General features: G+C 49.4%; 5 protein-coding genes, 2 long non-coding RNA genes and 5 other non-coding genes across 20 annotated transcripts in view; 2 read left to right on the top strand and 10 right to left on the bottom strand.

Annotated features, from left to right (window-relative positions):
- Positions 1-8449: 8449 nt before the first annotated feature.
- On the top strand, positions 8450-71544 carry LOC102937515 (discoidin, CUB and LCCL domain-containing protein 1). 3 transcript variants are annotated; one of them, XM_037881559.2, is made up of 15 exons: positions 8450-8632; positions 24263-24484; positions 45101-45232; positions 50472-50523; positions 51553-51625; positions 52243-52376; positions 54083-54120; positions 54927-55121; positions 57964-58085; positions 60272-60440; positions 61274-61366; positions 63099-63189; positions 64748-64785; positions 66892-67014; positions 70695-71544. In XM_037881559.2, exons 1-15 carry the CDS (start codon positions 8545-8547, stop codon positions 71216-71218), a joined length of 2094 nt encoding a protein of 697 aa, XP_037737487.1. In that variant the 5' UTR covers positions 8450-8544; the 3' UTR covers positions 71219-71544. The 3 variants fall into 3 exon arrangements, with proteins under 3 accessions (XP_037737487.1, XP_043388110.1, XP_037737488.1); XM_037881560.2 differs by lacking the exon at positions 8450-8632 and adding an exon at positions 10588-10687; XM_043532175.1 differs by lacking the exon at positions 66892-67014 and having other exon boundaries at positions 8468-8632.
- On the bottom strand, positions 54962-77687 carry LOC114020611. 4 transcript variants are annotated; one of them, XR_006286551.1, is made up of 5 exons: positions 77320-77648; positions 76952-77036; positions 76685-76780; positions 75761-75811; positions 54962-55096 (listed from the first exon to the last, which is right to left on the bottom strand). It is a non-coding gene; the product is annotated as an uncharacterized LOC114020611 (long non-coding RNA). The 4 variants fall into 4 exon arrangements; XR_005222779.2 differs by lacking the exon at positions 54962-55096 and adding an exon at positions 72764-74815 and having other exon boundaries at positions 77320-77687; XR_006286550.1 differs by lacking the exon at positions 54962-55096 and adding an exon at positions 72764-74815 and having other exon boundaries at positions 75767-75811; positions 77320-77666.
- Positions 76032-76173, bottom strand: LOC114020626. Its single transcript, XR_003565429.2, has one exon. It is a non-coding gene; the product is annotated as a U11 spliceosomal RNA (small nuclear RNA).
- Positions 77688-77801: 114 nt separating the features above from the next.
- TAF12 (TATA-box binding protein associated factor 12) lies at positions 77802-92342 on the top strand. Of its 3 annotated transcripts, XM_037881561.2 has the most exons (7): positions 77802-77947; positions 84132-84214; positions 86814-87065; positions 88750-88827; positions 89224-89338; positions 89987-90075; positions 91866-92342. In XM_037881561.2, the coding sequence occupies exons 2-7, from the start codon at positions 84146-84148 to the stop codon at positions 91899-91901; spliced, it is 639 nt and encodes a 212-aa protein (XP_037737489.1). In that variant the 5' UTR covers positions 77802-77947; positions 84132-84145; the 3' UTR covers positions 91902-92342. The 3 variants fall into 3 exon arrangements, with proteins under 3 accessions (XP_037737489.1, XP_037737490.1, XP_043388111.1); XM_037881562.2 differs by lacking the exon at positions 84132-84214 and having other exon boundaries at positions 77809-77947; XM_043532176.1 differs by lacking the exons at positions 77802-77947; positions 84132-84214 and adding an exon at positions 85521-85587.
- On the bottom strand, positions 92140-98044 carry LOC102948372 (ras-related protein Rab-39B). The gene is made up of 2 exons (XM_007064839.4): positions 97660-98044; positions 92140-95990 (listed from the first exon to the last, which is right to left on the bottom strand). The coding sequence occupies exons 1-2, from the start codon at positions 97872-97874 to the stop codon at positions 95558-95560; spliced, it is 648 nt and encodes a 215-aa protein (XP_007064901.1). The 5' UTR covers positions 97875-98044; the 3' UTR covers positions 92140-95557.
- Positions 98045-102775: 4731 nt separating this feature from the next.
- RAB42 (RAB42, member RAS oncogene family) lies at positions 102776-106471 on the bottom strand. Its single transcript, XM_007064840.4, has 2 exons — positions 106040-106471; positions 102776-103534 (listed from the first exon to the last, which is right to left on the bottom strand). Exons 1-2 carry the CDS (start codon positions 106285-106287, stop codon positions 103111-103113), a joined length of 672 nt encoding a protein of 223 aa, XP_007064902.1. The 5' UTR covers positions 106288-106471; the 3' UTR covers positions 102776-103110.
- An 8609-nt stretch (positions 106472-115080) lies between these two features.
- Positions 115081-120066, bottom strand: LOC114020621. The gene is made up of 6 exons (XR_003565424.2): positions 119944-120066; positions 118437-118514; positions 117798-117858; positions 116875-116969; positions 116283-116418; positions 115081-115426 (listed from the first exon to the last, which is right to left on the bottom strand). It is a non-coding gene; the product is annotated as an uncharacterized LOC114020621 (long non-coding RNA).
- On the bottom strand, positions 115541-115612 carry LOC114020627. Its single transcript, XR_003565430.1, has one exon. It is a non-coding gene; the product is annotated as a small nucleolar RNA SNORD99 (small nucleolar RNA).
- Positions 117109-117241, bottom strand: LOC114020631. Its single transcript, XR_003565434.1, has one exon. It is a non-coding gene; the product is annotated as a small nucleolar RNA SNORA44 (small nucleolar RNA).
- Positions 118083-118226, bottom strand: LOC114020629. Its single transcript, XR_003565432.1, has one exon. It is a non-coding gene; the product is annotated as a small nucleolar RNA SNORA16B/SNORA16A family (small nucleolar RNA).
- A 4907-nt stretch (positions 120067-124973) lies between the features above and the next one.
- On the bottom strand, positions 124974-125108 carry LOC114020630. The gene has a single exon (XR_003565433.1). It is a non-coding gene; the product is annotated as a small nucleolar RNA SNORA16B/SNORA16A family (small nucleolar RNA).
- A 1997-nt stretch (positions 125109-127105) lies between these two features.
- The window catches only part of LOC102929712 (tRNA selenocysteine 1 associated protein 1), a 19461-nt gene continuing 6589 nt past the window's right edge, over positions 127106-139977 (bottom strand). For both annotated transcript variants that reach the window (XM_037881905.2, XM_043532295.1), the window contains exons 4-9: positions 139578-139630; positions 136609-136740; positions 134420-134539; positions 132777-132939; positions 132173-132206; positions 127106-127610 (exon numbers count right to left, since the gene is read on the bottom strand). In XM_037881905.2, the coding sequence (XP_037737833.1) occupies positions 127474-127610; positions 132173-132206; positions 132777-132939; positions 134420-134539; positions 136609-136740; positions 139578-139630 (639 nt within the window). In that variant the 3' untranslated portion in view covers positions 127106-127473. The remainder of the gene's footprint in view (positions 127611-132172; positions 132207-132776; positions 132940-134419; positions 134540-136608; positions 136741-139577; positions 139631-139977) is intronic.

A 139977-nucleotide genomic window follows, 5' to 3' on the forward strand; every position in this document is an offset into this window, starting at 1 on the left:
GACTATAAGAAGGGATCCTGGCTATTCTGCCTAAAAACAGGGGCTTTAGATGAGGACAAGAGGCTCAGATGAATGTGGAGGAAGATGGGAAGGGGTCATGACCCCTGACAGGGCCCGTGCAGAAGTGCAGGGCTGGCACCCTTAAGAGCCCTCTTCTGGGAGGCCACACGGACTGCAGTTTCATGCAGTCCAGGCATACTTCCTTTCAGCCTTTATATAGTTGCGGTCAGGGCCACCCCTACATGGTTTGCTGCCTTGAGCAGCTGAGCAAAAAAAAAAAAATTGCCAGAGTGACGGATCAAATAAACCAACCGGCTGGTCAGCTGCACCATGTGCCCCCCTCCCTAGTTGTTGATTTGGTATCCTAACCCTGCCATGAAGGCCAGCCCTGGGTGCAGCCCATGAATGTTAAAGGCGCCAGCATGCAATGCTCCATCTAGATAGCCTTGGGTTGGCTCCATGTTCCAGCCCCAAATACTTCATCTTGATCCAGGTGCCATCCACACAGATCAAGATAAACCTGAAGTCCCTGTGAGCCTCACCCGTGCTCCTTGGATCAAGGAGGAGAATTGCACACTAGGACTTTGGGATTTGTGGCCTGGGCCTCGGCCACGGAAGTCATGTCTACACTAGGAAATTGCCCCTTTGCTGTTGAGTCTCAATCATACGTTCAGTAACAGTGCTGAAAATGGTTCTGCCCAGTCAATATTAGCAGTTCACTGGTTTCTGTTTAAGGAGACCCACTGCTGAGCACAGTTTCCAGCCCTGGCTCGAGTTCCTAACATATACAGGACTTCTGCATGAGCTGGAGGGTTGCATGCTAGGACCCGTAGCCTTTGTGGGGTGTACTTAAGCCTCTCAAATCAAGATGGGGAACATTGCATGCTGGGCCCCGCAGGCTCTTCGGGCTGCTCTATTTGATGCAAACGGGTCATAGATATTGGCCTAATGGCTGGTTGCCACTGCAGACTTCCAGTTAGGTAACGTTTGGGCCAGATACCATCTCCTTATATGTTAAGGCATTAATGACCCCTCCCAGAAGAATATGCCTGTTTCATGTTTGGCAGACAGCTGAGCACAGGCTTGACTAGAAACAGGAGTCTAATAACACTTCACATTTCTATGATACCTTTTCTCCCAAAGCGCCTCATAAGCCATGTACAGCACAACTGAAATGCAGCTACCTTTGGGGTGGAGAGCAGTAGCCACCTGCCCCACAGCACCTTGCATGACAGTGAGAGAGCCTCTTGCTCTTCTGAGGAGCGCCATCATCAATTCTTTATTGCCTGCACAGAGAGCAGGAAAGACCTTGGGTTGGGAGGTCTCATCTGAAAGAGCCACCTGCAGCAAATGGCACAGAGCCTGATGTGGGCAAGGATAAAGGGCTGAGTCAACCTGCCCAGCGTTGCCCAGGAGTGTGAGGGTTTCAAAACAGGAGTCTTCCAATTCCAGAGGGAGAGATGTAGATCAGGGGCCTGCACACCCCCTCCTACCAAATATTCTGATATTTTGGGCAAGACTGGGTTCAGTAAGGAATGACAAGGAAACGTGAGGTTGGAGGGGCTGTTTTTAAAAATGTCCAATGTATGGAAAAGAGGCTCAGAAGTATGCAAGGCCTGACGTGGATTTCATAGCACACAGCGGACCTGGTTCTCCTTTCAGGCCAGTGTAAATCAGGAGTGTTTTAGAGCCAGGTTTTCAAAACAGCTCCTTTAGGCACCAAAATAAGTGGCCATGTTTCCAAAGGAGCACTCTGCAGGTGGGTGGTTGAGCACTTTTGAAAATCCGGCCCAGAACTGAAGACAATAGCTGTGCTAGCTTCCGCTCATTGCACCAATATCCTTCAGTCCTGCCCTGAGGAGACTGGGTTTCCCAGCCAGCATAAAGTGGACCAAATGGCTCTGTGCTGGCCCTCTTGCAGCCCCTAGTGTGGGTGTTGGCGTGTCAGGGGAGGAGGGGTGACTGGAGTGCCTTGGGCTCTAACTAGTCTCAGCTGACTGTGGCATAGAGCAGTGGTTCTCAAAGCCAGTCCGCCCTTGTTCAGGAAAAGCCCCTGGCAGGCCAGACCGGTTTGTTTTCCTGCTGCGTCCACAGGTTCGGCTGATCGCGGCTCCCACTGGCTGCGATTCGCCGCTCCAGGACAATGGGGGCTGTGGGAAGGGCGGCCAGTACGTCCCTTGGCCTGCGCCGCTTCCTGCAGCCCCCATTGGCCTGGACCGGCAAACCGCAGCCAGTGGGAGCCGCGATCGGCCGAACCTGCGGACGCGGCAGGTAAACAAACCGGTCTGGCCCACCACGGGCTTTCCCTGAACAAGCGGCGGACCGGCTTTGAGAACCACTGGCATAGAGGACTCTGGGTTCCTGAGACTGCTCTAATTTACCCCTTGAAACAGGCAGGGTCTGGCCTGGCCCAGAACACTAGCAGGTGCAAAGTTAATTTAAAGAGGATCTAGTCAGCCAGAATGAGAATCAAGCCCTCTTGTCTTTTAATCCCCCCACAGCCCCTCTCACTCAGCAGAGAAGAGAAAACACAATAATACCAACATCCTCCACACTTTCAGCATTTATACACCTGGCATTCCTTCCCCCCCCAGGCTTGGTCAAAGAAAACCCATGAACTTAGTTTCACTTTGCTCACATTTGTTTTCAAGTTCAGGCAGTGGGTCCGTGCTGCCACCTCTGGGTTGCAAACACTGCAGGGGAAGGTTTATTTGTTTTAAACCCGTTGTTTCAACTGGATCGTACATGCATTTACAAATATCAAGGGAAACCTTTGCTAAGTGGGTTTATGGTTTGACAAACTCTAAGACTTGAGTGCAACATTCTCTTTGATTTTGCGTTGTGTCGCCTCCTTTCGGTGTAGGCATCACACATGGTAAAGGCCAGTGCCACACTCTTGGGCCAAGACAGGCTCTGGAAGCCAGTAAATTTGTACCAACTTACCTGTGTCAGTGTATAACTTATCATGACCACACGATGGCGCCAAGGGGCATCCGTGCCAATGCATGTCATGCTGATGCCAAGCATCTGCGGAAAGACAGAAAGAAGCCTCAGCGAATAGCTAATTAACAAGAGCTGCTGTTTCAGTAGGCATCAGGCACTAGACGTTAAATCAGAAAGAGTTTCCCTGGAACCTGACTACCCCACTCCTGATTATTATTATTATTTTAAAGTGCTGGATATATAGCAGAGGTGGAAAAACTACGGCCCCTGGGCCACATCCAGCTCGCGGGACTGTCATGCCCGGCTCCTGGCCTGGGAGGCTAGTCCCCGGCCCCTCCCCTGCTGTTCCCCCTCCCCTGCAGCCTCAGCTCGCCACGCCACCAGCGCTTTGGGCGGTGGGGCTGCGAGCTCCTGCCGGGCAGCGTGGCAACGTGGCTGGCTCCGGCTGGGTGGCGCAGCTGCCAGTCCTGCTGCTCTGAGCGGCATGGTAAGGGGGCGGGGAGCGGGGGGGTTGGATAAGGGGCAGGGGGTCCCGGGAGCAGTCAGGAGACAGGGAGCAGGGGGCGGTTGGATGGGGCTGAAGTTGCGGGGGGCAGTCAGGGGATGGGGAACAGGGGGGGTTGGATAGGTGTGGGAGTCCTGGGGGGGGGGCAGGGGTGTGGATAGGGGTTGGGGCAGTCAGGGGACGGGGGCTAGGAGGGGGGTGGGTCCCGGGGGGGTGGTTAGGGGCGGGGGGTCCCGGGAGGGGGCTGTTAGGGGACAAGGAGCAGGGAGGGGTTGGATGGGTCGGGGGTTCTGAGGGGGGAAGTCCGGGGGAGGGATTTGGGAAGGTGCGGATAGGGGGCGGGGCCAGGCTGTTTGGGGAGGTACAGCCTTCCCTACTCGGCCCTCTATACAATTTCAGAACCCTGATGTGGCCCTCAGGCCAAAAAGTTTGCCCACCCCGATATATAGGCATTTATTCTAATTTATATTTTACTGTCTGCTCCTTTGTGCTATCATGGCCGCATGGGTGGATCAGCAAACTGAGGCAGAGGCAGGTTAAAATGAGACACAGAAGAAGAAATTCACCCCAGTACAGAGGACTGGTGCCTCACTTTGCCCTACACTGGGGCTGTACTAGGGAAGGGCTGTAGGTAGATCAGTTGTGCAGGGACAGAGACAAAGGAGATGGCTGGTCAAGGGAGGGGCCACCCAATCCATGTTTACATAGATTGAGAGACACCCCCCTGGCTTCTGGCACAGAAGTGGAGCCGCGGGACGGGGACAGAGCTGTGTTGCGGGTGATGAGTTTCAGTTTATTGTTACAGTACACACACACTCTTCAGCTGCAGAAATGACTTGGGTTTATGAGGGTGATGTGCATTTTACCCATAATGCATCAGGGCAAATCTAGAAACAGAACGCAAGAGTCCCTGAAGCAGCAAATAACTGGAATCTGCTGGTTGGTTACTGGGATAAGCACTGACTGAAGGGGACGCAAGTCAGTAGTGAACTCATTCGTTTGTCCAAGTAATCTGCAAGAAATAATCACGGCTGTAGGACTGACCTAGGGCCATATTATACCACTGACCCCTCCAGGTGGAGTTCCCACTGACACAAAGCTGGGTTCTATTACCCTAGCTGTGCCACAGACTCAGGCAAGTCACTTGGCCATTGATTTTGGGTGCCCAATCTGAGACTCTTTAGGCCTGGTTTTCATAGACGTTGAGCACCCACTGTTCCTAGTTACCTTAAAATAAGTGTGGGGGCTCAGCACCTCTGAAAACCAGGTTCAAGGGGTCTCAAACTCAGCTCCCAAAACCAGAACTATCCAGACTTACTGGAAACTTTTTCCCATAGTGCCTTGTTCAAGGCCACGTAGCAAATGGTAGAGCCAGGATCCAAATTCAGAGCTGCCTGACTCCCAGTCCTGACATAGTCTCATCAGTATGCATCCGATGAAGTGAGCTGTAGCTCACGAAAGCTTATGCTCAAATAAATTGGTTAGTCTCTAAGGTGCCACAAGTCCTCCTTTTCTTTTTGCGAATACAGACTAACACGGCTGTTACTCTGAAATCTCTCATCTGATGGTGGTGAGAACCCTCTTTCCATTCCACCAATATCCACTAGGAGGATGTTAAACAGAAATGACTACAATTAGACATTTTAAAATCAGCAGGTAAATGGTAATTGTAACCAGGAAATCATCTGCGAGCGGGTGCATTTCTAGTGGTGGCCCACAAGGATCGGTTCTTGGCCCCTATCCGATGTAACATTTTTATCAATGACCTGGAAGAAAACAACCATCACTGATAAAGTTTGCAGATGACACGCAAACTGGAGGAGTGGTAAATAATGAAGAGGACAGGCCACTGATTCAGGGTGATCTGGATCCTTTGGTGAACTTGTCTCAGGCAAACAACATGTGCTTTAATATGGCTAAATGTAAATGTATAGGTCTAGGAACAAAGAATGCAGGTCATACGAACAGGGTGAGGAATTCTCTCCTGGGAGCAGTGACTCTGAAAAAGATTTGGGGGTCATGCTGGATAATAAGCTGAACAAGAGCTCATAGAGCGACACTGTGGCCAAAACAGGGGTCCATAAACAGGGGAATCTCAAGTAGGAGTAGAGAGGTTATTTTACCTCCATATTTGGCACTGGTGTGACTGTAGCAAGAATAGTGTCCAGTTCTGATGCCCACAATTCAAGAAGGACATTGATAAATTGGAGAGGGTTCAGAGAAGTAGAGCCCTGCAAATCCACAGGTATCCACTTTATATCAGTGGACCATTTCTGCGGATAGCAGTGCAGATGAGGATACAAATTTTGTATCCGCGCAGGGCTCTGATGGTAAGAGCCGGGCAGGCAGCTGTGAGGAACCGTGGCGCAGACCCTCCACCTGCCCTGGGCGGGGGACCTGGGGGGCAGGGACACGGGCCAGGGGCTGCTTGGGCCCCTTGCCCAGGGCAGGTGGAGGGTCCACCGCAGCTCCCCACAGCTGCCCACCTGGCTCTCACCATGGCCGGGATGCAGTTCCAAGCTGCCCCTCCCAGGCTGGAGCCAGGTTGGGAGAGCCGTGCTGTGGGGAGCCTGTATCCCTCCACCCGCCCTGGCTGGGGGGGACTGGGGGGCAGGGACACTGGTTGGGGAGTCTGGGGGTTAGAAACACAGGCCAGGGGCTGCTCAGGCCCCCTGCCCAGGGCAGGTGAAGGGTCTGCCACGGCTCCCCACCTGGCTCTTACCGTGGCCGGGCTGTGGCTCCGAGCCGCCCCCCGCCCGCCAGACAGAGCCGGGTTGGGGAATGCCATGCTGGCAGCTGTGGGGAGTCTGGGTCCCTCTTCCTGCCCTGGGTGAGGGGCCCGAGCAGTCCCTGAGCAGCTCCACACGTCAACCCCTCTCCATCCCCAGCCAGGCTACCATGGAGCCCAGCCGGGGAGCCATGGGGAGCCGCGGCGGACCCTCCACCTGCCTGCGGTGCAGGGGTGGGGACGCTGAGAGCTGCCCCCAGCTGTGTCCCTGCCCCCCAGGCTCCCCGCTCGGCCGAGGGCAGTTGGAGGGTCTGTGAATCTGCACAGGCTTTCCAAAGCTGCCCACGCACTCTCCCTGACCAGGCTCCGACAGGCTCAGCCCGGCCACAGTAAGTAAAGCCCTGCAAATCCGCAGCTATCTGCAGATATCCAGATCCACAGATATCCACAGACAATTTTTGCAGATCGTTAAGCCTGATACCCATTTTTGTATCTGCGCAGGGCTCGACAGAGAAGAGCCACAAGAATGATTAGAGAATGGGAAAACCTGCCTTCTAGCGATAGACTCAAAGAACTCAGTCTATTTAACTTAACAAAGAGACGGTTAAGGGATGGCTTGATCACAGTCTATAAGCATCTACATAGGGAACAAATATTTTATAATGAGGTCTTCAGTCTAGCAGACAAAGGTATAACACATCCAATGGCTGAAAGTTGAAGTTAGGCAAATTCAGACTGGATGAAACTCATCCATTTCTAACAGTGAGAGTACTAATAATTAGAACAATTTTCCAAGGGTCGAGGTGGGTTCTCCATTGCTGACCATTTTAAAATCAAGATGGGATATTTTTCTAAAAGATCTGCTAGAGGAATTACTTTGGGGAGGTTCCCTAGCCTGCGTTATACAGGAGGTCAGACTAGAGGATCACACTGGTCCCTTCTGGGCTTGGAATCTGCTCCTTCCTCCAGGCCATGGTGACTCTAGGGGTTCTCAGGGCAAAATTTTTGGCGGTGTCAGAGTGCGGCCACCAACAATTGCTGGTGACTGCTCTCACATGTTCCCCTAAAATACTTACTTACCTTTCGGAAAAACAAATAAATAGGCAGATAGACATGTTCAAATCATTGTAATTTATTTATTGCTAGCTAGTAAGTAAGTCTGTGTGAAAAGTGATATTAACAAACATACAAGTATCACTTTTCACTGCAGATTTACTCAGCCCTGGCAAGCCTGGGAGCAAATTAAACCCTGGATAGGGGGCCAGGGGAGGCCAGGGGTGGTCAGAGCCCAAAGCCCCGCACCCCACCCCACCCCAGGGCTGAAGCCCAAAGCCTGAGCCCCACCACCCCTGGGAAGGTGGGGAACTTACCAGCTGCCTACTCCTTCAGCATTGTGCCCCAGGTGTCTCCAGAGGGGAATAGGGCCCAACCCCTGCTGGGGGTTGCATCCAGGAGCAACAGGAAGGGAGAGAGGCTGGGGCCTTTACTTTGCCCCTGACCCCAATCACTGTCCAGGCAGCTGTAGCCAAGAAAAGCCCTTGATGGCTGAATGAGGCCACAGTGGCCGCATTTGAGAACACATAATGCCCACGTGTAAATATTGTAATAGAAGCGCCCCCGTCCCACCCTGGATTTCTGTTCCCTTCATGTTTGGGGACTTCTAGATGGAAGGGGGTGTCCCACTCTTACAGAGATGGTGGTTTCAGTTGTGAAGTTTGGGTCCGGATCCTGCTCTGGATTCTGATCCTCTCCCAAAGCTGGGGGGAGAGATCGGCTTGGGGAAGGGGCTCCTGTCATTTCAAACGCCGGCCCTGCTGGGCTGCTCTGGTGCGGGGGTTCTCAGCCTTTCCCGGCTACCATCCCCCTTTCCGGACTCGGAAGCCTGAGTCCACCCCTAAACCTGTCCTGCAGCCCCCGGGGTGAGAAGCACCGACCTCGGAGACAAGAGACATCTGGGAGTCCCTGGCTGAGACCCACCGCTATAGGGTGCGGGTGGCTGAGGGTTCTGCTTCGCATTATAACTCAGCCTTACAGATCCCTCGCCCACCGCTCCGGATTCGCTCCCACCTCCCATCCCCCGCGTCCCGCCGCGGGCAGAGCCGAGCTCCCGCACCTGCCCCTGCCCCTGCCCGCGCCTTCGCCCCGCTTCCATAATAGGGCAGCCGGCCGGGCCCAGCTTTGGGACCCGCTCTCTGCCCGCCCGCTGAGTGGCAGCTGGGAGAGGCCAGTGGCCCGGGCCGGGCCGGCGTCTGCAGCCAATAGCCGGGGAGGGGCGGGGAGACTCCCGCGCCGGGATGCAGCGGCCGGGGGGCTGCCGCGCTGCGGGGCCGGAGTCGCTGCGGGCCGGGCTGCTGCGGCTGCCGCTGCGATGCGCTCCCGGCTGCGGGCGCCTCTGCTGCTCCAGCTGTTCCAGCTGCTGCGGCCGCTGCACGTCTCGCCGGCCAGCGCCCAGAGCGGTAAGGCCCCGCCACGCGCGGGGGGAACTTCCCGGCTGCCGAGGGAAAGTTTGCGGGGTGGGGCGAGGGGCCGGAGGAAGCGACCCCAGCCCGGGGCAGCTGGGTCCGGGCTCTGCACAGCCAGGTCGGTGGGGAGGGGCGCGGATCGTAGGGGGAGAGCCCAGCTCCCCGGATCGGACCCATCGCTGCGGGAAATGCACTGGGGCTGCTGCACTGAATATCCCTCCAGCTGCTTCCACCGAGCTGTCTCTGCACACCGGGCTCCGGGTGGCATAACGGAAGGATAATGTGCATGCTATTGCCTCTTTTAAAGCGCCTGTAGGAATCCAGTGTGTGGCCAGTCTACACCGGTCCACACTGTACTGTCCAAGGCAGGTAGGCTGACTGGCGGCTGCCGACAGCTGATCGTCCCCGTGGGTGCTGAGCACCCCCTGTTTCCCCCCGTTTCCTGTTTTCTCGGAGCACCCACGGTGTTGGCATCTCGGACACAGGGTGTGCTTTTTTCAGGAGAATCGCCACAGTCTTTGGCGTGGCAGGTCTCCTTGTAACTGCACTGTTTGGAAATGGAATGGCTAACAACAACTGGAAGCCTGTGAAATTCAGTGGATCGTAATTGGGGTATATGCAGTAGGAGATCAGAATACCCATCCCTGGCTTTTGCATGATTGTTCCTCCAAAACTCTCCCGTTGGCTTCAACGCAGGGTGACCAGACAGCAAATGTGAAAAATCGGGTCAAGGGGTGGGGGGTAATAGGAGCCTATATAAGAAAAAGACCCAAAAATCGGGACTGTCCCTATAAAATCGGGACATCTGGTCACCCTACTTCAACGGGAGTTTTGGCAGCTCAGGCTGAAGTCTATAGTGTGTGTCTTGCTGCCCATTTTCATGCACATGTAGGACTTGACTGACTGGGTGCATATTAATGCTTCTTCCTCAGTCTCCATTGATTGGTTTTTAAGATGTGGATATCTCCAGAGGTTCCTCAGTATGTTGTCTGAATGAAAAGCTATAGACGGGCACATAAGAATGAAACATGACCAATATGTATAGCCCATAGTGATTGAATTGTACAGCAGAAGCTGGCCAGATTCAGGCTTGGTCCACACTTGAAACATACCAGCCTAGCTCTATCAGTCAGGGGTGTGAAAAAACTACCCCCCCAGCCACCATAGCTATGCTGACAAAGTGCCCAGTGCAGACACAGGTATGCCGATTTGGCATAGCGATTGTTGTTCAGGGTGGCAGTGTTCCTATATCAAAAGAAAAATTCCTTCTGTCAGTGCATGCTTTTGTCTACACTGGGGCGTATCCCGGCACAGCTCTGCAGTGTAGACATAGCTTAAGTGTCGTACCGCCCCTTCGGGTGGGATCAACCTTCAAAGCCCAGGTACCAGGCATCACCCTCTTCTCATTCAGCCACCTCCTAAAACCTCACTTCTTCTGAGACTGCCCAAAAGACATCAGCACACACAAGGGGAGAAAACCTCAAAGTGAATACCCTCCCTGGATCTCCCAGCATGTCCTGTCTCCTCGGGGGTTGTCTCTTGGATAGCACATTCCTTGGGGCAGGGACCATCTCCGCTTTGTGCCTTGTACGGCCGGAGCACATTGTCAAAGCTTCATTCAACACAAGAAGTGCCTGTAAAGTGTTTTGAGAGCTGCAAGTAGGAGGACTAGAGCGTAAATGCCATCTGTAAGTCCGCCAGGTGACCCTTCCCTGAAAGGTGAACAAGTGTAACCCACTGGTGAGTGGATTGTAGAGCCCCTCTGTGCCGACCCACTGAGGAGACGAGTCTGTTACGGCCTCTTTAGCTCAGTGTGTGTGTTCACTGCTCTCCGGTTCAATCCCCAGTGTGTTGGCCAACGTGGCGGCTGTTGCATAAGCCCCTTTCTGTTTCCCTTAGCACCCACGGACTGATCTTGTGAGCAGCTGTTCCTTGCTTGTGGGCCTGATCCTGTGATGTGTGAGTGCTTCCCAACTCACACTAAGTCTTTGGGGAGTGCTGAGCATCTTTCAGGATCGATCCTCATGTGAATAAGGACCACTGTCGTGGGTAAGGGTTTTCAGGATCTGGCCTGGCACTGATAGGCATGGGTACTCATCTGCTCCAGTCAGTGGCTAAGAGCCTGATCCAAAGCTCATAGAAGTAAGTGGGAGGCTTTCCATTGGCATGGATCAGGCCCTACATTCCCTTTGACTTCAATGGAAACAGGAAGGGGTCCCATGGTTACATAGAAAGGAGCTGCATAAAAGCTATGTGGCTTCTTTTTTTCTGCGGGAAGGGAACTGATTTAGCTTAGCTGAATAATAAGAAAATTCATGAGACTTAGCATTTATATACTCAGATAATTGAACCACAACAACTGTAAATTATACCTGTCCAAATCTAAAGTCAGGAGCTGTCATGATGTTACTATAAGAAGCCAGTGGGGAAACTGGGAAACAAGCTGGATGGAATGGTGGGAAAACACAAGTGTGAAGGAAATGTGTAAGGGAGAAATGAATGAATTAGCTAGAAATGTGTTTTTTCTGCCCCCTCCAACTGACAGATGCAATGACCTCTTTCCCCCACCCCAATCTCTTACCCTTCCAAGTCCCTACCGTGAAACCTCGTCAATAACAAGCAGTGACATCCCCTCCCCACATATCCTACACGCACTGTGGCTGCTCAGTGATGTTATCTGCTCTTTTAGACTGGGCATCCCACGTTACAGTGATCATGTTGCACATTAATACCTTGTAGTAAAATGGTATCAGCTCTGACCCCAGGGCCTCGGGGAAGCAAGATGTGGATCTTGCAGACTTTGCTATGGAGCCATGACTGTGGATCGGTAGTCTCATGAGGCCCGATTCTGAATTCAGCGCTAAGAGGATATATACAGCTTATGGTTAACAGCTGGACAAATCTTAGAGGTTTCTGTTCGCGGCGATTCGTACAAATCCTTTTCCTCCTGTTTGCATCAGTTCACATAGGCTTTACTAACCGCGATTCATGTTGAGTTTGGGAGTTGAATGAGCCCAAAAATACTTACAGTGAAATTCATATGGTAACTGTGTGAAGCGAGTGAATTTTACAACCATACTGATAACGCTTTACACTTTATAGTATTTCTCATTCATAGATATTAAAGCCCTTCACATAAATGGATATCATCATCTCATTTTGCAGAGGGGGGAAGTTAGAGAAGGATGGTGACTTACCCAAGGTTGCACAGAGAATCAGTGGCAGAGCTGGGACTAGAACCCAGGTCTCCTCACTCTTTGTGCTGTGATCAGTTCACAAGACCACAGCTTGGTCTCCCATGATCATAAAAATGTTTGCAAATTTCATTTAGCCTGGTTGAAATTTTATATGAAACACATGAGCCAAGCAGGAGATTCCGGTTGCCCGTGGTAGCTTTGTGCATGGATTAAGGGTAGAGATGGGCGAATAATAGATTTTTCGGTTCACCATCAATTCAGAAAAATTGAGGGGGGGCAGGAAATTAGTTTTGAGTCAAACCAAAATTTTTCAAAACTTCTGTTCAACTGAAAAGTCAAAAACAAAAACTCATTTGGGGTCAAATGACACATTTGATTTAGATGCGGAGCATTTTAAAACAGTTTTGAGGGTTTTAAAAATAAAATTAAAGGACATTTTTAAACAAAAACTCATTTCAAAACAAAAAATGGAAAAGTTTAGAAAATGTTAAAATGAAATTTCAATTCTGGGGGTATTCCCCCCCGTCCCCCCAAAAGAACAATTTGGTGAATTTGACATAAAGTTGCAAAATTGTTCAGGGTCTCCAAATCTGCTTTTTTTGTTGTTGTTTCTGGCCAAAAACAGTTTGCCCAGCTCTAGTTAAGAGTACTCCTATAGTCCTCTGAATAGGATCAGATTAAGGGAATGGGCATTTTCTCTTGTAGATTTCCATGTAAATTGCATTTGGTTTTCTTTTTTAAAGCTGTAAGCTGATTTCAGGGTTAAATATTTGTGGCACTAAGTGGTTCCTAGAAAGGAAACCTTTGGAAGTAAATAAATTAGACACTAACCCCTGTTGTACACGTACACACACACACAGAGGCAATAGACATCTAGCATTGGCCTCACAGAATGCAAGTGCTGCCTGGGTTTAATGCTGTAGCTTGGAACCAAGGGGAAGGGAGATGCAGTGCTGTGTTTTGTCTTTCCTGCATCCTGTAGCAAATATCCTGGCAGGAATCTGCTGAACACGATGAAAGTGGTTTCCTGCTGAATGTGCCCAGGAAGATGCAAGTGTGCCGGGAAAGCAAAAAGTTCAGTTAGAGTTTTTTACAGATCAGGAAAAAATAACCCCCAAACCGTGGGAATCGGGATTCTGCAGAAACTGGCAAAAAGAAAAGGAGGACTTGTGGCACCTTAGAGGCTAATTAGTCTCTAAGGTGCCACAGGTGCGCCTTTTCTTTTTGCCGATACAGACTAACACGGCTGCTACTCTGAAACCTGCAGAAACAGGGAATTCCGCCGGCTTCCTCCATAGCTCCACAGCGTTTGCAATTTGGGAAGGTGGGAGACGGGATCATCACGGGTGTTGCAGGTGGGTCCAGCAGGTGGGAAGTCGGGGGTGCACGTGTTCCTTATGAAAAGGCGGGCTTGCAGGAAGGTTTGAGAGGAGCTTGGAAGGTTGGATCCCTTGTCTGAATCCTTGGGTGGAAGCCCCTATGGAAGGGGGAAAGGATGAAGGTGACGGGATGCTTTGAAAGACAATTGCTCCTTTCATTTGTTGGATAACAGCCAATGGACTCTTTCCACTGGCCTGCTCCCTTGCAAACCCCACCAAGCTGATCAAGGACATTTGCATTCCAGAGGCAGCAGGTAAATGGGTGACTAGGGCAGGTGAGAGAAGCAGGAAATGATTAAGCTCTGGTCACCAGCAATACAAAGAACCTTTCCCGCAAATCCCCTCTTTGTGGGGAGAAGAATGTTTGTGTGTCATTTCTAGTGGGCCAGTTACAGCAGGAAACAAGGAGCCGAGGTACCTGCACAATAAAGCACTGAGATATACTCCCCCGCCGAGGCTGAACCTACCCCGCCAATATCCATTTATCCCTAACTTGTAGACATAAGAGGAGAGTTCAGTCTCCAGGGCCCATTTGGACTCTGATCTCTCTGCTCCACAACGTGGTCGAGTCAGTGGCCGTGAGTTTGTGTGATGCGGACACTCACTCTCTGAGAATTGGGTTGAGACCCACCAAACTCGTGTCAGAGATGAGCTCTTGTGAAAGCTTTCACTCCTGGCTAACAGTGGCTGCATCTGAACTGGTGTCTTCTAGGGGAACAGTAACGGCTTATGAGCCTGTCTCCTGGGCCATCTAGTCCCCGGGAATTCAGATACCACGGAGCCTGGGCCATGGCGGGGATGCTGGCGCTGCTCAAGGGGCCCGAGCCCCTGGACAGGAAGCAGCACGGCGAACGGGTGCTGAACAGCCTTAACTCTGACCTGCTGCCAGCCCCAGCCACTGGCCCTGAGTGCGCTGTGCCCCCCGGGCTGCCCAATCTGGACACCACAGGCCAGGCGCCACTGGTGAGTATAGCCCTTCACGGTTGTATCTGGATCTGACCCACTATCCGCAAAAATGGTCCGCGGATATGCAGGGCTCTACCCGTTGTGCTAGGAGCTGTACATACACATGGAGAGACGCAGCCCCTGTGTCAGAGAGCTCACGGTCTAAACAGACAAGAGAGACAAAGAGCGTGACAAGAAACAGAGGGATAGGAAGATGAAGGGACTTGCCCAAGGTCACTGAGCAGGTCGGCAGTAGAACCAGGAACAGAAAGCTGGTCTCCCACCTCCCACTTTAGGGTTCTACTCACTAGACTGCACTATTGAAAGGGAAGGGGCAGGAACGCAGTGGAACTAACCAGCTGTTCAGAAGGGGAAGGACTATTCACGATCGCTGTTCAGCAGCAGTCTCCCTGCTCCAGTTACAACAGGCCCGGAGCCTCCAGGAGAGTGAAGTGTAATTAATCAGCAGGGTTCCCCAGGCACCAAGTGTTAAATGCCTTATTAGTTTTCACTTTTCAATTATCAGACACCCGATAGCATCTTCATAAGCAGCAGAGTCCTGAAATTAAATCCCTGGCCGCAAGTGTGGTGCTCGGCTTATCTCTGGCATGTGTGCTTGGCATGTGCGTTAGAGAGGGTTTGGATGTTTTTACAGAGGGCTTCATTTCCCAGGCCAATCTCCTCTTGGCTCTCTCTCCCCATCTTCCTCTGAGCTGCAGCAGTAGGATCTTCGGGGGCGTGGGGAGGGAGGGGTGATGCCAGCTCTTCTAACCATTACCTCTATCTCCCGTCCCACCACTGCTCTTCCAAAAGCAACCCCACGCCTCTGCAGCCAAGGGAGAAACTCCCCCCGGACTAGGAGCTGCCTACTCTGCTGCCTGAACACGGGCAGCAAAGGGGAAGCTGGATCCCTTGCTTCAGGCCGGGTGCAGGAGCTAGGACGCCGGGGTTCTATTTCTAACTCCACCACTGACTTGCTCTAGGACACGGAGCTGCAGGCCTCAGAGCTGCAGTACGTAGGGTGTCCCTGGTATCTGCGGAGGGCCTGGTTTTAAAGGGATGAAAAAGGAAGTGTGAAGTTGCTTCCCCTTGGCCTGTCTCTGGTCTTCTGCTGAAGTTCAGCCCCTGACAGCCAGGTCCTCTCCAACACCGGTGAATCCCCATTAGCCTGTTCTGACTTCTCAAAGCCAGTGGCTGGGCAGCCACCGCAAACTGGACATCTCTTGCCACCATTCCTTTGCTGTCCCTCCCCCCACTCCATTCTCTTTATTGGATTATAAATACCTTCCAGGCATTTTGCTCTGGAACAAAAATGCTTCCTGCCGTGGGAGTTGGAAGGCAGCAGATAACACAGTCACAGCGGCGCATGGCCAGAATCTACAGCGCGCTTTGGATGTACTTTGGCATCACGCTGGCCAAGCAGATTATCCTCTCCCGCTCCCTGAGTCTTGATTAAACTCTAACCCTATGACATTAATCCCATTCATCTGCATCTTCAATCTGTGCAGCAGGTCAGCAATTCCTGTAAGTACCATTCTCCCCGTCAGGAGAAAATTACATTGGATTTTTTTTCTAGTTAACTCAAAAAGAAATTGATGGGGTGACCTGACAGCTGAGGTTGGGAACGGACCAGGGAAACTTTCCCCTCTAGGGCACTGGGTCTGATTCAGCTTAGTTACAGTTATAACTAAACTTATAAACTTATAACTGTAACTCCCTGGTAACATCTCCACCCCCTAAATGAAGGGATGATGCAGGTCACCGCCCTTGCTCTGGTGGAATTGTTAACCCCATTCCCTCCCCAAATCTCTGGCTTCTGTTAAGCCCTCCTTGCTAGAGAGGACTTTCCCATACAAATACCAGGTGGATGGTGGGAATGTTCCCGCACCTCCTGCTTTTTCCCCTTATCCAGAAATCTATCTTTGAGCACCACAAATTCGCCTACTGCTGAAGAGCAAATTCTGTGCCACCAAATTGGCCAAGAGTGTACAAATGGCAGACAAGAAGAGCCTGGCTGGCCGCCACCTTGGATCATGTGCTAATCATTGATGTTTGATCAGCATGGGTGTAGAACGCTGCTCAATCAGAATGCAATCATCACTTACCCCCTCTCAGGACAGCAGTCGCTGGTAACGCGGTATGCAATGCAGAGGGGAATCAGGCCCAGTGATTGAGATTTGCAAAGCCCGTGAGGGGATTCAGCGATTGCACTTGCTGGCAAATGGGGGTCATGTGGGGACATCCCACCATCGGCTTTGAAAAGCTCAACCAATGTTTCTCCTGGGGAAGCGTCAAAGTTCAGGGCCACTGCACCTATATTCCCCCTCTGTGGTCCAACAAAGACACCCACTCTAGGCTTCTGGCACCACAGCTTTCACCCCTTTTGGGCGGAGACCCACATCTCTCCCTCCGGACTGGGATTTTTCCTGGCTGCACAGCTCTCTGCCTGCACTGTGATATCCCCAGCAAGCCAGACTGCCTAAAAGGCCTGCATCTGCATTCTGCTTTCTCTCCAAAAGCAATGACCAGGTAATTTCCCACAGCTCTAAGTTACCCCACAGCTCTTTCTAAGCAAGCACATTTATTCTTAAGGTAAAAGCATGACACAGAAAACATATAAAAACAATCAAAGAAACTACACGCATGCTAATAAGCTTACCAGAGATCACCCTCAACTCCAGCCTCAAGCTCTGGCAGGTGTCAGTCCTTCCAATCCTTCCCTAAGGATGGGGGCCCCTCTTGGACAGAAGGATCTGTCCCTTTGTTGCATCAGAAAGAAGGCCTGGCATCAGTTTAAACTTAGGCTGTTCATCCAAAAGTCCTTTCTTTGTCCGTTGGTCTCTGGAGAATTCAGTCTGAACCAATATATGCAGGTCTCTCCAGGTGAGGGTGCCTCCCTAGCGGTGTTAGAACCTGAGTGAAATTATCTAAATTACCCACACGGTACTTCCTCCCCCATGGAATTACAGATAATCCCTAGCCCAATGATACATCATCTTAATACAGTGAGATCTCCCAAAGATAGTGCAGGAAATTGCCAGATCTGTCTCAGTAGGATTCCCCCATAGTGCCCCTTCACTGCAAAACAGGCAAGCTGACATGATCAGCAATGTCGTTTGAGCCAGATCCTCGGGCAGGGTAAATCAGGGCAGCCCTGCAGAAGTCAGTGGAGTTGTGCTGGCTAACACCTGTCAAGGATCTGGCCCAGAATTTTAGAGACACTATATAAATATGGCCGGCAAAGCGCAAGCTCCTGGAGGAGTCTGCCTGGGGATGCTGCCTTCACCCGTGGGTGGGGAGAGAGCATTTTTAACTGGATTCCCCAGTTCCTCACCCCCCTTTCTCTGCATTACGCAACCCCCTGGCATCCATCCGGGGCATTTCACAGGCTAAGGGGGGAGATGGGCATTTTGTGGGAGCCCCTTGTTAAACTGCTGGCAGTGCCTTGCGGGATTGGACGTGGCCAGCAGTGGTTCCCATCTGGCAGCCGCTCGTTTCAGGCTTCTGTGAAAGGAGATGGTGGTTTGAGCTCAGCGCCTCGTGGGCAGGAGTCCATCTCACACAAACCAGTGTCACTGGCCGCTCTCTCACAGAGAGGGACACAATGAATCATGGAGGAGGCTGAACATTGCCTAGCAGTTGCCAGGCCTAGTGACCAGGGGAGGCAGGGGCCTCATCAGCAAGGCAGGGGGAGAGCTTGGCCTCTTGTAACAATCCAGACTTTCCCTCTTCTGGGGGGAAATCAGGGACTTCGCTCGGGCCCTTTGCACCAGCTCCAAATTCACTGTAAACCTCTGCACGCTATTTCCCCTAAGGGAAAACACACCCCTCTACTCCTCTCTCCCTGGGACGGGCAGGTGCAGCCTGCTTCCGGCAGCTGTGGGAATCCACCCCAGGCATCTGAGCTTGGAGCTCCGTCCTTGACTCCCCGAGAACTGATGCTAGCCTCCTGGCCTACTATACCAGGGAAGTGCCGCACTGATGGGGTTTGGAGAGATCGGGTAGCATCTCAGAGCTCATGTCCAGGTTGAGGCTACACAGGTGGCACCTGGGCTTTCATTAAGTGGAGGTTGCAGGGAGGGGATTTGACACATGGGGAAATTAAATGTGTCTCTCCAGCTCACCCCGCCACAGATCCTGTCTCTTGCCTTGCGCGTCATCCCAGCCTACGCCGTGCTGGTGACTCTGCACCCACTCCAGATCCCCACTGGGGCCTGCCCACAGGAATCAGGCTCGTCTGTGGTTTTCAAAAAGAGAGACACGCCTGACCCCATGGGCAGCCTCCAGGCTCCAGAGGGGGTCGGTGGTGGGTGTGATGTCACTGGCAGAGTGCATGGGAGCAGTGGTTCATGGCTGTGCCTAAATTCGGGCTTGATCCTGCTGTGATTGAACTTGATGGCAAAAGGTCGCTGGGTTTCAATGGAAGCAGGACAGGGCCCATTGCTGGGGCCTGAATGGAGGGAAACTAGATTAGAACTGGCAGTGAGACTCCAGAGTTGGCCTGCTAGGTGTGCGCTGAGACCTGGGGAGGGTGTGGGGTGATGCGTGTGGGAACGACCACTGCCCTTCCCTAGTAATTAGCAGTTCGGGAGCCTTTCTGAGCTGGCTCATGCTGGGTTTACACCAGGGTAACTCCACTGACTTCAGCAGCGTGACTCCTGATTTATGCCACGTAGGGTGACCACCTGTGTTGGATGGAAATAAGGGAAAACCACATGAAAAATAAGGGACAACACTCGATTTTAAGGGACATTTTAGGAAAACGCCATTTCCTTTAGCATAGCACAGATTTTCCTCTCATTTCTGTACGTTTCCACTGTCCTCTAGTATACAATGCAATTATCATAAGCTCCAGCTTAGTGTTTAAAATGGTCAGGGGACACCATTTAAAATAAGGGACAGGTGGTCACCCTCAGATGGATCAATGAAATGAGGGACAGGTGTGTCACCCTATCTCCATGACACTAGAATCAAGCCCTACATCTGCTTGTGAATGCAGCGCGGGCCATGGCCCTGTCCAAAACACAGCTGTCCGCTCCTCTTCCTCTGGCCAGCCTCCTTCGCAGCAGGATGGTGTGGCGAGGGCTGCCGGAGGTCACTCCAGACCACGGGAGCTTCCTGCTTTGGCATTCAAGAGCCAAGTGCGTGCTGATGTGTGAAGAATAATAGTTTAGCCTCCCACAAGCGGCTCTTGCGGGAAGGTTTTTCTCAAGCTGTGTGCGCTGCGATCTCATCTCCCTGCGAGAGGCCGAGAAAAGCAAAGCAAGCAAGCAAAGAGACGCCTTCACCGTCTCCGTTTTGTCCTGCTGCCAATAGATGGGGAGGGCTGGTTTTGGACACAGCCGCTTTCATTTGAAATGCAGGCTGCACAATAGCTGACAAGCAAGAGAAGGGACCTAATTGATATTTGGCCACACAGTGGCTCCTCTGTTAAAGGCTTTCCCCCAGCCAGCATGTGCTATAGCAACTCCGGACCATGGGCTGCCGAGGGGGTGGCTGGCAAAAATGGGGGCTTTATGGGGCTGAAAAGCAGGTGTGCTGGCGGGGACAGAAGCCTGGCTCATGAGTTCCCAGCAGCCTCAGAGTTATTGGACATAAACAACGAACCCGTTTGCACTAGGATAACGGAGTCTTTTCTCCTCCTGATCAGAGGCACTTGATTTGTACCCACCCGAGGAATGGGCTCCATAGACCACACTCAGCCTCCATTGGCCAGGACCAGTCTGTGGCTGAAGAAAAGACCCCCCTCCCCGCCCCCCGATAGAACATCTTGGCAGAACCCTGGTCACCTCCCTCCTTCTTCTTTAAGTTTCGCTTTTAAGGGGCACCGTCAATTTAGTGTAAGCCCAAAATTGTTTATTTAATTGGTTATTTCCTCTTTTTAAAGAGCCAAGGGCCTGAGCCAAAGCCCCCTGAAATCAATGGAAAAACTTCCAGTGACTTTGGATCAGGCTGTGAAAGCGAATCTGAAGAGTGTTTTTTCCTGCTGTGGGCTTTTCGACATTGTTTTTATTTAAACCAAATCAGGTTTTTTCACCCTACCTGGATGGGAAACCAGGCCAGCACAAAAGCTTGCTAGCCCAGGAGAACTGGAAAGTGAAACTGACCAGGAATGGGAAGTGAAAGTGACCAATCTTTCACTGGGCTGACCTCAATTTGCAAAGATCAAGAGGGAGCCAACTAGCTTTCTCTGATAGTGTTGTTAATGTTCTCCTGTGCCCATCGGATCTCCACCTACCCTGAGCACAGAAAAGCTCTTCTGTGATCAGCGGCTGGTGGCAGAGCTGTAATGTATGAAGGGATAGAATTCCTGATTTTGGTTAACCACATGTCAGTGCTGCCAGAGAGAAAACTGGAAGGAGGAAGGGCAGTGTGGTTTTACTTTTTCACGCTGTGGCAAAACAAACAGCTGCCAGGTCACCGTTTCCAGAGCTCTTCAAATCAGCTTTATCATTGTATCACAGTAGCAGCGACAGGCGCCAATCAAAATCAGAGCCCCACTGTGCTTGGTGATGTATGTACCCAGAGCGAGAGCCAGGCCCTGCCCTGGAGAATTTACAGACAAAGGGTGGAAGGAGAAACGGAGGCACAGAGCAGTGAAGTGGCTGGCCAGCCATAGGCGCCAACTTCCCCACTTTCCCGTGGGTGCTCAACCCCCTGCCCCCGCCCCCATTCCAACCCCTTCCCCAAGTCCTCACCCCAACTCCACCCCCTCCCTGCCAATATTCCAACTTCTTCCCCAAATCCCCACCCCGGCCCTACCTCCTCCCCTGAGCACGCCGCGTTCCTGCTCCTTCCCCTCCCTCCCAGAACGTGCGAACGCTGCCAAACAGCTGTTTGGCGGCGGCCAGGCAGGAAGCGCTGGGAGGTAGGCAGAGGAGCGGGGATGTGGCGCGCTCAGGATGGGAGGAGGAGGAGGTGAGGTGGGGCGGGGGTGAGGGGAGCTTGGCTGCCGGTGGGTGCAGAGCACCCATTAATTTTTCCCTGTGGGTGCTCCAGCCCCGGAGCACCCACGGAGTCGGCGCCTATGTGGCCAGCAGCTCAGTGACACAACCAGGAACTGACCCCAGTGTCCTGAGTCCCAGTGTGTGCCCTACCCTCTAGCTCACATGCCAAGCCTAAGTGACTTCTTTTCACTATGTATTATTTGCATTCCAATAGGACCTAGAGGCCCCAACCAATACTGGGACCCCATTGTGCTGGATACTGTACAAAGAGTGAGGGGCAGTCCCTGCCCCTAAGAGTTCACACTCTCAACAGACAAGGCAGACAAAGGGTGGGTGGGGAAACAGGCAGAGAGAGGTGAATAGCTCTAAAAATCTGGCCTTAAGTGACTTACCCAAAGTCGCACAGGGACTCTGGGATGGAGTTTGCGGCCCTCGAGTCCCATCCCAGCCCCAGTCCCTTAGCCATAAAATCATCCAACCTCTTATCTCATCCATGGCTGGCCACAGTGGGGAATTGAAAAAGCTGGGATTTTCAGCCTGGCTGCTCCCCACACTCCAGTTCCCAAGATTTTTCTTGGCCCTATGGCCCGAAATATTACCCAGAAAAAGATGTTTAATGAAGAAAATATTTTAAGTGACTCCAGAGAATGGTGGGAGTTGGGAGTTCAATGTGCGTTCGCTTTCCAGCTGGTCTAACCCAGACCCCTCTCTCTAGTCCTTCTCTGTTTTACGCAGTGAGACTGATTCTTCACTCTGTTACTCGTCTTTTGTGCCCGTGTAACTCCATTAAATTCAATGGCCGAGACAGACAAAGGGAGGGGATGTCCATTGGTGTCAGGGCAGTTAGGCTGGTGTGTAATACTGGAGTAATGTGGCGGTGAATCAGTCCAAATGACACCCGTGCAGCTGCAGAGCTGAAAGTGCTGAGATCTTGGGGGCTCACCTGCAAAGGCCCAAGGGTCTCATTCTCCTTTCACCGGTGGAAATCAGGAATAGCTCTGCTGAAGTCAGTTGAGTGTAAATTTACATTTACACTGAGAGAGGGGAATCAGAGGCTGAGTCTCAGGCCAAGTGCTTGAGGTTAGGCAAGTATGGTCCCACCCCAAAGAAGGCTGCATTTCCATAGCACCTGAAGCTTGTAGCATACTTTGGGGTGAACGGTATGGGAGAAGGAGCAGTGCAGTTTAGTGGCCTGGGAGTCAGGATATTCTGGTTCTATTCCTGCCTCTGTCAGGCAAATTACGTTGCTTCTCTGTGCCTCAGTTTCCCCTCCTATCCTTTGTCTAGCATGTAAACGCTTTGGGGCAGAGACTGAGGGGAGACATGATAACAGTTTTCAAGTACATAATAGGTTGTTACAAAGAGAAGGGAGAAAAATTGTTCTTCTTAACCTCTGAGATAGGACAAGAAGCAATGGGCTTAAATTGCAGCAAGGGAGGTTTAGGTTGGACATTAGGAAAAACTTCCTAACTGTCAGGGTGGTTAAGCACTGGAATAAATTGCCTCGGGAGGTTGTGGAATCTCCATCACTGGGGATTTTTAAGAGGAGGTTAGACAAACACCTGTCAGGGATGGTCTCGATAATACGTAGTCCTGCCACGAGTGCGGGGGACTGGACTAGAGGACTTCTCGAGGTCCCTTCCAGTTCTACGATTCTATGATTCTACATTAAAACCTATTAGGAAAACAGCAGATGAAATGGTCTCACACGTATGGTGAGAAATGAAGCAATACACATACTGCGGATTAGAGACACGCATCCAAATAGATATGGCAGGAGTGAGGTTACTGGATTGTTTTCTCATCCACATGCATTCATTCCCAATGACTTTTTTTATAAAGCTGATTTTAAAAGCCCTGAAATCATTAGCTGAATGCATTTGAAGACGAGAAAGGTAGATGACACTTTTGCTTGTATTCCTTAGAGCCCCTGTAGGCCATGTCTACACTGCCACTTATGCCAGCAAAACTTATGTCGCTCAGGAGTGTGAAAAAAACACCCCCTGGAGCGACATAAGTTTCACTGGCATAAGTGGTACGTGCCCAACGCTGGGTCACTGGGGAGCTCTCGCCCGTCAGCACAGAGCAGCTTCGTGAGTGATCTTCCAGCGATGCGCTTGCATTGGTACAGCTGTGCCGGGTAAGCTCGCCAGTGTAGATGTTGCCTAAGGACCTTTCCCAGGCCTGAAGAAGATCTGTGTGTAGCTTGGAAACTGGTCTCCCTCACCAACGGAAGTTGGTCCATTAAAAGATATTTCCTCCCCTACCTTGTGTCTCTAATATCCTGGGACCAACACAGCTGCAACAACTCTGCATATTTCAGAGCAGCAGCCGTGTTAGTCTGTATCCGCAAAAAGAAAAGGCGGACTTGTGGCACCTTAGAGACTAACAAATTTATTTGAGCATAAGCTTTCGGATGCATCCAGTGAAGTGAGCTGTAGCTCACGAAAGCTTATGCTCAAATAAATTTGTTAGTCTCTAAGGTGCCACAAGTCCTCCTTTTCTTTTAACTCTGCATATGAGTACTCTGGGCTATTTCCCCATGTAGAGAAGTCCTTAGAGGTTAGTGGTTATTAATAAGTCTAATAAATCATACAGATTTTGATCTTCTATAGCACCTTCCACCAAGGCTACCAGAGCACATTACAGACACAGCTGAATTGATGCTGCCAACAGTCCTGCAAGGTTGGGGGATGTTACTATCCCCATTTTACAGGTTGGGAAACTGAGACATGGAGAAATTAAGATCAGCACTTCCCCCTACTTTTGGGGGCCTATCTTGAGACACCTGGGACCTGAATTTCCCAGGTGCTGAGATGCACAGCTCGTGCTGATTTCAGCCGGTGTGGCTGCATGGCAGATATTCAGCTTCTCTGGAAGTCAGAGGACACCCGCAGCTGGAGGCGGCGGGATCAGAGACTTGCCCAGCATTGCTCAGTGAGTCAGCAACAGAGTCAGGGCTGCAGCCTAAGAATCAGCTCCCAGAGCCCCACTCTGGGTGCTCCTTGATTCTGAGGGGTCAGTTAGTGCCTGGACTACAGGGGCCATTTCTGGTTGAGCTGCATCACGGCCGATGTATCAGCTGAGAGAGGCATGTGCGTCGCCAGTGTCTGAAATGCGTCCGGCCGTCTCTCACCCTGCCTCCTTGTGTTCCAGGGGACGGATGTGGCCACACCGTGCTGACACCTCACAGTGGGACGCTGACCTCCAAGAACTACCCTGGCACGTATCCCAATCACACAGCCTGCGAGTGGAGGATCCAGGCAGCCGAAGGGAGCTCTCTTCTCCTGGCCTTCGGGGACATGGACATCGAATCCTCCCAACACTGCGCTTCTAGCTTCTTGCTGCTCTCATCCCCTTCTGATGGCACCAGCCTTGGTAAGGACTTCCCTGGCACAGCCTTTGTCACACGGGCAGAGGCAGCCACCAATGCACGACGTTGCAGGGCATGCAGGGGCGATTTTTCCTTGCCTCCTTCAGTGAGCGTAGAGCTCTGCAGGCGAAGTGGAACCAGGGAGGGTGCGGCATGGGTAGGCCATGCATCCCCTTGCATGCCCAGAGCACAGCATCAGCAGGGATCCGTGCAGGGAGCGTTTGGGCACGGAGCAAGGCTGGCCTGGGACAGGAGTGTGGGGGTGAGCCGGGGATCTTGTGCTGTGCAGACCCCTTGGCTGCATGCAGCACGGCGGCAGGAGTACTGGAAGTGCTTAAGGGTGAGCTAACCCCCACGGGGGAGAATCACAGTGCTACGCTGGGCTGCTTGGTCTGCAGCCTGCTCTCCAGGCTCTTGATCCATTATTATAATGTACTGAGAGCCATCAGGGTGCTCAGTGCTGGGCAAACAGGGAGGGAGACCCAGTCCCTGCCCCACCCGCTCCCAATGCCACCTGTCCATTTCAAGGTGGTTCTGCCTGAGCAGACATCAAACTCCAGAGGTCTCAGCGCATGATGCTCCGATAGGGCACGGCAAGTCCTGCTCTCAACGGCCCAGCCCAGAGAATCCCCCCACTGACCCACCAGCTTCGTCCAGAGGAATCACCCAGGATCGGGGTGGCGCCCATGGAGTGAAATAGTGTCACCCTCTGGTGCCCCTTCTCCCTTGACAGAGCTGCCTAGTCACCCACTGACCCTGCCCAGAACTCCCAACGGGTGCTGGCCTGGGACAGGCACCCATGGAGCAGCGCTCAGTGACACAGGGAGTGTGGACCCACTGGCTGGGGCTTGACCCTCTGAGCTCCACCGGCCAGGGCCGTTCTGCCAGTTCTGCTGCCTCTGGGATCCAGGTGCCCCCAGTGGGACTGAGGCATCTCCAGCTTCCAAGCTAAAGCGCACGGCCCTGCAGCCTCCGGCCACGATCCAGTAATCGAGAGGCCTGAGCTACCAGGTCTCAAGCCTGCAATTGGGAACAGATCCCTCCCCAGCCCAGTGGGGCTCAGATCCGATTGAAGGATTGTGACCAGGGTTACACAAAATCCTAGATAAGGAGAAGATCAAGAAAATCTGGCTTTTTAATTTTTTTTACAGAGGAGACATATGGGACTGGGGGGTCATGACAGAGGGGAAAGGGTGCAGGAACGGGAACAGATGTGTCCACAAATTAATTAACTTTGTCTGCTGAGAAATTGCCCAAATATTTCCAGGATTTTCGGGGGGAGATTTAATGGACGTAAGAGGGATTTGACAGGCCAGGCAGAGCAGTGGCTCCTGCCTGCAGAGAAATCTTTGTTTCCCCCTCCCCGCACAACCTTTGGAAATCTCTGCCAGGGGGATGTCTGATATCTGATCACTCACGCAACAAGCTGCCTGGGCAATAGGAGGGGGAGCCGACCAGCCCTGAGCCAAGAGGAAAGAGGGCTAACCGCAGAGTGGCACAGCCTGAAGCCGGAAGGCAATTGCCCGACAGAGAGGCGCTGAGTGACAAGCAGCCAGGAAGCTCAGTGCACAGCGAAGAGAGGGCCCCATTGTGCTCCGTCAAAGGGACACAGGAGAGGGTCGCTGCAGGGAAATCAAATGTGTCTCTGAATAACCATAGAAATCAGAGACGGAAAATGCCTTTTAAATCCTTGAGTCCATCCCCAGGGCCGGGACTGTTCCTACAGTCTATTCTCCAGGGCTTTCTTCTCCGCACCCACCCCCACCGTGTATTTAGCCCTGTCGGGGAGAGTTCAGAGGAAGGACAAATCCCCGGGATGGTATTTTATTCAATATTTGGTAGCAAGTAGTTCAGGCTCCTGTGTTAGGGGTTGGGGCCCAGTCCTCCACTGGGGTAAATCAGGGCAGCTTCATCGGCCTCCATGGAACTGCTCCAGTTTACCCCAGGAGAGACTGCGACCCATTGGATTTGCTGCCCCAGGTCACACCACCCTTCGTGCAAGCTCCCAGCAACCTCGATGGCAGCTCTGAAGTTGGAGGTGGGGGATCCGGCCCCGAGTTTAGCAGCCCAGCGTTGGAGCCACACTGCACAGGCTGCTGCAGCTCAATTGTTGGGTAAACTCCAGGGGTCTTCCATCGCCTCTGTCACCGTGCCGGGGGGTTGGATAGGAGGAGCCCTGCAGCAGTAGATATTTGGGCCTTGCCCCGTCTCTCCCCTGGCCCATGCAACACCACAGGGGATGCACCCCACGTCCATTGTCCTCACCTCACACACCCATCTCCTCCACCGCCTTGTGCGGGGGACACATACTGCTCCTCTGCCTGGAGAGAGAGTGTAGCTGCCTGTTTGTACTGGCAGCTACCCAATTTTGCAGGGGTCATTAATGTTGAGCTGCATTTTGTGCGACTCAGACGCTCGCTGGGCTGGAGCTCCTAGCTGGGAAGTGCCATTAATATAGCAGCTCCTGCCATGGGATGAAGCTAGCCAGGCAGGGACAGGTTATTCCCAGGGCCTGCACATGAAATCCCTCAAAGCCATTAGTATTTCCAAGGTAAAGAACAAGCAGGGGCCGGGGGGGTGACCCCCTTTCAGCCCTTTCTCCAGCCCAGAGGAGCAAAGCAGGGCACAAACTCAACTTCTCTCCCTTTGCAGGTCACCTCTGTGGCTCCGTTTATCTTGGCATCATGCACTTCACTCCATGTGAACTGCCGAGTAAATGTTTAGGAGCTAGAACCATATGTGGTTGCCAAGGGCCCTGTTGCTGCCAAAAAAGTTCATCCCGCCTGGGTTCTTTCCTACTCTGAAATACCACGGACTGTGCTTAAAGCCGCTCCTGGGTGTCCCGGGGTGCTGCAGAGCTCCCAGCGTTAATGGGCACAACCCACATGGGAGTTAAAGCTTTACATCTCCTGGCTCTGGCTCTTTTAAAAATCCCTTGTGTTCTGTCTCCTCCCCCAGCACAAGTTCTCCCCCCCCCCCCGGGTACTTCTGTGAACTCCCATACCTAGTATCTGAACACCTTCCAGTCCTGAATGGACTTCTCCTCACCGCTGCGCCTAGGGCAATGCTATCATCCCCATTGCACAGATGGGGCACAGAGAGGCTAAGTAACTAACCCAAGGTCACACGGAATCTGTAGCAGAGTGGGGACTGAACCCAGGTCTCCCAAGTCCCAGATTCATGACCCGACCGTCAGGGGCAGCCTGCTCTCCTAGTTGAAAGGGCAACAGTAACAGGGTGTGAGGATAGGAAGGATGGTTCAGTGGTTAGGGGACTAGACTATGACTTGGAGACCTGGGTTCAACTCTTTCCTCTTCCATGGGCTTCTTGTGAGACCTGGGGCAAGTGTCTCTGGGCCTAGGTTTGCCATCTGTGCAGTGGGGCAAGTAATACTGTCCTGCCTACTAGGGGTGGTAGGAGGGTAAATACATTGAAGATTGTGAGGTGCACAGCTACAGTGGTGACGGAATCACGTAAGTACCATAGACAGACTTAGAGCTTAGTGTCCCATTAGGCACCAAAATAAGGGCCAGATTTTCAAGTGCTCAGCTCCCACTGTGCCACTTAAAGCCAGAGTTTAAGTGGAGCTCAGGACCCGACATGCTGTAAATATGGCCCGAGATGTATCTGGGGAGGTGGGGGTCATCACTTTCCCAGCCCCACATTTTTATAGAGGACATGGTGATAATGAAAATACCAAACACATTTCATACAAATACATTTTTCATGCTACGTATGATTGGCCAGTGGAACTCCCTGCCACAAGATCTCACTGCGGCCAAGAATGGTGAGCAGAATTGTGAAATCCACAGCTGCATTGGAAAGAAAAACAGTGTGTACCGGGTATAAACCCTGCTGCTTCAGGGCAAAGCCAGTCATTAGTGGCCAGAGGTTGGGCAGTGTTTTCTGCTTTGGGTAGGTTATTTCTTAACTGTCCATTATGGGTTTTTTCCACCTATCCTAAGTGAGTATAAATCTGACCGGTGCAGGTGTAAATGACCTCAGATTGCCCAGGTGTAAATGACCACATATGGTGCAATGCAAGGGGATAGTCAGCCCAACAGGGGCCTGGTCTCCCTTTCTAGAGCACCAAATTCCCGCATGGGAGGGAGGCATAAGCTTCTCTTTAAAGTCAGTGGGCTAGATTCTTGGCCCTGGGCCAGGCTGCTTTGAGCCCCAGCAGTGGGCATTCCTCTGATGAAGGGGGGATCTCCCTGGTGGCACGGAGCCAGGAAAACCAGCTGTAAGCCACATACCCCACTGCCACCAGCACAGGGACATGCCAGGAGGAGAGCAGGGTGCTCCAGCAATCCCCAGCCTTTGCAATGGGCCTTGGGGGCCACTGCAGGCGGCCACGAGTTAAAGCAGCTGGGGGCCCCCCACTGATTGGGAGAGCAAAGAGGTGGCAGAAAGTCGCACGTGCTGTCCCCCCGCTACAAGGGCAGCAGACTGCATGTAGCCGAGGGTGGCTCTGGCTGTGGATTCACACACTCGCAGCAGGAGGAAGACAGAGATTTAGTTTTTTTAAACCATTGGAATGAGCTTGCCATTTTCCTGACATTTCGCAGGCTGTATGCGGCACCCCTGGGACGGAGCCTCCCTGGCCTCCGGTGTCATCACCCACTCCCCGCTGCCTATATATGGTAACAAATCAGGGAGCCATTTGCTGCATGTGGGTTGTGGGCAGTATATTTTTAATGTGTCTTGCAAGACCTGACCTAGCTACCCAACAAAAGGGATTGGGCCAAAGGGCAGCGATTGCTCCCCAAGGGCCTCTCTCTGGAGTGGGGGGTGCCCGATTTCACATGGGTTGTTTCCATCTGTTGGTAATATCTTGAAATAGAATTTGGTTTCCTTTCTGATAGTTTTAAAAATTCCCTTTCTTTCATGCACGTGCACACTGGTTTGTTATAGTAGGGTTGCTCATGAAGGCAGAGGCTGCACCACGCTGCGGTTTGTTATTGTAGGGTTGCTCATGAAGGCTGAGGCTGCACCACACTGCGGTTTGTTATTGTAGGGTTGCTCATGAAGGCTGAGGCTGCACCACGCTGCGGTTTGTTATTGTAGGGTTGCTCGTGAAGGCCGAGGCTGCACCACACTGCCGTTTGTTATTGTAGGATTGCTCAGGAACGCTGGGCTACAATCACTGGTTTCCTCTTAATAGAGCTGGAGAGGCACTAATTTACACCAAGAAAAAATTTGGCCCAGTAGGTCAGCTTGTGTCCAGTGTAGCCTTTGCACTGAAGCCATTTTTTGGTTACAAAAGCGTAAGTTTTGCTTGGATTTTTTTGCCCACATAGCTCACCCCACTGGCTCTTGTTCCCGACTGGCACAAACACTATGAACAGAGCCTTGCTCCCAGGCTGGGACTTTTGTACCAAGTTTTAGCCTGGAGCAAAGCTTTCCTGGCTGCGTGTCGTCTTCAGCGGGTTGCCGAGGTTTCCAATTGTGGAAGCTCTGCTGGAGCTGGGCCTCGGAGCGGCAGGATGCCTGCTGCTGGGACAGGAGAGCAGCTTCTCGCTCCAGTCTCCTCAGCATTGTTTGGTTTTGTTTGCTGTGGGAAATTACACAGCTGGCAAACTCCACACAGCTGAGGCAAGCAGTGTGGAATGAGAGATTTCACGCCACCGTGCTCCGGCCTTGGGGAGCAGCCTATCTTTGCAAGAGCTGTGATGCCAACAGCAGGGCAAGCTAGGATCCAACCTGGGTCGTCCCACGGGCAGGAGAAGATCTAGCTGAGTCAGCCTTCCCCACCGCCAGTGCTGAACTGTCCCTCCATCATGGCAAATCGCAAAGGGAGGTAGCCTCTTTTGCAGATGGAGAGTAACCCGAATCCATCTCTGGCTAGGTCCTTAAGATGGTCTGGTTGGATATTCAGTTTATGTCCGTCATTGGCCATATTATCCCACCAACAAAGCTCTTGGCGACCACGTGATCGCTGGCCACAGAGGAACATTCCTTGGTGAACTCGCTTTGAAATTCATTGGGCTCCCACCTTAATAATCCCAACTCTCCTCCACGCCGAGCTCCTAAACCAGATGATCTCCATGGAGCATCAGCATGTCACCTTTCTGGTAGAGCGTCAAGCTGGAGAGAGAATGCCACAGTTCGCTGTGGGGGGCAGGTTTGAGAGAATGGGAGGGAGTGGTCCATCAGTAGATCTTACCCACCAGCCGCAGATAACCACTGCCATGAGGGCCAGGGTTTTCGGTAGAGCTCAGCATCCGGCAGCCCCCATTGGGAACCATCTAGCCGATCTGAAGAGTGTAATCACTCCTGGGAGAGATGGGAGCTCTCGTGTCCTGGGTTCCTTTGGACATCTGGCCCCACACGATGAAGAACAGACCAGAGAGCCCCTCCAATGATCCTGCCTCCGGCTGACCAGCCTGCCAGCCAGAGCACTCCAGCCCTTAGAGCTGTGTAACACCGACAGACCCCAGTCATCGGTGGGCGGGATCGAACCTGGGTCCTCTGGAGCGAAATGCATGAGCCTCTACTGCATGAGCTAAAAGCCACGTGGCCCCAGCTAAGGCTGTAGAGCAGACTCATTCATCTCTACGTGGTCTTGGTGCCACTAGAGGGGACAGAGCACCACACCCAGGAGGTGTGCGGGTTACAGCTCTAGTAGCCACAGCCACAATTGCTGCCATTCCTAAAACCCCACGCAGACTCCTTTTCTGTTCTCAGCCCAGCCGTCACTCTGGTGCTACCACACAAGGTGATCCAAGGGGCTCCCCATAGGAGGCAGCTAACGCTACATCTCAGGCGGGTTCCCAGACACTGTGTGTGTGGCTGTAGATTCCAGTAAGAGGGCTGCCACGTGACTGTCTCTTCATAAGAATAACAGCCAACCCCATTCGCCTTGGCTAGAGGAAGGGATGGGGGTGAGGAAGCCGGGGGGGTTGACAACCCTTGCTTGACTCCTAAGCGAAGTTTCTGTGCGGAGGGAGGATTAGCAGTTTGTCTGCCAGGCGACTAAGCACTGGAAACAGTTTATTTAGAATTGGTCCACTCTTGCTGCACCAGCCTTCATCCTGCAGTGTGCGAGAGACGTGCATCTCCCCACCTGCCTCCCGTACATATACGCACACTCAGACAAATACCCCCCACTCGCTCACACACACACACTCTCACTCATGTGCATGCTCCCCCAGAAGGCTCAGAGTTAGGTACAATTAATACAAACGCATGGTGCGGATAGAGACATACAGAGCAAGGGCCAAAGTCTGCCGTTATGCCACTGCAGCCCCAGGGAAGGGAACGGCGTCACTGAGACCGGAATAATTTGGTCCCAAGAGTTGGCGCTTACATTGCAAGGCGATAGGCACTTTTGACAAACCAGATAAAGACGGGCAGGGCTCGGAAGGACCCGAGAGTGGCATCTAAAGCTTTAGATCTAGCACCTGGCCATGCTGCATGAAAGGAAGTTGGACAACTGACAAGCGCAGGGCCTGATTTTCAAAGTGGCTGAGCAGCCAAAACTCTTACAAAAGTCAGCGACAGGGATAGACCCTGGAACTCCTCACCCAAAGCCTGAGCTGCTACCATTTGAACTGAGGGATTAGCTTCTGCCTAATTACTAGCAGTAGTAGACTCTTCTCCTACATGTATACCAGCCACTAGAGGGGGACACAACACACGGAGCCAGGATGCCACATTAATACCAATGAACTCCCATTGACTTGTGCAGGAGCTGGGGGTGCTCAGCACCTGGCAGGATTTGGGCCCTGATTCATGCATTTTGATCCCACCATTCATCCCAACATGCTGGAGCAGGCCCAGGCATCCCTGTTATTATCGCTCACTGTGAACTGTAGAGGGTTAAACTCAACGGTCTGCTCCCTTCCTCTGCCGGTCTGCTCCCTTCCTCTGCCGGCACAGCTGGGAAGGCCCCTTGGGGCTCAGCAGGGTGGGAAGTCCTGTGGAAAAGTTGGTTTAAAGTGGGAGAGGGGCCGAGGACAGGACGAGCTCAGTGTTGTGGTTGAAAGAGGGGCTTCCAGTCCCTCCCGCTGCTCTCCTCACTGGCACTGTCCTTGGGAAAACAGAGGCCTCTCGGAAGTGCTGTTTGAGCAGGATGAGGATGTGGGATTCACTCACTCTGACTCAGATGTCGTTTCTGGCTAGTGATCGGCCCCACTTCAGATGAATCACAGCAATACATACATAGCGAGCCAGCCCTGCAGCCCAACTCCAACTGCTGCACCGTAGCAGTGCAGGCAACATATCCAGGAGAAGTGGGCAAGGCTAGAGGATCCCTGTAGCTGGCAATCCCCTGCTGCTGGGAGAGACCCAGGGGCCATGAGCACCCTGACTAAATTAGAGCAGCCTTAAGGCTGCTCTGATTTACACTCGTGGTCTGAGTCCTCATAGTTTGGCTCCCGGATCTGGGGGCTGCAAAGATGACTGAAAGCCCCTCTGTCCCCCATCCCATCTCTGGTCTTGTGCTCAGTGCAGCTTGGCTAGACTGGATATTGCAGCCTCTTGTTGCCTTGTGAGTGGAGTCTGAGCCACAAAGTTTGGACCCAGATCGAAACTCCCCCAAAGCTTGAAGGAAGGGCATTTGGAGCTGGGGGTGGTTGGTCAAAAGTGGACGTATGTAGCGTACAACCGAAGCTGGTTGGAGGATTGGGGCCTCTGATGTTTAGTGATTATAGCAGTTGTTCCTGGGGTCTATTCCCAGCTCTTCCACTGACTCATTTAGGGCAAGTCACTGCTCCGCTCTGTGCCTCAGTTTCTCCAGCTGCATAACTGGGAAGATAATATTCACCTGAGTCCCAGGAGGGTTGTGGAAAGTCACTAGTTACTACAGCGACCGGCTGATAGAGAGAGAAAACCATAAGATAGACAGGTCACTGATAGAAGAATAGTAACAGAGCTGTGTCACAAACCCTGATCTAGCTACTGGTGCCCTCCTTGCCCCAGCTCAACACACAAAGTGCTGGGTGCTAGCTTTGTGCAGGGTTAAACTTCCTGGGTCTGATTTACTGACCCCGTGGTCATGACCTTGCTGGTTGCTTGTCGCAGCAGAACGGATGTAACGCAGGAGAGAGCGGGGTGTTTAGCTGACTCGGCTGCATTGACAGCCTGGAGGAAGCAGCCCTGTGTATTGGGGCAGCTCGGATTTTCTAGCCTGAATCGGCACATGCCAAACACGTCAGTAACGCCGGAACATCTGGTACAGCATGTGTCATATGCCGCCATCTGGCTGTAATACAGGGCTGGCCGAATGGTGGAGGGGAGGGGAATCTTCCCCAGACAGGACCCCCCCCCCACCCTTCCATCCCTAGAGAGCCAGAGCCAGGGTTTTCAAAACACAGCTGGAGGCTCTTCTCTCGCCTAGGGACACAAGGTCTTAATGATGCACAGTCTAAATTTGGGGTGACTCATCTGTAGCGTGGGAGGGCTTGGGGGGAGGGGAAGGTTACACGGTTCGTTTCTATCCCACCCACGGGCTTTTAATCAGAATTCCTCATGTGTCCCTGGGGGTGCTGAGCATTGATCTCTTCCCCCAGTAAACTTAGCCACTGCTGGGGTTCATGCAGCCCAAAACAGGAGGGGCCAAATCCATCCCAGGTGCAGATCCATTGAGTCAGATTGACTTGTCTCAGGGGTCTCCCGAATATGATTATTTTGTCCTCTTCCTCAGTACAGGCCTGATTTTCAGAGGTGCTGAGCACCTGCAGCTCCCATTGATTTCAGGTGTGGTTCTCGGTGCTCAGTACTTCTGCCGATCGGGCTTCTGCCCTGGCACCATCCACCGCTAACACAGGGCAAGAGCCAGCCTGCGAAGCGCTGAGCTCCGCTGACATCAGTGGGGAGGGGCCTCGAAAAGGCCAGAGACTCTGATCGCACTTACACTGGCTCATTAGGTCTCCATGTCAGGCATCCCTCATGTTCGCCTCCCACCCCCAGGCCAGCATCACGTCATGTCCGTCCGCCTAGACCAGGCAGGGTTGTTCCCCGCAGTGCATTGGCCAATGCGTCGCCCTGAGGTTTAAGTGACTCAAGCAATGGCGCTTGCACCTGCTACCCAATGACAGGCTGTCCCACAATCTAGCCACTCGCACCCGTAGGACACTTTGCTTGATAGACAGCCTGGGTTTTCCTTCTTGTCGGGTCCTTTTCCCAGCCTCACCCCTGTAGTATCTGAGCATCTTCCAGTCCTGCATTAAGTGACAGGACTAACATCTATTGTGTGTGTGGTTCGTTCTCTCACTGGGCCAACAGAGCCCATCCCCAGGGGCCCCGGCCAATTGGGGCCCCCCTGTGCCCAACCCTGCTCCCCGGCAGGAGTGCTGGGGGGACGGGGGGAACCACAGGTGGAAGGGGTGGGGAGGGGCCCCCCACTTGCCCTGGCCTAGGGCCCCACAAAACCATAATCCGCCTCTGGTCCCCAGGGGAGGAATCGTGTCTGCAGTGGAGCCTTTTGTTCAGGTAGGGATTTGGAGGGACATTTATATCTACATGCTGCTGTGTGTGTTAGCAAAGGCAGGCTGCAGAAGTGCACCTGGAGCGGGAGGTTTGTGATGGCCCTTTGTCCCGCTGAGTGTTCATTCCACAGCCTCAGACGGCTGCCGCAGAGGGCTTTGTCTTCTGCCCGGATGAGCTTTCTGGTAGGAAGTCCCATTGTTCCTGAGAAGCAGAGCTGTCAGACCACAATGCCCATCCTGGAGCTTCAGCCTCTTCTAGACGTGCTGGGCCCAGGCACCATGAAGACAAGGACTGAGACCTTCAGCTTTGGTATTGGACGGGGAACCAGTGCAGAGAGCAGAGGCCGGGTCTGATGTGCATGCAGGAGCCAGTGTTGCCGAGGAGACAGGCTGCAGCGTTCGGTACTATCTGGAGTTTCTCCAGGGGCTGATGGCTACAAGCCCAACTAATTGCATTGCTGTAGTCTACCCGGGGGTGACGAAGGCCTGTATAATTGAAACCAGGTCATCATCCAGCAAGATGGGACGGAGTCTGCTAGCCAACCAGAGATGCTGGAAAGCATTGCTCAGGGATACTGCGAGGCGAGAACTTAGCATTGGCGAGGAATCCAGCAGCACTTCTGAATTACAGCTTGAACAGACCAACGGTGGGTGTGTCCCTTGCTCACTGAAGTCCCTTTGGCCTGCCCTAAATTCTTATAAACAGCTACCATAGGTCCTGTGTAGACTACTGGAATTGTGCTGACACAGTGACTCCCCACACACACTCTACAGGGCAGCAACTGGGACTGAACCTGGAACAGGCGACTCTCACTTGAGCTAAAGTAGTAACTATTAGCTGGTAGCAGTAGTAGGGTCTTATCTTCCTGTGTGGACACCAGCCACTAGCAGAGCAAGACGTAACACAATGAACCAATGGGTTACAACCAGTGGTGAGCGGGAGCCAGTTCGCACCGGTTCGCTAGAACCGATTGTTAAATTTAGAAGCCCTGTTAGAACCAGTTGTTCCGCGAGGGACAACCGCGAGGGACAACCGGTTCTAAAAGGGCTTCTAAATTTAATCAGCCCAAAGTGGCACCTTAGGTGCCGACTCCATGGGTGCTCCAGCCCTGGAGCACCCAAGGGGAAAATTTGGTGGGTGCTGAGCACCCACCGGCAGCTGCCCGCCCCGCTCCCGGCCCCAGCTCACCTCCGCTCCGCCTCCTCCCCTGAACGCGCTGCCCCACTCTGCTTCTCTGCTCCCCCCCCCAGCTTCCCGCGAATCAGCTGTTCGCGCGGGAAGCCGGGGCGGGCTGAGAAGCAGGCAGCAGCTTCACACTCAGGCCCAGGGAGGCGGAGGGGAGCTGTGGCCGGGGGGGGGGTGGGGGGGGGGGCGCGAGGAGGGAACCGCAACCTCCCTGGGCCAGAGCGCGAAGCCGCCGTCTGCTTCTCAGCCCTCCCAGGCTTCCTGCCGAACAGCTGATTCGCGGGAAGCCGGGGGGGGGGGGGGGCGCAGAGAAGCAGAGCGGGGCGGCGCATTCAGGGGAGGAGGCGGAGCGAAGGTGAGGCGAGCTGGGGCTGGGTGTGTGGTGGGGAGCTGCCGGTGGGTGCTCTGCACCCACCAAATTTTCCCCGTGGGTGCTTCAGCACCACTTTTGATGTCATCAGTGGGGGGAGCGGCCGCTCCCTTTGCTCCCCCCCAGCTACGTTCCCCCACCCCTAGGAGCCAGAGGGACCTGCCAGATGCTTCCTGGGAGCTGCCCCAGGTAAGCACTGCTGGGTCTCCCCACCTCGCCCCTGGCAGGTGCCTCTGACTCTTGGGGGGGCTGGGCACCCACTACGGTGGCCCATGAGACCCTCCTGCCCGGTTCTGGGGGCAGTCAGGGGACAGGGGAGAGGGGTGGATGGGACAGGAGTCCGGGGGGGGGGAGGGGCGTCAAGGACCGCGAGGGATTGGATGGGGCAGGAGTCCCGGGGGGCGGGGGTGGGCAACGACCCCCTCATGGGGTGAGGAGGGAACCAGTTGTTAAGATTTTGGCAGCTCATCACTGGTTACAATACATGGTTCTCTCTGCTAGTGTGGGTAACCAAGGTGCAGACACAGATTATTTGCAGCGTGGCTGGTTTTGCTAACAGCGCTGGGGAGCTGTGCTTTAGCCTCTTGCATCCCTGACCACTGTGGCTGGGGAGACGGAAGCAATAACAGGGCTTTTTTTCTTCCCCCCACCCAGCGGTGGTTTCAAAATCCAAGCACTGTTGCCATTGAGACATGTGACACTTGGCAGCTTTCAGCAGGAAAGCGGAGCCTGTGGGAAGAGAGTCAGGCGGGCAGAGGGGGTGTTGAAATCTATTTGGAAGGGATGGCTGTTGGGCAAGAGAGTAAGTGGGAGGCTTGTGCTCTGGAATTGGAGCATTGGAGGCTGCTGGAGTAGAAGAGACGTTATGAGAAGCTGTTGGTGATCTTGGTACTCAGAGCATCTGTCTCCTTTGAGAAGAAATCAGCATTGGAGTTGGGTTCTCTTTTTTTTTTGCTTCTCTACGATGCATAAAGCAGGTCTGGAAGATTTTCAGGGTTTGATTTCCTCCCCCCCCCCGGGGCCACAGGCCCCCAGGTGGTTCACTACATTGTGTCACGAACGCTTATCAGGCCGGACACAATACTATTGTTATGCCTTCTCCTTGGCATCGTTACCTGGCTTTTGTTTAATGAACTTGTTTTACTTTGAATAGCAACCAACCCAGTGCTGTAATTGAAAGAAGAGTGTTTGCCAAACCCTCCATTTTATTAGCAAGTTGCAGTGCGTTGTCTCTTGAAAGGAGCAATAAATTTAATAACTTACGGGCGTGTTGCAGGAGATGGCTGCAGAGAGATGTCTCTGGGGAACTTGAGCGCCCCTGCAAGGCAAGGTGAAGACTGGTAGAGTCTCGAGGAGTTTGCCGATGAGGAAGACAGGCTGGCATGGCAGGGAGCTGACACAGTCAAATCTCCAGCAAAGCTCTCTCTTGCTGAGGCAGAGACAGAACACAGTGGCTCAAAGTTCTGGGTGTCCTGAACAGCATGTTACCCCCGCCCCGCCACCATTCCCTTTGCTTGTTAAAATTGGAATTTAATATATCTGCCCTTTGAGACTCTGTGGTGGCCGCAGAACTCATAAAATGACAACATCACAAGAGCCAGGATAGAGGAAGCTGAGCAATTTGGAGGGGAAGGGATTTTTAGCCAGATGGCTTAAAACTTAGGGCCAGATCCTCACCTGATGTAAATTTAATAGAACTCTGACTTCAGTGGTGCCACCCACATTCTCATTCTCTCAGGACAGGTCCCATGGTTTGTTTTGGTTCTTACTTATTTAACTCAAATGCCTAATGAACTCTATGGAGTAAGGAATCCTTTGTTAAAGACTGACACCATTTCATTTAAGATGCACATTCTCACTGTAAACATCCTTGAGACATCCAGCACAACCAGACTTGACACAAGCCCATTTAAAAAAAATCCCTCTCAGGTTGCCTTTAAATGAGCAATTATGAATAGCTTCTTTGAGGTAAGGATGAAGGCTTGTAGACCTTGTGGAGAAAAGTGTCAATCTTGGAAGGGGTGGGAAAATAAATTCTGTCCTCATTGTACAGACAGGGAAACTGAGGCACAGAAAGGGGATGTGACTTGCCCAAGCTTCCACAGTGAATCAGTATCAGAGCCTGGAATAGAACCCGGGAGTCCTGACTGAATCCCTTGCACTGTCCATGAGTCCTCTTTTGTCCTTCCTGTTGTCCTCAGTGCTACAAGGGCCAACGCCTGGAATGAGCACCATGGTATTTGAGAGGTGTGACGTTCCTTGCTGAAGGACCCTCTGTCCATGTGAGCACTGCCAGGGTTTGTTCCAGTGCCAGGGCCACATGTTGCAGAGAATTCCTCCAGCAGTTCACAAGTGTCTCTTGAGTAGCATACACCGTGTTGTTGTAGCTGTTTTGGTCCCAGGATATTGGAGAGACAAGGTGGGTGAGGGAATATCTTTTATTGGACCAATCTCTGTTGGTGAGAGAGACGAGCTTCTGCCCTTACACAGAGCTCTTTTTAAACACAGCAAGAAAGGGAGAGGGGGAAGATACAGCAGGAAGTGACCAATCAAGCTACAGAGAATGGGTCAGGTGCTTAGGTCTAAACTTGTCATGCTTCCCCTGGGCTTCAGCCTCTCATCAGCCCAGGAGATCTGTGAATGTAGTTAAAAATTATCTAGCCACAGTTACACAGGCTGTGAAGAGAACCACCCTTGGCATTCCACTAGGATCTCCAACCACTTTCTAAACGTGAACTAAGCCGTGTCCACCACTGATCAATATTAATCTCCCTCTTTTATAGATGGGGAAACCGAGGCACAGAGCAGTAAAGTGACTTACACAAGGTCACTGTCCACTGTAATGGGTTTGAACCAGAACAGACCCTGATCTGAGCAGCTTGGACTCACCTCTACCTTTAAGCCTAGATCACCTTTCCTGGCTCTTTATTTACCATCAAGTCCGAGTCCCACTAACCTCCTTTTTAGAGCATGACGTCTCATTTTTGGACCCCTCCCCCGCGTGGGAAGGGTCTGCCAGCTCTGTGGTTCCCTTTCATCATCTGCAAACTCTCTCAGATTGCCTCACAGTCGCCGCATTCTCCACCCACCTGCCAGGCCTTTCCTCCAGACTTAGGCCCAGATCCTCAGCTAGTGTAAGTGAAGTTAGTGGAGCTGGGCCAACTTACACCCACTGTGGCTCTGACCCTCACTATTTAAACTGGCTCTATGATCAGCAATAGAGGAGAGGCCAGGGATTTAAAATGCTAGGGACGGATCTTTGACCCTCTTTTGCACCAGACCAGCAGCACAAAGGAGATTTAAAGCAACCCCTGATCGGTGTAGGAATCTGCAGCTGGTGCAGAGATTGCTTTGGTTTCCTGGTGTTGGAGGTGTTACTGGTTGGGCTGGGGTCAGGGAGGGGATATGCTAGGGGTGGGGCCAGAGTATGATGTTCTCCATGAATCCTGGCCACCAAAACACTTACCCACCAGTGAGAGTTAGAGCAGCCATGAGGCTGCTCCAACTTGCACTGAGTGAGGTTTGGCCCCCAGCAGCCACAAGGATCAGGAGAGAGGTGGGAAAGTGGCAGAAAGCCCACCTGTGCTTTTACCCCTCACTCACAGCAATGAGCCAGGGTGCTCGGGCCAGTCTCGAGATCTGGCCCTAAGATTTTTATCGGGGCACTGTCACTTTAAAAGGTTTTGTGCGTTGTCAGCACATTGGAGGCTCTTGCGGGAAGCAAGCCCAGAAGGCAGAACGGGAGGGCAGCACAAAATCTGGCAAGAGAGTCCTGCGTGGGCTGGACCTTGGCGGAAAGGCAATATTTGAACAAACTGTCCTATAATGGGCCCAATTCTGCTCTGCTCTTGCAATGCAGCAAATCAGGAGCCATTCACCGAAATAAACAGAGTTACTCTGGTGTAAAGGCTGCGTGAGGTCAGAGTCAGGCCCAGGGATTTCCGCAGAGCTACTCCTGGTTCATGCTCCCGCCTGGCGTCCGGGAGAGGAGAACTGGGCCCTGTGGTGTACTCTTCACTGAACACAGGGCTGGGGCAAGTTGGGGGAGTGACGTCCTCCACCCGCAGACCAGGGGCAGGACAGACACCCTGCCACGGGGCCTCCTCCACCCTGCCCTTGGGAGACCACCCCAGAGGGTGGAGGGAGTTCATGGACCATGGCACGCTGCTAGTCCTGAGGCTCCAGGCATTTCTGGACAGTGCCCAGATACCACGGTGACGGGTGGTACAATAGACAGAGTAGAGCAGAATGGCCCATCCAGCCCCTGGCCTCTCTACCGAGACTGTTTGCAAAAGCGGTCAAGGGAAGAACAGTGACGGTGGTTTGAGGATGTGGGAACGTGCCCCACTAGGAACCAGAGGGACAGGACAGGTTCTTCCCATAGGCCAGGGGTGGCCAACCTGTGGCTCCGGAGCCCCATGCGGCTCTTCTGAAGTTAATATGCAGCTCCTTGTGTAGGCACCGACTCCGGGGCTGGAGCTACAGGCACCAACTTTCCAGTGTGCCGGGGGGTGCTCACTGCTCCACCCCTGGCTCTGCCACAGGCCTTGCCCCCACTCCACCCTTTCCCGCCCCCTCCCCTGAGCCTGCCATGCCCTCGCTCCTCCCCCTTTCCCCCAGATCCTCCTGCACACCACAGAACAGCTGATCGGGAGGTGCGGGGAGGGAGGGGGAGGCGCTGATTGGCGGGGCTGCCAGTGGGCGGGAGGTGCTGGGAGTGGGGTGGGGGAGCTGATGTGGGGCTCTTGACAATTACTGTGGCTCTTTGGCAATGTACAGTGGTAAATTCTGGCTCCTTCTCAGGCTCAGGTTGGCCACCCCTGCCATAGGACATCTGACCGGCACCATCAGCTGCTTACGCTGAAGTTTTAATCAGGGAGACGGCGCAGGCAAATTCATTGGGAGTAAATGGTTTGAGGCCTAAAGGGTTTATTTGCTGGGTCTGGTTTGTGCAAAGAGGAAGGTGAGGGACAGGGAGCCTAAACAGATGCCCCCTTAGTCTTGTCCTGATCCTTAAGGGCCATCAGCCAAATTAATAGCCACTGGTTCTGCTTGCATTTGTGAGGTGGACTTTTCTTCCAGTGAAGAAGAGTAGTTTACACTGGGGCAGCCCAGCCAGTGCATGTGTCCATCCAGTACGTGGAGCAAGCGATTACAGCTGCCTGATAAGCGCTGAGCGTTAGGATTGCCTGTCTCCTGATCCCCAGACATGACGTAATTCAGAAGAGGCCCTCATTAGAAATTATTCAGGGAACCCTGTGGGAGTCTTGCCTTGCCGCTGCCTTGCATACCAGAAGCCCAAAGGAGTGCAGATATTTTTCTGGCTCTGGGAGCGAGCAGGCACCAAGCTGCTTGGAGAGAGATCTGGAACCTGCCATTCTCCTGTCCTGGTTAGATGGGCTGGGTTGCTGGCCTGATTCAGCGCACACTTTGAAGTGATTGCCAGTGCAATGGCATTTTCCCCACTGATACAGAACTCGGTGGCACCAGCCATTCATCTCAGAGATGGGGAGGTTCCAGCCAGGTCAGAAACAAAGTGAGTTTGAGGTCTTCTGTTTAGTTCAGGACAGACGAGACAAACTCCTGCTCTGCTGATCCCACCCTCGCCCACCCCCTCCCAATTCAAATTATGCCCCGTTTAAGGCTTCAGTTAAAAAAAAAGTGAAGGCCAGATCTTCAGCGAGTGTCAACCAGTCTAGTTCCACTGATGTCAAAGCCGCTACACTGATTCACACTAGCTCAGGGTCTGGCTGTAAATTTCTAGCCCTTATGGTTGTGAAGGAAACTTTTCCAGAGAAAGCATTGTCTAAGGCAGTGCTTCTTAACCAGGGGTACGTGTACCCCGGGGGTATGCAGAGGTCTTCCAGGGGGGACATCAACTCATCTAGAGATTTGCCTTGTTTTCCAACAGGCTACATAAAAAGGCACTAGCAAAATCAGTACAAAGTAAAATTTCATACAGACGACGATTTGTTTATACTGCTCTGTATACTATACGCTGCAATGTAAGTACAATATTTATATTCCAATTGATTTATTTTATAATTATACAGACGCTCCCCGACTTACGCAATCGTTCCGGAATGCCTTGCGTAACTCGAATTTTGCATAAGTCGGAAACGTATACCCGACTATTACGCCAAAAAAACGAACTTTTTCCGTAAGCGCGGATTTGCGTAAATCAGGTCTTGCATAACCCAGGGAGTGTCTGAATGGTCAAAATGAGAAAGTCAGCAATTTGTCAGTAATAGTGCACTGTGACACTTCTGTATTTTTATGTCTTATTTTGTAAGCAAGTTGTTTAAGTGAGGTGAAACTTGGGGTATGCAAGACAAATCAGACTCTTGAAAGGGGTACAGTAGTCTGGAAAGGTTGAGAGCCACTGGTCTAAGGGACCATCTACACCCCAAATGAAGGTGTATGTATAGCAGGGGTTTGTTAAGCATAGCCACACTGGCTTTAATCTAGCTAGCGCACATAACAATTAGCAGTGTAGATGCAATTGCACAGACTAAGCCTTGGCCAGCACCCAAGTACCCACCCAGTCACTGGTGGGCTTGTCCGAGGTAGCAACGTGTGCTAGCCACTCAAGTCTTCTCTGCTAGTGTTACCCGCACTCACTGGATTAAAGCGGAAGCAGCTGTGCTTACCAGCAGTACAACTATCCCTGGCGTAAATGTATCCTTGGCCTGAAACAAGAGTTTGGTGAGAGGTGTAAACTCCCCTTTCCTCTCAGTAGGGCACGAGGTCCTTTAAAGGCCTAATTTTCAAACAACACAGGCCACAGCCTAGAATTTCCATAGTCTGCATTGTGCTTCTCCGTAGGATGTGTAGTCCCATCCTGCCCCAGGCCCCACCCCAGTGTCACATGAGAAATGGGCAGTGTAGGGCCATTGATATCCTCCCTACTGTGCTCCTGCTCTGGGGGGATTCTCCCCTGACCCCTTGCAGTACATTTACAGGCCCTAAGCTGCCAGGAGCAGCACCAACCCCAGTATCTATCAGTTCCCATCCTAAACTGCTTAGCACTACTGTGCAGTGTTAAAGAGCTGCCATCTTTCATCTCAGAGGTGGCTGCATTTCAGTGGTGGGCAAAGTGATTCCTGGACATAAGCACCACAGGAAGCCCTCTGGGATCCTACAGGAGGAAAGGTCCTGTTGCTAATGATACCGTTATAGCTGCGCACTGGCAGGAAGGAGCCTTCACCTCCAGCCGACGTGTGTGGCTGCAGCAGAGTGTCCCTGAATGGGGCAGGGAGAAGCAGCATTGTGCATGACTCACAGCACCCCTGTGGTCTATGATGCTGAAGGGCTCGAAAATGAGACATCGGGTCTGATCGCTTCTGGCAGTTCCGTTTTGTCCCGGATCCAGGGTCTGACAGTAGCCGAGCTCCAGCTGCTGCGGAGGAAGGTATAAGACCTGTTCAGTCTCTCAGCGAAAGGGGCCTTGAGGATGGAGTGGGGTGAAAAGTAGATGTAGGGAAGGGGAATGGGGTGGCCCCATTAGGAATGCATAGGGCACCCTACAATAATCCGTAGCAGAGAGGACTCTGCTGGGTGTCTGCTCACTTTGCTGCTGTGCTTGGCCGCCCCTTCGGAAGCAGACTCAGCGCTGCAGAAAGCGTCTGGCCATCTGGGCCAGCCCGTATTGCTCAGCAGTGACACTGCAGCCGGCCTCCCACGCGGCGAGCGAGCCAGCATTTCCCCACTGAACGTGGCCAGCATCCTACAGGGGAGACATTCTTCTAGAATGTGTCTTGGCTGAAATCAGCCCTTCGGTCTTTTTGTTAAGGGCTCATCCCGGCTCCCGCTCAAGTCAAGGGGAGATTTGCGATGGTCTTTGGGGGCAGCAGAATTGGGTTTGAAGTACGAGGAATAGGGACCGGCTTGGCAGGGATCTTTGGGGAGGCGCTATGGGTTTTCGGAGCAGTAGTAATAACAGAACTGCTCTCCTCATCCCAATTACTGCAGCCCTGAGCTGAAATGCCAGGAGAAAAGCTGAGGTTGCTTTGGAACATGTTTAAATCCCTCCCTCTTCTGTTCTTTATCTGCTGGTGACACATACCCACACCTTGCTCCCCTCCAGTCCTGCTGCCAGAATAATCTCCTGTTTCTGCCACCTGGACCACGTCATGGTCTGATCCCTCCTCCTCCTCCCACATCACCTGCACAGCTCCCTTTCCTGTTTGCATCTCTCTTCTAATCTCTTCTCACTAGCTTTGCCCAGGCCCACCTCTAGCCCAGTTTCCCTCGCCCACTCTGTTGCCTTCTCCTTGCGTGCTTGGAGCATCTTCCTCTCCTCTTTCATAGCCGTGGCTAGGTCTGATCTGGGCCCCGTTCTATCCGCCCTCCCCCAAAAGGTCGCAGTGGTGGGTGCAAGCTGGTGATTCAGATTTTGGCTCGTGGACGTTGGTGATGGGGAGGCAAAGCAGACACGTGACGGATCATGGCCATGGTCAGTGTGCAAAAGCTGGTAAAGAGCCCGATGACTGTGGTTCAGAACAGGGGCGGCAGAGCCCTTTGCCCGAGGAGACAAAGGTCTCTGCCCATCTCTCCCGGTATTGGCACCAGCGGAGGAGGAAAATTCCCCCATGTTTCTGTGTATGTCACTCAGGGACCTCTTCTCCCTCCACAGGTCCGTACTGCGGGAATTCAAACCCCACACCTCTGGTGATGAACTCCAGCTCAGTGACCGTCCAGTTCAACAGCACCACTCACCGCTCAGGGCGCGGCTTCCTGCTCTCCTACGCGACCAGCCAGCACCCAGGTACAAGGCACTGTCCAGCCACAGCATGGAGTGAAAAGCAGGGGACTGCTGGTCCTGGGGAGCGGGGGAAGGGACAGGACACAAGTGGCACCACACAGATCCAGCCCCATCTCCATGGGGACAGAAGGGCCCCCAGCCAGGAGTCCGTGCTGGCGGATCCTTCCCCCACCAGCACACCACCAAGCCCAGCTCTGTGTGGATGCTCCTGGCAAAGCAGGGGTGGGTAGGCCAAGAGGATCCCTCACAACATCTATGCTCTAGTCCTTCTCCTGAGTGGGATAATTAGGGACAAAGGGCTCAGAGGTCCCCAAATGACGCCGTCTCCCTATCCCCAGGGCTTTCATGTTGCTGTTATAACCACGTTTGGGCTGACAGCAGGATTTGGACCTGAAACTATTACCCCCCCTCCCCCCCCCCCATTTTTCAGAATTGCCAGCAAATCAAAAATTCCCTTATTCACACAGCTTCCCCTGGACACATACATGCTGACCCTGTGATCAAGCTGTGCAAGTTGTTCCGGGCTCATGCCAATTAACCCTTTATACCACGCCCCCCCCCCACCATCATGAGTTCTGTATCCACGACACACATTACAGAAAAAATATTGCCGGGATCTCACTTAAAGAGCTTTGTAAAATTATGTTGGACTACACATCAATTTCCACCCTCAAAGCCAGGTGTCTTCGTTACCATCCATTAACCAGTGCAGGGTTCAGAAGGAGAGAACAATTACAATAAACAGACATCTTTTTAAAAAAGGATATGCATTCACTTTTCTAGACACAATAATGTGACAATTTAAAAATATGGTACTTCAGGGCCTCCCAGGGCTAGAACTGAGTGCTGGGGCCCCATGAGAAACATGGGAATCTCCCCTTTTGAATCCTTTCTGATGGTATCGTGAGAGGTTGTCCCCCATAAGATGCTACCTGATGGGCTGGGACACCGCTGAGCCTGCCTGTTCTGCCAGCCTGGGCACCCTTTTCACCTGTCTTGCTGAGCCAGGCTCTTAAGCCTCCTCCAGCACAGACACAGGCAGGGCCACACCCAGCTGCAGAAAGACACAGACACTGAGATCAGCTCTGGGAAGACTCAGCTCAAGGGATTTGCCCCAGCACTCAGGTGTCCACCTCCCTTGGAGCGCAGACCCAAAAGGTATGTTATGAAATCCACCTCCTCTCTCAATGTGGAAGAAGGTACGCACAGCCTCTTCCTCCCCCCCGGTCCACTCCCCATTATGAATTGCAAAAACTGGGTTATATTATAAACAAGAAATACGTTTATTAACTACAAAAGGTAGATTTTAAGTGAATACAAGAGATAACAGACAGAACAAAGCAGATTACTAAGCAAATTAAACCAAACACACAAACTAAGCTTGTTTCACTAAAGAAATTGGTTACAAATAGTAATTTCTCTCCCTAAATCTTGAATTTAGGCAGGATGCGAGTTTCTGTAGCTCTGAGTTCCAGTTATTTTTCTTACAGACTGGACCCTGTCTCAGTCTGGACTCACCCCTGCCTTTCCCTTCAGGTTGGTTTCTTTGTCCCTTCAGGTACTTTCAACAGTCTTTCTTCTTGGAAGCCCTGAGGCAGAAGAGGAGAGTCTAGTTTGTCTTCCTCCCCACCCTTAAATACGATTTACACAAGGCGGGAATCCTTTGTTTCCCAAACTTGACCCATCTTCTCTTTCAGTGGAAAGTTACAAGACATCCCAGATAATGTTCAGTCTGAGGTGACAAGACCACCTGACCTAGTAGTGTCACAGCTCTGTCCCAGGACACCTCCCAGGAGGGAAAGAGATTAGTATCTTCACAGTCTTGTTGTTCCTCCTAATGGCCCATCGAATCGGAATAGGATGGCCTTTCCTCTGGTGGGCGTCTTCCCAATACGCACTCAGATGTAATTGTTACATAGTCCATATTTCTAACTTTAGATACAGAAATGATACATGCATACAAATTGGATAATCACATTCAGTAAATCATAACCTTTCCAATGACATCTTACATGAGCCATGTTATGTCATAACCATATCATAAGCATATTTTCATAAGGAATACGGAATGGAATGTCACAGGTACAAATCTCCCAGTCCCAGAACTGCAGGGCTGTGACAGACCTTAAACCTGGCTCAGGACTGAATCTCACCCAGCCTGGGCCTTGAGCCGGTGTAATTTGGAGGGGGCGGTGGTGGAGAAAGGGGAGGGATTCCACATTTAGGAGAGGAGGAAACATGTCTGCAGTATGTGGATTTAAAACTCCAGTTGGGATCTGTTAACTGCTAGGTGGTTTGGCATGTTAAAATACAGCCCGGGGAGCTGGTCAGAAAGCAGGCCAAGTGAGCAGTGGTGTGTGCTAAATGCACTTTATCACATAGATAACACCATACAAAATACCACTGTGGAAGAGGGGACCCACCACTAGCATGCCCCCTCCTGCTGTAGCTGGCTCCCCACTCCTGGTGCCCCAGCAGACAGCCACCCAGCCCTGCGGTGGTCTGCTTCTTGTGACTCAATCCTCCAGCCAGGTCACCTTTCCCACCCCACCCCGCTTCCAGGGGGATATAAAGTCCCACTAATAAATAGTTCAATAAACTTGTGTCAGCAGCCCCTGATGCTGGGCCTTGTGTCTCAGGGCTTCCAATAGTCCTTATCCCTTGTAGCTTCCTCTGGCGGGGCTCCAGCGTGAGCAGTCAAGGTATGCTCCTGCTGCTCCCTTGCTGCTTCCCAGGCTTCTTCTGACCTGGGCCTGCCTTCAGGCCCTTTTCCTCAGCCCCTTTCCAGGCTCCGCAAAATCCTGTCCAGCTCAGGTAGCAAGCAGTTCCTCCCAGGGCTTTCCCCCTGGAAATCCAAGTCCTGCCCTTTTAACTAGGCTCCCTGCCGGGGTTCACTCCTTGCCTCTGGTTTCACCAGATCTCTCCTGGCTTGGGGTCAGTGTTTCCATCTCAGGAGCAGATCCCAAGAGCAGCTCTTCCCCTGGGCTGGGCAGCTGAACTTACTCCCTACCCTCACTCTCTGTACAGAACTCCTCCCTTTACAGAAACTCAGCTGGGCCTGATAAGGAATTGGTTCCCCCACTCTCCAGGTGCCATCCTGTGGCCTAATTGAGCCTTCACCCTCCCATTAACCGTTTGGCTGCCAGTGGAGGGACAGCAAGGGGGGCTCACCCTATCACAACCACATATGTGGTGGTGCTATCCAGGTGATCATTCACTTTTGACCACCTCCCCTGCACTCTGCCCACTGGTCCGTCTCCCTGGGACTTCTATTCTACCATCCCAAACCTTAACAGCCTCAAACAGCTGCCATAAAAAAACCCCAGAGTCACAGAAAAATCTCCTTCCCTTCCAAAGATATGGAATTTGCCTCAAAAACATCATGACTGCCCCAGACAGGGCAAGGATCACCCACTAGAGAGCAGTAAAAACAATTTTTGAGTCTCAAATGCTAATGTGGATTTTCTGTGCCCCAGGAATTCTCCAGATTTTGCACAGACTGCAGAGATTGTCTCCTGGATGTTTCCGATCGGGACACCCACCTCCCCTTCCATTCACACGCACGCAGGTCGCTTCCCCTCCCGTCGGGGATCTCAGACTCGCCGGCTGCTTCTGTGGCAAAGTTGGTTTAGGAAAATACTGAACGGCTCCATCTCTCCATGCCGTTTAGTAGCCGGAAGTGAGGAAGGCAGTGCCATGTAACCAGACAACACATCAGGAAATGCCCCACGGTCCGCCAGTGGCCTATGGAACCCCCCTGCTAGAACCTTTCCTGTAGCCTAGGGGCATGTGCAGAATCCAGCCGGCGGGGTGTTGTGACAAGCTTTTACCAGCCATCATTTGGGAGGCTGGGCGTGATTCGTGCCTTTGTCACTTGTGAATAATGCAGCCATCCCAAAGTCAATGCTGGCTAATCCTTTCTATCCTGCCACACTCTGTGGATTTGATGCATGTGAGTGTGTAGGTATGTGCGTATGGTGTATACACACATTCACACAGTGTCTGATTCGTATGTACACTAAAGCCCCTTAGCTCCATGCTGGCGGTATAAAGGGGCCGTAAAGTGGGCACCGGGCACCTATGCTCTCACTTAACGACCCCTCATGCTGCCCTGAGAGATGCGACGGGGCCTTAGTGCAAAGGAGATTCGGGGCCCTACATTCTGACTTAGGCACCGATCAGCATCTGCAGCTGGCGTCTGACCCTGAGGGGCTTGCACATCAGTCGCTGGGTGTATGCCACAAAGATCCATGAGTCACCTTCTGTTTTCCACCGTCCTCTGTGGTTTCTGGAGGAATGGTGAGTGTGGGTGGGTTGGGCTGGGCTGCTGGGAATCCACAGACATTGGATTGCGGTGTGTAATGTCCTTTAGAAGAGCCAAAGAATAACAGTTTGGGTATCCCTGTGGCTTCCCTAGGGAATATGCCACAGTTCCTTGCATTATTCAGCATGGTCCCATTCCCATTTGGCTGCTAAACATTGCCTATATCTGTGGAAGGCAGTGTCCGTTGATGGTTAGAGCAGGGCCTGTGGGTCAGGACTCCTCCCTCCTATCTCCGGCTCTGCCACAGATTAGCGGTGTAAATTTTGGCCAGTCACAGATCAGTGCCTCAGTTTCCCCATCTATAATATGGGAATAATGATACTCGCCGGAGGGGTTATGAGGCTTGATTCATTTTTCATTCAAGGAAACACTTTTGATGGGAGTGAGGCGCGTAAGAACCTTTGAGGATCTGGGCCTGAGCGATCACTGAACGCCACACACAGAGCCCCTGTCGTGGACCCAGCCAGTCTCTGGGTGCTGTACAAACACAGAACCAAACTGCTGCCCCAGAGAGCCGACAATCTAAGTAGGGAGATAAACTCCAGCCTAAGGTGACTGAAGCTGAGACCATTTTGAAGTCAATGGGAAGTCAGAACATGGCCCTTTGTGAATGACTGTTGGGGTGATAATGGTGGTATAACATGGCATTACCGTGTGGGTATAACATGGGCAGGATGCAGCATAGGCCACTGTGAGACCATGCTGAGCAAGAGGGGTTTACAATACAAACAAGGGCTTTATTGATGGGTGTGAATCTGCTGTTGCTCAGACGGGTGTAAATCAGGAGTGACTCATTGCACTCCCTGGATTGCATCAGTGTCAAGCCGGTGTCTCCGAGAAACAAACAGCAAAGCAGTCTGCCTCTGGGTATGGGAGATGGGGGAGGCCACTGGAATTCTCTGTCTATCTGTCTTTTAGATCTGATTTCCTGTTTGGATAAGGGGACCCATTACCACCAGGAACAAATCAGGTAAGCGGTTTCCAATGGGGAGTCTATTATCTGAGAATAAACCAAACCCATCCACAGAGTAACTCCACTGACATCAGGCAGGGGAAATCTGGAGAATGTGACAATCGGCACTGATGTAACTGCACTGATGCACTTACACTGATGCAAATTTCCATAATATAGTTAGGCCTTAGGAAGCCAGATTCCGGGGTTCTCTGCCACTGACTCACTGAATGGCCTTGAGCAATTCACTTCCCCTGTGTGTGCCTCAGTTTCCCCCCTAAATTGGGGTAGTATCTGCCTCCCCGGGGGATTGTCAGGCTTTGTAATCACTAGTTATAAAGCACTATGAGATCATCCAATGAAAGGTGCCATTAGTGCAGATTATTCATGGTTATTAGCCACTCACCAATGGATTCATTGCATAGGTGAATAATTTGTAGTAATAATTTGTAGTAATCCTGTAGTGACCCAACAGGAGGAAAGTAACAGAGTCAGGTTTCTGGTGCAAATACACACAATTACAACTTCACCATTCGCTTTCTAGGAACAGTCCATTGACATTCACTCGGGTGGTCCTTGTTTCTGCCGGGGAACTTGATCATTAGGATATTTGCGGGGAGTGAGCCCCAGTTGGCACAAACATTTGATGGGAAATGGTTTGCAGGTTTGGCCCAGATCTTTCCAGGACCAGGGGATGCCGCTCATGGGATGAACCTGATGGGTCTGACTTGACTTCCCCATGTACATCACACAATCTACCACCATGCTCCCCCTTCCTGGTAGCCTCAGAGGAGAGGGCAAGAATGCCTGGGCTAAGGGCACCGAATATCCCAGATGCTGGTTGGACAAGCTTGCACTGCTCTGTCTGTTCTGAGCATAGAGGGCTGTGCACCTTCCATCAGATCCAACTTTGCTAAATGAAAATAACGGGGAAGGAATAAATCTCCAAGCCCCAGGGTCATCGGGGATGAAGGGAAGCCCAGGTGCCTGGAGAAGAGCTGAGAGGTCAGAACTTCATCCAGGGTTCTCCTTTGTCCTGTGTTTCAGTGTTTTCTGCCCAGCGGGCTGCAAGGGTGTCGCGGGTGACATATGGGGAAACGCGAAGCAGGGCTACCGAGACGTGAGTACCAACCTCAGCGCTCCTTGCAAAGAGACCGGCCCTGAGTGGCGGCTGTAGGGAAAGCGAGTCACAGGCACAGCTGCCCTAATCCATATCTTGTTGGCAGTCTCAGCAGGGAGGCCAAGAGTTGAACGGGCTCCTGAAGGGTGAATTCCCTCCAGGTCAAGCCCATTGGCAGGGGCAATGTGGGATAGCATGCACCTGCTGGGTCTAATCCATGGGGAAACGGAGCTCTGGAAAGTCCAGGGCTGCTGTTTCCACCACACTTTGTGCCAGAGCGAAATTCACTTCAAAAAATAAAGGGCCTGATCCTGGTGTCGCTCCAGTGTGGCTACGCCCGATGGCACTGGTGTGAGATCAGAATTGGGCCAAAGTCTTTATAAAGCAGAGATCACAGTCTTTGTGAGCCAGACTCTGGTCTTGGTTACACCGGTGTAAATCTGGAAAAGCTCCACCAAAATCAATAGTGTCACTTCAGGTTTACACCACTGTGAGTGAGGCCAGACACTCTCTGACCCATGGAATTGCCCCATTCCCAACTGGAGCCCAGGCTGGGCTCTCTTATTGGGGTTTTCTCTCTATCTCCCTTTCATTCGCCACCTCCATGCCCCCTCCAGACCTCGGTTCTCTGCAAGGCAGCCATCCACGCTGGAGTGATCTTGGATGAGCTGGGAGGGCAGCTGACTCTGTCTCGGGAGAAGGGGATCACGCTCTATGAATCAGCCTTCGCCAATGGACTCCACTCAAAAAGGTGAGCAGCCAACTTGATTGCTGAGCTAGTAGATACGGCTGGGCCGACATCCTGTGGGGCCCATGCCCCTCCAAAGGACGATTGGCCCTCATCCTCAGACTGCAATGGAATTAGGTTGATTTGTACCAGCCCGAGACCTGGCTCGCTGTTTTTAGAGGGACAATGTGTAGCTCAAAATCAGAGAGGACCAAATCTTGCAGTGTTTTCTCAAGCAAAAGTCCATTGACGTTTTACCTGAGTGACGGCTGCCGAATTTGACCCATATTTTCTTTTCAAGAGCTGATGACTGGGGCATCAGAGGGGCTCTGGGAGACCTGGGTTCTGTTTCCAGCTCTGATACTGACCTGCAAGTCGCTTAGGCCCAGATTTTTAAAGGTCTTTAGGAGTTACTGTGCTCAGTGTTGCAACATCTGAGTGATTTAGGAGCCCATCTCCCAGTGCGGTTTAGGCACCTAACCAGGGGTGTGCACAGGAATAAAAATATGTCCATTTTTGGAGGGGCGCTTTCTGTGCCCCGCAGCTGGAGGAGCTGTCTCTCCTCCCTTCCCCCACTGCCCAGGGGTGGTGGAGCTGGCTCACCCACTTCCCGCCCCTCTGGCAACGGATATCTCCCTGCTGCAGCCCCAGGGCTGCCCGGCTGGAGGAACTCACTCTCCCTGCCCAAGCCCCAGAGGAGTTTTGGGGGGGTGCCCCTGTTTGCCCCCCCTCGTGCACGTCCCTGCACCTGACTCAGGCAGAGCACCACGGCGTGCAGCAACGCTTAAAGATCTTTAAAAACCTGTGTCCTAATCTCTCTGCACAGCTGTTTCCCGAGCTGTAATGAGACTTGTCCAATTCATGGGGTGGGTAAGGCTCAATATGTTCATGAATGTTTGTAAAGCCCTTTGAGCTCCTTAGATGAAAAGGGCCATAGAAATGCAGATCATTAGTAATCAGGGAATAGAAGCCAATTCTGACTTAATTCCAACAATACAATCTAGCTGCTTCTTTACCAAGACAGTGACTTGCGTCAGCAGCGTTATGTCAATCTCATCTCGCCAGCAGCCCCACCTGCACAGTCTGGCAGCTGGCGTGTACAGGGCCAAACTGCCCCATGTCTGTTGCAGAGCGTGTGGTCAGCCCTGGTGGAACGAGGAACCGGTCGTGCTTTCTAGGGAGTTAGATCTGGGGCTGTCCGCAGCAGCAGCCAAACTGTAATCAGCAATGGCTGAGGTTGTGGGGTGGCATAGGGGTTGGGAGAGTTTGACATCGGGGTGGGGGCCATAATCAGAGAGTAGATGTAACGCCGTTGAACTGGGGAGCAGCACCCATTTACACCCACTCTGATTTTTGCCCAGGGTGTCAAACATGGTTTAGTTTCCATCAGCTCGAGGTGTCACAGCAGGGGAAATGTGCTGCTCTGGGATGGTTGTTCCTTCTTGCATGTGGCCTCGCACCGGTGTGGCTCAGGAGTGACTCCACTGAAATCAGCGAATTTAACAGTCAGGAAGGAGAGTGGAGCCTGAATTTTGCTCTGAATTACACTCGGGCAAATTTGGGCTAACTTTACTGACTTTGGGGAACTTATTCCAGATTCACGCTGGTGTAACTTACCATGGCATTGACCTCAGCGGAGTTACACCTGAGCTACGTCAGCATGAGATCAGAATCAGGCCGTCTCTGTGCCCCGGGTTTATAATGCTCTCCACCCATTTTCCTTTAAACAGGGGGTCCTTATCTGAAAAGCGCCTCATTTTTCACAAAGGTACGTCCTTTTCCATTTCTCCTAGAATAAGCCCAACCCGGCTGCCAGTGAAATCGGTAGCAAAGCTCCCGGCAGCTTCAGTGGGAATAGGGGGAGAGTCCCCGGGGCAGATTTTCCTCTCACTTACACCGGAGTAAATCAGAATTAACTCCAGCGAAGTCAATGAGGCAGCTCTTCAGCTGGCGTACAGCTGCTCCATTGCAGTTGGGGGACCTATACCAATTTACTCCAGCGGAGCACCTGGCCCAGCAGAGCTACATCAGGTTAAGGGCGGGGTGGGTACGGAGAGGCGGGCCATCAGGCAGGTGCAAGTGTAAGGCACGTTTTGTGATGACCCTGCACTGCGGGCTGTGTTCTGCCAGCCACGCTGAGCTTTGGCTGCAGGCAACGAGTGAACAGCTTGACAGAGAGACTCCCAGCTGGGGAAGATGAATGGGCTGAACCCAGCCCTGCTGCATGGAAATGAAGCCCTGCTACCCCTCTGCTAAGCAGGGCAGGCTTTGTCACTGGGGATGAGGATCAAAGGAGGAGATGGCAAAAGAAAGGCAGCTACCATCAGGGGCTAATGCTGAGTCAGACGGAGCTGCCGGCTGTTTGCTGGGGCTGCACCGCACACAGGGCAGGGCCACAGACAGAGGAATTTTTCATTAAGACCCATCAGACTCCCCCTAGCACATTCCCTCTGTGGCTGAGCCACTGTGGCATAAAGGCCCCCGCCTCCCCTGTGCCCAGCCCCCACCACCCCGTGACCTCCCGCCTCGGCCGATTCGTCCGCTTGCCTTTCAGTTTTACACCTCCTTTTCCAGCCTGTGACCATGCTCTCGAAGCAGCCAGCTTCAACGCCTCCTCCTCCTGGCACGAGGTGAACGCCATGGGGCAGTACAAGCCCTGGACAGCGGAGCAGGCGGCGTTCAGCGCCCACGGGAACTCGTGGGCTGCCGATCCCAGCTCAGAGACCGAATGGCTGGAGATAGATCTGGGCGGAAGGAAGAACATCACAGGTCAGTAAGTATCAGAGGCTGTTCTCTTCCCCCAGGACTGGACTATCGCACGTAGGAGCAGCTCCTCAGCTGTGTAAACCCCAATCACTCCAGTGTAGCTACGCCTGTTTAAGGGCCAGATCCTCAGCCGTGTCAACTGGCATAGCTCCGTTGACGTCACCGTAGCTATGCCAATGTAGGGGTTAGATCCTCAGCTGGTGTAAATCACTGTAGCCCCATTGCTTCCATGCAGCTATGGCAGTTTACAGGCTAGATCCTCAGTCTTTCTCGTGAGTCCCAGCGAAGTCCCTCCAGAATCTGCCTCACAATCATATCATGGGCCTCATCCTGAGCTCACTCGCACCAGAGTAAATCAGGAGTAACTCCACTGACACAGGGTCAGTTGCACTGCTGGAAGCGAGGAGCAAAGTGAGAGGAGAATCAAGCTCTGCGTGCCTTTGATGGAATATACAGAGCTAGAGCCTCAAATGGCGTAAATCGCTGTCACTTCCTTTACTTCAATGAAGCTAAGCTGATGGACACCTGCTGAGGACCTTGCCCATCTGTGCTGCTGGCCTGAGGCCTTGTCAAATAGTCCTATAGCCTCAGACCCCTCCTGCTTCCTACACTGTGTCCTGTGCAGCAGCTGTGACCATCACATATCAGGTGTAGGTGGAGCTGAAGCCTGTAGAAGTGGAAGGGAGTCAGTGGGCATTGGACCAAGCCCCAAGTGAGCAGGTGTAAATGGTGCTCAGTGGGTGTGTGCAAAATGAGCCATCTGGATTGGGATGGGAGTGGCAAAGGCAGGTCCGGGGTCAGTTAAAGTGGGCGGAGAGGATCTGCTGTACCTAACCCCTCTTGGCGGGGAGCCTGCATCTCTCCTTGCGCTGGGTTTGCACCGCTGATGTTAGTGGAGTTCCTGCCGATTCACGCTGGTGTCAGCGAGAGCAGAATCAGCCCCAGCTCCTTGTCCAGCCACGGCTCTCGGGCTGCTCCCTTGGTTGTCACACACAGCAGGGCTCAGCAGCCATGCGGTAACTCACCCCACCCTCCAGGCCCCAGAGCGCGGCTTCTTGGGAAATCTTGACTCATCCTCCTTCTTCCATTGGCCCAGCTCCCCCCCTTCCCCACTGGGAGATATGATTGAGGATAGATCTGGGGTGCTGTCTGGCCAAGTGGCAGCCCACAGCCTGGGGGTAACCACATTTCTGAGGTGCAGGCGCTTTTCACATAAGGACTCCCTGTTTAAAGGAAGAGATGGACGGCATTATAAAAAACAAAGTTGGGGTGGGAGAAACTGGGTTTGATTCTGATCTCATACTGGTGTAAATCAGGTGAAGCCAATGGACTCATACTGGATTAAGTGACCCTGGTGTAAATCTGGAAAAAACATCACTGAAGTCAATGGAGCCACTCCAGATTTGCTCCAGTTTAACTGGGAGCAGAATTAGATCCTTCCCCTTTCATCCTTTCTAGATCCCTCCCACGCACACATTTTCCTCCCCATGGGGCTCTTGGCCTTGTGTGCATGGGGTCACAGATCATATGATTCCTCTCTCTAGCGCTCTCATTCACTCTGGCCTTTTCTCCTTTTTCACTGTCTCCCTTTTCTCTCTCTTGATTTTTCCTTCCTTTCTCTCTTTCTTTTTTCTGTCGTTTGCTCTTTTCTCCCCCTCCCCGCCTCGCTCCCCCCACTATCTCAGGAGTAGGATTGGCCACCTCGGGGCTGAACAAGTTAATGTTTTGCTTGTGCATCAGTGGCCAGCAAATGCCCTTTGTTTCGAAAGCCCTGACCAAAATTGGGGCTTTTGTGTGGCGGACCCAGAATGCCTGTGTTAATTGGAAGGAGGAAAATGGAGGCATTGTGAGGCGAGCGGCTGGAGGCTGAGTGGAATGCAGACCGGGAGTGCAGTTGGGGGTTATCTGTTCATCTCAGGCAAGGGGAGCGAGCTTCCACAGAGGTTAGACATTCAAACCCGGCGGCATCTCAGCAGTTTGCAGTGGGAGATGCTGGAGGGCAGGTGCGGGGAACGGAAAGGAGTGATTCAGACAAGAAAGGAAAAGGAGCTGTGACATGGGGTGACGGCAGGTTCTTACGAAATTCCTAGCAGGCGACGACTAGAGAGAGAGAGAACTTAATAATGACTAGGCCCCTCTCTGAGGTTTTTTTCAGGGGCTCTCAAAGGATCCATTAATTCCCCCCCACATCCTTCAGGCAGTATCATGACCCCCATTTTGCAAATGGGGAAACTGAGGCACAGAGGGGGCTGTCACTCAGTAAGTCACTGGCTATAACTCCTGATGCCCAGACTCTTGCTTCTATCGGGGAAGAAACCCAGGAGTCTTGGTTTTTTCCTGTTCCAACCGCTATATAATAACAGGTTTCAGAGTAGCAGCCGTGTTAGTCTGTATTCACAAAAAGAAAAGGAGTACTTGTGACGCCTTAGAGATTAACCAATTTATTTGACCATAAGCTTGGTGTAGCTCATGAAAGCTTATGCTCAAATAAATTGGTTAGTCTCTAAGGTGCCACAAGTACTCCTTTTCTTTTTATATAATAACAGCTGCAGTACCAAAGACTAGGGGGGATTATGCCATTAAAACGAGAGAGCTCTTCGTTGCCTGGTGTCAAGGGCCAAATTCCAACACTTGCTTAGGGCAGTGGGAGTCTGTCCATTGACATCAATGGGAGTTGGATCAGACCCACCCTCTGGGCGGGATCTCTGCCCCCATAAGTCTATGTCTCTATCAGACACCAACCCCAAGACTATTTCAAGACCCCAACCGCCAATGGCTGCCTTCACATGACTACTACATCCTGTTCTGGGGTTACCATTTCCTGATTTCATTGTACGTGTTCCAGGAATTATCACCAAGGGATCCTCAGATAAATACAACTTCTACGTGAAATCCTACCAGGTTTTCTCCAGCAGAGATGGGAAGAATTGGAAAGCCTACAGATACAGCAGCGGGCAGGAGGAGACGGTGAGACTGTGTGGCCTGACAAAAGGACGTCAGGTGGTGGCGAGAGCAGAGAGCACAATGGGAATTCTACAAAGGGAAATTTTACTGAATCTTTCTAAAATTAGCCTGTTGGCTTGGTCTGGTTGCAGAACCTGCAATAGGAGCTAGGGTATTTCTCTCTGGAGTCTGGATAGAGATGCTTAGAAATAGATTCTGGTCTCTGTTACTCCACTGTAAAACTGGAGTCACTCCACAGCATTAAATCAGTGGAGTTGTTGTGGGTTTTCACTGGTGTAACATAGATCAGAGTCTGGCCTTTGGAGATGCCTTCCATTACTGTAGTTCTCAAACATTAATTAAGCCTCTCTACACCTCCTGGTAGCTAGGTCAGTGTTGGCAGCAACTGCTGCCATTAGGACTTTATAGCTGTCCTTATCCTGCATATCACAGCCACTTGGAATTTAACAAGGACAGAACTGGAGTTTCGTGCTCCAGAAAGCACATCCCCCTACCACCTGAGCTGAAGAAGAATCCCTTTTGGTTGTTAGCAGTATGGAAACTATGACATATGGTTTGGATTCCATGCAGCGGAAGGCAGTGGTGCACATATACACTAACGCAGTGGTTCTCAAAGCCGGTCCGCTGCTTGTTCAGGGAAAGCCCCTGGCGGGCCAGACCAGCCCGCGCCACTTCCCACAGCCCCCATTGGTCTGGAGCGGCGAACCGCGGCCAGTGGGAGCCGCAATCGGCCGAACCTGCGGACGTGGCAGATAAACTAAGTTGTCCAGCCGCCAGGGGCTTTCCCTGAACAAGTGGCGGACCGCCTTTGAGAACCACTGCACTAGCCCATTCCTTACAGTTGTTATCCCCATTTTACAGATACAGAGGTATGAAGAGATTAAGTGTTTTGCCCAAGATCCCACAACAGGTCAGTAGCAGAGCTGAGACTAGAATCCAGGCATCTTAACCAACACTGCCTCCCAGTTACTGAGGTGTAACATTTGCATGAAATTAAAATTGGGGAGGCTTGGGGGGGGGGGAAGCAAAAACAGGGAAGAAAAATTGACATTACAAAAAATACAAAGCGCTGAGAGTGCCTTAAAGAGAACATGGCTTTAAAATAAAGTGGGGACAGTTTTCAGGTGTTCCAAGCGTTTCCCTGTCTCTGGGCTGTGTTCCCTTCCCAAGCTGATTGGGAAAAGGGTTTGTCTTTTTTCCCCTGTGAAAAATGTAGACAACAATGTTGGTTTGCATTTTCATCAACATTTTTCTTGGAAAATTTTCAGGGTGAGGGGTAACTTTTGAAACCCAAGAACTGAAATTTTCCTATAAAAACTGGAAGGGGGTTTTGTTTTGTTTTCCTTTGTTTCCAAAAACTGAGTTTTTCATGAAAATGTCCATATAGTCAGAAAAGCCAAAAAACATTTTTAAGGGAAATTTTCAACCTGCTCCATTCCCTTCCTGTCACTTGCCTGTCTATTTCCATGTAGGCACCCACCTCCCACACACACTTATAGGTCTAAACCCCTAGTAAAGTCTCCCCCCCCCCCCACCCCGCAGCACATAAGGAGAGACACCTGCACAGAGTCACGTTGGGGGAGGGAAGTGTCTTCCCCCATTCTGTGAGTATACGCAGAAGAGAAGGATCCACCCCAAAGCATCTGGGTCCTTTCCCTCCTCCCCCTACCCCATATGTATCTCGAAGTATAGGGTTAAAGAATAGATCCTAGCAGAGGAAGTGAGAGGGGAAGGCAAAGAAGAAAAGGGCCATTGCCAGCTGAGATCTGACATGAGATGGGGAGTGGTTACAGAGGAAGGCTGCGCCTGGTGGCAAGAGCTGCAGAGGAGAAGGCTTCTGCACCGAGGGCGGTGAGATGGAGTAAAAGGAGGCCGGTTGTGGGCGAGATGAGGAAGTGGCAGAAGAACAGATCAGATTCTGGGTTGAATTCTGCTCTCGTCACCCCCATGTAAACCTGCCGTGACCCCACTGACTTCAGTGGCGCTAACATGGATTGACACCGATGTGACAGCTCAGAGGCTGGTCCAAGGCAGGTGGTTTTAAACTGGTTCCGCCGGTGTCCGGGGAGAGCTGGTGGCATTGGTCGAGGATGGGAACAATCGGCTCAGACAGTGGGTGGGGCAGTGACGCGCTGCATGACCCCGATCTGCTTTGCTGACCCCCCCATTATCTTCCTGTTGTTCCCCAGGTCTTTGAGGGAAATGCCGACAGCTTCCAAGAGGTCTCCAACACGTTCATCCCCCCCATCCTGGCCCGCTACCTCCGCATCGTGCCCCAGAGCTGGAACCAGAGGATCGCCCTGAAGGTGGCACTACAAGGCTGCCAAGTGGCTCGTCTGAAGGTGCCCCGGCCCTATGGTGAGAGGCTACGCTGGAGCAGAGGGGGCTGCCCAGTCAGACTGAAGCGTGGTTATCACTAGCCAGCGACAGTTTCCTCCAGCATGGACCTGTATTGGCTTCATTGCTGCATGGCTCTCTGGTGCAGGGGGCTGCCCTCCTCTCCAGTGGCTCCCTGGGCACTGAGGAGATGATCCTGAATCCCAATACCTCTCTGCACTGGTTAGCTAAGAATTAAAGCGTATACTTTGCAGCCGGGGCTGGGCAGATGGAGATGAATGCTATCTAAGGGATGGGGCCAAGTGGCAGCTGTCTCTGGGCTGTGCTTATCTCTTGTAAGCTAAGCAGGGTAGGGCTGCATCATGCCTCGATTGGGAGACTTACACAGAGCGTGCAGAGGGGTTGGAAGTGAGCCAACCTCCCCAGGTAAGGGCTGGGGTCCTTTCCATGTGTCCATTAAAGATCCTAAGGCAGGTTAGCCTGGCTAGATCCTCCTTAGCCAGTGCATCCTGCCACTCTAAATTCCACCTGCAGTTTCAATTGGATTTTCTTTCCTTCCTGTCCTCAACTGCTGTGTAGCATTACAGCAAAGTGTCAGACAAGGTGCCTTCCACCCCAGAGGTAGCTGCATTGCAGTAGAGGGATGAAAAGCACCCTATACAACTAAGAGTGTTACCATCAGCTTGGAACAACCAGGCTTCTGCTGGAAAACAGTCACTTCTGCTCCGTGCTGCTGTCTAGGGAGCAGGGCAGGTTCAGGTGGACACAGGCCAGATTCTTTGCTGGAGAGGAGTAGCTGACTGTTCATTACTTGTTGCATGTTAATGGTGCTTATTAAACTGTGTGGTTTGCAGTACCCAGTGCCCCAAAGGAGGTTCCCATCCTGACCAGCATCCCCACCGATCGCACCGCGATCCCAGGAGTCACCATAAATCCAGAAAAAGCAGGTAGGTGCAGCTCAGAGCACAGGGGTAGCATGACCTAGTGGTCCAAGCTGGGGGAAGACTTATCTTCAACTCTGCCCCTAACTCACTGTGCGACTCTGAGGAAGTCAGTCATTTCAGGACCAATTTTTAAAAGTTACTCACGTGCACCAGTAAACGGGCAACCCTGGGATGAATCTGGGCATGCAAATCCAGAATGTGCAAACCCAAATGGCCAGTTAGACATGTGGTCAGCTAATGGCTTGTGCAGACACCTGATCTGTGCACACTACAGAGGCAGTTGTACTTGCAAATTAGGCTCCTGATTGCACATGGAGGTTAGCTTATGCAATTGGATACACATTTTTTAAACAAGTCAGGGTGTTAACCTTTGTGCCTCAATTTCCCCATCCAGAATGTGAGGATAATAATGGTCTCTTGACTGTGGAGCCATGCAGGACAAGAAAGAAATTTTCAAAGGGCAGCTCGACATCCAACTCCCCCTGTGCAAGTCAGTGGGAATTGGGTACCTAACTCCCCTCTGCACCTTTTAGAATCCGCCCCCCCCAAGTTAAGTAGCATGCATTGAGCACTTGGAGTATCCAGGCCCATGTGTACAGTAGACAGGCCCAAACTTATGTGGCATTGCTCCGGCTGTACCCCAGTGAGAGCAGGATTAGTCCCCTACGGCGCTATCAGCATGTTATTTGGTCTTGTTTCAGACTGTGATGTGTCTTCTCACCCCCTGCCCGGAACTCCTGCAAAGTCAGACAGGGATGTAGATGGGAGCTGCATGACTCACACGGGAGGGAAAGGGATAGACTGAAATGAGTTGGAAGAACTCTGAGCCTGATCCAATGCCCTTGTGCTACACTTCAGCTTGACCCAGCACAACTCTGTCCTCCTCGGTGCAGTGACGCCAGAGCAAACCGGTAGTGGCATAACCGGGAATCAGGCCCTTTATTTCAATAAGGAAGATCTGCCCAAACTCTGCTTGCACTAACAGTGGTGTCAATCTGGAGTGACTCTGCGTTTACATAAGTGCAGCTGAGGTCAGCTGGTGCAGTAGGAGCTACCCCTCCCCTTTCAATCTTAACCAGAATTTGGCCTCCTGAGTTTAGTTTACAAGCTGGCCACCTGCCCATTGATTGCAAAAATGCAGGGGAACATGTGGTGACCTGAAGCCTGTTTCATGAGGTCTGTATTGGCATCAGAAGGAGAAGGATTAAATAACAGAGCTTTTTTAAAAAAATCCTGCCACAATTAAAAGTTTTCGGGAATTTTTCCCTGTGGTTCTGGTCAATCTGCCTTTCTAAAAATACTGTCCTGGGTTTGCGAAAAGAAAAGGAGTACTTGTGGCACCTTAGAGACTAACCAAGTACTCCTTTTCTTTTTGCAAATACAGACTAACACGGCTGTTACTCTGAAACCTGTCCTGGGTTGTGATCCTTGACTGGTCTAATCAGCACTCATGCCCCTGAAGCCAGTTGAGTCACAGTGGGGTAAATCAGGAGTCACTGCCCTGCACCCAATGGAGTGACATGGGCATAGAAGCAAAAAATCAGATTCTGTATTTTCCTTTACCTAACATGGCTCCCGTTGGAGTCAGGGCTGCAGTGGCAGAGCTTGGACCCTCTGCAACAGGCGTCTGGAGCAGTGCATCCTCATTGGGGTGTGGTGTAACCAGCTTCCACTGACACCAGGAGGGAGGGAGGGACAGAGGAGCCCCTTGCTGAGTCCCCGCTTCCTTCCCCAGGCTCCATGTTACTGGTGATGCTGCTGATCGGGGGCTTTGTGCTGATCTCGTCTGGCCTCTTGCTGCTGGCTCTCCTCTGCCGTAAGAAGAGGTGGGTGATGCCCCTCCTGCCCTCTCCCCCGTCCCGTGCTCCCTGTTTCCCTCCATCATCTCCCAGAGCAGGGTGCTCTCCCCCGGGATCAGGCTTGTCCCTCACCAAAGACACCAGGGGCAGCGTTTCTCCTGGAACAGAACCTGCTGCTGACAGAACCCAGGGCTGGGCACACAGGCTGTGGAGTCAGCACCCCCAAGGCTGGGCTGGCACCAGGCACCCCTGCTGAACATGCCTCTGAGGGGCCCCATCCACACCAGGAGGCGGCCCACCCTTTGCAAAGCTCAGTGCCAACCTTCTGGAGCCCCGAAGGCTGCACCAAAGGTAAAAGCCCTCGATTGTAATGGTTGCTGGGACTTGTGTTCCTGAGCCATGGTAGCCAGTGTGCTAGACACACAAGCCGCTCACCAGCATCCCCCTGCTGGGGCTCTGTGGGCTTCAGTGACTCACACCCCCAGCATCCTCCTGCTGGGGCTCCTCACAGTACCTCTACTCTGGGCCTGGATCGCGATCTCGTCTCATCAATGGGGAATACTGATGCTCAGTGAGGCAAAAGAAGCTACCCACAGCCGTACAAATCAGCAAGAGGGCCAAGAATAGGACCCAGGAGTCCTGGCTTCTGCCAGAAGCGGATTAGAGGTTTGTGGGGTCCTGGGCCAGAACAAGTGGGGGCCCCTCTCCACCTCTTCTGCCTGCAATCCCCGCTGCCCACCCGGCGCTCCTGCTGGGGAGCGGGGTCAGGGCGTGGGGGCTTTTCACGCTCTCCCTGCCTGCCTGGCGCTCCTGCTGGGGAGCGGGTCGGGGCGCGGGGGTGCCCATGTTTCCAGGCCCCCCCCCAAATTGGCTGGGGCCCCTGGGCACGGGCCCCATTGGCTCAGTGGCTAATCCACCACTGACTCCTGCTGCCCTGCACTCACCACTACGCCATGCGGTTGCATTCATGCCCGTGCCTCTGGATTCTCCCATTTCTCCCCCCTTCACAAGGGCAGTACCAGTATTTGTACAGATGCCCAAAGCCAAGCTGGCCCTCTGCATCCTGAACTGCTGCCCTGGGCACCTCTCGACTGGTAACCACAGGGCAAAGGCAAAGTTGATCCACAGCTGGTGAATTCACTGGGGTTTGAGTGGTATGTTCAGGTGAACCCTGACTCCTTGGGCTCCAGGGCTGATGTCGCAGGAGGTTGCAGGTGCTGAACTGCTGACTTCAGACCCAGTGCTCACAAGCTCTGCAGGAACAGATTACGAGCTCAGTGCTCTCCCTGGTGAGCTTAGGAGCTCTGTACCGCTGAAGCACACACGTACCAGGCCCCTGAGATTTGGGGTGCCCCTGAGACCTTTGAGTAATTGAGCGTTCAAATTATGTGACACCCTGGGAAGTTGACCACGAACAAAGCTCTTCATTAGTCTTCAAAGATAGATTCTGCCTTGTGCTAGTTCGGAGCAAATGGGCTGCTCTAACCTGCTCACCAGCACCTGGGCCGTGCGCTGGCTTCACGGGTGCTCAGCCTGTGCGGAGCCGCTGTGGACTTGCCTTGTTTCCCCCTCTCTCTTTTGGCAGGAAGACAGCAGCTGATCTGAACTGCAGCCTCATGAAAGGTAAGTGCCCCCTGAAGCACTGGAGTAACCAGGACTGGAGTAACCAGGTGGGATGGTAGCCAGCTGGCAAACGGTCTGCCCAGGGCTTCCCTGAGAGTCAGGAAGGGCTGGACTCCGACAGCGGGTTATTTCCACATTAGTAGCGAAATGAGTCACTCTGGCTTAACGTTTCCTAGTCTGTCCTGTTGGCAGTTGGCACGCTCCTCAGCGGACATATCAGCAACAGCAAAGCAGCACTTCCCAAGCCCCTCTGAGCTCAGACCCTCAGCCAGGCTGCTCCTTGCTTAAGGGGGATATTCCATGGGCTCAAGTGGGGCTCAGGCCGCATGCTGGCCTGCTCAGGAGGCATTTCACTCCCCCACAAATGCATAAAGGCCACAATGTTCAGATGTAGCTGCTCATTCTGGTGCCCCCTTTGAACCACCTTGGCCCAGATCAAAGGTATTTAGGAACGTAACTCCCCTTGAAATCAATGGGAGAGAGGCACCTTAATACCTTTGAGGATCTGTGTCTTTGGTCTCTATTGTCAGAGCCATTGAGCACCCACAACTCCTCCTTACTTCAGCTGGGGTCGTAGATTCTAGCTCTCCATCTTAGGTACTTACAATGCCCCCCCATCTCATCATCTCCCACTCTTCACTGTATTTATCCTCGGATACCCCTGGGAGGAAGGGCAGTGCTGGTATTCTGGTTGGGCAGATGGGGAACTGAGGCACAGAGCACAGCGAAGGTACTTGACCAAGGTCACACAGGAAATCTGTGGCAAAGCAAGGACTCAAACCTAGGTCTTGCACAGCCCAGGCTGGCAAGCTAACCATTGGGCTAGCCTCCTCCTCATCCCCGAGGTGTCTCATGTTGTGCATCCTAAAACAGCAGACACAATGACAAATGTTGGCCTAAATCTTTGATTACAAGCTTGCGATGGAGCTCACATTGAAACCCTCCTCCCCCACCCAGGTGTCACTCACACCCACTTCTCTGCCAGCGCTGATATTGCTGGGGATTATTTGGGGGATGGGCAGGTGCCTTTCCTGGCACATGGCTGCTTTGTGACACACAATGAGTGTCACACTAATTCATTGGCCTCCGTGGGGCCCGATTCCTTGCTGCCTCCGATGTCATTTACACCTCTGCAGAGAGCATCCTGCTCGAGTCGTGGGCTACGCTCACTCTGCATGGGGGGAAAGGCGCAGGGCAGGGGAGAAACGGCCCAAAGGCTGAAGTGTCTGTCTTAGCTGCCCTTCCCATCCCCAGTCTTTTACTATTCCCACATGGGAGTTGTCTCTATAAGAAAAGCTGCTCTGATGTAAACAACTCCATTTAAAAATCCACCTGGTAACACTGGCGCAAGGGCTTGTTTGCATGGCCAGCTAGTGCATGGTGAGCCGGGCTGTAATTCTTCATGCACTAGTGTGACCCTGGGGACAACTGGCAAAGGGCGTAAGGGGTGCACAGGGCATCCGACAGGTTCCATTGTGTGCTTTGACACACTGCTGTTAGCAAGCAGCAGGCCAGAGCCCTGAACAGCCACACCCTGGGTTGCAGCACACTAAGTCCCCATGTGGACAAGCCCATGGACGCTGCCTGAATGTGAGGCAGTGTTGCCTAGTGGATAGAACCAAGAGACCTAGGTTCTATTCCCGGCTTTGCCACGGGCCTGGTGGGTGACCTTGGGGAACCCGTTTCCCCACTCTCTGCCTCAGTTTCTCCATCTGTAAAATGGCATTAGCTGGGCAACCATTGTGTATGGCCCTTCAATTGCTACTGCTGGAAAGTGCTCTGTAAGAGCGAGATATTGGTATTAAACCAAGTTAGTGTTATTGGTAGTTATAGAACCCATGAGTCCTGACGCCCAGGCCTATCCTTCCTCCAGGTACTTTGCTGACCCCCTTTTGCCCTTCTATGGTCTGGTTTGAGAAGTGGCCTCTAAATTTGCACCCACTGGTTTTCTGGGCCACCCAACTACCTTAACTCCTCTGCAGTTTGTTTCCCTGCTTGCCAGCCCTAACGCTGCAGCTGCACTGTGTGCCTCCCACTCAGCCTTAGGGAAGAGAAGAAAAGCCGCCCAACTAACAGAGGCTTGGGGGGTTCTACCTCTCTCCTTAGGGTACCCGAAATTGGAATCCAGCCAGGTGTGCGCCAGTGAGAGCCTACAACCGTCCAGCTCTGAACTGACCTCGTTCCCCATGGCTGGGACCCCAGTCGAGCTCAGCGGGGCTCATTCACCAGGTAATGGGGAGCTGGGTGTTCCATTAGAGCAGTGCTTCCCAAACTAGGGGTGTGGCTTGTTCAGGGAAAGCCCCTGACGGGACGGGACGGTTTGTTTACCTGCCGCATCCACAGGTTCAGCCAGTTGCAGCTCCCAGTGGCCGCAGTTCGCCGCTCCAGGCCAATGGGGGCTGCGGGAAGCGGCAGCCAGTATGTCCCTGAGCCCACGCCGCTTCCTGCAGCTCCCATTGGCTGAGAACAGCAAACCGCGACCATTGGGAGCTACGATCGGCCGAACCTGCGGACACGGCAGATAAACAAACCGGCCCGGCCCGCCAGGGGCTTTCCCTGAACAAGCCGCACCCCTAGTTTGGGAACCACTACATTAGAGCATGGGGACCACTCCCAGAATAGAGAGCAACGCCTACCCCTCCTCACCCCTGCTCCATGGCTCAGGATTTTTCCCTCCAGCATGTTTTCCAGGGCATCGTCCACGCCAGTTTTCAAATAACTCAAGCAATAGGGCTTCCTCAAGAGATGACTGGACAGTCCAAGAGAGCTCAGCCTCCAGAAATGGGACCTATTTTACCAGAATCAGTCTGATCAGGCCAAACTAAACCCAGAGATTCCCGGGGAGCCCTCAACACATTAGCACCAGCATGTTTGCACTGATGTATCAACCCCTCTCCCTAAGCATGGGGCAAGGCGGGCCACTTTGAAGATCTGTGGCACCTTTTATTCAAGGATCCCTCAGCACCTTACAAACACTAACAGCTTCACCTCCAAGGGGTATCAGTATCCCCACTTTACAGCTGGGGAAACTGAGGCCCAGCAAGGTGAAATGACTTGCCCAAAGTCACTCAACAGATCAGTGGCAGTGCTGAAAACAGAACCCAGGAATCCTAGTTACCAGACACCTGCTCTAACCACTACACAATGCTCCGTCCTGTTGCCACGATCAGAACTAGAGTCCTGACTCCCATTCTCCTGGGCAGGAGCAGCCTGAGGTGTTTTGCTGGCTAGGGCAGAAAACATCCCCCCCCGCACACACACACACACACCCTGAGAGCAGCAAAAAAGGCAAGTGGTACAGAGCCCCCTGGAACTTGGCACACGAGTCAGCTGCCCTGCTTGCCCGCCCGCAGAACCAGCCCTGCTCCTGGACTAGCATCTATCACCAGGCCCCATGATCTGCTACCTACACATGTGCACCACTCAAGAATGGAACTTGCGACCCAGCAGACAGAACAGATGGGTGCACAGACAATGCAATGCTGCAGCTGCCAGCAGAGGGCACTGGTACCACCTACACCAGCCAGCCCAGCTCAGGCATAGGGCTCGGTCACAGACAGCAGTGAACTGGCTAACTAAGGGGGCAGGAGGAGCGAGGGTTAAATTTCTGCCGTTGACACAGGAGCCTCCTGTGCCGGGGAGAGGGAACCTTTATAGCGCATCTCCCGGAGGGTGCATGCCCCAAGCCACGGCCTGGCATAGAGATCCCTCTCCTGGTGTGGGCTGAGAGTGGGCCGCCTTGGGGCAGAGAGGTGAAGTGGATGATACTGCCATGCAGGGCTTCTGTGGCCACCCTCCCCACAGCTTTCCTGGTGGGGAAGGGCTGGGGCTTGACAGCCCTGGAGACCAAAGATCTCTGTTTATCCACAGATCAAGCTTCCCCTGTGATTTCCCTGCCAACCCTGAGCTGGAAGAACTAGCAGTGCAGGGAAGGATGGAGTTCAGTCTCCATGGCCAGTTAGCCCTCCCCTCTCCTCCCCCGCAACCTCCAACAGCAAGGGGGTCATTTGAGGTGGTGGATTCTCCAGTGTGGGCTGCTGCTCACTGCAGACTGGGCCGAGATCCATTAAACTCACCCCCCTGCCATGGCCACTGGTGCTCTGGGCCAGATTCCATCCAGCCTAGTGCTGAAAAGACTCCTGCTCCCGTTGTCACTGCTAGCAGCTCCCGAGCCAGAGCAGGCCAGATGGCTGAGCCAGGCTCCACCGGTCAGGTCTCACTGAAACAACCCAGCACAGCTGCAAAGAACAGCTCCTGTCTCGCTCTCTGGAAACCTCAGCCTGGCTTCCTCTCAGCCCTTGGTACAAGCCGATCCAGGATACGTTTGTAACCCAGGCCCACTCCCAGCTTGATCAGGACTCCCTGCCCTTCTGTTGTCCCGCCTGTGTGTGCCTAGCTCCCATTGATTTCCGTGGGACTGGGGCACTCATTACAGCTGAGGAGCTGGGCCCCACATGCTGCAGCAATGGGATGCGTTAAGATCTTAGATTGCTCTCTGGGCTAGGTTCCTCCCTGCACTGGAGCTCAACTCAGTGTATGGCTCGCCGGGGGGGGGGGCGGGGGGGGGGAGGGGCAGCTTTACACCACCACCTTGGCCCCTTCTTCCCCATGCTGGGTCAGCGCAGGATTACCTCAGCCTTCGGTACAGGTCCCAGCAGCCCTTCCTCGTGCCAGCTGCCAAGGGTACCAGCAGCTTGGTCTAGATAGGAACATTTCCCCAACACCTCCTCCTGCCCCAGGAGCTGCCCTGCCAAGGGTGTGTGGCCACCAGCTGCCCTGACTTTGCTGGGGGACCCCTCTCTGTCAGGGGATTCTCTGGGGTCCCCACTAGTGGCTTGATTGCTACCTGACATACATCAACATAGGGACTATAAAGGAGCTGCAGGTAGGTAGGTGGCAGAGGGAGGGTATCCAAGCAAACTCATCAGCCAGCCCATCCCCTCACAGCCAGGCAGTGTTGCAGCAAATCCACCTCAGCCCCCCCCCCCCCCCCCGTGTCAGCTGTTTGGCACTGCAACAGTGGGTCTTGTCTCATGATTCTCGCCCTCCGGCCAGGTCCCTCATGATCTCACCCCTTCTGGGGCAATGAAAAGTCCTGCAGGCCAGACAGCCCCTGACCCACTATCAGATTAACAGCCCCAGACTGGGCTCTGTAGTCCTTGAGTCCTTTATCTCAGGGAGGCTTTCCTCCCCCTGTGCTAGGGAGGATAGGGAACCCCAGACCCACCCTCACCACTGGATTCCAGATCAGAGCCCCACAGGAAGTGGCTGGAATCAGCCCCTCCGAGCCCCTTACTGGTTCCCTGCCCAGCTTCCTACCACAGGCCATTTCTCAGACTCAGCTCCTGGGATCCTCTCCTCTTGGCGGTCTGGCTTCTCAGACATCTTCTCCCCTATCTGTTACTGAAGGACCTAACAGTCACCCGGGAAGGGGAAATGGGCCTCAGTCCAGCAGCAAACATCTGGATGCTTGAGCAGCTGATAACAGTGCCATCCGTACAAAGGGACCCATCAGCTGAAAACAGGACAGGGATCTGAGGCCTTGAGTGTATTGTTGGTGATGTCTGGGCATCTCGCCATCATCTGCACCAGCTGGTAAAAGCCTGGCAGAGAGAGCAATCGGCTGCTTTGCTGAGGGTCGATCAGCTACAGGGAACTGCAGTGATTCCCAATGGGGGTAGGAGCTTGGCCAGGGCTGGCAGAAAGAGGTCCCTGGTCTCTCACAGGGGAGGCCTGAAGGAACAAGTCACGCCCCTCTCCTCCCCCAGCTCTGGCAGCTGGATACCCGAGTAGCCAGTGATGGAATCCTTTCTAGGCTCAGGTTGGAAAATCTGTGCCCATAGCATGGGACCAGCTGGCTCAGGGGCTCGGTTGCCTTTCTAAGGGCTTGTGCTGCTTTTCCTTTGCAGAATATGCTGAGCCCGACATGGTCCAGGTGAGCCCCAGCAGTCAGACAGCCCCATCCACCTTCAAACCCGCCCTGGACGAAGGCTACACGCTCCCGCTGGTAGTGAACCACTATGACGTGCCGGGCAAGTACCACGAGTACGCAGAGCCCCTGCCACCCGAGCCTGAGTATGCCACCCCCTTCACAGAGCAAGCCCTGGAGGCCGGGGGTGCCACTGCCAAGAAGAACGCCTGTGTCATCAAAGTAGTCCCCACCACCCAAGGTCGGGCAGGGTCGCTGGCCTCCCCGATGTCCTCCGGGATCCAGCCACAGTATGACTTCCCAGCTCAGCGGCTTGGTGAGACACCGAACAGCACAAGAAGGGAGGGATCCCACCAAGCCAGCATTGTGTACACAGAGCCGCAGACTGAGCGGACTTCCACCCTGTGGGGTGATGGCCTAGCGGGGCTCACCACCTCCCCAGAAGGGCACTGCTTCCAGATCCAAGACTCCCCTCTCACCCACATTTACCATGAACCTTTGTGAGGCTGTGGAAAAGAGACTCACATCAGACACACACCAGGCAGCTGGAGAAGGGGGTCCGGCTGCACTGGGGAATCTGCTCTGGGCCTATAGAGCAAGAAGCAGCAGCCCTGTCTATCACCAGCAAAGGGAAATGAAATAGCCATGGGGTTTATAGCATCGATTTGTGCTGAAGAGGCTGATCCTTCTAACTACCTGATTATTTTGTTTGGGTTGTTTTTTTCCCTTGAACTTAATAGATACCCCAGATCATCTTCACCTCCCTTTCGGATTCGAAGGGGCAGTGTCAGGATCAATGATCGTGTATATATATATATATATCTCCTTTACCTGCATCACTATTACTGTTTTCTTAATAACCATCATTTATACTTTGCCATTGGCTACACATAAAGTGAAAGAGCGCCCCCTGCTGCCGTATGAGCTCTCTAATGCCTCCCTCTGGTATTAAAACTTGAATGGAATTTTACAAACCTCATCAGCGCCAAGGCTGTTGGTTGGTTTGTTCTTCTGCCTTTCATGGTGAAAGCAGGCAGGTCAGTTTCACATTTTGTTTCTAGTCGGTTTCAGTTCCTGTGTTTGTCTCCGGTCACTGGCAGATAGATACCTTTCCAGCACAAGCTGGTGTGGGGTGTTTAAATCCCAAAACAAAGGCTGCTCTTCCTTGAAGTATAAAATCAAAAGAGCAGGAAAATATTTACAGATAAATTAGGGCTTGTAAAATGTTTTTTTAAAAACCCACAAACTATGTTTTTTACACCTATGCTTCACTGACCAGGGGCTCAGTCCAGCAAACAGTGATGTTATGCAGGCAAATCACATTACTCACCTGAGCGGTTTTTAGGAATGAAATTACTTACATGTGTGTCTGCAGAAAGATATTTAAGTGCTTGGCACCTAAATACCTTTGAAGATCTGGAGCTAAGTCCCTCTTTTAAATCAGCTATGAAGCGACAGATATTCTGCACATGCATGGTAGGACAGATCAGGGGAAACTGGAATCAAGAGGAGAGGAATTGCAATTCTATCCTCTCTCTAACTGGCTTCTTCACTGATCAAATAGGCAATGTTTGTAATGGGATAGGAGGACACTGGTTGCAAAGCGTAGTGGCCATTTCTTTCTATCTGTTAGAGAATTGCACCCGTTTCCTGTGATCTTTCTGCCTCTGTCCCTGCAACAAGCACTTAATCCAAGATTCCTGGAAAGGGACAAGCTGCCTAGCAATACTAGACATTAACTGCAGTGCCGAGACAGGACGGGGAGCTTGGTGCTCTTCTTAAGCACGTACCATCGCAGTCCCAGCTTCATGGTGTTGCTTCGGGACAGCAATGTTTCCCAAGGGGAATTTGATCTATAACTGTGTTTCTCTAACAGCAGCCAGATGGATGGAAAAGACCCACGACTGCAGTTTCAGAACTGCTCATTCTTGGCTGACCCCATCCTTCCACCATCGCAGGCTGCCAACTCCTCCAGTGCATGGGGAATGGAGCCTCAAATCTGTGTTGTGTTTGACAATGTGCTCCCAAGGAGAGAAAAATGAACAATAATAATAATCACACCTAGCTCTTTTAATAGTGCTTTTCATTAGTAGCTCTCAAAGCACTTTACAAATGAGTATATCCTTATCCCCATTTTACAGATAGGGAGACTGAGGCACAGAGCAGGCATTAACTTGCTCAGGGTCACCCAGCAAAGCAGCAGCAGAGCCAAGAATAATACTCAGGTCTCCTGAGTCCCAGTTCAGCGTCCTATCCAGTAGGCCAGCGGTTCTCAAACTAGGGACCACGGTCCAAACCCCTGGGGGTCCACGAGTCATGTCCAGCTCCAGGGGTCCGTGAGTCATGTGTGGGGCCACCGGCTCTGCTGATCAACTCCTCTCCCTCCCTCCATGCTGTTCAGCAGTGTGCAGGAGGTGCTGGGAGGGAGGGTAAGGAGCAGGGACGGGGTGCACTCAGGGAGAGGTGGAAAGAGGCGGGGAAGAGGAGGGGTGGGGGGCAGGCCTTGGGGGAAGGGGTGGAGTGGGGGCAGGACCTGGGGCTGAGCAGGGGTTGAGCACCCCCCCCGCAGGGAAAAGTAGAAGCCGGCTTCGGGGTCCATGAAAAATTTTAAATCAAAATGGGGGTCCTCGGGTTGCTAATGTTTGAGAACCACTGCACTAGGCCATTCTGCTATGCCCATTTTCTGCAGTCACCCTGTACAAAACCACACGTGTACACTCCTCCAGAGATGCACACACCCTCATATACAGATTGCTGTGCAGCCTTTCCTATATGCACTTCCCCATTCATTCCGAAATACTTCCGTAGAGGCACGCACAGCTCCCGGCAGTACCTCACAGCATGGATAAAGCCCTGTCGCTTTGGCAGCAGCCCCAGGACCATTAGGGGGTTCTTTAATATTCAGCAGACGGATTCCAAGAATCTCAGGATGCGTGTGTCTAGTTGTCTTTTGCTGCAGACACATCCGGCGCAGCACTCTGTGGTACCTCCTCACGCACATGCACAGAACGATGCAGCAAGTCCAGGCTCAGCAAGAGCCTTCCTATGTGAGAGACTCTGCAAGTTCAATACCACAGCGTGGGAGCCCCCTCGTGGTGTTTGAAACCCCATGACCAACCCCAAGTCTTTGCCTACCCCGTTTGCTTTCAGTGCCGGGGAACAGCCATCTTCCCCGCAGAGTTGTGACGCTTGGCACTGGAGAGGCAGAGCCACTGGGGGTGTACAGTAAGGCCCTGATCCAGCTCCCATTATATTCAACTGAAAGACTCCCACTGACTACAGTGGGGTGTGGACTGGATACTAACTGCCATATTGCAGCTCCCCAGGTTTGGGTGATGCTGCTCCAGAGGCCTCATGGTGCACCTGAGGGTTGGTGTGTCACAGTACCTGGATCTCCCCAAAGGGCAATTGACTGATTCCAAATAAAAGCCCCATTCGCCTGGCTCCAGTCCCTTGAAGAGGAATGGGCCATATCCTGGTCTGGTGGAAATCCACATTGCTCAGTGGAGTGATGCTGCTTCACACTACTGGAAGATCTGATCTGAATGGATCAATCAAAGCCAGGTATTTCCATTTGGAAACCTTCTCCTGCCCAATCGCTGGCCTCATCCAGTTCTGGTTTCCAGTTAGGTTTGTTCCTTTTACCCTGTAACATTGTTTGACTGAGACACAAGTGACGTTCCTGTGGTCAAGTGATGAAGCTCAGATGGGATTGTTTCAGGGAAGAAAAAAAAAACCCTCAAAAAAATTAATTGAAAACTGCTGGGGTGATATCCTGTCTGCACTGAAGTCAATGGCAAAATTCCCATAGACATCCGTGACAACAAACTGTGAACAATATCAGAGAACCAAGTACCCAGGAAATTTCACAATCTGAATGTTTTTGAAGCAGAGCAAATCCAGTCTTCCCTGGGAATTGTTTGCGTGTCTCTAACACAAACTCCCCTTTCCCAAGAACACATTGAGAGGGACCTTGAGCATCATTAGGCAGTGCACAGTTATTCATAACAGGATGTTTCTGCTGGGCTACTTTTCTGAGCCAGTCCCTCAGCACACTAGACTAGTGCTTGTCCTTGTCATTTGCAAGTTGTGCCATTTAAACTGTGTGGGAGACATTTAACATTTTTAAGATTCATATTTGAAAGAGAAAATCTTTGTAAAATCTATCCATCCATCCATCCCAATACACCCCCTTATCTATCTAATCATTCATTCCCATACACTCCTCCCTTAGCTATCTATCCATTCATCTATCCCCATAACACCCTTTATCTATCTAACCCTCATAGACATCCTTTATCTATCTATGACAAAACTCAGTGTACAAAATGTGTACACTTGGCTACATACACAGGTACAGACAGTGAATAAATATGTTAATAAACCACAGTACTGTGCCCAGCATGATGTCTGCATTAGTTTGCAGTGGGAGGTGGGCTGAGCCCCTGTTCTTGATAACCAGCATTAATCTGGAATGATCCCAACACCGGAAGAAGTACCTCTCCAGCACCTTCTGGCAACCTATCCACCCCCTCTCTTTGATTCAAACACTGCCAGCCACAAGATCACTTTCAGGAACAATATTTTGCAGATTGCAAGCAAGATTTGGGGAAATCTGATTTTTACCCATGGGGGTTAAAACTCAAACAGGGAAACCAACTTTAATTTCACTCTGCTAGATGGCCCTCTGTTAAAATAACTACAAGCATACAAATGGCGTCTTGCTTCTCCCCCCCCCCCCCCATATAATTCATGCTTCAATAAAATCTAACTGCAGGAAGGGATAAATAATGCATCATTAAGTATTTAGCAAACAGCAAGGCCAAACACAGAAAAACAGAGTGAGGAGAAGGGAAAATACACATATTCTGTTCTAGGTAGTTAATAATTATATAAAACAAATTAAATTCTAGAGGATAAATGTACTTCCTGTCTGGAAAATTATGAAAGACTTCAAAGCAAGAGGAAGAACTATCTTTGTATTTGGAGTAGAAATAAATATTCTCTGAACTAGGCATTTAGAAATTTATTTCAAGTGTTACTTACACTCACCCATAACCTTAGTGGGAAGGACAGCAGTCAGTGAGCAGTTATACCCTAGAGAGACAGTTTAAAGAGGGAAACAGTCTCATTTAAACTTCAAGGAGTTACAGAAATACAGTTTAGGGTGCTAGGAAACCCCTTCCCCTGCAAACTCTTTTATGTTATCAGTTATAAAACACGTGAACATCCATCCCAAAGAACTGGGATCAAAAACACGCGCTTAACAAGTAAATTATATCACACCCCATCTCAATCTGATTTTAACAACACACTTCGGGGCGCCAGAACCAACGATTACCAGCTGCCCCAGGAACAAAAATTGTGCTTCCGAAATCTCTTGATGTCGATTCCGCACGAAGCAGGGTAAAGCCGCAGCCGCCCCACTCCATGTGCCATACATAGCAGAAGCCCTTTTTAACGAGCCACCGGCGGCCCCGCCTCCCCTGTCTGTGACTCAGACTTCAAGGTCAGGACGAGATGCCGGTTCTCCCCTTGAGATAAGCCACTTATCACATCCCACAACCACCCCCATCTAGTCCCATCATGGCTTTTTCGTTTATTTTACTGTAATTTAACCAGAAATCGTTCAAACGTGCACACCAGAGCAGGCCGGCAGGAGATGCAAATAAGGCGAATGGCATGCTGGGATTCCACCATACACCCGGCAGAGCGGAGCGGATGGAGGGGCGGGGCCAGGGTGAGGGAAAGGCGGAACCCGCAGCAGCTTCAAAACAAGGCAAAAGCTTCAGCCAAGGCCCAGGGTGGAGAGGCTGCGGGAGCCCCTGGGGAAGAGCTGGGCGCTCACAAGGGAGGGGAGAAAAGGGGCTGTTTTAAGGGGGCACCTAAATTTGAACCAGGGACCACTTGGTCTGCAGACAAATGCTCTACCACTGAGCTATACCCCCACATCCCCAAAAGCCTGCTCACCTGGCTGCAAGCGTGTGTTACTGTAACTGCGTACTGTGCGTCGCTTTCCCCCCAGCACCTTTCTCTCACCGGTTTCAGAGTAACAGCCGTGTTAGTCTGTATTCGTAAAAAGAAAAGGAGTACTTGTGGCACCTTAGAGACTAACCAGTTTATTTGAGCATGAGCTTTCGTGAGCTACAGCTCACTTCATCGGATGCATAGCATATCGTGGAAACTGCAGAAGACATTATATACACACAGAGACCATGAAACAAAACTTCCTCCCACCTCTCACCATCGCTCTTGGGCATCTTTCGCGCTTCCTGTCGACCCTCGGTCTCTCTAGCTCCTTTCTTCACGGTCCGTTCACTACCTGTATGGATGGACAAGGTGAGCACAACGTGAAGCTGACAGGCACTGCCCCAGCTCCGACCCCCACAATCCCAATGGAAACCGGATTCGGGTCCAGCTCTGCCCAATACCTCTGTGATTCGTCTTTCTTGTGCTTAACATTTCATAACGAGTCATTATTATTCACCGCGCCGCAGGAATGTGTAACAGGGTAGCACCAAGGCGGGGCAGTCACAGACCTGGACCCCCCCACCCGGTGCTCGGCGCTGTACATGGCTCAGTGGCCCCTTCCCTAGCGGGCCTACCATCTAAGCGGCCGCCGCACCCCGAGCCAGGTCACCGCTGCGTCCAACCTTCCACTAAACACCACAACGAACCATCCGCTCTCGCGGGACTGCGGGGGGGGACTCTATCTACCCCCCCCCCCCACTGCCCTTCGCCCCCGGGGGCTGTTACCCGCACGCGGGACGGCAGCAGGGCCGAGGGGAGGGGGACCCCCATCGGGATTCACAGGGGGGGGCGCCAAGGGGTCTAGGGGTGTTTGGGGGCAGGGGGGCTGCGCCAGGCCAGATGGGGGGCCGGAGGGGTTGCCATGGGAACACGGCAGGCTGGGGAGTTTGCGCAGAGGTCGGGGGGGGGGGGGCTGGGGCATGCGCAGTCCATGACGGGAACTCAACTAGTAGAGGCGGTCTCTCGGGGTGGCGGGTTAACGCATGCGCCGTTGGGGATGGTTGCTCGTTGTGCGCATGCCCAGCGTCGTTGCCTTGCCAGCTGTGCCAGGGAGGCTCTGGTTGGCCGCGGGTGAGCGTTTCCGGGCGGCAGCGGAAGGACGGTTCTGCGGGAGGGCCCGGGCGAGCAGCGCAGAGCCGGCGGCAGCAGCAGCGCAGCCGGGGGCTCCGGCCGCGGAGCATGGGGCGATAGGAGGGGGCGCCGGTGAGTGCGGCCCCGCCCGGGGCTAGGCTGGGCTCCCCCGCCCTCGCGGGGAGACACGGGGGGAGCCTGTTGGCGGGCCACGGCCGCCCCCAGCGTCCCGGGCAGGTCCCGAGGGCGGGTGGCTGTGGGCTCCCCGCGCTCCCCGGCAGGACCAAGGAGGGGCTTAGGGGCTCCCACCGGTCTGTGCTTCCAGGCACGCTAAGCCCTAGGAGACTCTAGGGAGCATTCACGGCTCTCCTGTCATCACCAGATAGGCACCTCCAGCGGGGGGAGTTGAGGAGGGGGTTTAATCTCCAACATCCCCTTGCAGCGCCTGGGATCACAGAATCACAGAATATCAGGGTTGGAAGGGACCTCAGGAGGTCATCTACTCCAACCCCCTGCTCGAAGCAGGATCAATCCCCAACTAAATCATCCCAGCCAGGGCTTTGTCAAGCCTGACCTTAAAAATATCTAAGGAAGGAGATTCCACCACCTCCCTAGGTAACGCATTCCAGTGTTTCACCACCCTCCTAGCAAAAAAGTTTTTCCTAATATCCAACCTAAACCTCCCCCACTGCAACTTGAGACCATTACTTCTCGTCCTGTCATCCGCTACCACTGAGAACAGTCTAGATCCATCCTCTTTGGAACCCCCTTTCAGGTAGTTGAATCAGCTATCAAATCCCCTCTCATTCTTCTCTTCTGCAGACTAAACATCCCCAGTTCCCTCAGCCTCTCCTCATAAGTCATGTGTTCCAGCCCCCTAATCATTTTTGTTGTCCTCCGCTGGACTCTTTCCAATTTTTCCACAGCCTTCTTGTAGTGTGGGGCCCAAAACTGGACACAGTACTCCAGATGAGGCCTCACCAATGTCGACTAGAGGGGAACGATCACGTCCCTCGATCTGCTGGCAATGCCCCTACTTATACATCCCAAAATGCCATTGGCCTTCTTGGCCACAAGGGCACACTGTTGACTCATAGCCAGCTTCTCGTCCACTGTCACCCCTAGGTCCTTTTCTGCAGAACTGCTGCCGAGCCATTCTGTCCCTAGTCTGTAGCGGTGCATGGGATTCTTCCGTCCTAAGTGCAGGACTCTGCACTTGTCCTTGTTGAACCTCATCAGATTTCTTTTGGCCCAATCCTCTAATTTGTCTAGGTCCCTTTGTATCCTATCCCTACCCTCCAGTGTATCTACCTCTCCTCCCAGTTTAGTGTCATCTGCAAACTTGCTGAGGGTGCAATCCACACATCCTCCAGATCATTTATGAAGATATTGAACAAAACCGGCCCCAGGACCGACCCTGGGGGCACTCCACTTGATATCGGCTGCCAACTAGACATGGAGCCATTGATCACTACCCATTGAGCCCGACAGTCTAGCCAGTTTTCTATCCACCTTTATAGTCCATTCATCCAGCCCATCCTTCTTTAACTTGCTGGCAAGAATACTGTGGGAGAGCGTGTCAAAAGCTTTGCTAAAGTCAAGGAACAACACGTCCACTGCTTTCCCTTCATCCACAGAGCCAGTTATCTCGTCATAGAAGGCAATTAGATTAGTCAGGCATGACTTGCCCTTGGTGAATCCATGCTGACTGTTCCTGATCACTTTCCTCTCCTCTAAGTGCTTCAGAATTGATTCCTCGAGGACCTGCTCCATGATTTTTCCAGGGACTGAGGTGAGGCTGACTGGCCTGTAGTTCCCAGGATCCTCCTCCTTCCCTTTTTTAAAGATGGGCACTACATTAACCTTTTTCCAGTCATCTGGGACCTCTCCCGATCGCCATGAGTTTTCAAAGATAATGGCCAATGGTCTGCGATCACATCCGCCAACTCCTTTAGCACTCTCGGATGCAACGCATCAGGCCCCATGGGCTTGTGCTCGTCCAGCTTTTCTAAATAGTCCTGAACCACTTCTTTCTCCACAGAGGGCTGGTCACCTTCTCCCCATGCTGTGCTGCCCAGTGCAGTAGTCTGGGAGCTGACCTTGATCGTGAAGACAGAGGCAAAAAAAGCATTGAGTACATTAGCTTTTTCCACATCCTCTGTCACTAGGTTGCCTCCCTCATTCAGTAAGGGGCCCACATTTTCCTTGACTTTCTTCTTGTTGCTAACATACCTGAAGAAACCCTTCTTGTTACTCTTAACATCTCTTGCTAGCTGCAACTCCAGGTGTGATTTGGCCTTCCTGATTTCACTCCTGCAAGCCCGAGCAATATTTTTATACTCATCCCTGGTCATTTGTCCAGTCTTCCACTTCTTGTAAGCTGCTTTTTTGTATTTAAGAGCAGCAAGGATTTCCCTGTTAAGCCAAGCTGGTTGCCTGCCATATTTACTATTCTTTCTACACATCGAGATGGTTTGTCCTTGTAACCTCAATAAGGATTCTTTAAAATACAGCCAGCTCTCCTGGACTCCTTTCCCCCTCATGTTATTCTCCCAGGGGATCTTGCCCATCAGTTCCCTGAGGGAGTCAGTCTGCTTTTCTGAAGTCCAGGGTCTGTATTCTGCTGCTCTCCTTTCTTCCTTGTGTTAGGATCCTGAACTCGACCATTTCATGGTCACTGCCTCCCAGGTTCCCATCCACTTTTGCTTCCCCTACTAATTCTTCCCGGTTTGTGAGCAGCAGGTCAAGAAGAGCTCTGCCCGTAGTTGGTTCCTCAAACTAGGATGCATGAACTGGGAGTGAAACACCATGTGAATGATGCAAACTTTAAGTCCCTGCTGGAGGATTCTATTCCAGCCCAGCAGGGCGCTCTTAGAATCATAGACTATCAGGGTTGGAAGGGACCTCAGGAGGTCATCTAGTCCAACCCCCTGCTCAAAGCAGGACCGATCCCCAACTAAATCTTCTTCCCTGTCTAAGTGGGTACAGTGCAGCCAAGAGCAAGGGGGTGTCAGGGATACCATATCTTGGTGTCCTAAATTCAAATGTGAAAGTGCAGTCTAACTTTATTTCGTATCACATCTTCAATCCAAACTCTAGCTCTTAAATGCCTTAGAGGAAAAAATAGCAGAAGGAAAACCTCAAAGCTCTAAGGATAAAAAGTTGGTTTCCAATGAGATTTGAAAATAGATGGCAGATCCATTTAATTGCCCAATGACTTCCTACAATTTCAGTGAAAAATCACTTTGGTCATGGTGTACTGAAGTTTATAAAGTGAAAAAGAAAGCTCCGAACTCTTACTGTATGACTGGAACATCTGTAAGCTCCCATGGAGTATTGAGTTGTTTGTGCAATGAAAAACTACTTCAGACAGTGGGTACAGCTATATTTTAGGAGAAACTGGAATTTCCCTCAGTGTTCTCACATTTAGAAAATTTATGCATGTTCCTTTTCCTTGCTTCTCATTGGAGATGCCATATAATATCTTTTGGCAGCTAAGAGAAAAACTTGAAGTGAAAGGGAAGTATGCTTTAAAAAAACTCTAAAGGGGAAAAAATAGATTCATAGATTCATAGATATTTAGGTCAGAAGGGACCATTATGATCATCTAGTCTGACCTCCTGCACAACGCAGGCCACAGAATTTCACCCACCACTCCTACAAAAAAACCTCACACCTATATCTGTGCTATTGAAGTCCTCAAATTGTAGTTTAAAGACCTCAAGGAGCAGAGAATCCTCCAGCAAGTGACCCGTGCCCCATGCTACAGAGGAAGGCGAAAAACCTCCAGGGCCTTCCAATCTGCCCTGGAGGAAAATTCCTTCCCGACCCCAAATATGGCGATCAGCTAAACCCTGAGCATATGGGCAAGATTCATCAGCCAGATACTACAGAAAATTCTTTCCCGGGTAACTTGGATCTTACCCCATCTAAAACCCATCACAGGCCATTGGGCCTATTTACCATGAATATTTAATTACCAAAGCCATGTTATCCCATCATACCATCTCCTCCATAAACTTATCGAGTTTAATCTTAAAGCAAGATAGATCTTTTGCCCCCACTACTTCCCTCGGAAGGCTATTCCAAAACTTCACTCCTCTGATGGTTAGAAACCTTCGTCTAATTTCTAATCTAAATTTCCTAGTGGCCAGTTTACTCTGTCCCAAGGGACACATGTTGTATAAGTAAGTACTTAGACCTTGGTAAATCCTGAAGTGTTTTGTTTAGAAGACTTTGGACCTGCAAATGTAAAGTAAAAACACACTTTTAGAACCCTGCAAATCTGTGGATATCCGCTTTATATCCGCTGACCATGTTTGCAAATCGGACTCAGATACAAATTTTGTATTCGCACAGGGCTCTACACGTTTTCCCTTAGTTAAATGCAGCATTTATGTTCTGCCAAATCCACAGATGCTATCTTGGAAAATAGAGCTTGTTAGTTGGTGAGAATATATATTGCACACTATGCAGTCATAATTAGTGCGTTGTTATTGCATCTAGGAGCCCATGTTCAATTCAGGAAGCTTGCGGAATTTACTGAGATTTCCCTAAATGCCTGTGAAAACTCAATTATACCATAGTTGGGGATTCAGAGACTGAAGTTTTAGAAGTCTGTCAGGAAATGAGATTAATTTTTCAACCTTTGTTAATGGAGCATAGCCACAGGGAACTCCCTGTATAAGTTTTTAAAACGAGTTCATCTTGCTGTGATACGCAAGAAAACAATATCAATTTTCCTAGAGTTGCGAGTGACCATTCTTATTTCTGACTTGAACACAAGGAAGAACCTTATGGAAACGTGTTAGGGTACAGAATCTATTTCTACAATTATGTTTTTAGTTTGTTCATACTGAAACCTGAGTAGGGCTATGGATGCATTGTATAATGTGTTCTCCTGACGTCCAATGTATTAAACTGGTTCAAAATGAACTTTTCATTTCAGAAGTGGTGGAACTGATTTTTTTTTTTTTTTTAAGTAAAGATGGGTGGCCTCTGTGTTCATATTTAGGTCTTTGAACCTGATTGATTATGATATTGATTAATTAATATAGATCCATGACCATCTATATAATCAGCCATAGTGCCAGTGTTCGGTAGCTCCTTTTACAAAGTGTGCTGACATATTTTTCTCCACACTTTAAGGTTTGAATCAAACCCATAAACGTGACCTACAAAGGGGAAAACAACTGAATTTGTAACTTTTCTTTGGTTGTGATGAGCATGGGAGGCTGGAATGGGTCTTGTCTGCTTAATTTTTAACACTAGAAATTCTGGTTTTCATTATCTTGGAAGATTCTGTGATAACTTGAGAAATAATGAAATTATGACATTGCAAGGCTGAAAGCAGAACAGTTGAGAGGGAGGAAGGTTTTTAGACACAGTTAAAAACTTATTTCACTCCAGTGCCTAATGAACACTTGGTAGAAAGGAGATCTCTTAAAGATTCTGCCAATCCTGCTCTTACAATTAATGTATAAGTACTTGCAATATACCTCTCCTGAGATACCCACCACTTCCAAAAGAGGTCCTCTAGCAAAACAGGGGATGACCAGACTTGACACTCCTGATATTTCTAAATTAAAAAGCAAGCTGTAAAGAAAACTTTTTCAGCCTTTATCCGTCATAAAGAAGCGTGCAAAAAAAAAAAAGTATATCCAAATTTCCTAAAAAATCCTTTGCATTTAATTTCTCTGTATAGATTTCTTTGCTCAATGTCTTTTCTTCCTGGAAATGGGAGCTGCAGGCACTCTGGTGAATGGTTCAACAAGTTATCTTGTTGCTGTAGACGATAAGTAACTTTGCATCTTCTAGTCTAATGCTGCAATAGTGATACTTACTCAGTTGCAATACAGATTACTCAGGTCCCAGTGGCATCAGTACAAGCCATGGGGCATAGTCCTGCTGTGGAAGAAAGCTATTGTTGCAAAAATCTGTACTCTCTACTCCAATACCAACTAGTACTTAAACTTTTAACCTAAAAACAAAGATTTGACATAAACATAGACTTCCCTTCACCCTTGAGGATCCTGGGAAATACCTTGCCACTTCAGAAAACAAGGTACACTAGGTTCACAATTACTGTTTAAAGTAAGGCTTCATATTAAACACCCAGAAAAATTACATCTGATCATTTTAATAAGGACAAGGCATAGCTGTGTTGTGGTGTGTATTGTCTGCTGAGGCTTGTTTCCTTTTGATCTTCCTATGATATGGTAGGTGACATGCAAAACAACTGGTATCTTTGTGGGAATGAGAGGTATGTAGCACAGGAGGAGGGGAGACTAGGTTAACACTGGCTATTTACTTACAGGAAGCTTTTGGAAAATGGCCACTCCATTCACTGGGCCCACAGCAGTTGCTGATGTAATTAAAGATCTAGACACTCAGATAGCTGTAAGTAAGTTGCTTGAGCTTGCCATGAAGTGCCATGTAGGACTTGAGGTTGAAACCTGTGCATCCACATTTTGTTTGTGTTCTGATGACTTGATTATGCCCAAAGGTTGAAATTAGAAGTGAGCGTAAAAATTGCTCTGCATTAATATAGTGCTTTTTGCCCAAGGATTTCAAAGCATTTCACACAACATCTTCCGACCCCTGCATGGTAGGTAAGATTTCCTACTTTGTAAACTGAGACACAGGGCTAAGTGACTAGCCCTAGATCACCCAGCGAACCAGTGTCAGAAGCAGGAATCCTGGAATCCTTTCCTCTGCTTCTTGCACTATGCTCTAGGGGCCTCGCTCCAGAAACGCCAACTAAGAGCTTATAGGGCTCTGTATGATTGAAGAACATCCCAAGACACAAACGTAGGGATTTTGCATTATTTTAAAATCTGTTAACATTGAGCTAGAAATTGATATCAGAGCTACGTGAAGTGACTTGCATTTATGTTTGTTTTTAAAAAGAAAAATATATGTAATATGTTTGCAGCAGTGCATGACTTTGAGCATTAGAATGAAACACTAAAATATCCACTGTCTAAGCATTCTTGTGTGATTATTTTTAAGAGTGATTTTTCTGTGTGAATTAATACAAACTAACAAAGAATTTAATGCTGTTATAGGGGAAAATCACATTTTCTACAAAAGGTAGAAAATATTATTTCCCTTAATTTATATATAAATATCCTTGATCTGTTTTGTTTCTTCCTGGAAGCCTGTTTTCAGCTTGCATCACTTGTCACTGTGAGAAGAGACATTTCTAAAGGGTGCTCTTTTATAGAAAAGTTTGAGGAAAACTGCACTGTAAGAGAATTTGAGACCCCCACATCTAATTATGGAAAATAAATCACTTAAAACAAAAATCAGAAATACAAAAATTGTCATCACAACCAGTTTTATGTTCAGACACAGAAAACGCATTTGCCTCAATGCACGAGCAATAAGATTTTCAGAGTTAATATAAGCTGCTATTAAAGTTTCCACTTAAGTCACTTCACAGCTTAATGTCTGTCCTTTCAAATAGATGTATTTTCTATGTAACCACCTACTTATTGGTCTGAACCATCACCAAAATAGTGGCAGAAGCAGGAATCCCATTGACAACTGCATTCATTGAACTGAGATAGTAGAACGGTGAAAGACTTGTAAGAGCATCTGAAACCTCTTACTCTGATAGGTCAAACAATTTAATAAATATTTGTGTATTAGTACTAATCACTACAGTTTTCCTTTACCATTCTTGGTGATAACTGAAGAACACAAGTTTGGACAGAGCCATGCTATTGTGGAGCTGTGGGCCACAGATCTGACTGCAAGGAAGCCAAGTGGTGGGTCTGTAGTAGTGTGCTAGGAAGAGTAGATGTTTCAAGGTTCTAGACCCTATTTACTAATCTAGGTTGCCAGTTCAGATCCAGTCCAGATGTTACCATCTGGTGTTTAGTGGCCTATGACATGAGTTAGTCTGAGAATTTTATGGCTAATCTGGAAAGAGCAGGCCGTTAGTTAGGCGTATGAAATTAGTCAGTTCTGGCCTTTGTTTGACAGTCCATTAAATTCCATGTTGTGCAGCTGAAAGCCTCAACTGAAGTGAGGAATCAAAGGAATTAGAGACAAAGGTGGGTTTTCTACTGTCCTGTCACTTTTGGAGACCTGGCTTAATGCTGACAAGGTTTATAGGTGAAATTGAATTCTAGGGCTTAGGCCAAACTTTCAATATCTGTTTGCATTGCAAAACTGTCCTACTATTGGAAATGTCTTGGTTTGGGAATAATTACAGGTCAGACTTGAAATGCATTGTTGGGGTTGTGTGGCAGATGCTAAAACTGTACCTTCCTGCTCTGTGCCTGGTTCTAACCAGTGCAGCTACATGAGGAGCCTTGTACTCAGCTTTCTCCTCTTCCCAACTAAGTAGATGTCTGAAATGTAAAAATGGAGTCTCTCATGTTGTGGTAGTGCCTAGAGACCCCGGTCGTAGACCAGGCTCCATGGTACATAGAACGAAAAAAACGTCCCTGCCCTGAGGAGTTTATAATCTGATTTTTTCCTCTTTAGTGTAATCTTCCCAACTAGACATCAGGAGGTTGTCATTAATCTGCCAGTTAGGAGTAAGTATGGAGACCTAAGGCTGCCACCAAAGAGGCACAGGTAGGAGAAGAGGGAAAAGACCTTTTACGGGTCTGTAGGATTCTGGCCTGGATTGAATTTTGGTGTTAGACTGGAAGAGGGAATGCAATGTTCTTAGGATGTACTCGGGCTGGTTCAGTCAGACTTCACACCCATCCTTGGTTCTCCATTCAGTGAAGTCTGTGCAACCATAATGCCTTCCTTTAAAGTTTTATTTTTAATGTACAAAAATATTTTCCTTTCCCCACCCATGTCCTTCCTCCCCTCAAAGTGTGTTTGGAAGTATCAGAATAAGTTGAAAGCCTCCAGACACTTCCTGTGGGATATGGTCTTAGTACAGATAGTGAGGGGGAGTTTAGGGAGTGAAATCCAATCTCTAAATTCACACCTTTACCCCATTGTTCACTTTGGTGTTCCTTTCCTTCTCCAGCTGGTTGGTCTGGGTCCTCACAACCCCAAAAAGAAGCAGGATCTTGACAAGCTGTATGATTTAAAGACTAAAGCCCAGCAGATTATGAACCAGTTTGGCCCATCTACCTTGATCAACCTATCCAGTTTCTCCTCGATAAAGCCAGAACCAGCCAACACGCCACCACAGAGCTCCATGGCAAACAGTACCACTGTGGCAAAGATGCCAGGGACTCCTAGTGGAGGGGGACGCCTAAGTCCTGAAAGCAACCAGGTAATTTCACTTGAGATCTTGGGCAAACCGGGAGTTGTTCAGACCCTCCCTTAGTTTGATGACTCTCCCTTAAATGACCTGGAAATATTTTACATTAATTAAACTTATCAGTTGAGTACCCACGGTTCACCCAGGACTACAGAGATCCGGTTCCTGCCTCTCTCGAGTTTACAATCTGAGTCAGACACAGACTGTATAGATCAGCTGCAGGTTGCATCTAGTCTCCTAGCGATGAACATCGGAGAGATCAGAAAATCCCATTCCAAGTGAGGCTTGTATGAAAAACAAAATACTGAATACAATGAAAATCTGTTTTCCAATGCTGTAGGTCATCATAACAAGTGTAGGGCAATGTGCTAGATCCCCCCGCCTCCCCCCAGCCTCCCTGAAATAGGTCAAAAGGTCAGTTTAAACCTGGTTTCTGAAGTCAGGTTGCTGGCTCCAACCTACGGTGTGTGTAGGTAACCTGTACCTCCTCGGGACAATGAGGAAGTAGCACCACAGTCAAACAGCTGCCATTTTACGCATATAATGCAACACTTGTTTTCAGTTTTTAACACATAAAATGATTGGCTGCATTCTGGCAGCAAAATGGGACGTATTCCAAAAAAGGAAGGTATCTGATTTCAGTCTTCTCCAACACCATTCCTTCCTCTGCAGAAATACCCCCACCCCATGCGGTTCCACTCTTGTGGCAATGCTGGGGCTGGAATGGAAACTTTTGCTCTGCTTCAGAAGAACTAAGAGAGAAGCTGAGATGCAGAGAAGGCTGTGCTCCCCTGGAGGGGAGTGGCTTAACAGCATAATCATGTCTGAACTCCTGAGTCTTATGGGAATCACAGATTCAGATTCCAGTAGCTTTCACGTAACCTTTCATTCTACTCTGGGAAACAAACTAAATGTCCCAAGTTTGTGTGTAGATTTTCTGATGCTTTTTAAACTCAGGCTTCATGGACATTTGACTCGTTGGCACTTCTCAAAAGAGAAGGGGTTTGTCTCAGTGTCATTTGAGCCAAATGTGTCTAGTTTATCTTGTAAGACTTTTGGGACAGGGTGATACCATCCCTCTATATCCTACAATGGTGAGCATGCTGCTGATGCTCAGAAACTAATAAAATCCTCACTCCCCCCTAGCTGTTATGCAGCATGCTCTGTGCTAATTGACTGCTGTCCTCCACCCAGTGGTGGTGTATGTACCTTATTTGAAGCACTTCTGAATGGCGGGCACCATAGAAATGTAAAATATTATCTTTTGCCCATAATATAACCCTGCAGTTTTTGAAATTATTCTTGTACTTACAGTCCACCCTTCAAGAGTTCTCATTATGCAATTGTTTTCTCTTGCCAGCGCACTGTTGCTTTAATCAACAGTATTTTGAGATGAAAGAGATGGTAGCAAATGTTGTCTCACGTGAAAGGACAGCCTTATTCATTATTCTGTCTCATTGGCCATTGCTTTGTTTGTAGCTGCCAAGTAGGTTTGAGAATGCCTAGTTATTGCCCAGTGTTTATCTGCGCAGTTCCTGCAGTGTTACATTTTGTCAATACTGTGTATAGCCTGGAACGTGGATTACAGTTTTGGGGGCAGTTTAAGAGTGATTTTTTTAATTTTTTGCTGCTGTGCTGTGTATTGCCAGTCAGATTGCTAATGCAGTGTGGAAAATGATCACCCTTTTATCCTCAGGTTTTAACCAAGAAGAAGTTGCAGGATCTGGTGCGAGAGGTGGATCCCAATGAGCAGCTGGATGAGGATGTGGAGGAGGTAGGCCATGTGTGACAACCCGTACTAGTAAAATAGGACATGCAGAGCCACTCCAGAGCTGTCATAGCCCCTTGCCCAATACAGGGAGGATTGGTTTATACTATTGTGCTGTTATGCAAGCTCTGGTCAGCTTCAAACATGGTGCTGAAGGTCCATATACGTTGCTGGTGCTCAGAGGTATTCATTCTAATTTATTAACCAGTCTTTTGCTGGTGACTCTCACAGACATCCCAGGGGCTTTTCTATAGGGTGTGGTCAAACTGTTTTCAGCGAGCAGTAGCTTCTGAGGGTTGAATTTCATGGTGGTCACTATGTTTTTTGACTATAACAGTCATTCAAAAAATAATATGAATGGGTTTGAGGTACTCCTTTCTTCAACCCCCTACTCCCCCACAGATGCTGTTGCAGATTGCTGATGATTTCATTGAGAGTGTGGTGACAGCTGCCTGCCAGCTTGCCCGACATCGCAAATCAAACACTCTGGAAGTGAAGGATGTCCAGCTGCATCTCGGTAAGAGATTCGTATCTTGTCAGTGAGGAGACAGAACTGAGGGATAGAAGTATCTGAGAAGGGATTGTCCCCGCTAGACCTTGGGGTAGGGATCTGGGTACACGCTACACAACCAGAGCAAACGCTGAATAGGGACATTTGAGGGAAATAGTCTAACCAAAATGTGTGGAAGCAGAGACATGGAGGAGGCTGCCCCTTTATGAACTTGAGCCTAGGGTGGCTGTCTAGGCATCATTTCTTAATGGACCTGCTGGGAATCAGGGACAATTTAAATGTCATTATGTTTTCTTCCTCCAAACTCTCCTATTCCCATGCACGGGCATGCCGTTTTGTATCCATTCTGTAACCTGGATTGTAAGGTCTTTGGTGTAGGGCCTGTTTACAATAGCTGTATATAGTATCTAGCCCAATGGGACCCTGACTCGAGTCCTTAGATGCAAGCACAGTACAAATAATAAGTAACCTCTGTGGTGCCTTTAGTCACAGGAGTCCGGATTTCCCAGTACCCCCATTTCTCACTGAATATCTGCAGCCCTGGCACCAGGAGGTTCACTGAATAATTGTTGTTGTTCTGGTGTGTTGAGGGCTTCCCTGTGTCGGACACTCTGCACAGCTTCCTTACGCAGTGATCTGCGCTTTCTGTTCCAGAGCGCCAGTGGAACATGTGGATCCCTGGTTTTGGTTCTGAAGAAATCCGGCCGTACAAAAAAGCCTGCACTACAGAAGCTCACAAACAGGTGAGGAGCCCCTTGTGAATGCACTGATAGCCAAATGTAGGGGAGTCCATGCAAGCAGAGTCCTTGTCCAACTCCCACCACACATGCCAGTGCTGCTCTTGTTCATCTCCACTCTTGCATTGTGGCCAAGACAGAATGGAATCCCGATGACACTGTGGATCTTGTATATTCTTTTAGACTCAGTGTGCAGTGTGTTCCCAAGGCTGCAACAATCTAAGACAGGGAGACTCCTGGCTGCTGCTAGATTCTCTCTTCTAACTGGTGGCCACACCCTTCAAGTTGCAGTAGAGAGTCAGTTGTTGGGAGACCCCATACGAGAGACTGCTAGTTTGTAATGCTGGCTCCCTGCACAGTGGACCTTGCAGTTAGCATGTGATGACAGTGCTGGAGAGCAATTCTCACCTAGCCTCAGACGCTCCAAGGAGGAGCCTAAAACAACCCTTCACCCACAGGCAGGTAAGCAGTCAGGGAGAAGACACTCAGTTCAGGATCCAAAACACAACCATGGCCATGAGACAATGCTGCATGGCTGGTTTTTCATGGTCCGTTCTGCATGGAGCCAGCATGTGTGTGAACAGCCAGAAAGCTCTCTTTCCAGAAGAATTTAAAAATCCATGTTGACTGAAGGGAATCCTTGTTTGTAAAACCACGGGAGTCCAGGGATGCTGTTTGCATACTATGATCAAGAGTGACTAGGGCTGTAAGTCTTGGTGTTTGTTAAACATGGCATTAAAATGTGTGGCGGCTGGCTCTGTCAGCTAATGGCAGCAGCCATGCGTGTATGTAACAGTGACCCAGGTCTCACTGAGCTACTGCAGGACAACTGCAGAATCCCTTCCATTGGAAATAAATGGTTGCTGCACAACGTGGCAGCAAGAGACTTGTTGCCATTGTATATAGGGGCAGCTGAAAATTATTTCCTCTCCTACTTAAATATCTTGCTGGGGCTCCTCTTGAAGAGCACTCGTGCTTGTCCTGGAAATTTCAGCTGTTAGTTACTTGTTCAGTACTGGTTTCTGTCTTGCTCCGACTTTGGAAGTTGCTGGGTTTTTTAAGTCAAAGGCTAAAGCCATGAATAAAAATCTCTACACCCATGAAATGCACCAGCATGGTAACGTGACAGCTCCATTCCTGACACGGCGGATGAAATGCCATGCGGGTGCGGACAGAGGGCCATCAGGTGGATTTTGATTCAGTGCACAATGCAAGTAAAATATTAAACTGCTAATGACTGAGTGAAATTAGGATTAAGGTAGAATCACCAAACCGAAATGATGACTCCGGACAGAATTTCTCCCAAGGAGAGAAGCACAGACTCTCTGAAATTTTTTTTTTTTTTAAACTTTCTGGCTATGGATCTATCGAAGCTAGGATTCAAATAGCCTTAAAGAACCATGTTTAAACACCGGTCCAGCTAATTCATGGTAGAACGCTGCCTACCGACGTGTTCAAGCCTGAGTAGGACCCAGGTGGAACACTTCTCAGCATGGCTTATAGTTTGGTCCCACCCACAAGTTAGACAAATCAAGTTACAAATGGATTTAGCTAGAACCCATCTTAACTGTTAAAATGTGGTTCCCAAAGTGTTTAAAGGCCATTGTGTCTGTAGTTCTTGGTATATCGCCACTGTTCACCAGAGCTTACTTTCAGCGTATGGTATTGCATAAACAACCTGTTGTGGACCCTGTGTTTCTTCAGTCTCATTCCTGTATAGCCACATTCCCAGCTTGATTTGCAGATAACCATGTTCCAGTCGCTCAGTTCCCTGTATTTTCCCTTTATTGTTTCAGAGGATGGCACTGATCCGCAAAACAACCAAGAAATAACCCCTGGGAGTAGCAGGGAGACAACTGTGCGTTTGGGGATATCTGCCTCTAAGCTGAAGCCTCCATGACACCATCCATGGGATATTTTTTTTAATGCTTTACAGAGAAGCATATATTTTTTATTAACAGTGCAGCAATATCTATGACTTTGAGGAGATCGGCCAAAAAACATGATATGCCCCCCCTTCCCCAGCCCCCCATCAGAGCACATCGTATCTTGAAACAAAGACTTTATTTGTGACCTTTAAAGTGGTTTATTGTATAAGTGATTGATTGTCCAAGGAACAGAGCATTTTGGTCTTGTTTGGGACAGTATTAGAAGCATCTGTAGAGGTTTTCGTTTTCCCCCTTCCCTCCTGCCAGTTCCAGTACTTTGTAATGTCAATGTTTATATAAATACTTGCATTTGTTTTACATTAATAAAGAAATTATTAATCTAAAGCCGGGCATTGTCTCGTGCTTCTGCATTTGATGTGTGTACAGCACCTCATTTCAAACTCTAGGCAGTAGGAGAGAGGGGCGGCTTGCTGCAGGGATGTTTAAAGGACATGCCAGGTTAGGTTCAAAATGGAGGGGAGGACTAGGATGGCTCTTGCACTGGTAAGGGACAGCACAGACCATTTTGCCTCTAAGTAGCCAGTTGAGATCCAGCTGAGGTGAGTAGTGACCACAAGTCCTACCATCTGTTGGCTGTTTGGCCTATGTGAAATAAACTAATGGTATCTGTCCAGTTCCTAGTGCACAAGGGTTCACATTAAGACCAACTGGAGCCCTGGCTGACAGCTGCAGCAGAAAGGCCAAGGACTTGGCGAGTCACCGAGACCGGACTTCCCTCTGGCTCCCTGCAGATCAGGGATGGTAGGATGGAAGCATGTGCTATTCCATGACCAAATGGAAGTCTTCAGTCTCCAGGGCTGTCAGTTGAGCACATTTCACCAGCACATAACTCACTTTAAAACTGTTTAGAAAATAAATTGAAGCTTAGGCCACAAATTTGACCCTAGTAACTCTGCTAATCAGGTGGGAAAGGTTCTTCAAATTGCAAAAATGAAAGGGGAGGGGTGTTCCTAAATCTGTACCTCTTGAGTTTTGGGTCGACAAGGATGAAATTGAAAGCTGCCCCCAAAGACTTTGAAATATATACATGGTCCTAAAATAAGTCATCTGCTTTCCAAGCTAAAGGCTGCACCGCAGATAAAATCCAGACTTCTTATCTGGTTTGCCCACTTGTTACCTGGGGTTCTTTTAACCCAAAGCTCTTGGTAACTTTTATTCTGTGCAAGGTGGTGTCAGGAAATAAATCAAGGGAGACACGGCCATCCAACTGATAGATGGCTGGCACAAACAGGACAACGCAAGAGTGCTTTCACGTACGCAACAGGTTAGTAAAACACCCCCAACCCTTGATAATTACCGAAGGTGAACGTGGCTTTCGAGTTGCACCATGATAGGCTTCTGCTGGCCAAACTTCTGTCTGCCGGTGGGGACCCCAAGGTGCGTCCAGAGGGAGCGTTCCTGAAGAGCCCCTCCTGAGAAGTCCAGCTACCTCAAACTTTTTCCCCTTATTTATACATTAATAATACAATGACATGTCCCTTAAAGAAAACTTGCTAAGCAAGCAGTTTTTAAAGGTCAAGCAAGGGGTTTCCTTCTGATCATCAATTTAACCAGATATGTTTTTGTTTTGTTTTCCTCCCCACCCCCCCTCACCCCCCCAGAGTGTCCATACCTTGGGGCCTTGACAAACATTCCCGGAGGCACATACAGACAGACTTCCTGTTTTTCTAAAATACATATATCAGCAATTTCAACATTCTTAGCAGGAAGGACATGGGGTCAAGCTGCCCTGTCTGTGGCACCCAGAACTCCCTTCCCTCCTGCCTTGGTTATGCTAAGGCCACTGCATGACCAATTTGCGGCCTGCTGACTTGATAACTTTGAGCAATAAGCAACAGTGCGGTGGTTCTCAAACTTTTGTACTGGTGACCCCTTTCAAATAGCAAGCCTCTGAGTGTGACCCCCCCCTTTATAAATTAAAATTTTTTTTTATATATTTAACACCATTATAAATGCTGGATGCAAAGCGGGAGTTGGGGTGGAGGCTTGCTTGTGATCCCCCATGTAATAACCTCCTGACCCCCAGTTTGAGAACCCTTGCAATAGTGGTTTCAGGCACTTCACTGGTTTGCCAAATCTCTCCGTACAAACTCTAAAAACATTAAAATGTAAACCTATACAAAGCGTGTTTATTGCAGTAAGGGGGGGGATTTTGCAAGAATCCTGCTGAGACTGGTTAACTTCATAACTGAACTCTTATTGACAGCATAGGCAGTGTCCAGAGTGTCCTAAACTGCCATTCTGGTACCTGACACGGTCCTTCCAAAATGGGGATTCACGCTTGTAAGTATGCATGTCGTCCATTCTCCGTGCCCAGCTAATAACTGGTCTTTCCACTGAGACTACCATTGTAGGGGCCAGTTGTAGAGATGGTTCTTTATGATGTGGTTTAAAACTGGATCCCAAACTTCATTGGTTCATGTGCCACTTTCTTAAATTGTTGTGAAGTGAACGGATGGAACGTCAAGTTTGGGTACCACAGTCTGGTCTGGAAACTGGTTGGAGACCTGCCCAATTCATGTCTTATAGTGGTCACCTAAAAAGCCAACAGAGCCTAGTTTTTTGTTTTATTTGTTTTTTAAACTATCAGCATGGTCTGGATTCTAACCAGTAACCTGGAGGTGAAAGCTACCCTGTTCTGTCTTGAAGGCATTTCAGTATCCTGTGTAGTCACAAGAACACAGCCTGCGGGAATAGCCAGTCCTGTTGCCCTAGAACCAGATTGCTAAATCTAAGGCCTGAGAGGGAAGCTGCTTTTCCCAAATAGAGTGACTGTTTTCATATTCGAAACTTGCAGCCTTGTTCCTAGGCCATGTCCTTCCAAGCGAAGGGGAAGTCCAGTGACATGAGAGGGACGTGGTGGCTGGATGTTTCGGGCAGGACAACCTGCAGCAAAACACCGCTTAATGTTAACTTGAGGGTTTTAAAATGAGGAGCCACATTGAGAATGGGAGAAGCTGGGGGTGCTTTAGATGCTGTTGCTGGGTGGCTCTATAGACTCCAAGCTGAACACCAATGCTGGGAAGTGCTTCACAACCAGGACGGCTGGAAGAATGTTTAGTCTGTAGAAAATGCAGCATCCATGGAAATTCTAAATCCTCCGAATCTGCAGGCACCTCCTGGGTCTAGTGTCGCTGTTTATACCACTTGGGGGACACTTGCCATTTTCATTGGCATGTTTATTGTTTTAACTTTAATGCTAAAGGCAACCAGAAATATGAATAAAATGTATTTAACTTTGTATCCAAGTGTAAATTCCAGACTTTTCCAGTGCTTAGACCATTGGATTCCTATTTGGAATTTCCTCCAAGCACAAAGGGTGCTGTGTAACCCTGCAGCCTTTGAACGTGAGTGGATGGAAACATTACCCGTTCCAGTTCTGTTTGTTGCCTTTGCTGGGAGAGGTTAATGGGAACTACTAGCCTGTTAGAAGAGGCTATTGTGACTGTCCTTGCATATAGTCCTGCCTGGCAGCCAAGTCTCATACGGGAAGGTGAGTGATGGTAGCTCACTCTGGCTTCTTAGTCTACAATGTCTGGCTAGCACGAGCACTTCTTCTGCTTCTCTTGTTTTCCCAGGTTCTGTACTTTGGGCTCCTCTGTGGGTGGCAGTCTGCTTTTCACCCCATCCCAATCCTTGTTTGGGCTCAGCACCCCTGCCTTCACAGCTTCATAGATCTCCAAGGTCAGCAGCTGGAAGGCATCATCCACGTTGCTGTTGCTTTTAGCGGATGTCTCTATATACTTTGCCCCCAGTGAGGAAGCCAGCTTCTCGGCCTCCTTTCGCTCAACCTGGCGCTGCGGCACCAGGTCACTCTTGTGCCCAACCAGCACAAAGACCATGTGAAAAGGTTTCACCGTGTCTGTCACCTCCTGATGCCACTCCTTGATGCTCTCAAAGGATGCTCGGTTGGTCAGGTCAAACATCAGCACTGCCCCAGCGGAGTTGCGGTAGTACGAGCGAGTCACTGACCTAGGACACAAGAAGGGAACAGCGTGAGACTCTGCATTCTCTTATTGCTTTACTTTCCTAAGATCTTTATGGCACAGAGGCAGCAAAGGCTGCCTTGTGAAACTGCTTGGAAAATGTTTTCCTGCAGAAAATTTCAACTTTTTGGTGGAATATAGAAAACCAAAACTTCAATTCAGAATGGCACTGTACTGCCTCATGGGAGTTAAAGTTCAGGTGCCTTATTCTGGTTAGACTACATCTTCCATGATGCACCACTTTCCCCCGCGGCGGTGACGAGAAGTGATGCGTCCTATCGGAGTCCCTGGTCATGGTGCATCGTGGGAGAGGTAGTCTGTGTAGAGAGCCCACCCCGAGAGGGGAATGGAAGCATAAAGCCCCTGATCTACAAGTCCTGTGAGACGGCTGGGTACCATTTTGAATGCAAATACTTTAGGTTTGGGGCAATCTTTTTTTTTTTTTTTGACTAAATGTTCTGAGGAAAGCAGCTACTTCTCGTGTCAAAACAAACAAAAACCCACAAAACAAAACCCTGCATTCCATGGAAAACTTTTTTTTTGTCAAAATGGTTTTGATGAAATTTTTTTAACTAGCCCTAATGCCTAGATAGAACATCTGTCTATGGTACATGTTCAACCAGATTCGTGTCACAGGGGTGACTCTTATCTGAGCCAGTTGCTTGACTTGTGTCCACAATGCATCTTTTCTTTCCCCCAGTTTAGCTTGGTTTATGTTCCTATCAATTTATGCTCCCATATCAGTACATGTTAGGAAAATCAAGGCAGCTATCCCATCGGACTTTGGCAGAGGGTAGAGTACCCTGAGGACCCCCCGCCCGGTAGCAGGTAGAGCAATAGATGTTGGGATGCCCTGGCAGCCCGAGAGCTGGCTGAACTGGTTACTCCAAGCCAGTCTCCTACACTCACTGTGCTAGCTTACGCTGCTGGTGGCAGAGAATTAACCATGTGGGGTGTGAACAAAGCATGTTTACAGCCAGTCTGGGTTCTGCCTAGAACAGGTTTTTGGAAACTCTCCTGCTGTTTTCCAGCCACCTGTGTGTCCCCACCTGCAGTGGCAACAGTGCTGGTATTTTTACCCTTGTGTTATGTCTGCCTGCTCCAAACAGAGGTATTAAACAGCTGAGCCCCATCTGTGCTAATGCTCCCACGCCTGGGAAATTCCTGGAAACCTGCTGCCCGTGTCACTAACTGGTTACACACTGGCCAAACCTCCAGTGTAAATGAGACTTCAGAAGCCCCTTTTCTTCCATGTCTTGGGACTGGCCCTGGTGCTTCAGGTGTGCCCAGCCAGTTCCTTTCAATGGGGCATGTGGCTGGTTAATAATTAGCCCCTTAGCTTAGGAAGCAGAAAACTCTGTACCTAATTCCCTGAGGTGCTGAACTAAAGGGCCTTGGGTCTGGACGGGATAGCTGGTCTCAGTCCAGTCCCTAGGGATGTGGGTCTCCAAGGCCTTTGGTGTCCGGCCTGTGAACCAAGCCCCTTTCCTCAGCATTGTTCATGCAAGAAAACTGCAGCCTGCGCTCGAGCCTGGAGCTTCCTGCACCTGTATTAATCCCCATTGCAGCTTTCAAGCTCCCTTCGTTGGCTCCGGCTCCGGCTCCGTCCGGTCCACACGCTTACACGTACGTCTAACCCTCCCCGGCAAACCCACCTGAATCGCTCCTGCCCAGCCGTGTCCCAGAACTGCAGCTTGATCCGGAGCCCGGGCTCCAGCTCCACAAACTGGACGTAGAAATCCACCCCCACCGTCTGGTTGATGGAGTCGAGGAAGGCGCCCTCGGTGTAACACTTCAGCAGGGACGACTTTCCCACCGTCGAGTCCCCCAGCATGATAATGCGGAACTGGTAGTGCCAGAGCGAATCCATCCGGAGTATCCCAGCAGGACAAGCCTGTGAGCAGCAAGGAGCCTGGAGCCGAGTGTCTGCGGACTGGAGCGGGAACTCTCACGGCGCTGCCGGTTGGGACTTGCTGGAAGTGGAGCGAGATGGTTCCCGCTGAAGGCTGAGAGCTGCTCTAGCTCATGTCCAGGCAGGCAGCTGCCACCCCTCCCGCTGAGTGCGCAGTGTTTATAGAAGGGGAAGGCAGAGAGAACGTGTTACTCCTATGTTTGGCTGTCAGGACTGTCTCCGCTCAGTAACACTGGGCCCTGTGTGTCAGAGGAAAGGAACGAGCAAAACAGATGCAAAACGCTGTGATGAGGAAGCATCTCCTTGGCATTAGGTTAGATTAAGAAGATTAGATTATGTATAGGGGCCTTGTAACTAGTGAGGCCTGGGCGTCAGGTGACTTTGGGTTCTACCCAGGCCCTGCCACTGTCTGTCTCTGGGCAAGTCACTGCACCTTGGTTTTCCCTCCTGTGAAATACAGGTGATAGTACTGACCTCACTGGGGCAGTGGGAGGCTCAGAGCTTGTCTACCATCCTGGGGAGCTCTTCCAGAATATCCATTCCTGATTAACGCTATGTGTGGACACAGCTGCCCAGAGAGGGGTGCAAAAGGCGCAGTGTGTCCCAGATCTTCCAACTGAGAGCGCCTCCAAACCCATGGAGCATGAATGGGCAGCATTGTGACCTGGTGCAATGGGGTGTCAGCACCACTCAGGCTGTGACCCTGTGCCCCAGGTCCTACACCCAGCCACGCCACCCACCCTCTTCATGATGGCGTGGTGGCCGGGCCAAACCTGGGCAGTGCTGTGGTCCTGTGTGTCAGGTCACAACACCCAGAACGGGGAGCTGGGCCTGGCCCCATGGGACAGGTGCTGTCTCTGTGGGATGAGTGCAGGGCGGATTCGCTGGCTAATCACCACCACCCCGGCCCTCTGGGGAAGGGTGGGGGACCTCCATGTCAGATATTGCCCTGGGCCCCCAAAAACCTACACGTCCCTGTGTGTAGACATGCTTATTCCAGAATAAGAGTGACCACACACAGGATTAATCAGGAATAGTTAATCTGTTTTAAATCCACACTTTACTTTATTCCAGATTATAGACAAGCCCTTAGTCCAAATTTAAAGGGTTTGAGCTCTTTGGCTGGAAGGCCCTAGAGATGGACTCCATTTTAGTATGCTGTTATAGAGAATATTTAAAAGACTTTCACATTCCCTTAATAGGATTGGCTTTTAAAGGCAATTCCTTCCCCGCCCAGCTGCAGCCAACCTGGGCATGAGCTGAGACCCTGGGGTAAGCAGAGATGTGTTGTCAGAGCCACTGGTTTCCCTTGGGAGAATGTTTAAGCAACAAGACAAGACAGGGCATGTATTGCTTTGTGTTCATTCATGCCTTGTGCGCTCTGCCGCCAAAGGCCAAGCGTTGATATTGCAACTGGGCATGAATTAATGCAAGACCTGCCTGGTGCCTGCACGGCTGATTGGGCCTGCGGAATACTTCTATTTGAATTAATAAAATCAGCTCCAGCTTCACTCGAATCTGAATCCGGTTTCATCCCAACGATTTGAAAACATCAGTCCAGGCTGCAGTGACAGACTCTTCCTTACTGCCTCACTGGTGTCAAGCAGACGTAACCCACACCTACTCCATGTGGTGGCGCTATTCCCTCCCCGCCAGTGGTGTCTGGGCCACACATGTACAGGTTGGGGCCCCTCCGATAAGTTTAACAGAGGTGAGCCTTTTAGCTGAGGCAGTAGCAGCTCATGGGTTAAGATGCAGCATTCATAGGTTCAGTTCCTGCGGCTGCCAGCCCACCAAGCAGCAGGAGGTTCTACAAACTGAATCAAAGATGGGCTGTTGGTTAAACGCCCCCATTACACCACGTCCTGCTGCAGCAGCTGACAGGGTGAGGAGGCCTCAGCACTTTTCCCCATGTGGCTCCACGCCAAGGGGGTGGAAGTTAGAAAATGGCCGCTCCGAGGCTAGTGGTGAGAGCAGCGTGAGAACTTGAAGAGACTAGATTAGGGAGATCCTGCTCAGTTTGATTCTGGAGTTTCTTAGAGTGTAAGGCCAGCAGGGGCCACTATGACTATCTAGTCTAATTACCTGTATAACACAGACCCTAGGACTCCTCTGAATTAACAGTATCTGACAATCCCCACATAGTTACCTCCCTATCTCCAGGTTTCAGAGTAGCAGCCGTGTTAGCCTCTCAGTTTGTATGATAACTTCCAACTTATCTGTACGTGTATATATATAACTATATCATAGATTCATAGATATTTAGGTCAGAAGGGACCATTATGGTCATCTCGTCTGACCTCCTGCACAATGCAGGCCACAGAATCTCACCCACCCACTCCTGTGAAAAACCTCTCACCTATGTCTGAGCTATTGAAGTCCTCAAATCGTGGTTTAAAGACTTCAAGGAGCAGAGAATCCTCCAGCAAGTGACCTGTGCCCCATGCTACAGAGGAAAGTGAAAAACCTCCAGGGCCTCTTCCAATCTGCCCTGGAGGAAAATTCCTTCCCGACCCCAAATATGGCGATCAGCTAAACCCTGAGCATATGGGCAAGATTCACCAGCCAGATACTTCAGAAAATTCTTTCCTGGGTAACTCAGATCCCACCCCATCTAGTATCCCATCACAGGCCATTGGGCCTATTTACCATGAATATTTAATTACCAAAACCATGTTATCCCATCATACCATCTCCTCCATAAACTTATCGAGTTCCATTCTATGCATCCGATGAGGTGAGCTGTAGCTCATGAAAGCTTATGCTCTAATAAATTGGTTAGTCTCTAAGGTGCCACAAGTCCTCCTGTTCTCCCTATCTCCAGTGACACATGAACCAGGCAAAATCATGTGATTACTGCAGAACTGAAACACCAATGGGCCCAGATACTGCAGTGGTGGCTTTATAAGAAACGTGGTAGCTAGACTAGGTACAATAGAAAAAAAAAGCTGACAGATTAGCTCAGTGGTTCTCAACCAGGGGTACGTGTACCCCTGGGCCTATGCGGAGCTCTTCCATGGGGTACATCAACTCATCTAAATAGTTGCCTAGTTTTCCAATAGGCTACATTAAAAAACCCCTAGCGAAGTCAGTACAAACTAAAATTTCATACAATGACTTGTTTATACTGCTCGATATTCTATGGACTGCAATGTAAGTACGATATTTATATTCTAGTTGATTTATTTTATAATTATAATAGTAACATGAGAAAGTCAGCCATTGTTCAGTACTAGTGGGGCTGTGACACTTTTGTATTTTTATGTTTGATTTTGTAAGCAAGTCATTTTTAAGTGAGGTGAAACTTGGGGGTACGCCAAACACATCAGACTCCTGAAAGGGGTACAGTAGTCTAGAAAAGTTGAAAGCCACTGGATTATTTTGTCCCCAGAAAGAGTTATTAATTTAAACTGAAAGTTTAAAACTATTTTAAGGGGGAGAAAGTGCAGCCTAGTGAGTAGGGAAGGTGTCCTAGACATCAGGACTCCTGGCTTTGCCACTTTTCTGATCAAGTCACTTGACTTTATTGTGCCTCAGTTTACCCATCTATAAAATGAACATAATATTTCCACCCTTCACAGGAGGCGGGTGAGGCCTCATTAGTTAAAAACTATTGACTGTTTTAAGATCCTCAGATAAAATAGAGCCACAGAAGTGCAGAGCATCAGCAGAAGGCCTTTTGCTGTATAATCTGGCACAGTTTTCTTCCTTCCTAACCCCCAATCTTGAAGGAAGCACCAAATTATACAAAGGAAATGATTTATTTTTAATAAAGAATCCATACAAGCTGGAAACATGTGAGTAGCAGGATTGCACTAGTCCATATGTAGCACAGCTTCATACCCACAAACAATAATAACAGACACCTGTAAATACACTGGGGTTAAATCCTGGTGCTACATAGTCAGCAGGAGTTTTCCCATGGGCCAGGATTTCACCTAGGGCGTTTAATGCCAGCTTGATTTTCGACAGATGCAGTATGCCTGGCTATGGAGGAACAGAGCTTGGATTTTTCTAACTAGATGCAAGATGGTACCATAATGTCACTCTTGTTTAGATCCAGGCTATGCCATTGAAATCTATGGCATTATACAGGGATACGGGAGGGGGAAATCTGTCCCTGGGAGTTTACCATAGCAGTTTTTAAGTGTTCAAATGCAACCAAGCCATAAGGCTGAGCATAGGAGCATGATCAGCGAGGGAGGGAGTGTGGCTGACTGGACAGGACACTTGTGGGACAGTCAGGAGACATAGTTTCTATTTCCAGCTCTGCCTATGAGCTTGGGCCAGTCACTTCCCTGCTCTGTGCCTCAGTTTCCCCTCTGACCCCTTTATCTATTTAAATTGCAAGCCCCTTTGGGCAGGGACTGTCTCTTAGTATATGTTGGTATAGCCCGTAGTACAATGGGGCCCCGATCTTGATGGAATACTAATAATGTACTTTTAAGGTCTCCTCAGTCTAGACCAAATAGTATAGGGTTACGCTAGAAAATGAACAATTTGTTCTACAATTAACAAATTAATTAAAAGGGTGCCTAAGCATGATACTGGCCCTTTGCAAAGGGGTGAATCTCACCCCTCTGCACTGAGCACTGCAACTGAATTCTACCCTCTGGAAACATCTAATCCGCTTCCTCATGTCCTGAGAATTCTTCCACTCACCACATTCCTTAAGCACCCAAAATCAGGCCGTGCCGGTTTCTTTGTAAAGCTGAAGTCTCTGGCATGTTTCAATAAAGCAGGGATTTGGGGATTTAATCCCTTGTAATGCCGTAAGAGCTGCACTCCTAGATTCCTAAAGATTTTCTTAGTCCTAAAATTCAGTTAAAAATAAGTAATTAAAAAGTTTTAGAGCCAGTCCTGCAGTGTATTAAAAGGGATTTCCCCTGCTAAGAACCAAGGGAAAGCCTCTAGCAGCTAGTCAGTGGTGGGTCACTGGTCCTGGATTCCCTGTTCTCCACCTAAAGGGGGCAGTAGTGCACTTTTTACTATTCTGATGGAAGTCACCTACTACAATGGGTGAAAGCAAGTCCTGGAGGTTTTTATTTTCCCTAGAGACAAACAGAACTCCCATCCCCCTGATCCTCCAACTTTGCATCGCAGGCCCATCCCTAATTTATTTCTGAATCGGCTCATCCAGTCCCTCCTCCACCAATTCCATCCCTACTCCGGGTCCTAGTCCCTAACTTCTGGGTTAACATTGGCATTTTTCTTGCGGTTTTCGCCTCTTCTTCTGGGGATTGCAGGTTCTCTTGTGAATCACCTTCACCCCATCCCAGCCTTCCTGCAGATCGATCTCCTTGTTCTTCAGAGCCTCATAGATGGTGTTGGTCAAGGTCTCAAAGGCCAAGTCCACATTGGTGTTGCTTTTGGCAGATGTTTCAATGAAGCCTATGCCCAGGGAGGCTGCCAGCCCCTCTGCCTCCTCAGTGGAGACTTTGCAGTCTGACTTCAAGTCACTTTTGTGGCCAATCAGGAGGAAGATGACCTTCTCCATAATCTGGATGCTGGCCACTTCATGGTACCACTCAATGATGTGCTCGAAGGACTTACGGTTTGTCATGTCAAACACCAGGAGTACACCCACAGCATTCCGATAGAAAGACCTGGTGATGCATCTGGGAACACAAACATAACAACTCAGTGAGCCCTTAACATTGCTTCTCACCTGCAAATGCCATCCAGGGTCTAGGGCTGGTCTTCTAAGCCCCCACTGGCTTTTACTCACTTTGGGCCATGTGTTACCTTCAACCCCACACTCAGCTGGGGCCCTGCCCTTCTTTGCTACTTGATGACATAAACATTAGGTTTGGGAGAGGTGTCCCCCCACGTTTATCTGTTACATTAGAAATTCAGGTCTTGCCTCCTTTTTATTTTTCTGGAAGACTCTGTGGATAACTAGAGACCAAACTGTGGCCCCAGGCCCACATCTCGGAGGTATTTGGGTAGCTAATTCCCGTTTATTTCAATAGGAGTTAGGCACCTAAATACCTTTAAGGATCTGGGCCCCAGAGATGGCAAAGAAATAAAACCTGATGAATTAATCAGGGAAGTGATTTTTAGTCAAACTTCTTGAAACTTTTTTCTGTTAACATCTATTTGACTCAAATACATTGCACACACTGAAGAGAAAAACATTTTTGTTAAAGGTTAAATGCCCTCACCCCTTGTGGTAAGGGCTGAGAAACCACCCACTCCACCTTTCTGGTGCTCCAAGGAGCCCTTCGGCAGAACCAGGTAAGACAAGACATGAGAGTCCTGACACTGCTAATATAAAAAACAATCAGGAAAGAAAGGTTTCAGGCTTTCTTCAGACATCATACAAAGACAAATAAGGGCAGATCCCCATTATGTCATCCATCTTTAAGAATCTATGTTAAGAGGTTTTTTTCTGGGAGCAGATCCATCAAAGACTGGCCTTATGGTTTGGCTTCTCTCCTACGATCCAGCAAAGCGTCACTGGCTATGTGGGTGAGGAGTCTCCTTGCACAAGAGGAATCCCTGGGTTATGCAAGACTGATGTAGTAGCTCTATATCATTGCCCTGCCCGTCCTCAGCATGGCCAGGAAAAGGAGGCCGTGGTTGCAGAGCCTGTGGTCCCTGGCTGGTGTAATTTAGAGCAGCCCTGAAACATCTCTAAATTGTGCCAAGAGCCAAATAAAGCCCTGACTTCTCCCTGGATCAGGGAGCTTCCGAGCTGGCCTAAAACCATCTTTGTGCCCCACACTTGGGCCCAAGTCAAGCACAGCTCATGTAGACCTTAGAGACCGGGCTAGGGAGGCATGCGCTAGATTTTAAAACCACACCCCTCACTGTGTTATGGGAGCACTGGAATAGTGAGGGTTTTCAAGGCCTCTGGCCCAGGGGAGTTAGGCACCTAAATAGGCCCCTGTCCTAGGCCCTACTCCAGTTGTTTTGTGCTGCATTGGTGTGCTCCATGCAGCGTGTGTGCCATGAGGTGGGGAGAGCGTGGCTGGCATTCAGTGCTAGTTGCCCATTCACTCCTTAGAGCTAACGTCCCCCCCATGACCAGAAACCGCAGCACCTAGTAGTTATAAGTGATATAAGCTGCAGCTGTAGCTCCCCACAGGAGAGCTGATTTCAGTGGGACTGTTTGCAGTGGTAAGAGCGGTTCCCCTGCTTACATGTGCCAGACCAGGCCCATAACTAGTTATGCCATCGCCAGCCGCTCTGATCTCAAAACCCTCAGCTCCCCCAGCAAACAAGGCTCTCAACTGGTTGGATCCTTTTTCACACACGGAGGCATTATTTCTCCAGCCTGCAGGAATCACTGAACAGAACCATCCACTCCCCCACTCAGATCGCAACAATAGCAAACCCTGCCTTCTAGACCCCAAGATTCCCCAGTGCTGTAAACTTTGTCCACGCTCCTTCCTGCTGCTCTTTCTCCATAAGAAAGGCAGGTCCCCGTAAAAAATGAGTGGGGGGTTACTGACAGCCAAATAAACAGTTGGAATTGACCCTACCTATAACAAAAACCCCACGCTCTCCTATTGCAATGCAACTCCTCCCACCCAGGCCCCTCAGTGCAAACACACAAGCGTGACTGGGTGACTTCATCATGCACATGATCATGCTACAGCATGACATTGACAAAGCTGTAAAGAAAAGAAAACTGGAAACAAAAACCTTTTTTTAAACAACAACAACCCTTGCTCAGGCCATTGGGGCAGGAAAGAGAAAGCACCAGATCAGGGATGATGTGTGTGTGTTGGGGTGAAGGGAACCGGTCTGGAGCTGGTGAGCTGGGTCCCCAGTTATGGGTATATGTGTCCGGTCTGGAGGGGCAGGCAGGGGATCTGTGTGTCTGGAGAGATGGAGGGTTCTCTATGTGTGTGTCTCCCTCTGAAGGGATCTGGTCTCCGCAGACTGGATCTCTTTGGTATATGGGTAAGGGCCGTCTCAGGGATTTCTAAGGTTCTTATCTCAGGGCTGTGCCAATGCCAGGAAAATTATAACTCTGGGTGTGTGTGCGTGAGTGACTGGAGGGTGGGAATGTGACTCTGGATGGCAGTGTCTGAGCCTGCAGGGTAAGGTAGCTCCAGTGCGCTGGGTGCCCGTGGTGTGAAATGGGGCGATCTGGGTCTCTGGTCCCTCCTCACCTGAATCTCTCCTGGCCAGCTGTGTCCCAAAGCTGCAGCTTCACCTTGATGCCCGGAGGCAGCTCCATCATCTTGCTGTAGAATTCCACACCCACGGTGGGGCAGGGAGCCGGGATGAAGGACCCCTCAGCGTAGCACCTCAGCAGGGAGGACTTGCCCACGGTGGAATCCCCCAGCAGGATGATCCGGAACTGGTAGTGCCAGTTGCCATTCAGGTGAGAGACCGGAGGTGGTGGCACCGGCTCCATTCCCAGGAGGGGCAGCAGGGCTGGGGCTTGTTGGGACTGGAGCAGCCTTTGAATTAAGATGCAGATTCCCCAGAGGAAGCCTTGGGTGAATTGGCCTGGAGGAGGTTACAAACCCAGATCCTGGCATGGAATGACAGGAGAGAGAGACAAAGGAGAGAGAATTTAACCAGAGGTCTCCACCCTCATCCCATTAACCTCCTCTCACTCCACCCTAGTGGAGTCCCCTCTGGGAGCAAAGTTCTACTATGGGGAGAGAGACACTCCCCCATTCCCTTTCCCAGCCTCAGTCCCTATCAGCTTCCCCCCACACCTCCACCCCCGCCAATAAACAGACAACTCCGCTGTATCAGATTACTGTCAAGATCACAGGGGAGGTGGGGGAGATGCAATTCTAGGAATGTAGCAGTTGCCAGACCAGATCAGACCTGGGGTCCATCTAACCCAGTGTCCTGTCTCTGACAGTGTCCAGCACCTGCTGCTTCAAAGGTCTGTGCAGGAAACTCCACAGTGGACAGTTATACCCACAGGAGAAGTTTCTTCCTGACCACAGACTGTGGTTGGTTTATGCCATGAAACATGAGGGTTTATATACCCTCTGCAGTGTTTTGTCCAGCCTAATGTCACCTTGGACACTTTAGGAAGACATGTGTTCTTATTAGGGTCTTTCTTCACCTCTTGTGCTAGTCAGTTCCACAGTGTCTCAACTATCCAAGTTAACTGAAAGAACACTCATTGATCTGCATTTGAATAGAGACCATCTCCACTCCCATTCACGAGCACTGACAGTCCATGTGGCAATTACAGCAATTACTTATAGGGGAAAGTAATGTTAGGAAAGAGCTTGGTTTCCTGGTATTCAGTAATGAAGAACCATGATCATGTGCCTAGCCAGCTCTCAGACCCCCAGCAAGTGCCCCATGGAGCCCAGTTTGAGAGATCATTATCCGGCAGGAAGACCAGCAGTGGAATGTTAATGGTCCTTTGGGATTGGTAGTGAGGTTTGCATTACTCATTTCTATTGTTTCCGTCTGTACTGACTCCCGGCTGTGTCTTCACTATGTTTCCCCCCGGCCCCCTTAACATTTTCCCCACTATGTTTCCCCCCGGCCCCCTTAACATTTTCCCCGGTTGCTATCATCAGTGCAACGCCATTGACAGCAGCAATGGGGGGAACTCAAGTGTAGACAGTGCGCTGGGATGGTGATTACATGGGATGGTGATTAAAATTCCTAGATTCCAAGGCCAGAAGGGACCATTGGAATCATCTAGTGGGACCGTGTGTATGACACAGGCCAGCCGTCCCAAGCACAATCCCACCCAAGCACCTGGCTCTGTATTCGAGCCGCACCTATGCTGCCGCAGTCATGCTGCTATTTTTAGGCGCTAGCTTGGGAGACTCAGACCATAAATGCTCTTCCTGGAAGGTTGCAATGCACCACTTACTGCACAGACTCCAGAAATCTCACACACCACAGCCCAATACAGAGTGACACCACAGGCTGCCCCCTAAGGCAGCGAAGCACAACTCACCCCACCTTGCTCCAGACTGCTTTTGATGCAAATCCCATGCTACCCTCAGAGCCCCCTAACCTGCAAGCAGGAGCAGAAAGGGCCTTCGAATTTAAAGTGATAGCTGGTAATTTCAGCACAGTTCTCAATACACCACATGACATCCTGGCTCCGTTTAAGTCAAAGGGACTTAGAGGCATCAACAGGTTCAGCCTCTGCTTCATTCTCCACCGGGGTTGAAAACAGTTTGGCCTCTAGTCCACCCAAGCAAGCTTGATCCCTGGAGGATCTCTCCATTAATGGCAGGTTTCAGAGTAGCAGCCGTGTTAGTCTGTATTCACAAAAAGAAAAGGAGGACTTGTGGCACCTTAGAGACTAACCAATTTATTTGAGTATAAGCTTTCGTGAGCTACAGCTTATGCTCAAATAAATTGGTTAGTCTCTAAGGTGCCACAAGTCCTCCTTTTCTCTCTCCATTAATGTGACAGTTTGGCCCTGTCTATCCAAGCAGCTCCATTGTTGTGCCCCTGGAATCAGAAGGGACAGAGAGAACCATTAAGAGGGAATTTTCCTAGTGCACACAGGGACCTTGACTTAATTAGGAAAGAGATTGTCTGTGAAGAAAATCCAAACACATGGAGCAAAGCAAAGAATGGATCAAATGAACTGATTCAATTGTCTCCAGATAAAGGAGTCCTGAAGACTCTGCAAACAATAGCAGCTTGTTCATTGCCTCCCTGTGGAGTGAGGCATGGAGGCCTCCTTTGTTACCAGCAAACAATCTGTCCCCTCCACCCGATGGGTCTGTTTATTCCAGGTAATAAAACATCTTCCTGGGCTACATGACAGGAGTCAGAGTCAGGAAAGGAAAAAAGTGAGATGGTGGAACAAGGATGTGACCTAACTGAAATGTGCGCGCTTCGGCCCTGCTCTCCACAATGGCTGGGTTTTCAAAAGTGCTGAGCACCCAATGCAGCAATGGGAGGTCGAAATCAATGGGAGGTCGAGGCTTAAATAACTTTGCAGATCTGAGCTGGAATCTTTTGAAAGACTGGCCTCTGACTGTGGGCGGGTGCTGAGCATTTCTGAATATCTATCTACCTATCTCCAACACCCATCTATCTAATCTAGTCTATCTATCTATCTATCCCCATACACCCATCATCTAATCTAATCTATCTATCCCTATACACCCATCATCTATCTCTCTAATCTATCTATCTATCTAGCTCCAGGTTTCAGAGTGGTAGCTATGTTAGTCTGTATCAGCAAAAAAACCGAGGAGTACTTGTGGCACCTTAGAGACTAACAAATGTATTTGGGCAGAAGCTTTCATGGGCTAAAACCCACTTCATCAGATGTATGCAGTGAAAAGTACAGTAGGAAGATCGATATACACAGAGAACATGTAAAAATAGGTGTTGCCATACCAGCTGTAACAGGACTAATCAATGAAGGTGGGCTATTATCAGCAGGAGGGGGAAAAAAACTTTTGTAGTGATAATCAGGATGGCCCCTCTCAAACAGTTGACAAGAAGGTGTGAGTAACAGTAGGGGAAAATTAGCATGGGGAAATAGTTTTTACTTTGTGTAATGACCCATCCACTCCCAGTCTCTATTCAACCCTAATTTAATAGTGTCCAGTTAGCAAATTAATTCCAATTCTGCAGTTTCTCGTTGGAGTCTGTTTTTGAAGTTTTTTTGTTGGAGAATTGCGACTCTTAGGTCTGAAATTGAGTGACCAGGGAGGTTGAAGTGTTCTCCGACTGGTTTTTGAACGTTATAATGCTTGACGTCTGATTTGTGTCCATTTATTCTTTTGTGTAGAGATTGTCCGGTTTGGCCAATGTACATGGCAGAGGGGCATTGCTGGCACATGATGGCATATATCACATTGGTAGATGTGCAGGTGAACGAGCCTCTGATGGTGTGGCTGATGTGATTAGGCCCTATGATGGTGTCCCCTGAATAGATATGTGGACAGAGTTGCCAACGGGCTTTGTTGCAAGGATAGGTTCCTGGGTTAGTGTTTTTGTTGTGTGGTTGCTGGTGAGTATTTGCTTCAGGTTGGGGGGCTGTCTGTAAGCGAGGACTGGCCTGTCTCCCAAGACCTGTGAGAATGAGGGCTCGTCCTTCAGGACAGGTTGTAGATCCTTGATGATGCGTTGGAGAGGTTTTAGTTGGGGGCTGAAGGGGATGGCTAGTGGCGTTCTGTTATTTTCTTTGTTGGGCCTGTCCTGGAGTAGGTGACTTCTGGGTACTCTTCTGGCTCTGTCAATCTGTTTCTTCACTTCCGCAGGTGGGTATTGTAGTTGTAAGAACGCTTGATAGAGATCTTGTAGGTGTTTGCCTCTGTCTGAGGGGTTGGAGCAAACGTGGTTGTATCTTAGTCTAGAGCTTGGCTGTAGACAATGGATTGTGTACTACAGTGCTAATAAGCGATGGTCACATAAACAGCACCCTATACCGGAAACCTACTGACCGCTATGCCTACCTACATGCCTCCAGCTTTCCCCCAGACCACACCACACGATCCATTGTCTACAGCCAAGCTCAGGGGGGCTGGCAGAAGGTGATGGGGGATGGCAAGGGGCTGGGAATAGAAGGGGGTGTTCATGTTGTGAGTGGAAAGACTTTTGGTGGAAAGACTTTCTCAAAGAGGAAAGTTTTGCAGCAGTTCCTACAAATGGTCAGAAGCTGGGGGCACCGGGTCCCCTCTGGAAGTTCGTTCCATAGCCAGAGCCGCTCACCTGAGAATGCCTTGTCCCCATCTCTCACGTGCTTCATCATCACCTTTGTTTCATTTGACGGGAAGATGAGGAGAGGAGATATTTCACCCAGCTGCAGAAATTAGGGCAGTCCAAGGCAGTCCAACCTGATACCGGTCACGTCGCTCTCCTGTATGTTGTTGGCTATGAAACTGACGTGCCTTAACTGCCAGCCCCATGAGCCATCAACTCAGGGGAGCTTTGACTTTGAGCTCGGAGGGGATCCTCACATACTGCTTTATGACTACCGCTAAACCCCAAGGTGACCAAACAAATTTAGTGAATGCCTAAGGCACTGGAAGAGTCATTGCTTCAAATCCAGATCAGACCCATAGCGAGTAAGGCCACGTCTGCACTTAAAATTGTTGCCACTGTAGCAATGTGGGCTGGGGTGTGATTTTTTTTTTAATTACATTTTTATACCAGTAAAAGCCCCAGCATAGACACAGTTATACTGACAAAATGGCACTTTTCCTGGTATAGCTTATTTTGTTCAGGGAACGGGTCTAAGCTATGCTGGCAAAAGCACTGCTTTGTGATATATGCTGCATCTTCCCTCTGTGGCAAACCATTTTTAGTGCAGACCAGGCCTAAGGCTGAAGTGGATGCATTCGCCACTGAAGTGTGTAGGAATGGCACCCAACTTACTCCAGGGCTGTCCTGGGTGCTAGAAGTTGCTTCCATCTGATATGAGCTGTGGGCTCTCCAGCATGTTCCTCCTGAACAAGTGTTCCAAGCGCATAAACATCTCAGATGCTGCTAACCTGGTGCCCTTGCAATGGAGAGGCAGCTATGTACTAAGTCAGCCATGGAGATGCTCCCCCTCTCAAGGTGGGAACACTTTGGTGGGGGTGGGGGAAATCTGCCCTGCTACTGCTGGTGATGTAGCTTATTTGTGGATAAGGGATTTCAGTTTACAGGCTGGCACCCCCTCCTCCTGGCACTGGCCAAATCACCCCTCCATCAGTCCAGCAAGTTGGATGCAGGGGGCTCCCCTCTCACTGTGGGGCTTTTTTTCTAGTCCCTTGTCTGTTCATGTACCCATCCTCTTGGCAGTATCCACTGGCTCTAGGCTCCTACTCAGATCGCTGGGCACTGTCTGAGGTTCTCTGCTCAGTGACACCCTCTGAATCCTTGATTTGACCCTATGACCTGCACCCCCATCCCTATTGTTCATAATCAGTTTAATTCCGGGCTCTTCTGTTGCCACCACCCAAGCTGGCTGGCCCCAGCATGGGCAGTAAGGCATCCATGTTAAATGCTCTCAGCACCCAGGTTTAACTGTGGAAAGGGACAGGGTACAAAGGAGGGGAACAGACAGGGTTACTTTCCTGTATGTCGGTTTGCAGCTCTCCCCTTTCTGCACCTTGGGAGTGGGAAGGATGGAGCTCAGGCAGAGCACCTCATGGAGCATCTGTAATAGATACTGTTCTGTCTCCACACCTGCTTCCCATCACCCAATAGCATCAGGAGCAGTTCTTTTATTACAAGGGTCTTTGCAACTACGGAAGGCTGAGCAAAGGGCTGACAATGCTTGACACAGGCAGATCCTTCAAGCACAGCACGGGGTGGGAAGTTTCATGGGGCAGCAGTTCTCGACCTTTCCTTTCCTCACACTCCAGCTGAGGCTCTCAAAGCACTTTGCAGACATCAATAAATTAACACCTTTGCCTAGGAAATGTTCATTCTTTATCCGTTTTGTAGGGACATTAGCAGGAGCCACCCAATGAGACAGGGCAGAAATGGGAAGTGAACACAAGTCTCCCATTAGCAGCCCATTTCCCCTTCTTTAGCCACAACCCAATTTGTACCCATTTGATATTTCTAGGCCGAGATGATTTTTTGGGACAGCAAATGGGTGCCTAAATCTTGGCTCCCAAATCCATGCTTAGGCATCTAAATTCATGGCTTCGCTTTCTGAGTACCACAGGGTCAGTTGTTATACCAATAAAATAAAACCAGCAGGATCTTAAAGGGGAAAAGGCAAAATGCCATCTTTATTGTGAATACAGAAAGAATCATAGTAAGCAGTTAGTTATAGCTATAACATTCCATTCAATCTCATTTATTCACACATTCATTCATACAAACACACACACAGGTTCTGCAAGGTTGTTATCATAGTTACCAGCCTTAGAGTTGCTCATGCCAAGCCACTGGCCAGGTGGCCTGGACACGAGGAGGGAGCAGGGCCTTGTCAGATGCTCATCTGATGCTCCTGGAAGTTGGTTTGCAGAATCAGACCCCAAAGTTCTCACTTTCTAGAGTCCATTTTTATAGGAATTTCTTCCTATGCCAGTCTGTGGGAATTGCTTCATCATGCTGTTGCTGAATCAATCAGCAGATGGTACATTCCTGACAGCTCTGTGCTGCCAGATGTTATCTTCTTTGGTTCTCCCATTCTTGAGGCTGTTGGGTGGATTCCAGTCTGCCCTCCGGGGGTCCTCTGGTTATTTCCACTTGACGCCTTCTTCAGCCGATGGACACTGGATTCTTAGGCTGGCACCTCCCTGATCATTCAGTTATTATCCACACCAAGCATCCATCCACATACATCCTCTCTCTATTTTAATCACAATTGTTAACAAAGCAAGATGAATACAACAAAAGGACGGGGAGCCTCTGGGTGCTGTTTCTGTTGTTACAGAGTATTGCTTTGAGTCTCTCTCTGTGTGAGTAGTTGTTGTTACATAGAATTGTTTTGAGAACAGACTGTCTTAGAATGTACTAACACAATTAGCAGCTTGCAAGTTTCACACAGAGGGAGAGAAACAGTACCAAAAACCAAGAGACCTCTTTTAATTAGTAATACCCTGGAATTTAAACTATGGGGAATCAAACTCATTTGTGATTTTAATACAGAACTTCTTTAATATGATCCAACACAGTCTCCCCGCTGCTTTCAGGGGAGGGAGAATGGCAACTCCTGCACCCATGCTTATGGGGCAGAGGGAATGCAGCCCTCTCCTGACTTCCTCAGGTAGGGAATGCCAATTCCACCCACTCTTTCACAGTGGAAACTGCCTCAGCAATATTTTCAGGGAAGAACAACCTCAGCCCCAGGCTTCCTGCAAGGGGCATGTGGCCTTATGTCCAGGATTGTAACAAGGGGAGAGGAGGGAAGGGAAGGGATGTGTGTCTCCTCATGGGCTTTGGGGAGCATGTGAAATCCTTCCCACCCCTGGTTTAGGTGTGGAGGGGAAAACGCAGCCCACACCCCCACTGACAGGCTTGGGAAAGGTGGTAAGTGGCCCCCACCCCTGCATTTGGCTTTTACAAACAGAATATATAACTGGGGTGGGTTTGTAACATGGATGAAGATTAGTAGGGGGTGTTACCTGGTAATGGACAAAGTTTCCCATCTCACTATCTTATCCTAGGGTATTATTCTGCTGCCCATCACCATGGTATCTGAGCATGTAAAAACAAAACAGTAAAGTCCCTACTAGCCTGCAGCACTGTGTGACAATTGGTGTTCGCCTTCTTCCCCACATTCTCATTTTAACATACCTGCAACTAAAGTAAGGGTCACTAGAATGCAGTGACAAATTATCACCTAGGCCTTGTCTATATTACAGCTGCTACAGTGGCAGTAACAGTAACCATACCCCTTTCAGGAGTCCAACTTTATTAACCAGCCCGTTGATTTGCTTTTAGTTTTGTCATTGCTCTGAGTCGAAAATCCCTGTAAGACAGGGATTTTCAATTCATTTTCTCTAGTCTCTCCAGTAATGTTTGGATAGAAACCCTCCTCACCACCATGGCCACCTACAAGGTCAGAAAAACCTTAACAGTTATCTTTTGTCTGTCTACAGTTCAGAGTACCCTTGTTAATCTGGGAACACCTAGCTCTTACACAAGACCTAGCTTACATAAATCTTTTCATCATTAGATCTCCGTGTGCTTTACAAAAAAAGGCACATTTTAGCTTGGGAATCTGAGGCACAGAAGCAAAGTGACTTTCCCTAGCTCATGGTTTCTCAATCCATGGGTTGGCACCCAAAATAAAGGGTTGTGTGGCAGCTGGTGTCCCACAGCGCTGGCTGGGATCACTTCTGTGCTCCATGCATTGCAACCTCTGGGGACCCAGTGCTGCTCAAGTTTGGCCCAGACATCACCACAACAGGAATCCAGGTACGCCAAGTTTGAGTCAGTGGCACTGCAATCCCCAGAGCCAGCTCACAACTCCACTCTCAAATTTGGTCCAGTCAGGGTAGCAGGGCCAAACCCAGCCAGCCCCACAGCACAGGAGCTGCCACTGTGGGGTGAGTGCCAGGCAGGACCCAACCCCCTGGGGGACAGGATCTGACCAAAACCACCCCAGGACCTCCCCCCCAGACTATATACCGAGTCACAACAGGACAAACATTTACAAATGGGTCCCAAGCCCGCAAAGGTTGGGAACCACAGGTCTAGCTCACCCAGCAGCAGAGCTGGGAACAGAAATCAGACCCTAGGCCAGTCAGTTTGTTTAATTACCAACTAAAAGTTTGAACAGAAAAGTCTGAGGCAAAAATTTCTTTGACTGCTGCATTTATTATTTCCTGATTCCCTATAGAGCGGAGTTTTTACTAAGAACACAAGCTCTCTGGAAAGGACAGACCTTGTATTGTGTATTGATACAGATGCAGTTGAGCCTGTAAACAATTTCCCAGGATGTGTGAGTAGTGCTAGGTGATTTTCATACGCAAGAGAAGGGATGGGCCCCTACCCTGCGGAGCTTGCAGCCTAAGAACAGGCAGACAGAGGTAAGGGAAGAGGATTTTCTATGCAGGATAATGTTCTCTTTGGGAAGCAGAAATGTAGCTTTTAAGAGGGACTGAAAGTTGGAGGAGACAGTCCAGTCTATGTTCCACTCTGATCTGAAAAAAATAAAGGTAGCTATGGAGTGAAGTATGCAGCCTGACTTCCTGCTAGACCCAACCACACCAGGTAGGGATTTTAAACAGAGCCCAGCTGTTCTGTTAACGATGGGTGCCTGGCCTCAGCCCCATATCCGCAGGATTCATCCAACAGTCACCATTTAAAAGGAGTCATCACTGACCAGGCAGAGTTAAGCAGAGGTCTGTATGTGGCTGTGCATTGCACCAGCACTTCCTATTAGACTCAGTTTCTGCAGAAACCAAGATTGTCACCGAGTGACATTTCTAGCTCGTATGGTTGCAGAGAAACCCCCAGTGCTAGAGCCTTCAGAACAAGTCAGAGGAATCACCCTTGAGTTAGCTACCTCTGTGCAATTTAAGTATCACTACAATGATTGGAAGAGCCTTTTTACTAAAGCAGCCACCAGCTGCTCTGAGTAGAGCAGTCCTACTCCCTGAGATATGGGGCCAGATCCTCAGCTGGTGGAAACTTACATAGTTACATGATCAGTAGTGCTAAGCTGATTTATACTGTCCCACTTCTCCCAAGACTGATACCTGGAATCAGTCTATGGATAAAGTTAATTTCAGAAGTCCTTGTAGTGTTCAGATGGTGAGAGTAAGGCCATTTAAGATGCCATGCACCCCAGGAGGCAAGTTAACCATCAAGGTTTTTGAAGCTGTTGCCATGTCATATGGGGGTGGGGGTGTCATGTTTTAATACCAGTTCAGAGTCAAATCAGAGTGACTAACTCAATGGAATCTGTCTGTTCTGCATCTGGAGTGTTGGTCAGGGATGGCAAACATGAGAATTAGCAGCTCTACGGCTCTTTAGCTCAGTTATTTGGAAGCTTACTTTGCCCATCCATGGGTCTTTCCAGAGTTCCAGCCCCTTGGGAGACACTACCATGTTCCACTAGGTGGCAAGACTGACTGGCCAGTCCATTAGCTCCCCTTGGCAGCATCAGCCTCTTCCATTTAGCAAGAGATCTCTGTGAAAGGCAAAAACGGATTTGGAATTAGATCTGAAGCACACAGGTCTTTATGTACAGAAGAATGCACCAAATCAGCAGGAATACAGCCAAAACACCAGCCCCTCTGAAATTCAAAGAGGGGAGGAGAAGCATGATCTAATGATCCCTTCTGACCCTAATTTATTAGCACATTCCAAAAGAAAGTTGCATTGAGCAGTCTAAGATATTTACCTAGACCCCCCCACTCCCCAACTATACAGAGTTACATTTCACCCAGGGCTTTGCAGATAAATTGCGGTGTTCCAAGCCAGCCCCCTCTCAGTGCAGGACTGTTCTAGCAGAGAGAATGAGACCAACTTGCATTTCACTTTCCCTCCTTTTTTGACCATGAGATCGGTGTTCAGATCTGATGGGAAAGGGATCTGGAGGTGAAGGAAGCCCCACTTCTGCGCTGAAGAGAGCTGTCAATCTCACCTTGCATGACAGCTGCTGTGTGCCCACTTCATGCCATCCAGCAGGCGAGAGATCTCAGAACTGCTCAGGGTTCAGAAGGGCGCCTCCAGATGGCCCTAGGAAACAGATTTGCACCATCTTGACAGTCAGTTAAGAACAGGGCTGCAGATGCCACAGAAGCAGGAACTCATGCAACTAAGGGCCTCTAAACAAGAAGAGCACCAATTCAAAGAAGCCAATGCCCTGCAAGTGAAAGCTTATAGGAGAGGCGAGTGACAGCCATAGGCACACAGGGCTTAGTTGCCAAAGTCTCTCCTCCTTGTTCTTGCATGTAGTTGGAGATCCTGTGGCTATTTCACTGAGCCACAGCTCTTGGTTTTACATGCACTCCAAATGCTCAGTACTCATTCAGTGAGGCTGGGGGAATGGGGAGATTAAAGGATAGGTAGTGTGGCCTAGTGGACAAAGCACTGGACAGAGACTCAGGAGAGCTGGGTTCTATTCCAACCTCTGCCGCTGGCCAAGTTCCTTCCACTATTTGCCTGTTTCCATATCTGTAAAATGGGGATACCACCACCAACCTTTATAAAAGGTGTTGCAATCAACGGATGAAAAGCTCTGTACAGCTGCTGGGTGCTAGGCAATACAGGTTGCAGGGAGAGGGACCGAAATAGTATCTGGCACTAAGGCTGGTGTAAATCTTTAGGGCCCACTCTGTGCCTGCACAGACAGCAGAGGGGCTACCCCAGGGACTCTGAACCTGAAGGTGTGAGAGACAGAAATGATCACCAGAACATGAGCTAATTGCAAACCACAGCAAGTGGTTTCCATCCCATTTAGTATTTTGCCTTCAAGCCCCCACAGACCTGGCTGCTCTGCAACCAACTGTCACTCCTACTCAGCCAATAACCAGCACCAAAAGCAGAGCAACATCTCACACTCACCTGCCGGATTTGGCAGCAGGTGAAAGCAGGTAGTCTCCAGGACAGGGGCACCAGCTCCTCACTTAAAGAGAGGGGGGGAAAAACCAAACAGCCCATTAGCCCACCACAATCTCAGTCTTATGGACACGAAGTGCTACTGGAACAGGAAACAGCCCTTCCAAATGACAAAGCCTGAAAATGAACAGTCCTTGAGATAGCTCTGCTAGTCTGTATCTAGATACAGGCCCCTCTCCCATCCCTAGACACCTCTGGGCCAGGCAAAGCCTGTGCATAGACACTCCTAGCACATGTATTTTCCTGAAATGTTGCTGGACAGTTACAATGGAACAAACTGAACAGCGACCGTCAAGGAAAACAGGTCACTTTTGGCTCCTTTTTGACCACGTCAGCTACACAAGAGAGACAGACGCAGCTTCGATAGGGCCGTGGGAACGTTGGAGGGCACTTCTGGGGGAGGAAAGGGCAAACAAAGCACGGCCAATTATTGTTGGCTTCCTTAACCATGCTGCTCAGCTTACCTGCTGACCAACAGAAGCCACACTCTCTTCCACCCCACCACACCCTCTCCCCTCCGCCCCCGCTTCAGCGGGCAGCTTTTTAAAAACTCAACAGAACACGAGCGTAGAGCAAACCACTTACCCTGCTGGGAAAGCAAGTGAAAGCAATACCAGGCTCATGCCTGAGTGGTTCCAGCATCTCAAGGCTCTGTCCCAGCATCTGGAAGTGAGGAATGGCAGGATAAAAATTGATCTCTAGTAAATAAGCAACATATCATTCACCATTTTATGACATACTAAAAATGTAAATTAATGATAATTTAAGAATATTAAGCTACATAATTGCTTAAATACAGGTGTATAGTTATAGTACAACCTCCTAGGTAGCAAAAAGATGTACCAAATCTAGTGTAAAGGCTCTATTTAGTTTTAGACCAACTTGTTTTAATGGTTATATCAATTTAACTGAAGTGCAAATAGAAAAATTATTAAAAATCAATTATTTAAATCATCCCACTCTGTGCAGGATCTGCACAAGTCTGGGGAGCAGATGCTGTTAAAGGCTTCACGACCTCACTACATGTGAAATAGTGGAGATGGCGCTTTAATGGGGGTGAGGGGAATCTCTCTTCCACCTCTTAAAACCGCTTTCGGGCCTCATATTATTGCCATACACAAAACTCACCCACCTAGTGAAACACCTTATTCAGGACCACCCACTTTCTAACACCACCAAACACAGGCCTCTGCCAATTTGCAGGCACACAGCTTCCTGCAGCGTTTTGTTCCTGTGTGCAAAACCAACCACCCATCCCTACTACTGGGCATCAGCCTTTGCACACAGGGTGCTTAGCTGCCTCTGCACAGGCTAGTGGGATAGACCCCAGGGCCACGCTCACTTCCTGCCCCAGCACCTCCCACGTCAGTCACACAAGTTTAAAAAAAATACTGCCTGAACCCCAGCACCTCTTTAATTACAAATTAAGCAACAAACACAGGAGACCCTTTCAGGCACACAGTGAGGTGCAAACCCAGATGACCCTCTCCCCCCAGACCCACAACACAGCCTCCCCGGATTTACTGCTAAACAGCCCTTTAAGTCTTCCCAGCTGTAGAGCTCTGCAAATCCCCCGGGGAACGGCTTTATATCCCGGGGGAACCGCGCAGGGCTCTGACAGCAAGAGCCGGGTGGGCAGGTTGAGGAAATTGCGGTGCAGACCCTCCACCTACCCTGGGCGGGGGGTCCGAGCAGCCCCCTGTCCGTGTCCCTGCCCCCCAGCCCAGGCCAGGGGGCTTGGAGGCGCAGCCCAGCCAGGGTAAGCAGAGCCCTGCAAATCCACAGGCCATTTTTGCAGCTCGGATGCGGATACACTTTTTTGTACCCAGCAGGGCTCTCCCCAGCTGCCCCTGCTATGATCAGCGCTTGCCCGCCCCAGCCAGGTGGGAGTCCACCCCGGAGCTGCAGAGCCCCATTCCGTGGGGAGGCCCAGGGAGGGACCCTTTGTATTTCCAACACCTACAAAATATTACAGCCCAACCCGCCCCCCGGAAACTTGAGCAGCCCCAGCTCAGCTGGCAGGGGGCAGAGCACCCAGACGCCCCCGGGGAAGAGAGGATGGCGGCGGATTGCAAACGCCCCCGGGCCTTACCCGAGCGATCTTCTCCCGCGCGCACCCAGCCGCGGACCGCACAGGAAAAGAGCGAAGCGCCTCCGGGACGTGGCTTTTAAGAGTCAGCCCTGCCAGCGGCGATGCTCTGATTGGCTCCTCCGCGAGGCCGTCCTGCAAAGCCTTCTGGGAGCTGTAGTTCAATTCGCTTGCCTCCTGAATCCAGGCAGCCTGTCTGGCGACCTGCCATTAGCCTGTAACTAGCACAGGCACACTGAGGTTGCAAAGTCAGGGGCTGAAAAGTTAGGACGCTCCGGAGTTGAGGCTGTCTTGTCTGTGCCATCTGAAAGCTACTGTACTCAATGCTTTCTTTGCCTCTGTCTTCGCGAACAAGGTCAGCTCCCAGACTGCTGCACTGGGCAGCACAGCATGGGGAGGAGGTGACCAGCTCTCTGTGGAGAAAGAAGTGGTTTGGGACAATTTAGAAAAGCTGGACGAGCACAAGTCCATGGGGCCGGATTCGTTGCATCCGAGAGTGCTAAAGGAGTTGGCGGATGTGATTGCAGAGCCATTGGCCATTATCTTTGAAAACTCGTGGCGATCGGGGGAGGTCCCAGAAGACTGGAAAAAGGCTAATGTAGTGCCCATCTTTAAGAAAGGGAAGGAGGAGGATCCTGGGAACTACAGGCCAGTCAGCCTCACCTCAGTCCCTGAAAAAATCATGGAGCAGGTCCTCAAGGAATCAATTCTGAAGCACTTAGAGGAGAGGAAAGTGATCAGGAACAGTCAGCATGGATTCACCAAGGGCAAGTCATGCCTGATTAATCTAATTGCCTTTTATGACGAGATAACTGGCTCTGTGGATGAGGGGAAAGCAGTGGACGTGTTGTTCCTTGACTTCAGCAAAGCTTTTGACATGGTCTCCCACAGTATTCTTGCCAGCAAGTTAAAGAAGTATGGGCTGGATGAATGGACGATAAGGTGGATAGAAAGCTGGCTAGATTGTCGGGCTTAACGGGTAGTGATCAGTAGCTCCATGTCTAGTTGGCAGCCGGTATCAAGTGCAGTACCCCAAGGGTTGGTCCTGGGGCCGGTTTTGTTCAATATCTTCATAAATGATCTGGAGGATGGTGTAGATTGCACCCTCAGCAAGTTTGCAGATGACACTAAACTGGGAGGAGAGGTAGATACGCTGGAGGGTAAGGATAGGATACAGAGGGCCCTAGACAAATTAGAGGATTGGGCCAAAAGAAATCTGATGAGGTTCAACAAGGACAAGTGCAGAGTCCTGCACTTAGGATGGAAGAATCCCATGCACCGCTACAGACTAGGGATCGAATGGCTCGGCAGCAGTTCTGCGGAAAAGGACCTAGGGGTTACAGTGGATGAGAAGCTGGATATGAGTCAACAGTGTGCCCTTGTGGCCAAGAAGGCCAATGGCATTTTGGGATGTATAAGTAGGGGCATTGCCAGCAGATCGAGGGACGTGATCGTTCCCCTCTATTCAACATTGGTGAGGCCTCATGTGGAGTACTGTGTCCAGTTTTGGGCCCCACACTACAAGAAGGATGTGGAAAAATTGGAAAGCGTCCAGCGGAGGGCAACAAAAATGATTAGGGGACTGGAACACATGACTTATGAGGAGAGGCTGAGGGAACTGGGATTGTTTACTCTGCGGAAGAGAAGAATGAGGGGGAATTTGATAGCTGATTCAACTACCTGAAAAGGGGTTCCAAAGAGGATGGATCTAGACTGTTCTCAGTGGTAGCGGATGACAGAACGAGGAGTAGTGGTCTCAAGATGCAGTGGGGGAGGTTTAGGTTGGATATTAGGTAAAACTTTTTCACTAGGAGGGTGGTGAAACACTGGAATGCGTTACCTAGGGAGGTGGTGGAATCTCCTTCCTTAAAAGTTTTTAAGGTCAGGCTTGACAAAGCCCTGGCTGGGATGATTTAGTTGGGGATTGGTCCTGCTTTGAGCAGGGGGTTGAACTAGATGACCTCCTGAGGTCCCTTTCAACCCTGATATTCTATGATTCTAATTCACACCCCCCTTGTGCATATACAATAGGATACAGACCCTAAAGATACCATCACCTGCTATTTCTTCCACAGGACCCCTGCCTCATTCGGGTTTTACCCTGGGGTTCTTCACCCTTCAGAAAGTCTGGGGGTGATGTAGTACCCCACCGCCCTCTCCTCCAAAGTGTGCATGTATGGGGGAGGGGTGTGTTCCACTCATCCGCCACATGAGACAGGGATGTACCCTCCCTCTCCCCCCACCCCAAAATAAAGCTTTAGGAAACACAGTGCAGGGGCTATATTCCAAATGTTGGGGGCATGTTCCCCATCCACCTGAAAGCATGTGTTGCGGTGGCATTGTTTTTTTTCTGTCCACGCCCTTCTGAGAGCATGGGGGGAGGCATGTTTCCTAGTCATCTAAATGCGTGGGAGAGGGGAAAATGTGTTCTCCATTCCTCCTTCAAAAGTGTGGAGAATGCGGGGGAAACATGTCCCATGCTATCCTCAAAAGCATGTAAGGTGTATGTTCTCCCTACTCTCCCAAAAGCAGCAGCGAAGGTGGGTGTATCCCCATTCCCCCCCCCTCCACAAAAGCAGCAGGAGGATTCCATTTTCCATACATACCCCTCTTCCAAAAGCACAAGTGAGGTTTTTCCCAACCCCCTCCTTCTGAAACAATTGTGTGAGATTTCCAGTCTACCACCCTCTGGAAACTTTGGGGAGAAGTCTTCCCCCCAGAAAATTCACAGAGACTGAATTCCACCCCAAAAGCATTCCACCTCTCCTTCCCCCAGGATGCCTTGACTGTTGCTGTTTCCCTGGATACAGGGACTGAACTGACACTCATAACTTGAAATCTGTCTGAAAAGTTGGTGAACGGAATTTGTCTTCAAAATGTTAAAGGGGAAGAAAGACCACATGTTCCATGTTGTCCAAAACAGAGAGATTGCTTGCAGGGCCTGGTCACGTCACAGCCTAAAGAGCATAGGTATTTGGAGTTCCAAAGGGGGGAAAAGAGATCACTCACAAATTGTGCCATTTACGTTATGTCTGAATTGAAGGTCACTGTGGTTATTGGATTAGACCTCCTGATAGGGGTAAGAGCCTACACTGATATTGTTAATAACATCCTACAGTCAAGAAGTCAAGTGGTATGCTAGAATAGCCTGCAACCCACCAGTTTGCCAGCTGGTAAACGAGGCCTCAGCTGCATACTTCTAATGCCTGCAACTTCTCCATGTGGGTATGGGGTGCTGGGGAAGAGACATAACATGTTAACACTGGTGAAATAAACATTAAATACATTAGCTGTGAAAGCTGCAATTGATTTAATCTTGGGTATAGTATGAGCCACTGTCTACGAGACTAGGACTATGAGCTTGTCCTGCAAACAGAGAGAGTGTACCATGCAGAATGTTCTTAGATAAAACAAAGCCATTCGCACCTTTCCCACAGAAGCATCTTATCACTTCTGAATAATGTAATGCTTTGTGGGCAGGCGGAAAAGAGAAAAAAAGAGCACCCTGGTTGGTTTTACAGGGCAATGTATAAACTACAGAATGCAGTGTGTTTTAACATGAGCTGCCATTGATTTCTTGCTTTGAGTGAGATGAACGAAAAATAGAATTTAGTTTACTCATGCAGGCAGTCTGGTGTGTGTCGGGCTCCACCAAATGCTAATGAACCTGGGCTTTTTCTGTAGATGTCTGAAAAAATTGTCCCTGTTACTAAAACTACATTTAACTTGGGTTCCAACTGACCAATGGACACCAGGCCACTGGAAGTTTCTCAACACTGCATTAAAGGCCCCCGTGTGCTCCAGACGCAGTGACAGATTGCTAAAGAAAAGGCTGGAAGCTGGAGAAGACAGAAGAGAAAATGAATGAGGATGGAGAGAAAAGATGCTGCAGATGAAGGGCTAACGACTCTTCAGAAGGCTGGGGTGTATAATCCAACATCTCCGCCCACACAAAAAATGCTGGGGAAGATTGCCCTGAGACTACCGCCACTGCCCCCCTCCACTTCCAAAAAACGTCCGTCTGCGGTTCAAGATTGTCCTCTCCCACCCCAAAAAGCAGGGGTGCAAGGATTGCCCACTTTTCCAGCTCCCCCCTGAGGCTATGGTGGGGAACCTGCCTCTGCTCACTACTCCCTTGCCGAGACCTGGGACAGCCCCTCCCACTCCGTGAGGACATGGCGGAGAATCAACTTTTTTCTCTCTGCCCTTCCCCCTTGCCCGAGGCAGTGAATCTGTTCTTTTGTCCAGTGCCCAGGTACCGTGGCTCTCAACCTTTCCAGACTATTGTACCCCTTTCTCAGGAGTCTGATTTCAGCCCTGCTGCCTGAGCCCGAAGCTGAAGTCTGAGCCCCATCGCCCAGGGCTGAAGCATGTAGCTTAGCTGCGCGGGGCCCCAGGCAGTTGTCCTGCTTTCCACCCCCTAACACCAACCCTGCACTTGTAACCCCTCTAAACCCGTCCCATGACCCCTTTCAGGGTGGCAAATCCCTGGTTGAGAAACACTGATATAGTATATAGAGCAGTATAAACAAGTCACTGTATGAAATTTTAGTTTGTACTGACTTCGCTAGTGCTTTTTACACAGCCAGTTGTAAACCTAGGCAAATATCTAGGTAAGTTGACATTCCCTGGAAGAACTTTGCGTGCCCCTGGTTGAGAACCACTGCCCAGGGACACCCACACACCCAACCAAATGTTGCCGTGGGGGATTGCCTCTCCTTCCTCTCCATTAGGGTGTGATCAGCCACTTACACTGGAGGAGGGAAGCAAAGGGAGGGATTGCCATCACACTCCCTTCTCTAGCCTCATTTCAGAGAGTTCTCTACCAGTAAATAACCTCAACACAGCCCCTAGGCTCACAGCAGTTCCTCTTCTAGATATAGCTGCTATATCAAGCTCTATACAAATCAATTAACAGGTTTCTCGAGGAATCCTTGCTGGTTTATGTACCCACCACTTCCTCCAAAACATTTTCAGGCTTCCATACAAGTTCCCAAAATTGCTCTGCATCTAAATAGCTGTCCCCTCCCATCACTAGACATCTCAGGTAACTGTGCAGCTGGCCAATGGAACAAACTGGACAGGGACAGTAAAGAAAAATGAGTCATTCTTGGCTTCTTTTCAACTACGTCAGCTATAGGAGTGCTGTGGATTTGATAAGGGCATGGTCAGTTAAAAATGATTGCAATGAGTGAAAGATACTACACTGCACCCGCCTGCCCTTCCTTCTTTAGAGAAAGGGTTTTTAAAGGGGTTCCCATGTCATTTTCCTTTATTCTCCATTCTCCTGCAAGCCCCCCACTCTTGCGACAGCTGACAGGGTACACTAGGAGGACAAGATATTAGGTCTGGTTTAGCCATCCATTAGGAAATATTAGACAGGATAGCAGCACTGATCAGCCTTACAACTGTCGCATGTATTGATGTTAATAAAATGGGTACATTTCAGGCGCAGCCTCAGGTCACCTGTAGCAAACAGATTAAACCAGGAGGGCTAAACTATGAAATCATAGTCCTGGAACATTTTTTTTTCTTCATGGTAGGGCAGGAGAGAACAAGGTATTCAGAACATTATTACTGCAGATTGTTATATGAACACTCAATCATAGACTCATAGAATATCAGGGTTGGAAGCGACCTCAGGAGGTCATCTAGTCCAACCCCCTGCTCAAAGCAGGACAAATCCCCAACTAAAGCATCGCTGCCAGGGCTTTGTCAAGCCTTACCTTAAAAACCTCAAAGGAAGGAGATTCAACCACCTCCCTAGGTAATGCATCCATCAAAAGCATTAAGCAACAGGCCTCTTTATGTCACTGCTAAAATTCCATTCTACTGAAGCGAAACCTCAGAAACAAAGGGAGACAGTCTTGCCATGTAACACTGCTGGTCAGTGACATCAGCAGAATAATGCACTCAGCTTCCTCCCACCTGTCCAACTGTACTAATCACAAAAGGTATCCTCACAGAACGCTCAGATCCTTAAGCCCAATACAATCATAGCTCAAAACAATGTCAACTCAACTGGGCAAGTAAAGATGATGGTGGGAGACCTATCTATATATATACACATGCAAAGAATGTAAAGATTCTATATTTCCCTTACTGTCACTCATTTAAAATGACACTGAATACATAAGTCACAGTTGCCCCATGAAACATTTCATGTTTACTATTTCCATTGCACTTGATAAAAAACAGACTGATCTGTATTCTAATTATGGAAAGAGCCTTGTCATAACAGCAGGTTCGTTGAAGTACATAGCTTTTGCTGCAAATTTCTGCACCTACATGGACTGAGGGGCAATTAAATGCTTCTTAGTAGCAATTTTAGTTACCAAATGCTTTCTTGGTAGATGTTTATTACAGGTAGTTTGTCTGCTCCTATTTCACAAAGGACTTTATGGCACCAAAACCTGAAAAGGGCTTTTAATATACTAGTCTGTACATAAGTGCCTTTTTTTCCCTGTCACACCTAACGCAACACAGTATTATCTTAAGTACATTGCTACCCCATCCAGCATATACAACAGCCAGTAGAAAACGGTCTTTCATGCGAGTGGCATACTGGAAGTTGCACAATGTATTTAATTACATTGCTCTGACCCATTTCTCATTCACGACTTTAAATTTTACAACATTCACTCAGACAGGACAGGAAAAGTAAAGCTTAGAATCTTAATGGACCATCAAGGCCTGTCCACATCAATAGGACTGTAGTAGATGGAACTACGTCTAAATGAGATTGCTGTTAGCAACATTGTAAGTTGTTTCTCTGACCAGTGGGGGAGAAATTCTTCACACATACATCAAGACCTAGGCAAGCAAAACTGTGCTAATGGCTAGCTAGAGAGCATTAGCCTATGATAGTTTAATACTACTACTCATCCTCTCCACCTCCCAAAAAACCCTCCCTGTCCAGATTGCTCAAGATCACCATGCTAGAAGCCTGGTAGCTCTATATTGGTGTATAGATAAAGCATAGCAAAAGCCTTTGTCTGCGTTTTTTCCCTGCGATCTACAGCCACCTTACCCATTCAATGTTGAGGTGTTGAGACGTTTGAGTGGTGATTGATGGTGATTTTTTAAAGAACATATTTACTGAAAGTAGTTTTGTGTGAGTATAAGACAATTCAATGGGTAGCAAAACAGAGAGAAGAGCAGGAACCAAAATGCAAAGGATAATTTTACTTAAAAGACCAATTTTTTTTTTTTATTGTACATTGGAGAAGAGTCTTTCCCCTGTGCCATCTTGTTTAAAGTTTATAAATTACAATTCCCCAAGAAGTATTAAGAGTTCATTTCAAGACCAAAGGAATAAAACTGTTGCAGTTCTAATTTTCACCATGAATAAAAGCTACCATGCTCCTCCTCCGATACTCATTGTGTACAGGAAATGCCACAGTCCCCCTGTACTTTGAGTCAGAGACCTGGGTGGAAGAGTGGCCATCCCTTCACTACTGCAGGTTCCAGGTGCAGCGTAGGAGTCTGGTGCCTGCTGGCTTGTCGTGTAGAGACAGAGCCTCAGCAATGAGGCTATAACATGGCTGGAATCTCTGAAGAGACAGTGTCCAAAGGCTGCCAGTGACAGTCCATCAAGGCATCATAGAGTTCTTCACTCTGTTCCATAAACTGTTTGTTTGCTTCAGTCACGTCCATCTGAGGCATTGGATCTAAAAGAGGAAAGAAACAAGGCATCAATGGGTCACATACAAATTGTGATTACAAATAACTAACATGAATTGTATTGAAACAAATGCAGAGGCTCACAATACATTCCTGGCACTTGCAAGAGAACTTTCGACCTGAGCATCTGAAAGTACTTCACAGTCAGAGACTTTAAGGACAGAAGAAACCGTCATGATCATTTGGGCTGACCTCCTTCACATCGCAGACCACAGAACCTCACCCACCCACTCACTCCTGTAATAGACCCATAACTTCTGGCTGAGTTACTGAAGTCCTCAAATTTTGATTTAAAGACAAAATTACAGAGAATCCACCATTTACTCTAGTGCAAACCAGAAAGTGACCCATGCCCCATGCTGCTGCTGAAGGCAAAAACTGCCCAGGGTCTCTGCCAATCTGACCTTGGGAAAGTTCTTTCCTGACCCCACATATGATGATCAGTTAGACCCTGAGCATGTGGGTGAGACCCACCAGCCAGAAACCGGAGAAGAATTCTCCGTAGTAACTCAGAATCCTCCCATCTAGTGTCCCGTCTCCGGCCGTTGGAGGTATTTGCTAATAGCTGTTGTGGATGGGCCATATGCCATTGCAGGCAACCTCATTATACCATCCCCTCCATAAACAAGTCTTGAAACAAGTCAGTTTTTTGTCCTCCACTACTCTCCTTTGAAAGCTGTTCCAGAACTTCACTTTTCTGATGGTTAGAAGCTTTAGTCTAATTTCAAGCCTAAACTTGTTGATGGCCAGTTTATATCCATTTGTTCTTGCGCCAACACTGGCCCTTAAACTTGAATAACCCTTCTCCCTCCCTGCTGTTTATCTCGCTGTTGTATTTAGAGAGAGCAACCATATCTCCCCTCAGCCTTTGTTTTGTTAGGCTGAACAAGCCAAATCCTCAAGTCTCCTCTTGTAAGGTAGGTTCTCCATTCCTCTGATCAGTCAAGTAGCACTTCTCTGCACATGTTCCAGTTTGAATTCATGGGAGACCAGAATTGCACACAGCATTCCAGAAGAGGTCTCACAGGGGCTTTGTATACTGGTAATAACACTTCATTGTCTCTGCTGGAAATATCTCATCTGATGCATCCTAGGATTGCATTAGCCTTTTTCATGGCTGCATCACATTGGCGGCTCATAGTCACCCTGTGATCAGCTAATATACCTAAATCTTTCTCTGCCTCTGAGGAACTCCACTAGTAACCTCCTTCCAGTCTGACAGTTCATCTTTCAGCATGACAGACTGTAGTCTCCCCTTTAACCAGTTCCTTACCCACCTTTTGATTCTTGGATTAATCCCCATCTTCTCCAATTTAACTAATAATTTACCAGGTGGAGCTGTATCAAACTCTTTACTGAAATCCAGACAGAATAGATCTACTGCATTTCCTTTGTCTAGAAAATCAGTTATCTTCTCAAAGAAAGAGATCAGGCTGGTCTGGGGCAATCTATCTTTTGTAAAACCATGTGGTATTTTATCCCAATTACCACATACCTCTAGGTCCTTAACTACTCTCTCTTCCAAAATTTGTTCTAAGACCTTGCATAAAACTGCAGTCAAACTAATTGGCCTGTAGTTTTCTGGATCGCTTTCCCCCATCCCTTCTTAATATAGATACCATATTTGCAATTCTTCAGTCACAGGGCATCATCCCCGAGTTTAGAGTAATTAAAAATCCTTGCTATTGAGCTTGCAATTTAATGTGCCAGTTCGTTTTATGGTTCTTGGATACAGATTATCCAGGCCCCCCAATTTGGTCCCATTAAGTTGTTTGAATTTGGCTTCCACCTCAGATATGGTAATTTCTACTTCCATATCCTCATTCCCAGTAGTCACCCTGCCACTGTTCCCAAGATCCTCATTAATCTTATTAAAAACTGAGCCAAAGTACTCATTTAGGTGTTGGGCCATATCTTTAACCTCTGCCCCATTTGCAGTGTTCAGCAGTCCCACTTCTCTCCTTGTTTTCTTTTTTATTTATATGACTAAAGAACCTTTTACTATTGGTTTTAATTTCCTTTGCAAGGTCCAGCTCTGATTGGCTTTTGGCAGTTCTCACTTTTTCCTCTACACTTTCTGACCTCCAAGAGGTAGCTTTCCTTGCTGATCCGCCCCTTCTTCCATTCCTTGTAGACTTTCTGCTTTCTCTTAATAACCTGCTTGAGATGCTTGTTCATTCAGTTTAGTCAGCAACCCCTCCCTACAAATTTTTCCCCTTGCTTGGGATGCAGGCTCTAGATAGTTTCTGCAACTTTGACTTAAAGTAATTCTAAGCCTCTTCCACATTCAGATTCTTGGCGTTCTTCAGTCTAGTCTACTTCCCTAATTCATTCCTTTAATTTTTTTAAGGTTGCCCTTTTGAAATCAAGAACGCTAGCTGCAGACTTATTTTTGTTTATCCTTGCATTTAGATTAAACCGAATTGTTTCATGATTAAGGTTACAATTTAATCATGGGTATTTTTAGTAAAAGTCATGGACAAGTCATGGGCAAAAAACAAAAAAACACAGCCTGTGACCTGTCCATGACTTATACCATAACTACTCCTGATTGAATCTTGGGGGAGGGGAAGGGACTTTGCAGGGGGATGGGAGCCCATGGCACCAGTGGGGTGGGGGGAAGTCTTGGGGGCCCACTGCTGCTCCGGCCACTGCTGGAGGGGGAGCCCCGGGGGGCCAGCGGCTGCTCCGGCAGCCTTGGGACTGCTGCTCAGGCGGTCCCTGGGACCAGCTGCATCGGCCGCTGCTCAGGCTGTCCCCAGGGCCAGCTGCCTAGAGCCGCCAGAGCAGCAGCAGGTGTGGCTGGCCCTGGGGCCAGGGCTGCTCCAGCACTGGCTAGTACGGCTGGCTGCAGAGCCGCTCCAGCAGTGGCCAGTGTGGCTGTCCCCAGGGCCAGCTGCTCGGTCGGCTCTGGGGTCAGCCACACTGGCCACTGCAGAAGTCACAGAAGTCCCAGGAAGTCACAGAATCCGTGACCTCCATGAAAAATACGGAGCCCTATTCATGATCACTCAAACCAACGTTGTCGTCTACCTGTTCTTCTATGAGGTCTTCGCTGCTTACCAAAAATAAAGCTAAAATGGCATCACTTCTTGTTGGTTCGTGACTATTTGGTAAAGAAATCTGTCAGTTATCACATCCAGGAATATCTGGGCCCTATGATTATTAGTAGTACTTGTCCTCCAATCGATATCTGGGAAATTAAAGTCTCCTAAAATCACACAATTCCCAGTAGTATTTATTTCATTAAATTCATCATGAATTGAGCAAGTGTCACAACACCCCTGTGAGGTAGGTATGAATAGGGTCTGTATTTTACATTTGGAGAAAATGTTTGTAAAGCACTTTGAAATTGAATAGCAAAGCATAATGTGCTGACATTCTATTACTACAAAAAATATAAACTTTAAAGGGACCTGTGAGGTTGAGTTAGGCTTGTACTTGGATTGTTAAAACAAATTTGCAAAAAAACAAATTAAAAAATCCCAGAAATATTTCCACTCTAAAAACCCAACTGAAAAACACAAAACATTTTTGTTTGGATTTAATATTCCCCTGTCACATTTGCAACCCAAAGATTATATTATCAGGTTAGCACAAGCACCAGGCAAGTGCATGAGTCAGAGTATGAAGTGAAACTGACTGGTCCATTGAAATGCAAAAAAAGAAAAAACAGACCACAGAAGTGTAAAAATTAGATTAAAATGCAGCATTACTACAATCAGATCAGACTTGAACAGATCATGTGAGGAATATTTAAAAATATTACTAGATAAGATATTTTTGGGTTTTATATAAAATTCAGCATCTAAATACAGGGCAAGTTTAGTCAGCAAGAAAAACCCCCACAACAGAGGTACTCTAATTGGTGCTTTGCTGTATCAATATCAGAGGAGAGGAATTATCTTATATTATGAAATATTTTTAGAAACAAAGAGAGCTTTCCAGTTAAGTGATGTCATACTCATATAGACCCTTGTAAAGACTCTGGCTGTTGGACTTTTTTTTTTTTTTTTTTATGTAGCAATTTAAGAGAGAGAGAGAGAGAGAGAGACACCCTACACGTTGCATACTCAGCTCATGCCTATTAGTGTGAACATTGCACAAAAATTGTTGCTGCTTCCTGATTAAATATAAAAGGACAGTGATAACGGGAACAAACAGAATACACAACTGGGATGGTTTTATAACAGAGAAGATTTATTAAAGGAAGGACAACAACTTGTGATTTGCACAGGATTTAAGTTCATATTTTCAAGGGTGGAAGGGTATAAGCACTAGTCCATACAATCCTCTCAGTGCTAGCAAAGACAATTAGTCTGTGCCCTGGCAAGGCTCAAGACTGGAATAGTAAGACTGGAATAAGGGTGCAGAGTAAGGGACTTCATAGGGAAGTCTGCGCAGTACCTGCCCACGCTACGGATCTGAAACTTTCATGAACCTCAAATTTATTCAAAAATACAGATGTTAAATGCCAATCCATGAAAACGCTGTATCAATATAATGAAAACAGCCAGTTGCAACGTAGATTTAAAATAAAGACACATACCTTCCAATGCATCCTCACCAACTTCTTCATATGTCTGCAAGGGCAACAAAAATATCTTCAGGGCAACAAATATGTAACTGCGTCTGAAAACATCACCTGCTTATTACTGCTGCCACACACTGGGATGTTCACACAGGGGCTGATTAAGGCAGAATCCGTAGTACCCAAGCCCTGGGGTCCAGCCCTAGTAGGCTCTGAGATTCTGTGTAGGTCTAAAAGATGCAGCCCTTCCTGGAATCCTTGCAGTACGGCACGCTTAGGACTTGCCTCTGGCACACCCCATACACCAGGACTTGTGGTGGGATCCTTGAAAGGTAGACTTATGGCTGTCATCCACAGTGCCTATACCAGGGATATCCTTCCCCCAGCCACAACTGGGGCTTTAAGTGTCCCTTTACACAGCTCTGACCCCTTTACCCAGCATAAAGGTAAAGCAGCAGGCCACAATACCAGTCAGCTGTTTGCTAGGTAGCTCTGCTTCCTTATGCGGCAGGAAGATCAAGGACCCAGGAAAACAGGTGTCCTTCTCCTGTTTGTAAAATGCTTTGGGATCTTTTGTGATGAGAGATTATTAAAATATAAACAATTAGTGCCATGTCCCTACCTGCATGGTGCTCTGTGTGTATCCATACTGTGGATAGCTGTAGCTATAACTGCCTGTGTTCTGGTCATATCCCCACTGGGCATAGTAGTTCTGATATTGTTGGTAATACTGGTTATAATTATAGTTGTACATCTGATTGTACTCCACCGTCTTCACACGGTTACTTAAAAAAAATAAAAAGAAAGACGTTAAAAACAATGAAGACTATTTAAGGGAAAAAAACAGATGAGTGACATGATTTGATCTACATCATCTTCCAATACTGTGAACCTCAGGTGTACCTTTTGTTGGTGATGTTTTGTTTTGTTTGTTTTTCCATCCTCATACATTTGTAGGAGGGACTGGTTGGTTTTCCATCCCCACTCCTGCCCCCACTATTATTTTAATTATTAGAACACTTTGCTTTCTTACTACTGGATTAACGTAGCACAATTTTAGAGAGTAGGAGAGGGAACAGCTGAGAATTGTGAGCATCAGGTCTGGAATACTAGTCACTGGAACCCAGGATTCAAATCCCTGCAGGGAGGATTCATCCCTTCATCCATCTGACAAAGTAGAGATACACTGACTACTGTGTAGCATACTGCAGGAGGCTAGGGGGTGGTTTTGGGTTTTAAAACAGGGGCTCCTTTTTCTGTATGTGGGTGCTGAAGACCCCTGAGAGCTTTGCAAAAGAACAGTAGTATACCCCAGTCTGTGACAAAACTTCCCCTCACTACTAGTGTGTAGCAGGTTGTGTGATGAACGGTTACCCCCTTCCTCTCAGAGGTGGGTGCAGTTCCGTGCTGTGATATGGATACCGTTTATGAAGTACTTTGGATTGAAAAGGACCATAGAAATGAAAAATGTTAGTTTTCAAATGGTTTAATTTTTACCATTTTTCAAATGGTTTAATTTTTGCACTTCACTCAGGCTGGACAAAGAAATTCGGCTTGTCATTTTAAATCAGATTAACCTTTATTTTCAATGTTTCTGGTGAATGTCATTTTTGGAGTGGGGGATTCTCATACGTTAGTATAATGCGGCTATGTGATACACTTAAAGGCATTCCCTTGTTTGTTTTGTGATTTTACTGTGTGGGATAAGCACTGAAAGCACTGGATGGGTGCCTAAATAAAAAATCATAAATTTTGGCTTGATAGATCTGTAGGGGAATGTTTAAATATAAACCACACACTTTTCAAAGAGTAAAAATACCAGCTCTCTCTATTCATATTAAGTTTAAGACATATTCTTCTGAAATGCAGACTATAAATTTTAGGCCTAAACTTTCTGACAGTGTCTTCCTATGTGTAGATATGCAGCAAAAATCAAACAGGTATGAAAAGCTCAGTTCTCTTTATTGTATATGATTTTCACCACTATAAGACATAGCAATAAAAAAGTCAAACAGTCCAAATCAATGTTTAATGAACTTCAGTACAGTAACTCCAGTTTCAACATTCACATAATTCATTTTAACTGAAATTGATCTTTACATTTGATTTTAAGAACAGATTTTAAACTAAGTATTTACAAAATCAGAAAGTCTTATGCAATTTAAATTACAGAGATTTTGCTCCATCATCAGCTGCTAAATATGAATATGAACTGAGAACAGGAAAGAGAATTATTACAAAACACGCATCTATTCCCATACTTACGCTTTTGGTATGGCCACACTCAAGCGTACGGGTTTAGAGCCCAATCCCACAGCCCCTTGGCACTCTGTCAGGGCTCTTTTCTGTTCTAGCTCGTCCGTGAATTTCACAAACCCATAACCTCTGCAGAAAGACATGGAATGGTTTGTATCACACTAAAGCAAAAGGCATTCCATTTTCAGATGTTTCAGACAAACCCATATGGGTTTAGGAATACGCTATAGCTAATAAAACATGGACTTGGGAGAATACTTTGCTAGTGAAATGTCAACACAAAAGTGAAAGTCTGTCCATGGTTTTTTTTTTAGCAGGGATTAAATGATTCCCTATTCCAGTGACTTTCTATTATTTGCAGTGTTTGAAGTATTTCATGTCCTAACAATTGCCGTATTTTCAAAGGCATCAGAATAATATACATCTTGTATCAGTGGAAGTGGATTTTTGGGGACCTTTGTGGAACTGCATGAAATGTGTTGGAGCTAAAAGCTTGGACGGGGGTGTGGTGCAAGGGAGAAGATGAAAGGTAGGCACCGCTCACAGTTCTTAGGCACCTGTATAGACATTGTGAAGAAGGACCAGGCTTTTGATCTGTGTGACCTCCAGCTGTGGAGATGAAGGGAAGAGGGAGAAGAAAGAATCAGACCAGAAGTTTCTATGGCAGCAGTATTGGAAAGGGGGAATCAAAGCCAGCCTGTATAGCCTCTCAGGCAGTGCAGAGCTAATAAGCAGCCACGGGCATCACTTGTGTCTCAAACTGGTCCCAATGTGATGCAAAGAGTTTGCTTTTCTACAGGGTGAATTAAGACAGACTTCCCAGTCCAAGCCCATCTACACTCGGGAACTTTTCTACAAAGTTTCTTGTTGTTGCTAACACCTGCGCTGCTCTGCCAGCATTAGCAACACTGGACATATTAATAATATCTGCTCTGGGCAGCCTCACTTGAACAACAGTGGCACACAGCCAGCTGCCCTTCAACACAAGGGCTTCCAATGTCACTAAGACCAGTAGAGCTGAACCAGAATTGGCAACAGCAGAAAACGTTTAGAACATTTTCCTAGCTTTAGAGTGGGATCTAGAGGCTGTCGTGAGTCAGAGGTAATTCAGCAGCACACAACTGAGTAGTGCCAGCTTGCCGGGGTGGGCTGGGCTGCCTCAATGGACGCGGCAGAAAGATCAAGAACTTAGGAGTGAGAGGAAAAGAGAGTCTATCCAGGTGGAGAGCGGATGTTGGAAGGGAAAGAAAGCCTGGACTAGTTAATTAAGCCAGAGCAAATGCCTCAGCAGACACAGTTATAACCCGTTTTCAACAGGTACCGGTTTAGTTTGCTCCCGCAATGGTACAGGGGCAAACTAAACCAGTGTAAGTCACGTTTAAAATCGATGTAAGTGTCCACACACAAAGTTGAACTGATCGATTAAATCAGGTTTTTTTAAAAAATGACATCTTTAATATAAAACCACTGCAATTCTGGGTGTTGTTCAGGCTCTTGTTGAAGAAGGTGGGGAGGTTTTACAGCTTAAAAGAATCTGACCAGAGCACTCTTCCCCAGACATAAAACCAGGACACTCACCTTGCCTCAATGACATGTTCTGTTTTTAAATTTGAGTGCTGAACAAAGAACCCTTTTATTGAGAAGATACAACAGAAAAGAAAATGGTGCATTTAGGATGCCTATTTAATCATATTAAGAGGGCAGACTTCAGATTTCTGGTTTAGGTTGGGTCATTTCCAGAATCCGAAAATGAGGGTTAAGCTACAGCATATTTAGACAGTGAATCACAGTTTTGTTTGGTATCTGGCTCCTATAGCATCTAAAACATCCAAAACTATCCAAGAGTCAAATTTGCATTGAAAGTCAAAGGGGACTGGTGTTCATAAATCACTTAGTGCTTCTGAAAACCTCCTAACAGGCAATAAAACATTTTTAATAAAAATACACACAGATCTAATACAGAGTAGCAAAAGTATGGTATCGTGAATAGCAGAAAACAGACATACTGAATATTTAATATAGAAAATTCAGTCTTGTGATCTGGTTGGTTAAGTCTTAAGCAAAACTAATACAACTACTCCTTTTCCCTCACTGCCTTTGGAAAGAGGCAAAGTCTATGAGTTTAGAGATGGCCTATTTTATTCAAAAGATCTCACAATACATGAAGCAAGAGAGAGGAAGGCATAAGGTAAACTTACTTGGAAACTCCAGTCTGGTCCAAAACAACTTTGCCACCTCTACATGACGGATAAACTTTAACAAAAAACTCATATAACATGCCATCGTCCACATCGGGGGTCAGATCTCCCACAAAGAGTGAGTATTCTGGACTAAAGGAGTCAATAAAGAGTACATTTTATTAATAGCAATAAAACAAATAGTGTGATATTAACAAGAGCAGAAAACTATCCAAAACATCTGATTATTAAGTGGCATGAGTTAAAGGGACTATGGAGATACCAATATAATTTTTAAAAGCCTTTACCTACGCTACTGGTAATTTAGATAATAAACATTAAAAAAGTTTTCCCTGCTTATGCTGTTTGTATTTTCCTGTTCAGTTGGAGCAGCAAAACCAGGTGGCTCCTCCATTTCACCTTTTCCGCATACACTAGTTCATGGCACTGTGTTTGTGTTTCCAACACGGCAAGAGAACATTTATACCCCCAAAGAAATAAAAAGAAAATTCAGTGAAAATAGGTTTAATTTCTCTTCATATTCGGTACTGTAAAACCATTTTTAAAAAACAAATTTGTGGTTTAATTCCTTCAAAATAACATTCAGCACATGTACTGCTTTAGATTTTCAAACCATCGTTACCCACTTGTGGGTAATAGCTCATTTGTAGATTTGCTAGTTTCCAATTTACTGACCTTTAGTTGTAATCTATCAATTATAGGTGCTGATGCTGCAAACGTTTAAGCACACGTGTAGTGCAACTGAACTCAGTAAGACTACTTGTGCTTAAAGTTAAGTACATATATCTGTGCTTGCAGGACTGGGGCCATGCTTTGACTCTTGGAATTCTTAAACAATATGGAACAGCATAAATTCCTGGAGATAAAAGACACCTTTCGTTCCTTCCCATCCTCCCACATGGATAGATGTCAGGTTTGGAATAAGTACAATTTAAAAATTCTTTATAAAAGTTAGAAAGCCTACAAGTGCTTAAAACATAGGACAGAGTGAAGAGAGCAAGTTCTTCTTCTGACTGCCACAGACTTATAGCATGCCCTTGAGCAAGTCACTTAATCTCTCTGTGATTCAGGCTAGCCATCTGTAACATAAGGCTAATACCTACCGCACTGGGCGACTGCAAGAATTAATCACACAATTGTTGTTACAGTACAGACCCGTTTATACGCGAATCTGCTTAAAGCACGGTAGCGCCATGCCTCCCAGGGCTACCTGTTTAACACGTTGAGACTCGTTAACACGCGGTACAGGAACTCGCTGTGTAGTGCTACAGATTTGCTCACTAACATAGAAATCGACAGGAAGTGCGGCTTGGAAACGTGTTGTACGTTTTTACCGATACTGGTAAAGACGTATCACGCACGCTTAGTCATTGTCACGCTAGAGAGATATATAATACTGTAGATATATAGTAATATATATACTACATTAGAAAATTTTAACCGTAGGCCTAATATAATGGCAGAGGGCAAGCATCAGTGTTTCTACGCTGTAGAAGAAAAGCTAGCTGCAATAGATCGAGTAAATAGCGGAGAAACCCAGGCCAAAGTTTCAAAAACTATTGGGATTGATGAATCTACTCTCCGAGGACGGCTAAAAAATGAATCTAAACTGAACAGCTTTGTACAAAATATTGATTCTGCCACAGGACTTAAGTGAAAACATGTGCGCTATTCAGCAAAACCCACAATAGGCAAAGCCATGCGCTCGTGGTTTGCTCAGAAAGGCTGAAAGGAATGCTGCTAAGTGGGCCAATTCTTCAAGCCCAAGCGACAAAATTTGGAAATTTAACGGGGGATGAATCATTCCAAGCCAGCAAGGGGTTTATAAGTAGTTTAAAAAAGCCTCATGGCATAGTGCAGGTATCGATGATAAAAGATTTTAGTTTGGGTACGTTGCCAGAAATCATTACCGAGTGGCTGGAGATGGATGAAGATTGCCCGACTTCAGAATTTCTGTCTGAGGAAGAAATACTAACGGGCTGCGAGGCTACATCAGACCGCGAAAGTGATGGCGAGAATTCTAATAACGCAGGCCTAAATGACAACGATGATGAGGACGTCGTTGAAAAGGTCAAAATTTTGCCCACAGAAGCCCTTAATACTGTAGAAACTGTTGTAAGATTTATGGAGGAGCAAAATGAGGAAAATATCAAAATTATTCGTCTGTGGCGAATGACAGACTTCATAAGAAAGAAAAAAAATGCAAGCCAGAAAGAGCGAAAATAATGGCTTTTTTTCTAAGTGAATTACAGACACTTTTTTTCAGCATGGCCCTCTTAACCTGTGTTCCATTAACACGCGGTCATGACGGCTTGACTCGCGACATCCACGCGTAAACAGGTCTGTACTGTGTATGGCTGGAACCCCCTTTCTGACCCCATCTGTCAGCTTTACCCTCACCTCTGAGTCCCTCCTCAAAATGCACTTCTTCAAAGAGGCTTATGAATGAGTCTAAAAATAAAAATGTAATCCCTAAGATGCAAATATCACTCACCTAAGCAACCATATTGTTGTCAACCTTGTACATATGTACCTCAATCCCTCCCTGTGTTGTTCTCAACTTCAGTTATGTGAATTCTTCTGGGCAGGCATTCTGTCTTTATTTTGCCAAGTGCTAGGCATATTTATGACATTATATAAACAATACAAACATTTTTATTATGTGAAACACTTTGAGGTGCATGGAAGTTGCTAAGGCAATGCACTGTATCATAAAGCTCTCCACTGTGTTTAATTACACTTTAAAGCAGTCTCGTTTCTTAATTATTGGTTTGTTGCCTGGCACTGCCCGCCCCAAATGGCAATTAAGATTTAAATTTTATGCTTCTAGTTAAAATTCCCCTACTCTATATTGCTAGGAGCTGATCTGGTCCAGCAATACTGAATGTATGGATTTGCACTCTCTGAATACTCTTTTGCAAGGGAGCTCACAAACAAACAAGGACAATGTTTGAATACTAAACGCTTACCTGTTATCAGGCTGCTTTCCATATGTTGCGTAGTTCAGTTTAAATCGCTTTGACTGAAACAAGGATAAATAGAAACTGATAATATGTAAAACCATGTGGGTTCACTTTAGAACATTTTTATAATCATAATTAGAAAAAATAAAAGTGCGTTATAATACACTAATTTTAAACCATTTTCTTAATAATGGCAAGTGTTAAATGCTTAACACTGGCAGGTCTGTAGGCTAAAGCCTTAGAGGACAAGTCCTTAGCCAGTGTAAATTGACTTCAATGGAGCTATTACAATTTATACCAGTTGAGGATCTACCCCCAGGTCAGGATGTCTTGCCTGCCCACCCCAAGAGATTTTGGCTGCCTTTACTACAAAAGTATTCTAAAAGGTTAGCAGAAGACTGGGAGA

Source organism: Chelonia mydas, chromosome 19 (assembly GCF_015237465.2).
Source record: "Chelonia mydas isolate rCheMyd1 chromosome 19, rCheMyd1.pri.v2, whole genome shotgun sequence".
NCBI lineage: Eukaryota > Metazoa > Chordata > Testudines > Cheloniidae > Chelonia > Chelonia mydas.

Excerpts from the sequence above, each read along its gene's own strand:
- TAF12 (XM_037881561.2), top strand. The coding sequence starts at position 84,146 with ATGGCCACTCCATTCACTGGGCCCACAGCAGTTGCTGATGTAATTAAA. Across the intron at positions 89,339-89,986 it reads GGATGTCCAGCTGCATCTCG|AGCGCCAGTGGAACATGTGG; the intron begins GTAAGAGATTCG and ends TTTCTGTTCCAG. Across the intron at positions 90,076-91,865 it reads CTACAGAAGCTCACAAACAG|AGGATGGCACTGATCCGCAA; the intron begins GTGAGGAGCCCC and ends TTATTGTTTCAG.
- LOC102937515 (XM_037881559.2), top strand. The coding sequence starts at position 8,545 with ATGCGCTCCCGGCTGCGGGCGCCTCTGCTGCTCCAGCTGTTCCAGCTG. Across the intron at positions 50,524-51,552 it reads TACCACCAGGAACAAATCAG|TGTTTTCTGCCCAGCGGGCT; the intron begins GTAAGCGGTTTC and ends CCTGTGTTTCAG. Across the intron at positions 58,086-60,271 it reads GCAGCGGGCAGGAGGAGACG|GTCTTTGAGGGAAATGCCGA; the intron begins GTGAGACTGTGT and ends GTTGTTCCCCAG.
- RAB42 (XM_007064840.4), bottom strand. The coding sequence starts at position 106,287 with ATGGAGCCGGTGCCACCACCTCCGGTCTCTCACCTGAATGGCAACTGG. Across the intron at positions 103,535-106,039 it reads GCTGGCCAGGAGAGATTCAG|ATGCATCACCAGGTCTTTCT; the intron begins GTGAGGAGGGAC and ends TTGTGTTCCCAG.
- LOC102948372 (XM_007064839.4), bottom strand. The coding sequence starts at position 97,874 with ATGGATTCGCTCTGGCACTACCAGTTCCGCATTATCATGCTGGGGGAC. Across the intron at positions 95,991-97,659 it reads GCTGGGCAGGAGCGATTCAG|GTCAGTGACTCGCTCGTACT; the intron begins GTGGGTTTGCCG and ends CTTGTGTCCTAG.